Source organism: Telmatherina bonti, assembly GCF_933228915.1.
Source record: "Telmatherina bonti genome assembly, chromosome: 21".
In the NCBI taxonomy this organism is placed as follows: domain Eukaryota; kingdom Metazoa; phylum Chordata; class Actinopteri; order Atheriniformes; family Telmatherinidae; genus Telmatherina; species Telmatherina bonti.
In genome coordinates this window covers 11,626,644-11,770,822 of record NC_136630.1, presented here as the reverse complement: position 1 = coordinate 11,770,822, position 144,179 = coordinate 11,626,644, and the positions used below count along the sequence as shown (strand labels likewise).

At 37.9% G+C, this 144,179-nt stretch overlaps 6 protein-coding genes across 7 annotated transcripts in view; 3 read left to right on the top strand and 3 right to left on the bottom strand.

The window, feature by feature from the left end:
• ptprea (protein tyrosine phosphatase receptor type Ea) overlaps positions 1-11,158 on the top strand; it is a 37,750-nt gene extending 26,592 nt beyond the window's left edge. For both annotated transcript variants that reach the window (XM_079260830.1, XM_079260829.1), the window contains 16 exons: positions 1,079-1,215; positions 2,055-2,145; positions 3,010-3,086; positions 3,356-3,392; positions 3,496-3,593; positions 4,264-4,383; positions 4,657-4,820; positions 5,116-5,251; positions 5,370-5,519; positions 6,241-6,334; positions 6,533-6,609; positions 6,724-6,858; positions 7,046-7,171; positions 8,733-8,884; positions 8,976-9,111; positions 9,210-11,158. In XM_079260830.1, coding sequence (XP_079116956.1) covers positions 1,079-1,215; positions 2,055-2,145; positions 3,010-3,086; positions 3,356-3,392; positions 3,496-3,593; positions 4,264-4,383; positions 4,657-4,820; positions 5,116-5,251; positions 5,370-5,519; positions 6,241-6,334; positions 6,533-6,609; positions 6,724-6,858; positions 7,046-7,171; positions 8,733-8,884; positions 8,976-9,111; positions 9,210-9,284 — 1,805 coding nt within the window. In that variant the 3' untranslated portion in view covers positions 9,285-11,158. The remainder of the gene's footprint in view (positions 1-1,078; positions 1,216-2,054; positions 2,146-3,009; positions 3,087-3,355; positions 3,393-3,495; positions 3,594-4,263; positions 4,384-4,656; positions 4,821-5,115; positions 5,252-5,369; positions 5,520-6,240; positions 6,335-6,532; positions 6,610-6,723; positions 6,859-7,045; positions 7,172-8,732; positions 8,885-8,975; positions 9,112-9,209) is intronic.
• Positions 11,159-23,918: 12,760 nt separating this feature from the next.
• Positions 23,919-46,878, top strand: entpd1 (ectonucleoside triphosphate diphosphohydrolase 1). The gene is made up of 10 exons (XM_079260701.1): positions 23,919-24,046; positions 36,052-36,179; positions 37,747-37,864; positions 40,142-40,292; positions 41,881-42,040; positions 42,154-42,357; positions 42,501-42,758; positions 43,957-44,070; positions 44,185-44,322; positions 46,371-46,878. Exons 1-10 carry the CDS (start codon positions 24,031-24,033, stop codon positions 46,575-46,577), a joined length of 1,494 nt encoding a protein of 497 aa, XP_079116827.1. The 5' UTR covers positions 23,919-24,030; the 3' UTR covers positions 46,578-46,878.
• A 1,232-nt stretch (positions 46,879-48,110) lies between these two features.
• Positions 48,111-53,386, bottom strand: LOC306771875 (potassium channel subfamily K member 1-like; the record flags this gene model as incomplete). Its single annotated transcript, XM_079261197.1, has 3 exons — positions 48,111-48,421; positions 49,871-50,275; positions 53,035-53,386. The coding sequence occupies 3 exons, from the start codon at positions 53,384-53,386 to the stop codon at positions 48,111-48,113; spliced, it is 1,068 nt and encodes a 355-aa protein (XP_079117323.1).
• Positions 53,387-54,145: 759 nt separating this feature from the next.
• Positions 54,146-69,438, bottom strand: LOC306771603 (thrombospondin-2-like). Its single transcript, XM_079260834.1, has 21 exons — positions 69,136-69,438; positions 68,943-69,008; positions 68,652-68,788; positions 66,216-66,407; positions 65,429-65,522; positions 65,183-65,347; positions 64,743-64,919; positions 64,492-64,665; positions 64,159-64,289; positions 62,410-62,544; positions 62,071-62,289; positions 61,880-61,987; positions 61,618-61,777; positions 60,660-60,778; positions 60,306-60,540; positions 59,645-59,872; positions 59,435-59,565; positions 58,601-58,741; positions 58,403-58,500; positions 55,495-55,634; positions 54,146-54,574 (listed from the first exon to the last, which is right to left on the bottom strand). The coding sequence occupies exons 2-21, from the start codon at positions 69,004-69,006 to the stop codon at positions 54,567-54,569; spliced, it is 2,856 nt and encodes a 951-aa protein (XP_079116960.1). The 5' UTR covers positions 69,007-69,008; positions 69,136-69,438; the 3' UTR covers positions 54,146-54,566.
• Positions 69,439-74,056: 4,618 nt separating this feature from the next.
• On the top strand, positions 74,057-113,121 carry psme4b (proteasome activator subunit 4b; the record flags this gene model as incomplete). Its single annotated transcript, XM_079261196.1, has 47 exons — positions 74,057-74,250; positions 74,683-74,823; positions 77,541-77,657; positions 79,272-79,316; positions 79,486-79,635; positions 80,209-80,272; positions 80,780-80,854; positions 80,965-81,087; positions 81,182-81,274; positions 81,404-81,582; positions 82,312-82,398; positions 82,517-82,703; positions 83,059-83,148; positions 85,095-85,159; positions 85,382-85,532; positions 87,409-87,507; positions 87,812-87,881; positions 89,730-89,797; positions 90,294-90,497; positions 94,089-94,246; positions 94,510-94,605; positions 94,694-94,749; positions 94,877-94,933; positions 95,017-95,072; positions 95,160-95,258; positions 95,352-95,414; positions 95,532-95,627; positions 95,753-95,884; positions 96,883-97,092; positions 97,178-97,314; positions 97,473-97,526; positions 97,714-97,843; positions 100,038-100,119; positions 100,438-100,591; positions 101,056-101,122; positions 101,208-101,333; positions 101,566-101,718; positions 101,830-101,934; positions 103,142-103,233; positions 103,429-103,560; positions 104,709-104,911; positions 107,126-107,211; positions 107,389-107,517; positions 108,551-108,706; positions 109,464-109,602; positions 109,785-109,918; positions 112,130-113,121. 47 exons carry the CDS (start codon positions 74,057-74,059, stop codon positions 112,262-112,264), a joined length of 5,439 nt encoding a protein of 1,812 aa, XP_079117322.1. The 3' UTR covers positions 112,265-113,121.
• A 1,657-nt stretch (positions 113,122-114,778) lies between these two features.
• On the bottom strand, positions 114,779-119,077 carry chac2 (ChaC, cation transport regulator homolog 2 (E. coli)). Its single transcript, XM_079261351.1, has 3 exons — positions 118,753-119,077; positions 117,344-117,379; positions 114,779-115,406 (listed from the first exon to the last, which is right to left on the bottom strand). The coding sequence occupies exons 1-3, from the start codon at positions 118,885-118,887 to the stop codon at positions 115,014-115,016; spliced, it is 564 nt and encodes a 187-aa protein (XP_079117477.1). The 5' UTR covers positions 118,888-119,077; the 3' UTR covers positions 114,779-115,013.
• Between the last annotated feature and the right edge of the window lie 25,102 nt (positions 119,078-144,179).

Sequence of the window (144,179 nt, the reverse complement as noted above, 5' to 3'; positions counted from 1 at the left end):
ATTGGAAAGTTGATTATTGAACAGTGCAAACTAGTGCAAATGCCTAAAATTGATGATTCTTACAATTATATTAGCAATTATTAGCTTATTAATTATTATTTAGCTTTGTTTAGTGGATAATTAATTCTTAAGCTGTTCAAATTGTTATAAGTTGTGAAAAAATAGCTGTGTTTGCTTGGGAAATAGGAGTGAATAAGCCTGAAATATGGGATGAGATTACATGTCATCTAGTTTTACAGTGATGCTAGCATAAAATTGGAACATATGACAAATAAATCCTGGCTAGTTAGTTACTGACAGACATTCATGTAAAAAAAGGTAGAAAAAAAAACATAATAGCAAAAAAGTTTGCTAACAGTGCTAAAATGCTGAAACAATTGCTGAATGGGCAAACTGATCATTTTTTTATGAAATTATTGGATATTTCCATTTATTTAGTTGAATGGATAAATAGAAAACATGTGCTAAAAGTCATGGTGAAGGTGGATAGATAAATAAACAGGGAGCAAAAAATATTTGCCCATAATATATTAATAACTTAATTAAGATCAAATGAACATATATGGACTGGTGAGCTGTCCAGGGTGTACCCTGTCTTTCGCCCAGACTGCTGGGATAGGCTCCAGCTTACCCAAGACCCTTAATTGGACTAGATGTGTAGGATAATGAATGAATGAACATAAATGATCATTTAAAGCCAAACTATACAAGAATTTGAATGAAAATACTACTGTGTTGTAATACACTTAAGTATAATTTAGACTGGTTTAAAAATAAGATCAAATAGACTCATGGATAGTATTTTTAATATATTTTCACATGGCAAGCTTAATAACATAGTTGGGAATCAGTGTTTTAAATAAACCCAATCCTCCATGTAAGAAGTTCTTTGAGCTGGTAATTTAAGGGTTACAATCTTATGACATTCATCTTTTGCTATCACTATCAAGTAGAGCTGATTGATATAAGCAGAAATCAATTTCTTAGAACTACACAAATTATTCTCAGTCAAATTATCAAACCAAACCAACTAATCAGTCCAGCAAGGTGATAGATCTTCTGTTTTTTATCCCCACAGAGCAACAGACAGTGGTTCTTCTGCCCAGATCCCCCTCAGCCTCTAAGACCTACTTCCCCATATCAGTCGACAACCTTGAGGAGGAGTACAGACTCCGCTCAGCTGATGATGGCAAACTCTTCAGGGAGGAGTACATTGTAAGCATGCCCCTCTTTTCTTCCTGGACTGTCATTCTGTGCTCTCCATAAGGGCTGTAAATCATGTTAACATTAAGCATCAGATTCAATGTTCCTGGGTCAATGTGGTACTTACATTGCCATGTGTCAGATAGTAAAAGGATTGTGCACATATTTAACTGGTAACATGCTGGTTGTTGGACTGGTTAAATTGTATTTTCTGTAAAACCTTTCTAAGCAGTAGTAAAGCAAAATTAATACTTTAGTTTTCATGTTTTTATCCTTTCATTGACAGTATATGAAGGATTAAGAATAGATGTTATTTTTGTGTCAGGAAATGTCTTTTAAAAAATGGTGCTTGACCAACTAAAGGTCACAGAGTTGTGTGTCTTCAGCTGTGGAAATAAAACCACCTAATGTCCAAAAGTGGACTTTAAGGGTTTTCCCACAACTATGGTCATGAGGGAGCAAATGATATAAACTATGACTTATGTCGGTATTTTTATTTAGGAAAATTACAGGAGTAATGTGTGTCACGTTGCCAATGACACATAGTTTTTATACACACCCACATGAATGAAAAGTACCTCGCTGGCTATTCATGTCTGTCATTGAGGATGTGAGTCAAAATAAATAGTTGGACTAATGGTTCATGATACACAGAAAAGTGTCATTTTATCCGCACAATGTGAGCACAGACAGGAGAAGTTCAAATTATTCTGCTTTAATGGATGACTGTTTACGGTAGGTAGCAAAGGAAGTGCCTCCACGCAGCAGAACACAATGCACCAGCCGTGAGCTGTTGACAGACCATTTCTCAGCATGTGACACTATGTTGAATTTGTTATTTTATGTCGTAGTCTTTGCCAGGGGGTAATGCCCAAGGGACGTACGAAGAGGCTAACAAGGACGAAAACAAGGAGAAGAACAGATACCCCAACATCCTTCCTTGTGAGTTTTCTTTCTGTTTCTGTAGTGTGGTTTTCTGTCAAATCAAATACATGCTCTCAGTTTCCTGTTTCTCTGCACACGCTGTTGTTTCTGACATTTTTTCTTCCTCTCAGATACAGTCAGCTAAATGCAAGCACATCGATTCTCTATGACGTGCCATTATTTTCAATTTCTTCATTGTTCTTCCTTGCAACAGTTTACCATTTCAACATTCATTGAAATATTGAAATGAGAAATAGTTTGTTCATTTGTTTGAGCTGATATTTAGTTATATCTATGTTTGGCATAAATGAATAATTTAAATAAGCAGAAACAAAACCCAGAAAGGTATCTATTCATTTATTTATTTATTTTCATGTCGCCAACAGTTACATGAAAATATCTTTATCACACTAATGTCTGCCAGGAAAATAGGAAATATCCATTAGCAGACCTAAAACACTGAAGCAGAGGGGTTTGGCTTTGTCTCTGGGTAACACCTTTGGACACCTCTAAAACATTTTTCAAGACTGGAAGCTGTTGCTTGGTAACTAGCAGAGACTCAAAGAATAGTCTGGTGGCCCTCTTTGACTTTGAGTATAAATGCAAAACCAAGCGAGCTGACTTCCACTTGAAGCTTTATGTGTTTGGCAGAAGCAGTTGTGGCAAAGATCCTTTCATCCAGCCACTTGCCTGAAAGTGTAAAAGCATTACCTCAACAACATATTTCCCTAAAGATCAGACTATTCTTTTAATGTTCTCTTGTTGTGATATTAGCATTTAATGATTCATTAGCGAGCGTGTGCACGCATATTGTCAAATTTTCATCATTCTTCTTTGTTTTGGTTTGGTTTTTTTTCTTTTCTACGGGATTCTCACCAACAGATGATCATTCCAGAGTGGTGCTGACTCAGCTGGATGGCGCTCCTTGTTCAGACTATGTGAATGCATCTTACATTGACGTGAGTCCTAATTTTTGCATTTTTTTATCCTCATCAGTTTGATGAAATTTGTAAATTTCCAGCACTAGCAACAATAGAAGGGCAACTGCGTAGTTTAAAATCAATGTTCTAATCCAAAATTTAAACATTTTAATTGAAATAGCTTTTAGTTTCATAACACACTCCGTTGGTGAATGTTTTAGTTACTCAACATTTTGAAGAATGGATTTTATTTTTGTGTCACTTTCAGCTGCTGTGAAAGTTTATGTTAATGTTATTTATTTTATCAGGGTTACACGGAAAAAAACAAATTCATAGCTGCACAAGGTAAGCTGAAGAACCTTTTGAAAGTTCAACAGACATTTCTATATCTTTTATTTGGAATATATAATTAAATGTATCCTTATATATGTTTTTTTTTTTCTCTCAGGTCCAAAAGAAGACACTGTGGCAGATTTCTGGAGGATGATATGGGAGCAGAAAGTAGCCACCGTTGTCATGCTGACAAATTTAAAAGAAAGAAAAGAGGTATTTGATTTCTAGCCATGTTTATATCTTAAATATTGTTGTGAATGAAACATTTCACTTCACTAATTCCAGTGGAGTGTTTACCTAAAAGCTAGAGCACACAGATTCAGTTGTTTACCATGATCTCACTGTGAAAGGTGGAAGAGAAGAGTCAAATTTCCAATGACACGTAATGGGGCATTTAAAATAAGATTTGATTTGTAATGGTCAAAGCTGCTAATGTGTTGTATTATTTAAACTATTCTTTATACACTTGGAATCTCACCTAACACCTACTTCTGTGCTATAATTGCACGCTTTCTATCGTGCATTACAGCTCTAAACAAGGAGAGAATGAGAATGGTAAAACAGATCAATGAGAGAACTGGCAAGGATTTATATCAGTGTGCGCGGGTAAATCAATAACTACATAATCTGTGATAAAGCCCACAAAGGCAGACTCATGATCACCAAGTTAAGTTCGATATTGACTGGTTTCACCTTCTTCACTTATGCTAATCTGACCTGATTGGCTGTGAAATTGAAGCGTATGGATGATTAGCAAAGCTCACCTTTGCTGAAATTAAGCACGCAAGCTACTTTGTCTTTATAAAAGAAGGTCATTCACTAAGTAGTTGAAAAAAACAGCTTTTTAGACATTTATTAGATGATAGATTCCATCTTTCTTCAGGATAAGTGTTACCAGTACTGGCCAGACCAAGGGTGTTGGACATATGGGAATGTGAGGGTGGCGGTTGAAGACTTCACAGTCCTGGTGGACTACACCATACGCAAGTTCTGTGTACAGTATGTAAGTATCAAGTTCATGTATGCAGTATTTTCTCCAGTATTTCTGGAAATAGTAAAGGGTGGCGTGGTGTTTTGTTAGTAGCTGTAAAGGTAAATATTGTGAGTTTTAACTCCTGTTATGTTTGCAGTTGGAATGCCTTTTAATAAACTAGTAATTATATCTTGGTATTTGGTGCTAAAAATGTATACCAGAGATGCTAATACAAGCTTTAGGTACAAGATTGCCGCTTGATGTTTTTTGTAACCCTTCTGTGTTTTTTATGTCTCTATGCAGCAGGCCAGTGATGCTGCAAAGACTCCCCGTCTGGTCACCCAGCTTCACTTCACCAGCTGGCCTGACTTTGGAGTTCCTTTCTCTCCCATCGGCATGCTCAAGTTTCTCAAAAAGGTCAAAGCCGTGAATCCGTCCTTCTCTGGGCCTATTGTGGTCCACTGCAGGTACCACAGAGCTGAGCTAATGGCTCACAATATCTGTTTACTTGAATCCTTACATACTTTTGAATAGCGTAACTTTTAATGGTTTTAAACATCTAATTGGTTTCTATGGAGACAAGAATATTTAGAGGTAAATATCCTTGTTTTGCATCTGGGAAGTAAATATTTTGAGTGACTAAGCAATGCGTGTGTTTACAGACACAGATGCCCCATTATTCCCCTCCTGCTTTCTATTAACATGCAAGTGTCAGCTGAGGATTGCGGTCCACTCAGTGTGTGGTTTGTTTTGTGTCTCCAGTGCTGGTGTCGGGAGGACGGGAACCTTCATCGTAATAGATGCCATGATCGACATGATGCACGCAGAGCAGAAAGTTGATGTTTTTGGGTTCGTCTCTAAGATACGAGAGCAGCGCTCACAGCTCATCCAGACAGATGTGAGTTGGACACTTAATGCAAACCCTTTGTCGTGTGTCGGAGTGGATATTGTTCCCGTTTTACATCATCAAAACATGTAAATGAAATATCTGTGTGTACCCCCCCCCCCCCCTCCAGATGCAGTATTCATTCATATACCAGGCGCTGCTCGAATACTACCTCTATGGAGACACAGAGCTAGATGTGTCCTCTCTGGAAGGACATCTGCACAAACTGCACAACACCTTTGCTGATGGGGATCGAGTCGGCCTGGAGGAAGAATTTAAAGTGAGAAATTTAAAAACATTTAAGCTAAATCAAATTATTTGTACACACACTAAAAAAAATACTATACGGCTGCAAAAACACTAGTATTCTCCAATTTACATTAAGGAAATGCCTGGTCTTATGTAGAACTAGAATGAGGAAAAAAATCTAGGTGCTTAACCACCTAGTGATCACTTATGCATGCTGTGAATATTTCTAACATTATTTTATAACATTAACACTAATCTCTCTCTACAATGACATTTACTTTATCTAGAGGAGGAAGAGGAGGAGGAATGGAGCAGAAGCCTTCATCAGTTCAGTCATTCTGTAGTCCATCCATGCTGATAAAGCAGCAAAACTAAATGCTTTTTCCTAAGCTTGGTATGAACGTAATGGACAGGCAAATTGCAAAGATTACAAGAGTGCAGGCCATAAAAGCTTTGAATCCGTTAAAGATAGATTTGCAAATATGAAGAACAAGTCTGCATTTTCTTGCATTCGTTTAAGGATGGCCAGCCAGTTGTAGCATAAAGATCACAGTGGTGAGTTTGTAAATTGCAACCACAGAGATGCAGAGATGAAACATTATAGATGTTTGTGTGATGAGAATAGGCAGTATGACATTATACAATGAATACGTGAATTGTGAAAAATGCTTGAACATGTAATCAAAATGAAAAGAAAAAGTGCTACTTTTGTAACCTTGGGGCTTTGTTTCTTTTTCTTTTATTCTACGTAGAAATTGACCAACATGCGAATAATGAAGGAGAACATGAGGACAGGGAACCTCCCTGCCAACATGAAAAAGAACAGAGTTCTGCAAATTATTCCATGTAAGAAGCAGAAGAAAATATATACATTTTGAACATGGATGTCCAATTAGCATGAGCCTAAACTATGTGTATAATTCAGAATTCTGCAGCATTTACAGTCCAACGTCTTTCAGAAACCCTCTCAGGGCTGTTTGTAAACGCGATATTTTTAACATGTATCCTAATGTACAGAAAAATGACACACCTCTCTTGATTCAGATGACTTCAACAGAGTTATCCTCTCCATGAGAAGAGGCCAAGAGTTCACAGACTACATCAATGCATCTTTTATAGATGTAAGTTCTTGAAAGTCTTCTTTCTGCAACAGTCCAATACAGCTGTTTAAAAAAAAAAAATGCACTAGTTTGACGTGAAAAATGAAGGAACTGAATGTTTTACTTGTGACTCAGGGATACAGGCAGAAGGATTACTTCATCGCTACACAGGGACCTCTGCCTCACACCGTGGAGGATTTCTGGAGAATGGTGTGGGAGTGGAAATGTCACTCCATTGTAATGCTCACTGAGCTCCAGGAGAGGGAACAGGTGAGCTGTAGTAGTTGGTCACTGCAAGAAAGCTATGAGCGACACCATTGTTAACCAACGTTATTGTGGTTTTTGTTAGCCACAAAAACAAGGCAACATACAACAGTTCCACTATCATTGTCTGTGTTTTTAACAAAATGATGTATTATTATTGTTTAAGCTATAATATATTATTCTGTTTTTATAGGATAAATGTTGCCAATACTGGCCTACAGAAGAGTCTGTCACCTATGGAGATTACACAGTAGAGCTTAAGGGAGACACTCTATGTGAAACCTTCAGCCTACGAGACCTGGTACTCACTTTTGTTCCGGTAAGTAAACAAGCCGTGTACTATAATTAGGCAAATGTAACATGGCCTTTCTGCTTATTAAAAACTCATCGGATGAAATCTCATTTATTTGTTCTTTTATTTTTACTCTTTTCAGTTTTTGTTTTTTTAAAAATTGTCAATCAGTTCAATTTAATTACATTGTATTCGACATACACATGTGGGACAACGTGCCTTACAAAAATAAAACATAGATATAAAAGCTAAAGAGTCAAAAACCACCCTGTTTCCCCCAGGCCATACATATATTCAAACAGGGGTTCACACAACCCACACAACCCTGGCTCTAAAGAGAAAACTCTTCATCTGTTATTATAGTGAAAATATGCTGCATTAAGAAGTACCAATAAATTATTGGGGCTTCACTTTTGTTAACTAGGACTATTCTAATTATTTTGGATCAGTGTTATGGCACTACTAAGTGGTTCTTGTTTCAGTTTTACTTGAGAGCAAGCAGTTAAGATTGATTATATATTGTTTTTATTATTATCCTACACACCACCTTAAAGGACAAACACAAAATGTGTTTGTTATGTTGAAATTAAAAGGTATATTGTAGATATGTGAAGAGATGTATAGAAAGATCTTAACCTGAGGTCATTTTATTATTTTGTAAATATGATTAATATACAAGTGGCAAGTCAGAGGTGTACAGGGTAAAGAGGACTGGTGGGCAGTACCATTCCCTGAGGGGTTCCTGCTGCACCTAACACCACATCAGACAGGATGTTCTCCAGCCAAGCCAACTGAGGTCTTTCAGTTTGTTTGGAAATAGAGAATTAGATAGATAAAAGTAGACAATATATGTAAATAGAAATCAATTTCAAAGTATGGCTTTTAGCTGTGTCTCTTTATAGTGGTCCCATATGTCCTGCCCTTTTTTCCCCCTGATAATTCCATTTATTGTACATTAATTGGTTAGTTTGGCACAAGTTCACTTTAAAGTTGGGTCATTAAGTCCACTTACCAGCCAAATGAAAATGTCTACTGGAAAAGGCAACAACATGTGGATGTAAAGGTTATAAAACAGCAAGAGTGGAAAAGAAAATAGTAAAAGGCTTTAGCAAAACATTAACAATGAAAACATATTGCATAAAAACAGTTGGATTAGGGGTCTTGAACTTCACTTCTTAGCTAAATCAAAACTTCCCTCTCAGAAGTGTTTATTGAATCTTGACTGAATATGTGTGTCTCTGTAAAGCGACGCAGAATCTCACATAATTGCATTCAACCCAGAATAGAAACCTAAGTGGGTGCACAAAACTCTAGGCTTCAAGAGGAAATGTGGTGGGCAGGATGTGTTTAGCGTTATCATATGGGAGCTTCCCATCTGTAATATTTCATTAAATTCGATCTAGACCACCTTTCAGAGGCTTGGCAGTACATTTCTGCCTCCCTGAGCATCTCCCATCATCTGCTGTGCACAGCCAATGCTGAAATCGCACCTGCTATTATGCTTTTAAATACTGTTGATAAATTATATTTTAGAGGAATTATGACCTGTAATCTATCCATGCATTCCCTACCCCCCCCCCCTCTAAAGGAGAAGCAGACAAGGGTGATCAGGCACTTTCACTTCCACGGCTGGCCAGAGATCGGCATCCCGGCTGAGGGGAAAGGCATGATTGACATCATTGCCTCAGTACAGAGACAGCAGCAGCAGTCTGGGAACCATCCCATAGTCGTACACTGCAGGTGGGCATCAAAACTCTCTTTTAGGCACACTTTAATGATTCAAAAGAACTTGGATTGTTCAATCTGTAACATGTTTATGTGTGTTCTGCAGCGCTGGTGCAGGGCGAACCGGTACGTTCATTGCGCTGAGCAATATCTTGGAGCGAGTCAAAGCAGAAGGCCTGCTGGACGTGTTCCAAACTGTGAAGAGTTTACGAATGCAGAGGCCTCATATGGTCCAAACTGTGGTGAGTATCAGCAGAAGATACAAAATGCTCACTTTAAAGAAGACTTCTGTCACAGCTGCTCAGTTACCATGTAATCCATATTTCTTGTCTCTTCACAGGAACAATATGACTTCTGCTACAGGGTGGTACAAGACTTTGTTGACATTTTCTCAGACTATGCCAATTTTAAATGAGATTTGCCTTAAACATGTTTTTTAATGTTGTTTTCTAAAGCAGATTAGTCAGTTTTATGTATTTCGTTAACTTGTTCAAAGGATCTTCTATTTTGCTATGCACTTGTCCTATCATTAATTCAAGCCCCTTTCTTGCTGTAATATATGGTATGTCAGAGGACGGAAACTGTAAAAGAAACAAGCTAGATTAATAATGTACATTTCATAACATGTATAGTGACTTTATCATGAAGTGTAGCTTCAAAGTTGGTTTCCTAAACCAGTTTTGTTGTATAATATTGTACCTTAAATGTTTCTGTGCCATTTTGAATTGACATTTTTAAAAGCTGTAGCTATTGTAAATGTATTTATGTATTGACATTGTCATTTTTTTTCTTGTGTTTGGAGAACACCATTTTAATGTTAAGTTTCCTTATATGTTGTTAACTGTAAACAAACCACCCTTTTTTTCCCCTTGATAACTTCTGAGATTAGAAGACAGACTGAAACGTTCTATTCCCACTGTCCTCCAGACACAATCCCATAACGAATGTGATGCTGACCAGCTGAGAAAATATCATAAAAAGAAAAGCGAATAACTTCAGCCATGACGTAGAAAACATTCATTTTTGCAAAAATGACTGAAATAATTATATGATAGTGGGATTGACCTACAAATAAATTCAGACAGATGTCTCAAAATTAAATCCAGAGTCATGAAAGACTATTGAACATTTATATTACCTCAAAAAGTGGTATTCAACTTAATTTACAATGATCTAATGTTAATACAGTCTGCCTTTTGCCTGTATGCATTTATTTTGCTAAAATGACTGCACATTCAAAAGCACATAACCAAGCCTTTAACCAAGAACTTGTAACATTGATGAAAATGTTTTTGCTTTATTTGTATTAGAGATTTCCAACATATTGGTGCTGTAAGTACATTAAAGCCATTTTCACACATGAACACCAGAGATGTGGAGGAGAATTTGGTCCACTCATTGCTGTTCGTAGAAGTCCGTCACAGCTTGAGAGTGTATACTCTTACAACTGGAAATATCAGGGAGGGGCTGCAGGCAAAAGACGGTCTAGTGCAGACGAAGTAAAATATGTTGCAAAATAGTACACTAAATAATTATCTTGATTTTAATAGCAGGTTTATAATAATATACACACCATAGTTAGCGACAGGTAGAAAGCAGCAACTTTAATAGTGCACATGCATAAAATATTCAATGTAATATTTGCATGTCCTCTTATTTGCTGTTTTTCCTGAGATTTTACATTGGTTTCATCTAACATTTCAGGACTTTGGTGCATGTGTGAAAACAGCTTAAGTCATGGACATAGAAGCAACCATAAATTGAAGGTAAAGAAAGATTAGCCTGGATGTAAACGGTGACATAAAATGCAGTAGAGTCAGTTAAACTTAGATGATGCACAGTTAACAAGCAGGAAGTAATAAACATAAAAGTTTTTGTTATGGTAAAAGACACAATACACACATGTGGTGCTTCAGTGCCGTTTGAAAGCCAGAAAAACAAAAAATAAAAACTCCATTTTTATCAATGTTACTTTTTATGTTTTAGAATATTTCTGTTTTGCTGCAGTGGTTAAAAGAACTAAATGTATGGTGATAGGCTGTTTTTTGTTGCAAAGTATCTGAATGTTGAAGGTAGTAATTGCTCCATTTGGTACTCAAAACAATTTTATTTTTGCTGTATGTAAATAATACATGACTAAGTGCTAACATTGAAATAGACGCTGAGCAGCAAGGAACTGTGAAGTGATTGATCATGTTCTGTGTGTATATGTCTGTGGAAGATGGATTCAGCACAAGAAGAATCAGACTTAACAAAACAACCAGTCTGTTTTCCCATGACTTGTTTCTTCATCACACCGTCCTTTTAAGAATAGTAAAGAGGGTCAGCTTGAACTCTTTGCCTTTGCTCTCTATGTGGGTGGTCCCCCCCCCCCCCCCCCCCCCTTTGCACTTAGTAATGCAAGTTGCAATATTAAAATATTACATGACCTGAAAATGCTTTTTGGTATCAGTGAAAATATTATCTCAAAGTTATTCTGAGCTTTTTTTTTTTTTTTTTTTTTTTTAACAAAAAACAAACAAAAAAAACCTAATTACGTCTTGAATGTTTGGGTTTTTTTTTTTTTTTAATCTTTGGAAAAAATAGCTACTGAAACTATAGGCTGAGTCAATACCGGCAAGATGTTAAATGCGGTATGACTTGTGGAGAAGAAGCAGGCGTTCTAGCAGCTTTGTTATTCATAGATGACAAGGTGAGTGTGTTACACATGTGGGTTAATGTAGTGGTAAAAGATGACTGCTGCAAATTTGTTTCCTTTATTCTGACAAGCTGAATAGCATTATGGAGAAATTCAGTTGAAAAAAATCTAACTTCTCATACTGATGTCCTGAAATATCTAGTTTGATCAACAAGATATAAAGCAGTCTTTAATAATTTTCTTTTCCAGAATCCATTACTTATTGTTTCTCACCCTTCATTTCAAGAAAGACTACTAACCATAATACATTATCTTTTTAAATTGGTAAACTACTAGTATAAACTTATCTAAAAGCAAAAAGAACTTTTTACATTTATAGCTTTATTTTGATCTACTAATCAAACATTTCCCAAACACAGACCTACTTAATACATATATATTGAGATATTTTAAGATTTTGTTTTTTATACTTTATTTTTTCTCTTTTTTAGTTGTTTTTTATGTTTGTTGTTTTTTAATGTTAAGGCTGTGCAGAATTTCATTTCAATGAGGTTCATTTTCTCCAAGAAGACGCTTCTTTGCAGCATTAATGGGACTAGATGCAATGTTCTGAATTTCAAGCACAAAGTTGTCTTAAGAGCCGCTTGAGCCATTCAAAGGCTTTTTGAAATAAAAAAAAGGTATCACATACTGCATATCACACTCCATGTGTGCATCCTTCTGGATTGGCTTCCATGCTGGCTAAAAACTGGTTTCTGGCCACCCTCCTGTAATTCTGACTGTTGTTTTCCCCTGTGAACTTATTCATGAGAAGTTCTTTTAGATAACAGATAACTGGTCTACAGGTTCCTGTTCACTGAACTGATAATGGATTACATCATTTCCTTTTTTCACCCCTCCTGCAGCTTTAGTGTTTGTGAAAATAATTTTAAGAAATTTTAGCCATTGAAACTGAAAGACTGTTTTATCTTGAAGAAAATCAGCTATTTATTAGCGTTGCCATTCAACACATTTGTATAATGCAAACAAATATGGCAGATGGCAGTTCAGTATTCTTCCATGAAATGATTCATTACTTAATCAGTTTCAATATCTCGGGGTCTTGTTCACAAGTGAGGGAAGAATGGAGTGCGAGATTGACAGGCGCATCGATGCAGCGTCTGCAGTAATGTGGACTCTGCGCAGGTCTGTCGTGGTGAAGAAGGAGCTGAGCCAGAAGGCAAAGCTCTCAATTTACCAGTCGATCTACGTTCCTACCCTTACCTATGGTCATGAGTTGTGGCTCGTGACCGAAAGAACAAGATCTCGTATACAGACGGCTGAAATTAGTTTCCTCCACAGGCTCTCCCTTAGAGATAGGGTGAGGAGCTCGGTCATTCGGGAGAGGCTCAGAGTAGAGCCGCTGCTCCTCCGCAGAGGAGCCAGTTGAGGTGGCTCGGGCATCTGGTCAGGATGCCTCCTGGACGCCTCTCTGGTGAGGTGTTCCAGGACTGTCCCCTGCTGGAGGAGACTCCAGGGAAGACTCAGGACACGCTGGAGAAATTATATCTCTCGCCTGGCCTGGGAATGCCTTGGGTTCCCCCCCTCAGAGTTGGCAAATGTGGCTGGGGAGAGGGAAATCTGGGCTGCTGCCCCCACGACCCGACCCCAGATAAGCTGCAGAAAATGGATGGATGGATGAATGGGTACTTAATCAGAGCTGATTTAGCTTTAGGGAGAAGAATCTGAAAAGCACAATAGCTCAGTAGTGAGCTATTGCTTCAAAAAAGATGCATTAAAAAAGATGTTTTTTTGTCAAAAATAAAATATTCATCGATTAGGAATATAAACAGAAAGAAATGTTTTTAGGAATGTTTACATGAAGAACATTGACATTTACCTTGCACATCTTAGAGCAGCAAATTTGTGTCTTAAATAACCTGCTGAGAACATTCAGATAAAAACCCCTAAAATTCACTCTGAGGTAGAGATGCAGAGATATTTGTCTTATATCTATACTGGGGTTTAACAACAGTATTCAGACATATCGCTATAAATGTGCTTGAGTTAATGACATTTAATTCTTAATCCGTAAGATTTAATATGGATTTAACCCACCCTTGGCAGCTAAAACAACTGCAAGTCTTCTGGTATGCTTTGTACAAGGTGTCTTGGATTTTTCATGATTTTTCCAAGAAGCACATTTGTGAGTTTTTACAATAATACTAAGACAAGAAGGTCTGGCATGCAGTATCTGCTCTAATTCATTCCAAAGATGTTAGGCCAGGTTAAGATCTCCACTCTTTGCCAGTTAGTGAAGTTCCTCCACGCCAAACTCACTCATCCATGTCCTTATTGTTCTTGCTTGGACCATCTGAATTTATTGATTTGGAAAGGTGCCCTAATACCTTTGTTAATGTAGTGTGTGGATCATAAAATCTCTTCAGTTGTGAAAACTTTCTTTAAAGTTTTGAGGAAAAGAATGAAAGGATAAAAATTAGACAGACCCAAGATGAGGCCATCAGAGTAACTTAGAGAAAAGTATATATATTCTCAGGACAAACATCAATTTTTCTTTACAGTGAAGAAAATGCAGGAAAAATGGATTCAGTGCTAAAGAGGGTTCCAATAGAATTTATGTATTATAAGCATGTAAAAATACAACAGTATATACACAATAAGCCCCAAAAACATTAGGGCATTAAAAAATAAATATACCTTGGCAGTAATATATACAAAGAAAAAGACAAATATTTAATGCAAGATTTAAAAACAAAAAACAAACAAAAAAAAACAAAACAGTAACAGATTACACCAGCAGGGGGCAGTATGTGTTAGTAAATCTGCTAATTAGAAAAGTTTAGGGTGGAAAAAAAGGATAAGATATTAAAAAAAAAAAAAAGCCAGTTTGCATAATATCACTGTGTGGTTACCGAAATTGGAGGATTTCAAGTCATTCCTTACAAAGAGAGGCTCAGTGACAGTACAGTGATGATTGAATTCAAATACTGCAGCTGCTTTCTAAGTATTACAGCTGTGACTCAGATTTGAGATCTTGAACTTGTAGCTGTCCTTGACCAAATCTTTTTATGAGCTACAGCTGAGAGTAAGTTCTTGTCCCCTTTATGGAGATGGATTAATTGTTTAGGACTTTTCTTAACAATCTTGAGAAATATGTTGAATGACACATTAAAATGAACCCAGATTTCTTTTGTCTGGAAAGCTGCTCCTCGCTAAGTGGAGCATTTACACAAAGTCTAAAATGTAAATGCCAATGCTGTACATACTGAACACTTGCAAGGCACACTTTGTTCTTTTTTCAATGTGTCATGTGATTCAGAAACTCAAGATGAAAAAAAACATCCATGTGATTGTTACCCATCAAGAACTTGGTGGAATAGAATCTGAGCTATTTTTTGTGAAGAATCCTGTTTCTTATCTTGCAGAAAAAAGAAAATGACCAAGTGACAAAAAGCCTCTTTGTTGACAATTTTCACTTCCCCAGGGACTCATGGACATGGTAACGCCTCCCCACCTCACACCATTCCCTACTTTAAAAAAAAAAAAAAAGCTCTGTATGACAGTAGAGGTCACATGAATTATTTAACCCTGACTGACTGTCCTATTTTGATTGACCCATGGCTAATTTTATTTTCCCTCCATTTACAATGCTTTCCATTTTCTGTTTCACTTAAGCTGGAACATGAACAAGGCCGGCTGGAGCTGTGACCTTGTGACTTAAATGCTTTTGTGAGGCTTTGGAAACTGATTTCTAATTATACACTCTGCGTTTTTATGTTAAATCAAGTCTTTTGTTCTGTCAGTTTTTCCTGTACACGCTGAACTTTATTTCATAGTTGACCTTTTCACACCAGGATGTACAGGTAGTTTTGGTGATCCCTAATTTAGTACTACGATCCATCTTTTTTTCTGAGTTAAATAGTTAATTTAGCAACAGTATAAAGGAGCGCTCATGTCTTGCCTACAAATACAATATGTAATTAGACTGTATTGCAACAGTCCAAGCCTCCTTTTGTCGTGCAAACAATCAGATGTGAATACATTTGTTAAGGAATGTAAAATAACTCATCTATTAAAAACTAGGATATCCATCTGTAAAAGCTATTTTTAGTTTCTTTAGTGTGTTCAAGCAACTTGTTGAGACCCTAAAATGTTTAATTAGAAACCAAAATCTCTAAAGGACTCTGTTTAGTTTCAATATGTCATGGAAAGTTTTTTCAGGCTAATTTTAGTGGAATGAGGAAGGGTCAAATTGTACTCGGGACCATCCATTAAGAAAAGCTAGTTAATGATGGAAAAATACTTTCATAACCATGCTAGCAGACTTCTTCCTTTGCCACAGGCTCAGGGACTGATGGCCATAAATATACTAAGGGTGACCCAGAGTTCCTGTCTGTTTTTAAAAGATGTGCAGAAGATACTAACCACACAATCCAACATTCACTGTCTTGATTATGATTTGTTAAATCTGCTCTTTGACTTCCTATCTCTGTCTCTCTTTTACAGCATCTTCCTGCACTAAGAACGTTCTCACCAGACGGTTGAAGTCCATCATGATTCAATCAAAAGCTCTTACTGAAATGTTAACGTGACACACTGCCCCCAAAAGTGCATTGCAAAGTGTTATTCAATTCTTTCAATGGTCTTTCAAGCGGATATGATTTCAAGTTTCTTTCTGGTATCCCCAGATGTTCATGTGAATGTGGTCAAGAGGGGGGAGAAACTGGGAGCCTGTGAAGAAAAAAAACTTTTCTGAACATATTTATAAAACAGGCTGTTTTGCTTCATTGCCTGTGTCATAGTTAGATTTGACGGATTAAATTGTTCCAAAAATATTACCTTGCACACTGATTGGAGTATTTGGAGTCTTTTTTTTTTTTATTATTTTCCTGATGGAGAACTAAAGCTAAATCATTTTTATAAATGATTTGAGGATTATACAATAATAACAATACAATAAGCAAAAGTATTTATTTTCAACTACCAGCCCTCAGAGAGCACTGATCTCTGCCAGATCAGTGATCCATAACTTTTTAAAAAATGTTTCTAACAGACAGACAAACAAACCAGTGCTGCCAAATGCATGACCTCTGCCTTTGCGGATGTAAAAAGCATGTTGGGGCTGCTGTTATTTCCCCAATCTCTGTCGACACGCAAACAAAACTGGACACTGTTGCAAATTGTGACATTTTTAATAAATATTTGTTGACTCATTCAGAGGAAAAAAATCTTTGATATCCAGTGGTAAACAACCACCTCTATTTCTGTTATCTTCCTTGTTCATGTAGGAGTGTCCAGTCGGTCACAATGCCTGTTTTATTGGAAGCTCCTTGCAGCTCAAGTCTAACCAAAATGGGGGAAATGCAGAGAAAGACTTACCCAGTTGGGATTAATAAAGTACAGATCATTAATAATTCTTTTTCATTTATTCATTCATTCATTATCCTAACCGTTTAGTCCAATGAAGGGTCGCAGAGAAGCTGGAGCCTATCCCAGCAGTCTTCAGGCGAAAGGCAGGGTACACCCTTGATAGTTCTCCAGTCCATCGCAGAAAAATTCTTTTTATTATTATAATTTCTTATACACATTAAAATTGCTCAAGTTTCTAACCTTCAATTTTCCTTTAATAATAGTATATTCTACAATACTGTATATTATATGTCATTTAAGTTCCTAAAGTATCCAATTAAAATATTTGATTCCTGCTCATTTATTGGATAATAACATTTGTATTCAAAATTTAAAATGATTAATGGAAATGTTAAGTCTATATATAAAACATCAAGTTCAGGTACACCAAACTGGTCAATCAAAACATCATTAAGATATTATTGACAAACAGGAAAAACTGCTGCCATCCCTGCTGATTAATGCGTTCATCAAGCCGACTGATCCAGTTTGCATGGAAATAAAATGGCAAAACATTCAGCTTTAACAGTAAAAAGCTTCTTAGAAAATAAATTCCTCTTCAGACTTTTCACTTTTTCATATTACTACTTTAATGAAGCTAATAATGCGAACAATAAGACATAAGTAGATGGTTACCAGACAATGAGAAGAAACAAAAAAACCCATACAATTAAGCAAAGCGATAAGTATAAAAATAGTCTTGTGTGGCAAATAAGTTGCAATTATGTCTATTTTAAAAATGCAATGTATGTCTATACATAAAGACACACATTAAGCATAGTTACAAATGCATACTAAATGAAAAGAATGTGGAACAGGAGTGTAAAATGGTGAAGTGTGGGTGGGTATTAGTTCTTCAGCCACTCCCATACATCCATCTTCTACCGCTTATCGCAGGGGCGGGGGGGTATCATGGGTACTATTGCATTAACAAAGTATGCTCACAAACAGATGGAAAGCAGTGCATAAAAACTGCAAGAGTGGTTTAAACTGAAGCGCAGTGGCAGTCAGGGGACGCACATAAGCCATGAGAGACCCACAATGTAAAAACAACACCAACTTTACTGTTTCAGATTGTAATTAACATCAGTGCTTCAAAAACGTAACTAATTATTTCTCATGTCAGTGAGAGTGCTGCAGCATTATATCATATAGTGTAGCGGGCTCCACACACACTTGTTGTCCCACTGTTGTTGCTGATCACAAATGTACTGTTTTCATTAGACTCTGCTTTACCAGTTGGATTCACAGCCATTTTTGCTCTTCATGTAATTGAGATGAGCCTCAGAGTATCTCAGGAAAACCCACATTAGACCAGTTAAGATATCTGTGTTGCTAAAAGGCTCTTTAAAGCAGCACCTTCAGTATTCGGCGGGAGGAAACCTCTTTCTGGTATTCTTACAGAACACACAGAACATCTGTTTTCAACAGGCAGGATTTCTGTCTCCCTGCCCCCCTTGCAGCAGCATGCACACTGAACCGTTTAAAACACTGCAGACAAGGACCTTTGATGTGCTTTAAAAAAAAAAAAAAGAAAAAAAAGAGCATTCTAGCTTTCCTCCCATTTACAAGTGTGTTACACTGTAGCCAGGAAACCATGTTCTCCACAAACCAAATAAACAGAGGGGGGTCTTTCCTATATCAGTTTATGAAAACTTACTTTATTTTTCTTCTAATGAAAAGCTGCGTCATTTCCACAACTTTGTCAAAAGCCACAAAAGTTGACTTATTTTGTTTTTGTTATATGTCCAACAAACATTATTAAAACATGCGGTCTACTTACAACAAACCCTCAATTAGTAAATTAAACAGGAAATAACATATTGCCTGATTGTGTGACTTGTTGACATCTGCCATCAGAAAGGCAACATGCATAAGTTGAATGATGTACATTGTTCCTCTTTAAGAGCTTGATGTGGATTAACAGAAAAACATTTTATATGATATACTGCGGTTATGGTTGAATTTAATTAAACAGCTGCTCTCTAACTAAAAGCCTTCAGGCGCCAGTCAGCAAGACAGGCCGTAGAAATCAAGCTGTGATTTATTGCCAGTCATGTTTCAATGCTCCGAAAGCATCAAATGTTAGAAGTGCTCTAATGTCTGCTGGTCCAGATATTTCTATATTGCTGCTCTCAGGGTCTCCTGGTTGTGACAGAGCCTTTGCAGCAGTGGCCCCCTCCCTCTGGAACTTCCTTCTTCTCAGCCTGAGATCTGCAGACTCAGTGATCTCTTTATAAAACAGCTGAAAATACATCTTTTTAAATTTGCATTTTTGTATTTTTATTGTATCTTTGTTGTTTTATGTTGTTCTGTGCTTCATTGTGAAGCACTTTGTACCTTATAGATAAAAATGACAACGTAAATATACATACACTCACATTTACTAATCTTTGTCTGTACAAGCACCTCACTAAGATTACTGATCAGTACTAATATTCTTTGTACTTTTAGTTTGTGTCTTTTGTTGTAGTCTTTCTCTTGGCAGTGATCCTATGAAGAGACAGTCCTTGACTTAACCAGATCTTTTATCCATTTTTCTTGTATTCATCAATATATTACTGCTCTTTTTTTGTTTATTTTTTAGGTATGTTTTTTATTTCGCTTATTTCTGATCTTTTATGGTGATACTGACATGAACCATCACCTTTTTCTCTGATGACTGATTGTTGATATGTGAGGGATGTGGTTGTGGATGAGCTACAAATGAATTACCCTTTGGAATCAGTAAAGTTGTCTTGAATCTTGAATCCTAAATCAATCTCTGAAGGGTCTGCGGTCTCACAGTTGTACTTTTGACCCTTTTGTTACCTTGATTTAATATCATTCTTGCCTGGTCCATATGGTTTGGGGGTCTGCATGCAGTACCCCAGTCTTCAAAGGTCTAACTTGACCTGTTTGGAGGGTGTCCTAGTGTTCATTCTGCTGCTCATTCAGCAAATGCATTTTCCTTGAAATTGTTGATATAAGTAATATAATTGGGCTGCACGGTGGCGCAGTGGTTAGCACTGTGGCCTCACAGCAAGAAGGTCGCTGGTTCAATCCTTGGCTGGTTTGGTCAGTGGCCTTTCTGTGTGGAATTTGCATGTTCTCCCTGTGTATGCATGTGTTCTCTCCAGGTACTCCAGCTTCCTCCCACCATCCAAAGACATGCATCTTGTTGTACAAGATAGGTTAATTGGTCACTCTAAATTGTCCCTAGGAGTGAGTGTGAGTGTGGTTGTTCATCTCTCTGTGTGTGGCCCTGCGATGGACTGGCAAGCTGTCCAGGGTGTACCCTGCCTGTCACCCAAAGCCAGCTGGGATAGGCTCCAGCTTCCCCGCAACCCTGAATTGGAATAAGCAGTTCAGAAAATGAATGAATGAATGAAAGTAATATAATTAGATTTATTGCCAAAAATGAAGAAATATTTGTCTAAACACAAGTTTCCTTTCTGCAGAATTTAGCTTATAGTGTAGCTACAGGGATACCAACAGGGATAGGACCAACAAGATGGTTACATGCTGTGCAGGTGCTCAGACTCAGGAATTTAGAGAATAAGTAGCAGAGACTGTAACTCCATACTCTTCCACTTGAAAGGAATTTATTTAGTTTTGCTAATGATGATTTTCATATCAAGTGACAGACTGATGACACGTTTACACATTCGAAATGAGAATTAGGAACTTGAAACTATCCTAAGGGAAATGTTCTCCTTGTCATTTATTGTATCTTGAGTAAGGATTAATTTTGTCATAACAATATCCTTGTTTGTTTCTTTCTTTTCAATCGCTACCCGAAACACACAGAACTCTAAGCGGTGCAGTTCAACCATTAAAGGAAATAACAAAAAAGAAATGCTCTGAGTCCACCTGTACCATTTGTGCTACAGAAGCACGCATACTGATTACGCCCATCTATTAAGTTGTTCTCTGCTGATGGAAAGAGATTTTTTTCGCATAGAAACAGTGCAGATGATTAGCGACTTGTTGTAATGAAAGTGTAGCCTGATATGTGAATTACAGTTGACCTCCTGGTGACCATGACCCAAAAACAACCGAGGATTTTTAATACTTTTTCCCCATCATTGAGGAAGCAAGCAAATACACAGCTGTATACTGTCAACACTGTGTACATGGCGATGAGGCACTGATGACCTCGACTACGGACGTTGTGAGTCAGTGGAGGAAATGCTTTGAAGACCTCCTAATACCCTTAAACACTCATTCCAATGTGAGTGGAATCAAATTTGAGAGACCCCAAAGTGCATTCTGTTGTCTCTGGAGCTGAGGTTGCCAAAGGCAGATACAGCCAATACAGTTCCTCAAGGTTCTGGATGCTGTAGGATTGTCTTGGTTGCCCAACCAGTTTGTTGACTTGGAGAAGGAATTTTACCATGTGGGGGAGTTCTGTGGGCAGTGCTTCAGAAGAATGGGGTTCCAAACCCCCTGACAAAGTTTATTCTGTCCCTGTATGAATGGTGTCAGAGCTTGGTCGGGATTGCTGACGATAAGTCAAATCCGTTTTCAGTGAAGGTTGGATACAGAGTCTGTTCTCAACTTATACAGCAACCAAAGGCATGAAATATGGTTAGGTGGAGTCAGGATTGGGTCTCTGCATGCTTTTTGCAGATGATGTAGCTCTATTTACTTCATCAGGTTGTGATAGATAAATGGATCCACAGGCAGATCGGTCTGCAGTGATGCAGGCTTAGCATCAGTCAATCATGGTAGAGAAAGAACTCAGCCAAAAGTTGAAGTCCTTGATTTACTGTTCTAACCCTAAACCTCATGAGGTATGGGTCGTTACAGAAAAGACCAAATACATGCAGTTGCAAGCTTATGAAATGAGTTTCCTTCACTGGATGTGTGGGCTTTCCCTTGGTGATAGATTGAGAAGCTCAGTCCTCTAAGATGGGCTCAGAGTACAACCACTGCTCCCCTGCATGGTAATGTGGTTCGGGCATCTGTTAAGATCCCTCCTGGTTGGCATCCTAGTGAGGTGTTTAAGGCACACTCTCTCTGGGGGGAGGGCCCCAGATCCACAATGCAAACTAAAGTTACTATGTCTATAGGCCAGCCTGGAAACACCTTGGAATACCCCATTTCTTTAATATGCCTCCTAGTTCAGTTAATGCAGGGGTTACCAACTCCAGTCCTCATGAGCTACCCTCCTGCAGGTTTTAGTGTTTGCCTGCAACACACCTGATCCAAATCAGTGGCTCATTAACAAGAGCAGAAAATTGGATTCAAGTGTGTTGTACAAGGGAAACACTATCACACACACAGCAATCCACTCATTTGTCAAAGGAATCCCTTTTTTGTGACTCAGCACTCAGATCAAAATCGGAACTGCACCATGTTTCCATAAATTATTCAGTTTCAGTTGTTTGCCTGCCATTCTTATCCCTTGTTTTGTGTTCTTCTTTGTAATTATTCCAGAAAAGTCACAGCCGCTGTGACATCAAGCCATAGCTGACACATCATGGATCAAGATTTCTAATCACACGACATCTGCGTAAGGTTAGTTACTGTACAACTGTACAGTGTCACAGGCTTAAGGTGCACCTCTGCCAGAGCCAACATGTACCCCTACTTGCAGCACAGTTACGCAGTAGAGCTCCCTTGTGTTTGGTCAATTTATGATGATGCATGTCCAGATTTCTGATTCTTTTGCCTAAATTTCTGCTGTAACTGCAGAAGAAAAACTGCAAAACATAACACTATCTCTATGAATGATTATGAGAGCTCATGTCACTAACATTAGCTACGGTGGCTCCACTGTACGAAGATGTAGAGGAATCCATCCTGCTGATATGCTGCTTAATGGGTGATGGTACAATTAGCTGTGGAAACACAGAGATCTTGGTTTACTGAGTCAAACCACACCACAGTGTCCCATTGCAAGTCATTCCCCTTGGTGGAAACTGTTACTTTGATTCTTCTTCTTGCCTGGGCCATGAGTTTTAGTGGTTTGCACGCAGTGCCACAGCTTTTCAATATCTTAGACAATGATTTAAAAGTGTTGAATGGGATATTTAGAGCTTTGAAAAGTTCAACCAACAAATAGAAGTACAAAAAGAAAAAGCTCCAATTCCACGTCCACTATTCGTGTAAGGCACGCATACCGATCACACCCATGTATCAAGTTGTTTTCTGCTGGTGGGAAGAGATTTGTCTTTATAGAAGCAACAGTACAGATTAATAGTAGCTTGCCACTGTAATTCAAGTGTAGCCTGATATGTGAATTTCAACTGGCCTCCCAGTGGCCCCGACTTGAAAACAACCAAGGGATTGTTTTATTTTCCCAGCCTTGTTAAAAATGTGCAAATACACAGGACACAGGTAGCATTGTCCGTGCTCATACCCCAGATGTTCCATTATCCTGCTGAATGTTGACGTTATGCAACAACTCTCAGAGTTATAAGAGTAATAGTTGTAAGCTTTAGAACAACTAATGAGATAGCCTTTTTTTTTTTTTTTTTTTTTAATTCATAGAGTTCAGATAGCATCTTTAAGAATGGGTGTGCTTGATGCAACGGATTTAAGCATGAGAATGAGTTTCTGCACAGCTTATTCTCCAATATCCCTCCAGGTTCAATTCTAGCTTCCATCCAGATCTAACACTGCTTTCATGTTTGACCCACTTTAACAAGACCGAAACAATGACAAAGAAAGAGAGGCAGAAGGAAAACGCTACGAAAAAAGGAAATGAACCAGTGTTGGAGAGCAAGAGTTAGGACAGAGAGCCACACTAAAGGCAGGTGGAGAAGTGAGAAAGTGAAAGAGAACTTGTGTTAAAAATTGACAGCAAAGAGAATTACAAAGGTGTTCAGAAGGGAGAATAAGAGAAAGGGGTAAACAGAAAGGCGCCTGGAAGTAATGGGGGGGGGGGGGGGGGGCTGAGGAGGAGGGAGGGGAATAGCTCTGCTTCTCCTAATAAAGCGAGTGTATTTGAAAGGAGGTGCTGAGCAACGTCAGACCGAGTAGGGAGCTGTGCTACCACAGAGAGAGAGGACGAGAGAGGGCTGGAAAGCAAGAGTGAGAGAGTGTGTGTGTGTGTGTGAGAGAGAGAGGGGAGACAGAGAGGGGCAAAGAATAGAAAGAGCATTGTGTTTCTGCTGAGAAGGAACCCATGTCTGCACAAAGAGGTAGGTGTACTGCCATGACTGGTACACGCACGCATGCATGCACTCACAACAGCAGGAAATCCATATCAACCAGTGTATCCAGTAGTAGGATGTACCAGCTGACTGGACAGTAAAGTGTCAGCTGAGTGTGTTATCTTCTAACTGAGGGTGCTTTAGTGCATACAGCAGCTGTGTAGCAGTGTAGGGACAGGTGAGACTTTTCCACAGCTTTTAAGGGTGCATGCAAATGAAATGAGCAGGTGTCTGAATGTGTGTGTATGTGTCTTTACTTATCAATTTTGTTAACATATGTGACAGTTTGATGTTGCAGGTCCGTGTTATTGTATCTTAGGACCAATACAGTGGCAGTTTATAGTGGCATCTACTTAATCTAATCTAGGTCGGTTAAAGTTTAATTGTCATTTTTATCTTGGTACATTGCTCTGCGTCTGTTGAGGTGGTTCCACAGAGCAATTACTAGACTGGTGTTTTGGTAATTAAAGGCTGGCGTTGTCATAAACCTGATGGAGGTTTTGCTGACAAGTTGAAAACAAATGCAATGTTTGCGGATCTCTTCAGTTTAGTTAAACACATTTTTAAATTCAAGATAGTCTTTATGAAAATAGCCTTAGTAATTGACAAGTACTTTTCAGTCTTTTGACCGCAACAAAAGTCCTCTCAATACCATCATGTTTGGTATTGAAACAAAATAATGTGTACAAAATATATATTTTCATTTTCTATGCGTGGTAGTGTTTGTCTTTGAGGTCCCTCATCTTAAAAAAATAAAAAAGTTTATTCTGAACCAATAAGTAACAGAAATGTCTAACCTGCCAATGGATCTGGAATATAAAATGTTTTGTGAACTCAAATTCACAAAACACGTAGAAGTTTCCCATAACGCCTTATTATAAAAACTGTATGTATATATGTATCTCTCTCTCTCTCTCTCTCTTCCTCTCTCTCTCTCTGTATGTATATATATATATATATATATATATATATATATATATATATATATATATATATATATATATATATATATATATATATATATATATATATATATATGCTATTAATTTTGTACATTGATAGTCACGAATAGATTTACATAGATGGTTACATAGATGAAACCACAAAAAAAAAAAAAAAAAAAAAACTGCGGCATTTTCTTTGTGGTCAGGATACACCCAGTGTCAGCCTGTCTGATCTGACCTTGCAGGACAGACCACTTCCCTGTGGCAAAGGGATGCTTCCTCTCATTTTTCATCACATGATGCGGCCAGAGGTTTCCTTTTTGACATTTCACAATAGCCTTAGCAAGTCTAGTTGCTGAGGTCTTGTCTGGTTGAGCAAACCTGAACATAATGTGTGAGACTTTGGTCCTGATAACGTCTCAAAGCTGTAAAGGATAAGAAGAAATTTTCTGAGTGTGTCCTTGTTTCAAGAAGGAAATCAATATAATTTGCCATCATATTAGGTACAAAAATGATACTAAGTCATTCAAACATTTGTTTTCCACAATTACCAATTTTTCTGCATTAGGTTGGACCTTCAGACAGAATATGAGAAACATGGGCTGAGCAGTTTTTGTGGTTTTCTACTAGTTTTGATAAGCATGTGGAGAAACCTGATTTCTTCACAAAGTCTAAATAATCACACAATTTAATGAAGACAAAGTATTTTAAGGCAGTTTTAAACGACTTCATTACTTCTTGAAAATAAATCAATGAGCACAAAAATCATTGCATTTAGACCCATGTTGGCTTTACTATGAGAGCAAACAGTTGATGTGTGACAAAACAGTCTGAATGAAATAACATAATTGGCTCAGATTTTTACAAGTGTGTTAACTCAAAGTGAGAGGACAGTTGTTGAAAAATCCCCTTCGCAATTAGTTGCTTACTGTTTCAGTTGTACTATCATTTTCAGTATCAGTGTTTTCTGTGCACAAGGGTGTTATGTGATGTTAACTAAAAGAGAATTCACGCCAAATCCAATTAATCCTGGCTATTCATTTAGCAACTCAGTTTATTTAATACATACCAGAGCTAATTTCATGTATGATTTCTGATTATTTATATTGGGTGTTTAAATCTGACAGCAACTCCTGTCTGGTTCTGTAAATAGATGAAAAGTTATAGCAAACACAGGTGGACCTTGTCAGATAAAATGACGTCATACTGGAGGTATTTTTCTTCAGGAAATTGTTTTTTTGATGCCTGGTTTCCTTCGCTTCAACATATTCATCTGAAAGACACCACAGACAGGATTGTTGACATTCTCTTGGAGCACATCTTAACCTGTCCCCATCAGAGGTAGTTTCTGACAGTTCTGCTCAGCATTTTGTTGTAAAAGGAACAAACACAAACCAGTGTTTACGGAACACAACATTTTGAACTCTGGCTCTTCTATCCAGTCATTCCAGGGCAGGAAAGGGAACTGAGAAGAGTGATAAAGTTGATACCAAGCCATTAACAATGCTACTTATTGCTTTATGGTTTTAGCAGCTTCCTTTAGAGGACTTGTCTAAGTCTTTACAAGCAAAGACGTATACTACAGTTTTTGGTTTGTTTTTTGTGTTAAATCAAGTATTTAATGCTTTAGATTCAAAAGAGGATCAATTTTGGGATCAGTGTCACTTCATAAAGAGAAGGTATAATCCCAAACTGATTTGGGATTGATAAAATAGCAAAATACAGCTTCACAAGTTGGCATTTCCAAATCATCTTTGAAAGAAACTTCTTAGAAAGTCACAATATGATATAAGAATATTGAAAACTTCAAAATAGGCTTCAAGATTGTAACCAAAATGATAACCATAATTATTTTGATCAATATTAAGTAGACTCCCCTGTAAAGCAAGGGTGTCCTCAAGATGTCCCATCCTTTAACTTTTAGATACATCTCTTCTTCAACACATCTGAATCAAATGGCGGGATTTCTCTATCCGCATATCATTAAGCACCGCAAAAGCCTGGTAAACATTCATTCATCTGATTCAAGTGTGCTGGAGAAGGATTGCATCTAAAAGTTTCAGGAAAGTAGACCTCGAGGACTGGATTTGGGCACCCCTGCTGTAAAACGTTGGGTAACAAGCTATTCTTTCATCTAACCGTTTTTTCATACCGATAATCACATTTACATCCAGTTGTCTGTACAGGGACATGTTCATTAGGTTTATGTGGATGTCAACACTACCATCTGCCATGTGAGATACAATCCATCTCACTTTATAGGTTTTGAAAAGCAACGAACTAGAGGCCTTGATCACAAGACAAACGAAGTTGAGAGAGGTGCCCAGATTTCCTTCCAGTGAACTGAACGTCTGCAATATCGGAGGATAGAAGTAAAATGTTGAAGGGGCGCTTGAAGTTCCAATATTCAGGGTGGTCACAGATAAAATGAAGGTTTCAGGAGCAAAATTAAAAAAGCCTAGTTAAGTCGTCTAGTTGAAGCAAAGACAAAAGATTAAACAACAGCTGCTTCTGCACCATCATCCTTGATCAGTTAGATTACAAATGAGACAGCATTAATCATATAAAAGTCCTTGAAGATCGGGAGGAAGGTCAGGGAGGAAGTTTGAAGAAGGTCAGCTGAGCCAATTTCTGCCTTATTCCTGTAAATTAGCTGTACATGCATCAGCTGTAATGGTGCAACTTTGGAAAAATAGCTGCATTCCTATTTGTTAAGACATAGAAGTAGTTTTGCAGAACCCTCTGTTGTCACTGCAGGAGAAACTAATACATACTCTATATCTGACACGCATCTGTTTAATGTTATGTTGGCATATAAAAGCAAATCATCTCTTCATATTTTCTGCTCTGACCTTATAATCAGATTGTTTAAAAGTTTATTCTAAATTTCTGGAATTTAAAAGCCTTGAAGTGGCTAATCTGTGTCCCATTAAAATGAAAATGCAAAATTACCAGAACTGCATTTGATGGCTGTTTAATGATTTCGCTGCAAAGAATAATTTCAGGACAACTTGATCTGAAAAAGCTTTATGTGGTTCTGTCCTGCTTTTGTGTTGGTGAAATTAAAATTCAATAAATTTGAAAATGGAGGATCATTTTGACAAAAACTTTTTCAACAAGAAGCAGGGTTCATTCACCCTTTCCTCATTTGTAAATTTTCCCACCTAGTATTAACGTTTTCAGATGTTGCTGGTAAAACGGCGCATTTTGTGGGAAAAAGACCATAATGTACCACACTAAAGCAAAACCATGTTGGTCTGGTTTTAGACAATGAATTACAAGCATAATAAAAAAATTTAAATGTTCAAACACAAGTATTGAACAAAACCAATTTAGATTACCACATTCTTTAAAAAAAAAAAAAAGGTCTGGAAAGTAGCTGAAAAGATGTTGAAACCATGTCTAGGCTAAGGCTAGACGTCTGTTGTCACTGTACAGCTTTTGAGAGCCCTCGAAGAAGAAGTCGTTTCCTAAAGACAAACAGAAATAGAACAGACACAGATGTCTTAGCCGTGACCTCCACACTGCACAGATTTGTGTAAGATGTCAAAACTTAGACAGGTTGTTAACATCTTTCACAGTTTTGTATTTTTATAGATTAATTATCCATTCTATAAATTGTCCTTTTAAAATTATCTACAGCTGGCCAGCATTGGAGTAAAATATTATCTTAAAAAGTACTTGGGTAAATATGTGAAGTAGAATTATATATAAAGTGAAATGAAAGTACATTACATTCTAACTTAATCACAGCTACACAGTAAGTTTACTTTCCAATGCTGCTCAACATGTCAGAGTCACATGTTGTGTGCTTCCTTATGCGGTTTTCACGTCGGATGTGCCATGGCCTACACTGCAAATACTGAGGGGCCAGGCAGTACCATCCGAGGGGAAGGGTACAAACTTGTAAATAACATCCAAGTTCAGTGGCAGTTGCAAGGAAACCAAAAAGATATCCAGGAAGTAGAACATTTATCCAGCTGCAGAGTTGGATGCAGGAAGTATCTATTAAGCTGTCAGAAGAAAGGTTCCCCAACGCTTTTACTAATGATGAGGACCAGATGTGCAGTAGTGTAGCTAGGGTTGTCACAATTATGACATTTCAATAGATGACTGTCATACGAAAAATTGAATTTAAATATCTAATTGTCCATGTCATCGGAGCATAAACTCCTCAACATATCAAACAGTCATCTTAAGATGAGTATTAGCCTTTTAAAGTAGCATTATGTTTCTAAAATGAAAAATTAGTACTTTGACTTGGTTTGTTTTTACATTCCTGGAGCCGCTGTTGCTCAGAAACCAGACTGAGAAGATTTAAATTTTTTTCCCAGGACAAATATTTGTACAGTGTCACATGCTAGCAACTGGATATCAACTGGATTAAACTGGGTGGGGGGGGGGGGGGTTAATCATCAAAGAAATGCAAGAAGACATTCTTGCAATGAGCAAGAAAGAAAGGAATATAGTGAGAAATACGACAAGTCAACATTAGGACTTACTAGTTGGAGAAAGTTGAGAGGATGCGAGATGGATGATGAACTAGCTGTCATTTGGGAGCAACTCAGTGAGAAAATCTACTTGAGTTCAGTTTTTTAGGTATTTGGGAATGCTATCAATTGCTTAATTGTACAAGCTAGCTGTTTATCCAGTTTTTTCTTTATATTCACATTTCTTATTAAACCTTTTTAACATTTCTTTAAATGCAAGTTTGTAAACATGTTTACAGGCTGCTTCTCTTGAGCTACGTGTGTTACATTACACCATAAAAGTGGAATTATTTTACATAATTGTGATCAGGCAGATATGTATTAACCTTGACAACACTTGGTGTAACGCTTCTAATATCGTCAGGGTAAAGCTTGTTACATACTCCATGAGAAGCAAGAACTGAATTCTTGCTCTCGAGGCTGCAAGAACAAAATAAACCCCATTCTTTTCATCAGGTCCATACATAATCAACGAGAAGCACGTCTGCAGTGGGGAGGGCTCACTGCGGGGGGGGCGATGTCTGCTTTTATGTGCAATGAACCAGGTTGTTCCCTCTGCCAAGGAGGTTATGTTTTTCCCGACTTCTTTGTGCTCAAGATACCTCAAAAGGTCACGGACGGTTTTTTTTTTTTTAAATTGAAAGAGTTGTAGGAAATGTTAAAATGAAGAACTGATTAAATTTTGGTGGTGATCCGGATCACCGTTTGGATCCAGGATTTTTTTAAAAGGATTCTTTAACATTGTGCTTGGTGGAGGTTTCCACTCTCCGAGTGCTTTTCTAGTTTCATATTTAACGAGCAACTTCGTCCGAGGCAGGGCAGGTTGTGTACGCGGCTGGGTCCGAGTGTTTTAATGCCACATGTAAAAATGTACTTTCTCACCACCTCGATCAGCTGTTTTATCAAAACAATTCGTTTTACCTGCAACAGCAAAAACGCAGGAGCAGCAACTCCGCTTCATGGTTTTTTTTTCTGCGTTAACCACGCCCACCTCAAATGTCCGACCAATCACATGATACTTCTCAGAGCCCTGCAAGAACTTTTTTTTAAACGCATCTGCAAGAACAAAATGACGTCATTTTCTTTTCGGGGCCTCGAGAACAAGAAAAAAGTTCTCGCTTCTCGTGGAGTATGTAACAAGCTAAAGACAGGAGTCCAATGCATAGTACATGTCTTGTCATTTGATCTTCAAGAAAGATGGAGGTGTCCACAGAAAAGGATGAGCTGTTCAGTCTGAGAACCAGGACAGCACAACATATTTAGTTCCTGCCTTACAGGCACATTGTTGTCTCATCTTCCCATCATTAGAAAAGCCACAAAGTCAGACCCCAGCTGTGTCATTCCCTGACTCACTAACAACCTGCTCACTATCTGCAGACTCAAAACCAAAAAGAAGTCAGAGCTGAAGCCCTCGTGTTTGTTAAATTTGGTCATTTTGTCTGGTTTTATGTCTTTTTTTTGGTTTAGGTAATTGAAATCAAGACTTATACTTTATATATGAAGAGAACATTCAAGGATAAAGGCTGGTATGTAGCAAGAGTAAGTTTTATGAAATCCACATGGGTTTGTGTTTTGAACACCATTTGTGTCAAACTTGATGAATATTGTTTTTGTAAGTAAATTAACTAAATTCCTCTTATCTACACAACACTAATCCCCAGATTATTTAGCATCAACAGAAGTTGATGTTAAATATTGATCCTACCCCTACAGTTTTTCTTTTTAACTCCATACTCCAGGTCAAACACATATACAGTACTCTGTGGTTAAAATATTTACTCAAGTCTCCTTAAAATGACTTAGCAATAACAAATGCTATAGTTTCCACTCCAGTTTCTCTGTTTTGTTTCCCCCACTGTGATCTTTAACCTGAACAGTTTTCATCATTCTGGCCCCACTTGAACACTTCATTTGTGTTTAAGAAAAGAGATTGGAAATTAAAACACTGAGGACGTTTGTATATAAGTGTGAGCAAATGTGTGAGTGTGGCTGTGTTATGACGTTTGGTTGTTAGCCCCTCCACACGTGGTTGTATGAAAGATAGTATCTGGTCTTAAAGTAGCAAGTTAACCCTGTCTGCTATGTGTCAGGCATATAGCTCTGATTGTTGGCGAAAGAATTATAAATTCCTCGTACTGTACGTATAACCTTGCAGACTTGCTCTGGAAGGCTCCGGTGATCTCATGCACCACATCTGCTGCTTGAGTCCGCCCTGTTTTGTCTCAACAAGTGTGTTTGTGACTGTCTCGGTGTCTGTTTAGTCAGTTGCCAAAAACGTGCTTGCACAAAATATGAGTCATTCCTCACAATAATCTAAAAACAAATTAAATGCAGATTTTGATTTGAAACTAAATGTTCCAAGCCACCGCTAAACACTCAGACTTGACCTGATCTGTAAGGATGAACGGTTTAGATTGGTCCACACCACATTTACAGCTTTCCTCTAACCACATTACAAACAGCCTTTGATATGGATTGTAATTAAGAAGTGGTTTTGTAACTGGAGCCAGTCCTTATTAATGTCCAAGCTGGCTGTTTACTTTACCAGCAGACACATCCCAGATGTCACAGATTGTCTGTGAGGGATTTTGTAGTAATGACAGAGGTATGAAGATGTTGTAAAACAAGTCAACACATTTGGCAAACACGTGGTTTCAATATTGTTACACTGCAGTTGCATACCTTCTAAGAATGCTTTGATTGGATTCTAAAACCTCACAAGATGCTGGCCTTTTATGATCCAGCTCAGACAGTGATTAAATCAGTGTCAAAGGCTGTGCCTCCATTAAATTTGGCATTGAATGAGCCTCAATTGGCTCAAACAAATATGTTAAACTTAGATAACACAGTTTCTAAAATTTTTTTTTCCCGCTTTTTTTTTTTTTTTTATAATGTTATTGTTCGTGCATTTCACCTAAAACAGGTTTAAAAAAAACTCTTTCTTGAACTGCCTCAAGCCACCTAGCCAGTTTTACACCTTTACTGTCTTAAAAATGCATTAAATGTTACCAAATGCTACAGTCAACAGACTTAACACACAGCAGATTCATCTTGGTGGTTCGGTCTTTGTTTTTGAGCTTAACCTCATCAAAAGACAATACAAAAGGCAGAAATTACAACACCGTGCTGCAATGTGACAGTTTGATCATCCAAAGTACTATTCATTGAGCAATGTTCAACCTAATAACACTGTTACCAATACTTCGATAAATACCTGCCAAAGGCAGCCAGTAGAAATGAATCACTTATTTAAGCTAATTTTATTTTAATCTCTGAGTTGTACAATGAATAAGTACATCATTCAAAAGATCAAAGAAACCCTGCCCCCACCTTCTTGGAAACTAGTGCTTGGTCTATTTTATACATTAAGGTTATAGGTGGAAAAGCAGTGTAATATGTACTGTCTAATAACATAACCCCACTGGCTGTTTCATAAATATCCCAAGCCCTCATATGACAAATTGATATTTAAACACTTCCTACCTTCTATACGATTTGATTTTTCACCCACTATGCTGATGACACGGCAGAGACTGTATACATGTACACACACTGTTGGGAATCAAACTTTTCATAATGTTATGAAACAATACATTCCATAAGTGTTGCATACGCTGCATCAGTGTTACGACAACATCCTCTTTGACTCACTTACTTATGACAACATTCAGGACACTACAGTCTCGTATCAGTTGTTTTGCTCACACCAAATGATATGTTGTGTCTCTGAACCATGACAGGCTTCCAATGTCCTGCTTAAACACCCCAGACAAATTAGTTTGACTCAGGCTGCAATGACATATCATACCTACATGTTGGAAAATCTCACTATGTTTCACAATGGCAAACCACTAAAAAGGAAGGGAGTGAGCTGAATTTATGACAGTAAAATACCCCCTCAATTTTAAAATGTACCCCTTTGCTATGTAAGCTGGACAGAAGTAAAATTATTCAGAAACCTACGGGTGACGTTATGAAATACTACAAGAAAATGTTTTATTTTATTGTTTTTACAATATTGTTTGGTTAAGCACAAATTTTGTTTGGTTCACATTCTCAGTTCTGGTATATGGTGAATAGTTAACTGGCGGATGGAGTGTGTCAGGGGGCAGTAGGGAGCACGGGTGTTCACTTGGTGTTCAGGAAGCACTGATTACTACCTGTGAGTGTGCACCTGTGAGTCTTTTGTCTGCCTTGGGTGCAGTGTCTGTCTGCCTGAGTGTGATCTGAGTCAGAGGGCACAGAGATGCTATTGGTATGTTTTGCTTTATTGTGTGATTTACACTTTATTTTATTTGTTTTATTTTAACTACACTAAACATGATTGACATGGTGATCTAACATCTGGTACTCTTTCTCTTCGAGGTTATCAACCTGCTCTTTCACAAAAGAAATGAAAGTTAAATAAAAGGAGTGAACCGAGTTGATTCCTGCGTCCTCTGTGCCAAGCCTGGTCGAGTTCAGGCCCTCAATAACTTGACAAATATATTAAAGTTTTCTGTCATTAACTTTAATTTTGGTACATGTTGCACCTTTAACAAGGCATATGAACAAAGTATTACAATGGACAATTGAGATTAGTTTTCAGGGTTTCCACCGTAAAGCAGTCAATCCAAGGAAATGCTGTTAAAAAAAAATTAAAGAAGACCCTTTTTGTTTCCAGAGAGGAAAGTTAGCAATGCTAAGTTGATGGTCATTTTGATTTGTAAGTATAAATATGTATTTGAAAATCTGTGCCAAGAGAGGGAAATAAATACCAGGCCCCCTCTGTGAATGGATCAACACATTTGCAGGCAAGTCATGTTTTGGGTCTGCACAAATACAGTCGCTGAAAAGTCTTCAGCAATGTGTACTCTTCTAACAAATATCAAGACCCAGAGCAGTACGAGCAGGGGATCCCGATTCGTCACTGTGATGACATCACAGCCTGAAGTAATAAAAAACAGCCAAACAAGGGAGTCCCTGCTTCCCCTCCCACATAAATACCCTGCAGAATGAGGAGAGAGAGAAGAGCTGGAGCGAGCAACTCATTAGTTCACAGAGAGAGTCCCTTTTATGGGATTCACATGCACAAGAGAGCACACTGACACACGCAAACATGCTTTAGTTGTGTCTCCATAGAGACTACTTTTATTGCCCCAGCTTGGGGAGGAAATGCCAAACTTCAGAGCAGCAGACTCACACCCCCTCACTACACACACACACAGGCCTATTCTTACTCTTGTGTGGTTTCGATGGAAAAGCTAATCTTATCACTCAGGCATTTTTCTGTCCTTTCCCTCCTTTCCGTGTCCTACAGATAGTTTGCTCTGTCCTCCACCTCCCTTCTCTCTCTCCCTGTCTTTCTCCCTCCCTCTCTTTCCTGATCCACCTCCCTCCCTCCCTCCCCTGTCAGTGGTAAGTTCACTGACATAAACAACAGAGGTAAGTGCTCTCTTTCTGTCTGTTCGCTACTGACTTGTACTTTTATGTGCTTTTAGTTTCCCAACGTGGACAAAGGTCAGGTGTTGGATGCATGCAGCAGGTCCTGTTGAAGCTAAAAAGTGACTCTCATTAGATATGTTCTGCACTGCACAGACAATTTCTGCAATGTGGAATCTGTCATGTGTACCCAGACAATGTCTGCTAGTTTACTTACCTTTTATAATAATCAAAACAACTGTGTGTGTGTGTGTGTGTGTGTGTGTGTGTGTGTGTGTGTGTGTGTGTGCGTGTGCATGCGTGTGTGCGTGTATTTTGTGCATGAGTGTATACGAGCATTTATTAAATTTTCAGTGCATTATCTTGTACATGAATCTCCACATTCACAATAACTGTGTGAATACAAGCAACCTGTTCTCTCTAAAACCTGAATATATGAATATATATATTTTCTGAAATAGCATCTGTGTGTACGTGTGTGTGTGTGTTGTGAAACGCGTAAGCAAACAATGCAAATTCTGTGGATACTTTGAAAGGAATGGACACCAGACAGAGTAGTAACAGACATGGCAACCAAAAATAATTCAAGATTAAAACTGAATCACAAACAGGATGTTGGAAACATTAGTCACAAATTGGTGACACTTACACGTCTACAGTTATTGTTTTAATAAGTCCACATCTCCATGGTGAAAACATTACTTTTTTGACTAATACCTACAATTTATTTTGTATAAACAGTTTGTCATTTCCAAAATAAATTCTTCCATCCTGTCTCAAAGAGGAAATCTTGTTGATCTTTCAATAATAGCTAAACACTTCAGCGAATTATCCTCTCAAATGTTCTGTGAATGAAATGACGAAATCTCTTTGAATTAATGAAGAACCTGGTAGGAGTTCAGACACATGTACCCATAAATCCATCTGGAGCCCATGGTTACAAAACAAAAGTTTTAAAAACACAACATAACCTCCAACAGACTCACAGATGTTGGGATATCACTAACATCTGGAAGCAAGCCTGACTAACACACTCCCCTCTCTCCATTTCCAATGTGTCCCCCATTTTCCCCTGTCTATCTCGACAACCCTGTGGCCTCTCCTTCCTGTTTGTCTGTCTTTCCGCCCCCGCTCTCAGAGATGAAAGAGAAGAACCCCTGGCACACGCCGGTGACCATCATCATCACTGTGATTGGTGTCATAGCGATTGTTGCCTTGGTGACAGTTGCAGTTTTGCAGAACAGACCTGTCCACCAAAAGTACAAGGTATGGTAGAGGAAAATAATATTATTTTAATACCTTTTGATGATTTTATTACCTGTGTCGGAACCAACTATACTATGAAACACCAGAGACACTCCAAACCTCACTCCACAAGCAAAACACAGTTTCTTACAATCCTGTGCAGTATGACCAATGATTATATATATAATATATCACAATATTATTAAAAAAAAATACCAGCTTCACGGTATCTAAGTGTTTGGGGTTTTTTTCCCCATTCATGACTAGGTGTTAACCACCTTTTCGACTTACTGTGAGAAGCTGGCTAATACACTATTCCATTGCTGTGATGATTGTACATTGTATAAGATTTTAAAATGTACTGAACTATATCTGGGATCCAGTTTCTTGATCATAGCCATGAAGGCATCTATCCGGAATACTTAATGGTACTGTGTCTTTGGCTATTTGGATAGTGATGACATCACTCATGTTGATTTAGCACTTGCTTTTTATCCCTTGGGGTCCTTTCTCTAAACACATCTGATCTGAGGGCTCTCTAGTTTACCTGAGGGTGTGGAGGGTTGCCAATCTAAAATTTAATATGTTTTGGTACTCCAAAACATATTAGCAGATGAGTTGGTGCATTAAACTGCAAATATTGCCTCCTCTGCTGACAACCTTAGCTTAACAACATTTTCAGAAAATAAATATTTGGTCAATGTCCATTTTTCAAAAAATATTTTTTACCTCGTCATCAGGTCCAGCATCATGGCAGGAGAATGCTGAACTTATGGTTATGAGTCTTATCTTGATAACTTAAGTTATTCTTTATTTCTGAAAAAAAAAAGAAAAAAAAAACATCAGATGACTTCTGTAAAAACATAGTCATCAGGAGAATATGTAGGAAGAAAAGAACATCTCAGATAATTTGACAGCAGACAGGGCTCCTTTTTTTGGGAAGGGGGTGGGGGATTGGGTGGGTTTTAGTCTTGTATCACCATATTTAACTTTAGCATCACTTTTGGATGTTTTACTATTTTCACCATCAACATCTCTAAAACCACAGGTGTTGGTATGTGGCTGCAGAGCGGTGTAGAAGTGAAAAAGCTCCCCTCAATAAACAGTTTCCTCTTGTGCCAAACATCGTTTAGGTTATCTAAAATTGAGTATAAGAAAAAATCATATCCTCAAGAATTCTTTTCTAATTTACAGGCAACTTACATGTGAGAGTTAGAACAAAACAAGTAAGAAGTCAAACTATAGAAGACATCATAGATGTCATAAATAGACATCACAGATACTAGTCAATTACAACCTAGCTTTTAGTATAAACAGCATACTGCCCAGCACTAGAGGGACTTCAATTTATAAAGCTGTACCACTGGTTTTAGAAATGTGGTTACAAATACAGGCAAAAAAACTAAATGTTTTGTCATTTTAATTAAAGGTGTGCTTGGTTTGACACAAAAACATACTATTTATTGGTTAAGCATGTTTGTCTGTTAGTCAGACAAAAGGGTATATAACATTTCTCATGTCTGGATGGGATATCCAGAGCTAATGGTACAGAGATTCAAGAGAATTCTTCCTTTTATTTCCTCTCCAGTATGGGATTGTGTTGGATGCTGGCTCTTCCCACACAGCTCTTTATATTTACAAGTGGCCAGCAGAAAAGGATAACAACACTGGAAGAGTTGAACAGAAATACTCCTGTAAAGTACAAGGTAAAGTCTACAGTGAAGTAGTTGTTTTAACAAGGCACTGCATTGTGTCACATTTTCAAAATCTGATGAACATCAATGCAAGTCTGTGCATGATGTGTGAATACTCGTGTTTTATCTCATTTGCATCATTGAGCTTAGCAAATATACTGAACAGAAATTACATTAATATCAGAGGCTGATGAGGAGCAGAATTAGGTAGCTAAATAATGATCAATTCATTGTAAGGAGTTTTAAGGAGAGAAGTGGGCATGACTAAGGATCCAAGCTAGTTTAAAAAAAAAAAAAAAGCAAAGGTTTCATGACTCCTGAATTATTTGTAGCATCTCATAGATTCTGGACTTATAAAGCTTTCCCAGTTTGCGGTTTGTTTGTTTTTTTTCTTTTTTCTTCTTTTTTTTTTTTTTTGTCAAAAATGGTGGTCAAAGAATACGAAAGGCGAATAAGTGCCGTGGACCCTAAGGCTTCCTGATGAGCTGATGTTGTGGAAGCTAGTTTCTCTTGTTGGATCCAGAAGAAAGTATTTATTTGTTTGTTTATTGTTTATTGTAAAGTCAAAAGTTGTAAGATTTCCTGAAAATCTAAATTCATGCAACTGCAAACTGCTCATGCTGACACAAGCATACAGCTATGTAGGAAAGATGAAAAATGGGCAACTTCTTTCAGTGATCCTTGCCAGAGGAGAGGACAGCTTTGGGTTTAATGATACATTTAGATGTTGTGGACAGCCCATTTATGACTGATATATGGATGGTATCATGTATACATGAGGAAAGGATGGCGAAGGAAACTAAAAAGGAAAAATTAGCTGGTGAAGGCAGTCTTACGCTCCAGGCAACTTTCTGAGATTACCTTGGTTGCTGGGATTCATGTGGATGTTACTTTAACATCAAACATTGTGGTCGACCACTCACAGCCTTCGTGAACACAGTTTTCCCTGATGACTGCATGTAGATGTTAATGTTAGATTTATGCTGACAAAATGTTAAAGTTCAAGGTTTTGGCTTGTAATTTAAGTTTCCCAAATCTTCATGTGATTGGACACCTTTAGGGTGAACAAGAAAAACAAGTTCAATGTAGGATCCACCTCACACCCTAAAGGACTTTAAGGATCTGCAGATAATAATAATTTACCAGAAACCTTCAGAGGTATGATTCCCATGCCTTGACATGCCACAAAACAAGGCAGACAGCTTTAATGTTGTGGCTGAACAGCTGATTACAGTTGACTTAATATTGGATCATTAGTGTTTATACTCATGCTTCTTGGATTAGCCATTAATACAAAGTCTTTTGGGCTTTAGACTGGAAAATCTCTTTGGATGATGTTTAACCTCCACAAGCACGGCTTGTTTTTCTTCCAGCATCTGCACTTCATTCATCAGGAAGTACTTCATATTACACAACTCAACTTTAGTCTGATGCTAATTACTTTTTATTGCTACAATTTCCTCAGGTCCCAGGTTATGCATAATTCTCTCAAATGTATTGTCACACTTCTCAATTGATTAAAGAGCTGCAGGGCAACTGCAGTCCAAATCTATCAAAAACTCATTAACATTCAACTTCAGACTTGATGGATTGTGCAATTAAAGGAAGCCCCCTCTAAATATTTACTAACGCTTATGGTTGCCATGTAATTTGTCATTATTAAGTCATGACAGATCTAAAAGCAATGAAGTTCACATTTCTACAAGGTATAGGATATGTGGTTATAATTACTGAAAGGCTAATATGATGATTAACTTTTATACACAAAGTTAGTGAAGTTTAAAAAATAAAATGAATAACCAAGAAGAAGAAGAAAAAAAAAAAAAAAAATATATATATATATATATATATATATTTTTTTTTTTTTTTTTTTTTTTTAAACAAGGCATTGTTGCCTTGGTCCAATATAAACTATCAAATTTTTTTTTTTTTTTAATATATAAAAATCATTAAGATTATCATGATTAAAATGAATAAAAATAAATAAATTTAAAAAAAATAATAATAATAATTGTAATAATAATAATCTTAATAGTAGTAGTAGTAATAATAATAATAATAATAATAATAATAATAATAATAATAATAATAATAATAATAATAATAATAATAATGATTATAGTATTTATTACATTAACATATAATATTCCTTATTTATTCTCATTTGTGAACAAAGCTTGTAATTTATTTGTTACTTTTTCATCCTAAAAACTCCAACGTTATTAAAACTCTACCAACTCTCTAACTTAACTCTCTTCAACTTCTTCTCATAATTTATTCGTCTTGCAGGTAAAGGCATCTCAAGCTATGCAAATACACCACTGCTGGCAGGAGAATCACTGAAAGCCTGCTTGCAGGAGGCTGAGATGGAGGTGCCCAGAAAAAGACACCATGAGACCCCTCTCTATCTGGGAGCTACTGCAGGAATGAGATTACTGAAGTATGTTGCATACAGTCAAACATTTCAATAAAGAAACATGAATTCTTATGAGATGAATACATAGATAAATAAATGCAAACAGAGATGAGAGCAAACCAGCTGCAACACTAATAATGGGTACAACACACTGTGTTAAAAGGGCCAGAATCTTGACATATCTGTAGGGGATATTTCCCTAAATATCGGAAGAATCTGGACTATTTCCGGAGCATATTCAGACATGTTTCATATCTGCTGATATATGGACATAAGATACTGCATGAGGACATATCTTGTGTCTGGATACCAGGTGTGTCTGACTTTTGACACATAAGAGCTCCGAATATGACCTGCGGTCATGTCTGGATCTGGAATCTGGAAATATCCTGTCCAGATATCTCTAGTGTAGAGATACTCTCAGAATATGGGCCATGAGCTAGTATCCAATATTTGGGAAAAACACAAACTACAGATTCTATCAGTATTAAAACGTGCTCATACTGGGAGTTGATATGCTCCTGACATAAACTCTGAAACTGTCATAGTTAGAGAGTATCCAGTATCACCATGCATGAGGCATATCTGAAGGTTTCCAGGCAAAGATATCTCTGAATTCTGGGGGGTTTTGCACAGTGACAGGTATTCTACTTTCTGTCTTTTACTTAAAGTATTCCACATCCTGCATGCCCGTGGTAGTACATTTTTTTCCATGAACACACATACTTATAAGCAAAGTTCTCCCTTGGAGCTAGTTCCCTCTTCAGTAAAATGACTTCTCAACCAGAGACATGATCAGTTTCCATTTGTGCACAAGCTGTGAAACAATCATTTAGATCTAAAAAGCAGATATCAAGTTTCTTTTCCTAAAAGTGCCTTCAATCTTCCAGTTACATTCAGCACTTGTCGGTTTTAACATTGAGATTTGAGGTTCTTCAGAGGTTGAACAACAACCTTTGAAGATTTCTACACATCCAGTCATGATCACCATAATGATTCCAGTTGATAACATCTGTTTTTCCACTGGGAAACAATTTCTTTGTTCTGAAACATCATGTTCAAGATTAAACAAGAATGAAACAAAGTATTTTAGTGAAAAAACTTAAACTTATCAGTCATTGACACTTGGTTTGTCCCGCACCTGCACAGTCTTTACATTAAAACAGAAACATTTCTCTGTGGAGACCTCAGTTGTGTCCATGAGACAAAAAGCTACATTGGTTGGTGCAGCTAGTTTAAGGTCCTCAGAGAAATATAACCATGCATCGCACTCAGAAAGCAAAAATAATACCTGCTTTTGCTGTTGTAGCTGGTTAAACATGTCTTTTCATGTTAGCAGTATCATGACATTACTGGCATTCCAAGCCTGAATTCCGCAGTCATGTTTCTAACTGGCAGAACAAAGTGCAGCTATTTGCAGCATTTCCCATTCATAAATTCTGTGATTTATGTCCATGCTAACTTCACTGCAAGGGCAGAAATATGTTACTGTCAAATCCAGTTTAAATGATACAGTGTACAACATATTTATTATTTATGGGCTGCTGTATTGACTTGAATTATGGTTGTGGCTCACTCTAATAAATTGGTGCTACTGTATGTGTGCATGCAGTTTGGAGAACAGCTCGGCATCGGACAAGGTATTTCAGGCTGTGGAGGAAACCCTGCAAAAGTTCCCATTTTTCTATCAGGGAGCAAGACTACTAAGTGGGCAAGAAGAGGGTGCATTTGGCTGGATCACAGTCAACTACTTAAGTGAGCGTCTTCAACAGGTCTGTAAGCAGAGATGTAGGGATGAGGTTATATGCTTTTCCATTTTGAAATGCTTTTTCTTTTGCCTCAGATGGAGGTGGTCCAGTGTTTTTTTCTCTTCTTTTTTCTATAGGGTTTAGAAACCATGGGAGCTCTTGACCTTGGTGGGGCTTCAACTCAAATTAGCTTTGTATCTGATTATTATAATGGCTCAGAATCACCGAGCAACTCTGCGACCTTCCGGCTTTATGGCAATGACTACAACCTGTATACTCACAGCTTCCTTTGTTATGGGAAAGATCAAGTGCTACGAATGGCATTGGCACACCAGACACAGGTAAACTTCTGATGTCTCTGACTATTCATATCTTTATTATCAGATCCACGATGTCCTGCAACGTACTGAAAGCAAAACATTAAATTCAATAAACTTCCTGTCTTTGTCTCCGTTTCACCTCTATACCCCACTCTCTCTCCTAGTTAGGTCCAACAACAATATCTGATCCCTGTTTCCACCCTGGCTACTCTGAGACAAAGAACTATTCAGTCCTCTATGACAGCCCCTGTGTGTCAAACAGGAAACCTCAGGGAGCTCCTGCAGCATTCACTCACTTGGGGGAAGGAAACTTCCAACAATGCCAGGAAGTTGTCAAAAACGTATTTGACTTTACTTCCTGCCAATACAGCCAATGCTCTTTCAATGGGATTTTCCAGCCACCTATACAAGGAACATTTGGGGTAATTTATGTTATTGATTTTAATATATTATTTTTGAAAAAGCAGCTCACATCACACGAAGAGTATTTGATAAGGTACGGATCCCAAAGTTTAACAACATCTAATTATAAACGAAGACTGCACTTCTGGCTTGAAGGTAGACTGATGAGAAAGTGCTACATGTTCAACAAAGGGTTCCTGATCGAACATGAAACAACATTCAAACCAATACAGAAGTCATTTATTTTTATTTACTTTTCTTTCTAAACCTAAATGTGTGAACATAAAAAAACACATCAAGTTCAAATTATGAATGTTTAATCTTCCAGGAAAAGTATTACACAGCACATCCATACGATAGCATGAACAACTCCTTCTGCAGGAAGTCTGAAAGCATGTACTTCATCAACTGTTAATTATTTCACAGGAAAAGCTCATTGTTAACTGGATCCTATTTCCAATTAAGGGATTATTTTCAGGAAGAACCAACTAGCTGATTTATTGGTTCATTAAAGTAATTGATTGTTCAATCTTTAAGAACTTTAAATTGAGTGTTCTCAACAATCAGCATAACCAACTTACTGCTGAAGTGATTTAAAGCTAATCATCACAGAAGTGCTTGGCATTTGGAGTAATGACGAAACATCACATTTCACAAGTCGATCATATCTTTTGAATGCCAAAAAGGGAATTTGATAAGAGGAAAAAAAACCCCACTGCTTTCAAATAAATCTGACCAGGTGAAAAGAGCAATATATCTCTTTGAGATGCAATGGGGTTTAACAGAAAACCAAAACAAGTACTTCACTTTGTACTCAGATCCAGTGCTAAAGTTAACCAAAGGAAATGTTATTTTCCTTCTCCTACAATCAAAATTTGTAGAATAATCTTAGTGCATGTTAAGATAATAATGATAATGACAATAAAAAAAAAAAAAAGAGCTAAATTTCAGACACTTAGTAGTTCATTTATTCTTGAAGCATTACCACATACAAAGCAAAGATTGCTGCAAAGAAGAAAGACCATCTCAGACTATTTTCCAAGATTCTTGGTTGTACATCTGAGCTTTGACTGGTTTTATAATTAATTCCAAACCCAGCCTAGTACCATAAAACTCAATGAGATCTGCCGTTGTATCATATAAAAATGTTATATTTATATCCTGCTTAAGGTATCTGTGCATTCCCTTTTGACTCATCTCTTCCTTTTCCTTTTATAGGCTTTTTCTGCATACTACTTTGTAATGGACTTTCTCAATCTGACAGATGCATCAATCCCTCTAGATAAGGTGAAGGAAAAGTTATTCCACTACTGTGCCACCCCTTGGGATCAGGTATACTTATGCATTAATCATACATGCAGGGAAAGGTTCTCTAACAGTCATCCATTTCCATGTTGTACCCATGTCTGTCATGATGATATAACTGCATTTGAACTGCTCTAACAGATAAAGAAGCAGCATCCTGATGTAAAAGAGAAGTATCTGGCTGAATACTGCTTCTCCGGCACATACATTCTCACCCTGCTGATAAATGGATACAATTTCACCTCAGAGAGCTACTCCAAAATAAACTTCATAAAAAAGGTCAGTACATCAGAGTCTAGCTTTTCCTGTTTCTGAACTCCAGAGACATGGACCCACCTTTAAACTGCTATGTGTGCAAGCATGTCCAAAAAGAATTAAAAACCTAAACTTATTGACATTGATGAGTGAAATTAACAAAATCATCCATCAACTACTGGTTAAGTCGAAAACAACTTCTCTGAACAAGACAATTTCAAACATTTCCTACAAGGCCAAACATTCATGTCAAGGAACTAGCAAATGCTCCTTGTGGACAAATAGGTGCATGGAATTGATAGATTATTTTCTAGTAACTGACTCTTCTTCAATTTGTTTGCAATTTGCAATTTGCCTTAGGGTCCATGGCACGGCTTTCTAGACAAGACATTCTATGAGCCCCAACATAATATCTATATTATTATATACAACAGATTAAAGATGTACGCTCGGAGTGCTTTCTGACATTGACTATTTAAAACTGATCAGCCAGTTAGTCTTGATGTCATAGTCATTTCTATGAGCCCTCCACCCATTTAAGATTTTTTTTCCTCAAGTGTTTTGGGCTTTAATGGCCTTTATTGTACAGTTGATAGACAGGAAAGGAGAACAGAAAGAGAGGTTGTTTTGGAGTAAAGGTCTCCAATCTGAGATTCAAACCTGGACGGGCTGCATTAAGGATCTGTCTCCTCTGTTTATGGGGAGGGTGCCCTACCACATGAGCTAAACACCACCTTAGATTTAAGTGCATTTTTTGCCATTTTTGCTGTCTTTCTGTCTTTTTTTTTTTTTTTTTTTTTTAATCTCCTGAAGCACATTTTTGTGAACGTTTAGTAGGTGAGTCCTTGTATTACTGGTGAAACTGTGAAAAGGAAAATCTCCCCACATAATGTGCATTTGGCTTTGTCGACCACTTCAGTGGAATACTGCCATGCTGCTCTGGTCTGTTGCTTTAGCTGCAAACACTGTTAGAAAAGCTATTATAAACAAACTCTCCCCCTGCCCCCAACATTAGTCAACTCTTAAAAGCAGCAGTCAACAACGTTAGCTGTTCCAACTAATCGATTAGCAGTGCACATCCCCACTACAGACATATGTCTTTTAAAGATTCTTTCTATTTCATTAAGGTGTAAAATGCGCCATGACAAATTTAAGTCCTAGATTATTGTAAAAGGTCAAGACAAAGGGGAATCAATGAATCTGCTACAATACTTAGAAACAGATATTCAGCTTATTTTATCTTAATAAACAAAGCACAAAAAAATGCTTTAGTACTTGCAAAGTTCTCATCTGAACCAGCTGACAGCCATCTGTTCAGCTAGTTGGAATACCATGAAACTTGTAATGCTGTGTATGCCACATGTGGAAAGATTATTTACATGAAGACAGTATCACAAGGAAATAATGGGTGCAAGACAACAAGAATTTAAATTTGTGGTTGAGACAAGAGTTTAAGCAAGATACAAATCATATCACCAAAAGTGTACAGGGGGGGAAGAAATACAACCAGCCCCAATTCAACCCAGATGTGCAGGATTACTTAATGGCTGTGTTTTTCTTTCTTTTTTCCACAAGATATTGCAGTTGAGACTAATTACATCAGTGTTGTTTTCCAGATACAACAAAGTTGGATCTGCAATATGGATTTTTCAAACTATGGCGGCAATCTTAGTTAGCCATTGGCGGTATCAGCAACAAGGATGCAGAGTAAAGTCAACAATAACAACAGCAAAAAATTGCCAGTCGTAATGAGAAATCTTTAAGAAACATAAGACCAAGAGCAGCTCTTACCTTGTAGACAGACAACTTTGGTGTAATAAAACTGACAATGCAAATAAAACAAAGGCTAAGGTTTGAAGAGAGCATGTCTTATGATAGCTACAAGCTAGCAGAGAAGCATCAGCTTGTAATGGCAGTGCTGTACAACAGCTATGATTGGGTGGTTATGTGAGGTGAATGAATGATATGAGACAAAATAACAGCATGAAAAACAGGTATTGCAAATATGTGTTTAACTTCTAAATATAAAAATGACACCAAGTTGTTGCTTTGCTTCTCTGTTTTGTTCATAGATAAAAGACAGTGATGCCGGCTGGACTTTAGGCTACATGCTGAATTTGACCAACATGATCCCAGCTGAGGCTCCAGATTCACCACTTCTACCACATGCTGGCTACGTCTCTGTTGTCACTATCATTGGAATATTAATCTTAATTCTTTTCATCATCAGCCTGCGTCCTATCTGGCCCACTTGTTCCAACCAGCCGCAGATCGTATAAACACACACCTGAACACTGTGTATGCATGAGACATGTGCAATGGAGTGCCTGCCAAGGTTTGTGAGTAAATGTGAGTGTGTTGGTGTATGTCACTTCACCAATTTGCGTGAAGATCAAAGGTCAGCTCAAGCAGTCAGACGCAGTCCTGGACCTTATACAGTTTCAAGGACTTTTCAGAAGGACAATTCCTTTCCCCCACTGAGGAGTGAGATATTCCCTGGTTGAAGGACATTTTCTGCAACTGAATGTTTGCGTATGTGTGCATTTGAGTATGAATGTGTGAATTTGAATGCATGCCTGAGTGTGTGCGTGAATCCACACTTGTTTGCATGTCTCTTGAATCATGATGTGAATATGTAACTGTATAAATAAAACAACGTTTATATAAACTAACTGGCTTGGTTTCTTAAGAATGATAAAACCATGCAAACATATTCACTTACACATAATTTATATTGTAGTTATTTATTTATATGTTATCCAAAAAGTTAAATGGATTTTATACACCCCTGTTTCCAAAGTTCTAGTTTCACTAAAGCCCTTAAACCAAAAAAATTAAAACCCAAACAAAACAATCCTCTGATCCATCCTTTTGATTCTTGTGATTTAAACCAATGAAAAAGCAGTTTTATATTTTGAAAATACAATTTGCAAAAATAAACATCCATCATTAAGTGTACGGTCAGTTCAGAGTAGCAGGAAACTAAGACATTTTGGACAAAACATGAGACTGCAAAACTACTTCCCTGCCTTTTACTGTAATAATGGCATTTTGTCTTAGTATGATTATAGCTTGATGAAAAATTCCAGCAGCATCATGAAAGATAAAATCCCAGTAACAACTTCATGTAACTCTTCCTGTTTCAAGAATGTGCTTCCCTCTAGTGGCAACCAGTATCTATTGCAGCAAGGTCCTCTGATTTTTATTTGACATTAGAAACTAAAGGTTGTTGATCACCTGAAAGAAACCAGGAAGTATAACTATTATTTATTCACCATCATTTTATCTTCTTCTTGGAGTCCTTGTACATGTTGTACACTTGGCCAACAGATGGTATGCCTGATTCTTCTGGTGCGATAACATTTTACTGCTTGCAAGAAGGCAAATTTACAATGCAAACACCATCACGGAATATATTAGTGTGCAAAGAAGTGTTAAAACCTCTGGAGCAGACTGTGCAGGCATCAGTGTTACAGTATCAAGTCTTGGTTTAAAAGGCTGAAACTTGTTGGGTTTTCCTTCGTTTTAAGGGGCCCAACCCTTCCTCTGCGTCAAAGATTGATATCTACAAGGAAAGGAGCAGCAGGGGAAAAACAATACCATACCGATAATCTGTGGGTGTGCCCGTTTTCACACCATATATGTAAGTTGTTGTTGGCAGAGGTACAGTCATTTTTCAAACAATCAGGTGATCCAGCTACAGAGTTAATGGAGCCACAAGCATGTTCACACACTAAAATTCAGGGTTGGTATGACCTGAGCAGTTAGATGATGTGTAGAGTAAAGTTTATCAATTGCAGCTCTGAAAACTGCTATCTCAGATTCCCATTAACAGCAGATCCAGAAGCGGGGGTGTACTGAGCCAAGCTGCCGTTCTGCCGCAGAGTCTTGGCCTGGTCGGATACAGAAGAAATGACAGGTAGTTGGTCCGATGACGTCGTGTGATCTGCAAGGTCAGTCAGCTGATCAATCATGTGATCCCGATCAATGATGTTAGTGGTCTCAGAGTCCAGTTCCCGGATCTTTTCTTGGTAGAACCTCTGTCTGAGCTGTCTCATCTGGGGAAGCTCGCAGCACGTCTCCATCACCACCAGGACACACACCAAGCCCAGCAGCAAGTAGACTGTGAGAGCAAACATGCAAATACACATTTAAGGTTTGTATAACTGATCAAATCAGGGTTTGGTCTTACAAATATCAGGTGCGGAGGTTGATACACCTGGAGCAAATATATCATCTTCACTATGTTCAATGAGAGTCTACACTTCTTTTTTCCTATCATTAATCATTTTTTCTAGAAGCACTTGGTAAGGGCAAAAATGCAACAAATGGCGTTTATTTGAACTCATCAGGTTCTACACATTTATAGAAATATCAGGTCTTATTACTAAATATGCTGGAAGACTTTATACCATATAAAAATAGAACAGTGTATAACAGTTTTCACTTTTCACAACTCTATATTTATCTGTGATGAGCACAAAGGCAGCCAAAGACAAAAAAAATTGAGATGTCTTTTTTTATATGTTTATCTTTCATTTTCAGGTTATTATATCCACTGTGTTGTAATATCTTCAGAAATAGGTGTGGTATTATTTTGCTTTCATAAGCAATACCTTCCCTGTCAAACACACCCTGCTGTAGTTCAGATTCTTTTATTTATATAGTTTATTTGACAGGGAGATTGTACATTTCTGGATTTGATTATTTGTTTTATTTCTTGCTAGATTTTTAACTTGTAACTGTTGATACAACAACAAACCATTTCCAATCATTGTCACGAGTTTTACTGAGCACATTTTCTGTCCGGTTTTAAAAAGTTCAATGATCACTAATGATTTTCAGCCTTGTGTGTGAATTTACCTGGATAGTTTGAAACCTTTTCAATGATGTTGTGTTCTGTAGATGCTGAAATTAATGAATTATTTGCAGTTTGAGTTGTTTTTAATATCTGACAACTATTTACTTACATAATTTTTCAAAGAGCGGTGACCCAGTCTTTACTTGGATTACATCTTTTTTTTTTTAACACATTCGATTCGATCAATCGATCACATTCGCGTTTGATAAAAGTGAGCATATATGTTGAAATTTAAAAGTGTGTGCTCATTCATTATCCTAACTACTTAGTCCAATGAAGGGTTGCAGGCTTTGGACGAAAGGCAGGGTACACCTTGGACAGCTCGCCAGTCCATCACAGGGCCACACAGAGACAAACAACCACTCACGCTCACTCCTAGCAGCAATTTTAGAGTAACAATTAACCTAACATGCATGTCTTTGGATGGTGGGAGGAAGTCGGAGTATCCGGAGAGAACATGCAAACTCCACACAGAAAGACAATTATCTGAGCCTCAACCCAGCTGAGGATCGAATCTGCGACCTTCTTGCTGTGAGGCCACAGTGCTAACCAACATGCCACTGTGCAGCCCATTTGAAGTGTACTATTCTCCATCAGTTATAGGGCTGAAATATTTTTAAATCATTGAATCATGTTTTTAAATGGGTTTTTTTTCTAGCATTTCAGTGGTATTTCATTGTGATATTGCTTTGCATTTAGCTGCACACTCACCTGTAACTGCCAGTCTGTACAGCTGTGGATGTGGGTTGGTCTCTTTACTGAGAGTTTTTCCAGGGACATAATCTCCAAGGCCAATGGTTGTCAGTGAGATGAAGCAGAAATAAAGTGATTCCAGGAAGTTCCAGTCTTTTTCCAGAGAGATGAAGATCCATGCAGGGATTAACAAGAAGAGCAGGACCATGATGATGGTTAGTGAAGCAGCATGAATGGCAGCCAGTTTTGACCTGGTCATAGCCCATCGCCGATGGAAGTAGGAGATTGGACGTCTAGTGACCAGGACCATGAGTCTCTCCACCACAGCAGAGAGGAAGAAGAGGGTGACAGGAATGCCAAAGAGGGAGTAGAAAATACAGAAGGCCTTTCCTTCATCAGAGAGAGGAACAGTGTGGCCGTAACCTAAAAATACAGCAAAAAAATACAGCACTGTGTCAATTACAGGGATTCATAATAACATGTTGGGCTCTTCTAAAATCACAGGTGAAGCTTTACTGAAATAACAATAATTAGAAAGAAGGAAAGGAAGACAAGCTAAAGTTAAGTTAAAAACAACATATCTTCATATGAAAGACAAGTTTTTTTATCCCCAAAAGACTAAATCTTTAATACGTATATAGTAGGCTTTTCAGTCAAACATTTATCACTGACATGACTTGCCTGCATCTGTTTCTTACTGGGCAACAGTAAGTTGGTTATTTTTATACACAAAATGTATGACACAATTTTTTTAACAGTGTGAAACAGCAGAAGATATCTGGTAATGTGCAAATGCTACTGGCTTGATTTAGAGTCAACTAAATGTGGATGCTAAATGTAACTTTTTTACAAGATAGGGTGTTTCTTGTACACCCCTGGCTAAGCAGGCACGAAAGAGTCTGCTATCAACAGACCCTTAATGACCTTTCTGCAATAACATAGTGAGACTGACAAGTTGAGACAGAGGACTAATAAAATTCCTCTATTGTGACTGTTTGCGCACAATGCAACTTGCTTAGTTAAAAAATATATTAAATATACTTATTAAATGAAGGTATTAAATACAATACAATTTGCAGACCTTAAAAAAAAAGTTATTCAAACAGGTAGTTTATTTTAGAGAGTGTCAGCTGTCAACAAACACAGCATATCTGCTCATCTTCTCTGCGATGTTTTGCAGGAAAATCTGGATCTTGGCTTTAACGTTGATGCAACACACACATGTAAACATTCTTTTGCAGGTTTTTCCAGTGGAGTCTGTAAAAAGCTGCTTCAGAAGGACTCAAAGAAATGTTTATCTGGCCTCAGAAATTCCCAGATATCAATGTGATACCTGCAATAATCTGCTCATTGTCCATATTCTGAAAGTTCAGAATTTGGGTGGTCCTTATGTTATGGCTCATGGTGTTAATCTTTAATTAGTATTTTGTCTGTTAATAAAAAATTGTTTGTTGTTTAAATATCCTTCCTGTCAGAGATGGTCTTGGCTGTGGGCAATATGGGCGACCTGCCAGAGCGCAACCTTTTTGGGGGTGCACGAGTGCTCTAAAGAAAAAAAAAACAAAAAAACACGGCAGTTCTCCAGACTAATACCGTGCATTTCCAAATCAAGTTAATAAGCACTGGATGTGCTACTATCATATAAACTTGCTGCTGAGAGTCACGTAGGCCTATACAGGTTGTGTGTGTTAGAAGAAAAGGCATAGGAGACAGGACTCACAACTGCAGAGGTTGTGAGCAGGTTTGTCTCACTTTCAGAGGAAAAGCGATGAGGGGGGCAGGGGATAGACTGAATTCTTATTATCCCACACACACACACTACTGCTTCCAAATAAATTATATTTCATGCATAAAATTAACACGTGTATAATGTTACATTTATTGGGTTGTGTGAAAATGTTAAAAAAAAAAAAAAAAATAGAAAACACGAATCTGCCTGCATTAATGTGAATTTGTTCACATCACGTGACATCAATCTTAGCTGGGTGTTTGACAGATGGAAAAGTGTTATTAAGTCAAGTCAAAGGTGTGGTAAATGGACAAAAGACCATTGAAACCATGAGGCGCCCAGTTCAGAAAGAGAAGGAAAGAAAAAGATAAAGGTTTAAAGGAGTGACGTACGCTATTTATTACCGTTATGCTAATATGTTGCTACTTAGCCACAGAAGACAACTGTATTTGTTTTTCAGCTTTGCTGCAGCAACTATTAAAATCTGAGAAATGAAGTCCTGCAGTTAATTTCACTAATATGTTAGTCTGAGTTTGCAACACAAGTTCACATGTTAGTCTGGGAATTTGGTAACAATAGTATGTCCTGACTATGGAGTTTTAATGCTACATGTGGGTCTATGCTAACTTACATAACCTATATAACATACATGTGATGTCAGTATACATTGAAATGACATTTTGTAAGCTTCATGTGATGCTTTTTAAATCATTTGCAGTGTGTTATAGCCTACTGAGTTAATATGATGTTAACAAATGATAATTTGTGCATTATTATGATTTATTTTAATTGGGTAACTGATGCATGTTAAGCGTGATCTAATTTACATATTGGATCTTAATTGTAAATTCAGGGGCACTTCTGAAATATTTTAGAGCAGCTCCCACTGGCCAAATATGTCCAGTATGTCACAGGAGTGTCTCTCTGGACTTACCATTATAAGATCAATCATATAATTGCACAACAGATATCATATGATAAGTGATCATTTTTCATCAAAGAAGGTCAGAAAAGTCAGGTTTCAGAGTACACTTGCTCTTTCATGTGGTCAAGCACTGCCTGATCACCTAAAACATATTTGAATGCAGGTAGTAAACAGTTGTAGACAACTTTTGCATTTAAAAAATATATTTTAATATAAATAATTTAAAATATAAATAATATAACATCCTTGTGTTGTGTGTGCGCGCGCGTGTGTGGAGGAGGGAGGGGAAGGGGGCGTGAAGGGTGGTTCGCCCAGGGCGCAAAACTAGCTAGGACCGCCTCTGCCTCCAGTGCTGCAGTTTTATTCTGTTTTCAACTTATGTTAAGGACATAGTCAACAAGAAACATTATTTACAGTAAACACATTGCTTTGTTCGTTTTGTTGTTGTTTTAAAAGATAACGACAGACATCGCCCAAGGCCTATTAAAACGGCAAAAAATTTCGAGTTTCAGCACCTGCCTAGCTTACCTGTTGTGGTCAGCACGGTGCTGGTGAAGAACAGGGAGGACACAAAGTCCCAGTTACGACTGGTGTCGTTTCTAAGGACGGACACTCCATAGTTATTGGCCTCCAGCGCGCGGGCCAGGAGCTCCTCCAGGCGCTCTTCAGACACACAAGTGTTGTTTTTCAGGAACTCCTGACGGGCCTCTTTCAGCTCCTGCCGAAGTTCGTGTTCATAAGGCAACTCGATGGCAGAGAAGATGCCAGCGCCGATGATGAGGTAAAAGATGTAAGCGACGAACAGAAGGACAAAACTAATCGCCGACCGGTGTCGCTCCGTAAAACGAGCGCACCGGGCTTCCGTGGAGCAACACGCCATCCCACAAAACTCAAATTCCTCAAGAAACTAAACTCGCTCAGTTTCATTTAACTTGTCCCACTTTTTTTTTTTTTTTTAAAGAATAACCCCTGTCCTCTCCACTCAGACTCTGCTGACCTCGCCTTCCTCATTCTTCATCGCTCGGTGGAAGCGGATAGCCGTGACGTCACTCACTCACCTTACCAGGTGGGGTGTGCGCGCACCTGAGTGTGTGTTGGAATGGAGTTCGTTCACTTCTCCTCTCGAAGCGGCGGAACAGGTTTAGTGTTTCCATTGAGTTGCAACAAAGAATTAATTTCCCTCAGGTCACTTTTCTTTGAATACGGGAGATTTACATTTTTTAAACAACATTCTATCTATCTATCTATCTATCTATCTATCTATCTATCTATCTATCTATCTATCTATCTATCTATCTATCTATCTGCCTGTCTGTCTGTCTGTCTGTCATGAAGACAGCAGTTCTTCAGGCAAAAAGGTGTAGCACTAGCAAGCTCTACCAGTGTACCCTCATTCGCAACCGATAGATTATATTCCAGAAATTATTATTCATACATTGTTAACTTATTTTAATAACATTTATTCTGCCACTGACTTTGCAAAAAAAAAAAAAAAAAAAAGAAGCAAAACAAAATAAACAAACAAAAAAAAAACCATTAGCATTTTTTCCACTAATAAATTGCACATATCACAGTCACCACCAGAGGGTGCTAGAGACCATATCTCTAAATTCTTGTGGCGATGCTGGACATTAAAAAAAAAGAAAAAAGCACTTGATTAAAAAACGTTTTTTTTATTGATAAGTTACCAGACATCTGCTCAACTCACTCCATCATCATTTTCATCTCTCTCATATCTGGCATCTCGCAATAAATAATTATTTACAACCATTAGGAAGGTGCAAATGAAAAGCAACAAGAAGTGTCATTAGACATGGTGCCAGGGGAGTAATATACAGCGAATGAGACACTCTGGAATCAATACTGTTGCATAAAAAGCTGACAGATAGATAGATGATGGTCACTAATTGATAGTCTTGGCCGGATAAGGGCCTGGGTCTGGTGCATCCTCTCTGCTGTCTTTCTCTTTCTCTCTCTCTGAGTTGGATTAAAATTTCTGAATCTAATCTGGAAGTTTGGTGGCGTGTTGTGGTATATCCTGATCACCCCAAGGAAAGAATTCAGTTATCTGGAGATGAAAAAAAAATCAGAAACATAGTCTTGATTAGTACCGACTTATTGCAGAGAAGGATTTTTTTTTTTTTTTTTTACAAAACGAATGTGAGAAAAGTAGTTGTGGTTTTACAAATTCATATGTAATATACATCAGCACTGCTAATCATCAGCAAAAGGAGCCAACAAATACAAAGCAGGTGTGTCAAAAAGTTTTGCTCCAACTAAGACAAATTTTACAAATTTCTATGGTAATCTCACTGTTTTTAAGGGACAAAATGGAACAAATGTGCAATTTTTATAAGAAGACCAAAAATTAAGGGAGAAACTTTTCCCAGTTGTCTTTAATTCGTTAATTATCTGCCCCATCCCTCACAATTATCATCTTCCCTTTAACTAGATGTTACTTGTAACATCTGCAGCAACTGCTGCTGGAACTTTAACTAAGACTAAGATCTGAACATTTCACACCGGTTTTAAAACCTTTACACTGGCTCCCAGTCAGTCACAGGATAGATTTTAAAACCCCGCTGATTGTTTACAAATCCCAGAGTGGTCTAGGCCCAGAATATATCTGAGATATGTTCAGAGAATATAAACCAAGCAGAGCTCTTGCATTCAAACTCTCAGGTCAACTAGTCCAGAGTAAACATGGAGAAGCAACTTTTAGCTGTTATGCTGTTATAGTCCCAGTGGAGATCAAACTTTCATCAAATGTTGCTTGTTGTCTTTTATGCTTTTTCACACCATCTGTAATGCTTTTAAGATTTTATGTAAAGCAGCTTGAATGGTCTTGTGCATGAAAGGTGCAAATAAACTTGCCTTGCTTTACAGTAAAATATGCTTTTAACATATCTGACATATAACATATAACAACTGAGTACATTTTCCACCTCTAATTAGTAGTGAGAACAAATGTTAAAAGAGACATATTACCTCTGCACTCATATCTAAGGTCTGAAAAGAGAACATGCTCCTGAGAGAAGACAAAGAGTCCTAGTCGTCCTCCAGCCAGGGTGTGGTCGTAGACCGCCCCTGAGTCTGCCAGAATCTCTCTGCCCTCGTACACCACCACCCTGCAGAAGGAACACAACACAGGTGCTAATCAAGAAAATATATTCCCATTGCATTTAGTTCTAGATGCAGATCACCTATTATGTCCTAATTTATGTTGAAACCAGCTGTGGAAACTACATTAATGGTGTCTCTAAGGAACTTTTTACAACTTTGCAGTGCTGTGCAATTCTTGAACTAACATTTATTGATTTATAAACCGCTAAAGCATTTGCTGTAATGTGCACACATACATGAAATACTGCAAACTCTGCTTATACAATTATAACAAGCTTGATATAACTGCCTTTATTCTTGAGCACAACCTGAACCCTCATAAAAAAAAGCATATGAGATTTCTTTTAAGTGGCTATAATAGCTGTTCAGACTTCTGAAAGAAAACTTTTTCTGTTTCAGTCAATTGTTGTGTTTTCTGTCAAGGTGATCCCATATTGCTTCAGTAATATTGAGGCCTGTGCTCTGGGGAGGATTGTTTACTGCATTAGACTTGTTACCACTGACCTTTTAGTCCAGGTCTTGTAATTTACCTATGTCGTTGTTTCCTGAAGAATGGCTGCTTGACAGTCACCCTTCCATGGAAACCCTTTCTGATGAGATTTTAGTAAAGTGAATAAATCTGTCGATGTTCCAGATGCAGCTCTCTGGTTCTTTTTGTCAGGTCATCACTTAATTTTTTAACCATGACTAAAGGACTTTATTTTCAGATATTGTTGGTTTGCTGTGGATAGTTTTAATTTAATTTAATTTAATTTAATTTAATTTAATTTAATTTAATTTAATTTAATTTAATTTAATTTAATTTAATTTAATTTAATCATTCATTCCAAACCGCTTAGTCCGATGAATGGTCGTGGTTTTTATTTTATTTTATTTTATTTTATTTTATTTTATTTTATTTTATTTTATTTTATTTTATTTTATTTTTGCAACAAGATGCTTATAACAGAGTACCTAAAAATATTATTTAGAATGTATTTTTTTGCTAAGTTGCCTATATGTAAATGCAACACTGATTCAACACATTCTTCTAAACATAGTCAGGTACTATGAACTGAAAATAATTGAAAAAGCAGCCAATGTCCCAAAACAAACCTTCAGGAAGCCTGGAGAACTATTACTCAGATACATTGCTTCTGCATATCACTGTATGTTTTACTCACACAACCTAAGGCGCCGTAAAAGCAGATTAAACAATGAGTCAGATTAATAATAAAGTAGGAGCCTATAAGTAAAGTAAACTACTAACCAAATCTGCTAAAACATAATATACAGACACAACAAATGTTTTATCTTCACCATTTTTTCTTGAGACAATCTGTACAAAAACACCGTTTGAAGCTGCTTTAAATTTACATTTCAATATGCACTCTTCCCCAAATGCAAGTACACAAAACATGTATTCTTGTTTATTACTTGATATTTCACCATTTACTCCCAGCTAACGTAGTCATCAAATAGACAAGTTGTATTTAAAGTGAAGAAGCCTTGTAGCAAGTCTCCAAAAATATCATTGAATGTCCGTCCTTCTCTATCGCAGAGAGGAGCCTCTTTGCAATCTCACATTTACAAAGTGCGCACTTGTGCAATCATGCTGAAGTACAGTCATTCAGTACCCACAATGCATCAGGAGCATTGATTGTATCTTCGAAAGAAATCCTGCTTTTCTTGTTTTCTCTTTTTTTCTTGAATTTTAACAATTGGTCAAGGCACTAAACAGCTTTGTTCTATGCATCTCTTTTTCTCAATTTGAACATCTCACTGCTGCACTGATGATTCTTGCCTACCTCACAAAAACAGCACGCAGCATGAAGAAGTGATTGCCTGGGGTTGTTTTTTTGTTCTGCTTTGTATTAAAGTGTATTAGTGAGGAGAACCACTTAGCAGAAGTAGATATGGCAAGTGGAGGAGAATTGAGTGCAAAAAAAAAAAAAAAAGCCAAATACATCATTATCATGAAATAAATGGTAGAGATTGATGATATCCTTGAGTGTAAGAACATTTGTGTTACTGGATCACATTTTCCTGGTATTTATTCTGCATATTTTTTCCTGAAACCTACGTGAACCAACCTAGAGATAAGCTGAGCCATAAATATCTGAGGCAAAAGAACATGCTGTAGATATTTGTTAATTTAAGCCATTTTTATTCCAATACTATTAAATTAATGCACAAAGATAAGCTGTGAAATGTGCATAAAATCTGAAGTCTGAAGTCTTTACTTGTATTCTGATCTTTATACAATACAGGCATGAGTTAAAACCTGTCATGGTTTGTCCACTGAGCAGAAGTAAGACTGTACCTGTACGATAAGTTCAAACATGAAACAAAAATCATGAAATGCTTCAGTTACATTTTAAAAGCTAAAGGTTGCTGTTAAAGAAAATTTATATCTCCCAGAAAATCACTGTAGTTCCCCCGGGAATCCCACGGATCTCTGTTTTTCTTATTATCAATGTTCTGTGACGTCCATGATCACAATCCAGCTGTGGTTTATGACTGCATAACATGAAAATTTGAGTTCAGACTCCCAGAAGGAAAAAGAGCCAAGCCAACAAATGTTTTATCTGGACAAAACACCAGATTTGTTAATCAGCTTTTGCCTCTTGTGATTATCTTTGTTGAGAAGCAACTATGTAATCAAGCTTTTTTTTTTCTTTTTTTGAAAATAAGATACCAGCACAAGAGAAGTGGTTTTCATTACATGCTCCAGATGTCTTGAGGTCAATCTCACTGAAAAATCCATAATCCATAATAACTGTAAACAATGTACCTGATGAACCCAGTCTTGGGTCGATGTATGAGGTGCATGCGGTAGGCCGTGTAATCCTTCCAGCCAATGTTATTTGGATCATGCCACAATGTCCTGACCTAGAGCAGATACAGAGAGAGTGAATCTGCAGTACTTCTGATCTTTATAATGGCAGTCTATAAAATCATGATCTGTCTGAATGAGGCTGTCCATTCTTACCTGATTTCTAGTGTTTCCTGTGTGCCACAGAGCGTTGCGTAAATACTCCCCCGGTCCTGTGTTGGAGTTCACTAGTTTAATTGAGAGTCCTACTGTGGCAAAAGCTTTGGACGGTCGTTTTTCCCAGTAAGCTTGAGACACCTACGTTCAGAGAGGGAAGGACAGAATGAAATGGAAAGTGACGTTTATTATATAAGTTAGGGCTACGACAATATGCTTTTGTCCCGATTCGATTCGATTCTGATTTCTTTGGGTGCTGATTCGATTTAAATTGCAATTCTCACAATTCTTCGATTTTGCTGATTTTTCTAGATTAAAAATAAAAAGAAATGTATAAAACTTATTTTTGCTCGTCATTTTTCTTGATTTCTATTAGGAAAAAACAACACAGTAGCCAGACCGTCATTCTGCTGCTACAATGCCCAAGAAGACAAGTAAAAAGATCAATAAAAACAATAAAAATGACATAAATTGTATAGTAGATTAATTTTTTTTATTTGAAAAAAAACATAGATTAAATCAATTTTAAAATTGTGAAGCAAAAAAATCCCAATTTTCGATTTTTCAATTCAATTTTCCCACCCCTACTATAAGTATTAGAAGGTTAGAAGGAGGTGGTGTGGTATAAAATGAACATCCCAAAAGGTCAAGCCCTTTTGTGGTTTTGCATTTTTGTGAAGTGGAGCTGCAAAACAAAATGACTTGAGAGGAGAAATAATGAAGGATGTTGTTATCTGGATGGTATTTGAGGATGTTTCAAAGACAAGCTTTTATTTAAAGTTGAAAGATTAGCTAGCAGCATTTCAGGTGATAGAGTTTGTATTCGGGCCTCACCTGTTTCCACATGACAACGTAGAAGCGTCGACTGGACTGGTAAGCAAAAACAATGCCTGCGTAGTCGTCATCTCGGTTGGTGTTTACATAAAAAGTCACGCTAAAGTCCACGGCGCTGAACTTGTCATATCCTGTCCAAACAGCCATTTTAGTTCTTTTACAGAACTAGCTATCTTCCTTATGTCTATAACTTTTTTTTTTTTATCTTACCAATAGCAATCCCAGGGTCTGAGTTGGCTTTCTGCAGCAGCTCAGTCCCCTGACTGCGGATGACCCAGAGGGGGTCCGACTGGGTGGTGCCTTTAGGGTCCAGCAAAACACCCTGGAACTTCCTGAAGTCTGTAGCCCCAATGTTATGGTTTTGTGGACAAGGATCCAGCGCATCTGGAATGCTGTCATTATCAAAGTCATTGAAGCATGCATCTCCAGTGCCATCTCCTGAGAAACAGAGGAATGGACGGCATGCAGGTATCATCTTTTTTTTTTTTTTTTTTTTTTTTTGTAATAATTTGGGGATTAAAAGTTAATATCATGTAAAAAATAATTTCCTCTAGGAAAGTGTACAGCTTAAAAAAAACCCATTAAGAAAGATTAATTATAAATTGCTGCAAAATAACATCTGTATGTTCATACAGGAATCATAGTCACAAGATCTCATTGCATGACTGTAAAATCTGTTTATCATGAATTGTTAATATTTTTCCCTGTGGCAGAAAAGTAATTAGCATTTATTTGTGTTCACATTATTAAATCAGATATATTCTCAGCTTTATTTACTTATCTACAACATTGCTTTGAGTGTCTCCACAGTAATAGCATTTCTGTTGTTTGTATTACAATAAATACCACCCTAAAGAGCAAGAACACTGACCATCTGAGTCCAGCTGGTCTCGGTTGGGAACTAGCCGGCAATTATCCCGGTCATCAGGGATACCGTCATTATCATCATCATGGTCACAAGCATCTCCCCTTCCATCTTTGTCATGGTCGGCCTGGTTGCTGTTGGCAATGTAAGGACAGTTGTCCAGAGAGTTTTGGTGGCCGTCCTCATCTATGTCCTCGTTATTGTCGCACATGTCCCCTACCAGGTCGCTGTCAGAATCAACCTGTGAGTACACACACATTTACACATCTGATATATTGCATTTTATTTGTAAGTTAAGCAGAGTTTACATTAAGAGTTAGGTCAGGTGACTGGATCAGGTTGTGTGTTTATTGAAGGAACCTGCAGAGGGTTGTGCAGAAGGGGACAGTTGTCACACTGGTCTCCAACTCCATCCAGGTCTGTGTCTCTCTGGTCAGTGTTGTACATGTATGGACAATTGTCATGGTCATTCAGTTCCTCTGAAAGAAATAGAGGGACAAAACACACACACACAAATTGTATTTTGTGAGGGACGTTTTTCACCAATAGCATTTGGGGAAATTAAATCTTATCCCTTTTGTAAAATTTACACAAAATCCACTGCTTTGAGTTTGTAAATTTTTTGTGCAACTAGTTTATTACACCATAAAATGGATCCTGACTGCAGTCTGTAGAATTTATTGTCTCATTTATTTGTTGCAACTGGTCTTGTTGCTTTTTTCTGGATATTTCCTCCTTGCAGCTGGTTCATATAAAAACATTTCCTTTATAGAAATATTGTTGCAAATGGTTTTAAAACAAGTTCACAGTTAATGGTGATTGTTGTAGTCAAATTCATTATTTCACATATTGTAATTTAATTTAAAGGAAAGATAAAAATATATAAAAAGGATTTTGAGCTCTGAAAGTTTATATTTGCTAAAATGCATAATTTTACGTTTCTTAAGTTACCATACGTCACTGGGAAGTTGCTGATTAGTCAGACTGAAGCCAGAGACGTTAGAAGCAACATAGTTTTTTGACCGTGTAATCCTGTTTTGTTCTTATTAAAACTAAAAGAAAGAAGAACTGGTCTACTCGCGTTTAAAATACAAAATTGCTAGACTGACTTCAAAGTGGTGGTAAAGAAGAAAAATGAAGTGCCACTACATTGATCATTGTTATGATCCATCATCACTAAACTTTACACTGGATTATTCTTCTGCCACGACTTTAAATCACTGGACACCATCCGCCAGTCAGCTTAAAGCTTATATAATCTAAGGTAACCTGAGGACCCAAACTTGAATAATTTAAATGTAAGTTAGTCTCATCTGACCATCTCCATCTATGTCAATGCTGCAGGCGTCTCCCTCGCCATTGTCATCAGTGTCTGTCTGCTGTGGGTTGCTGTCAAATGGACAGTTGTCGCAGCGATCCCCAACGCCGTCCCTGTCTGAGTCAAACTGCCTTGGGTTGTACATCAGTGGGCAGTTGTCCTGTGCCAAACATTGAGGCGCACACAGAGACACTTTTATACATTTTTATACAAATATACACATAAATGAATCCCTGAAAATTCCTAACTCAGTCCCCCTCACCCTGTCGTCTATGATGTTGTCATTGTCATCATCAGGATCACAGGCGTCTCCTTGTCCGTCTTTGTCCAAGTCTTCCTGTCCGGAGTTTGGCATCATGGGGCAGTTGTCCTGCAGCCAGTCACAACTCACTTTAAATCAATCCAACTGATGGTTTTGTTGTTGTGCCATTTTGGTTTATTTATTTTTTGTACCTTTTGGCAGTGATAAGTAGCATTTTGCTTGCAGGTCAATCCTTCGTTGGGCCACCCATCCAGATCTGAGTCCTCCCCGCACAGAAAGCCATCGCCAGCGAATCCAATAGAACAAACACACTTGTACAAGACTTCAGATGCCAGGCCAAGGTATACACACTCAGCATACTTGTGACAGGTGTGTGTGTTGTCTTTGCAAGGATTATATGGTTCACACACCTATAAGGAGATAGTATCTTTGAATTTCCAAAGGTCCCACCAAATGGTTTTTGAATGTTGTTTAAGTCAAGAAAGTGTTCTAAAAGTGTTATAAAAAAGAAAGAAAAGAAAAACACCTGCCTGCCTGGTTTTCAGGGCTTGCTGCAAACCGAGGCCATATGGCTGGTTGCCTTTATAGCGAGGAGGACAGGGCAGACAGTAGAATCCAGGGTCTGTATTTATGCACTTTGTCGCACAAACACCCTCCACTTCACACTGAGGATATGAATATCAGAGACTTTTCATGTTCAGCATATTAAGCGTGACATTTTTTGTTGAAATACAGGCGTTGTGTTTTCTTTGTCAGGATCAAACAGACATGATTATGGTGCCTTCAATGATATGTTAAATGTGCAACGGAATAATGAAATAAAAGGGGAGGAGTCCAGTGGATAAAAATGCATGCTGACAGTCCATGCAAACTGCCTCATTCTTCACTTCTGGAAAGGTCCAAGAAAACAGATGGACTGATCAAAGCCTCGTCCACTGCTACACATGAACTGATCTTTAACCCTCAAATGTGATAAAACTAAAGATAAAAAATAGTCAACAGGTCAATGAACGACTCTTTGTTTTGTGTGTTTTCAGAGTAAAAAAAGCAAAGGACTTCCCTGCAGTACAATCTGTTCCCCAAGGGATTCTAGATCTGAGATAACTTTTACCAAGGTCTCAGAAACTCAGCTTATTAGAACTGTAGCTTGTCCATGGTCATTCTTTTGGAAGTCCAGATGATGTAAATTCAAAGTCTTATAAATACTTCAACTCATTAAACTTTGTATTAGCTGTCGACATCTACATCTACATTTATTAAAGCAGCTTATAAAAAAAACCTTAAGCAAAGCTGTTCAGGTGGCTGTATCTTTAGTTTGGCAGCTTATGGACACAAAGGTGGCCAAATTGAAGTCAGAACTACCTAGAAAACTTTCCAGGAATTTGAAGGATCATTACACAAATCAAAACATTCATCTGACATTTTGGACGAATTCACAGAATTCTGGTCCAGTTCCATAAAACTTGCACAAATATTCATTTTGAAAGAAGTAAAGTGAAACCTTGTGTCGACAATGAGTAAAGATATGTTTGAAGCGTAAAAGGTGCAGCCAGTTGCATAGTGAACCTTTCAGTGGTCGAGAGGGGACTGGATTTAATTAAATATTGGACCAACAAGCAGTGGAAATAGACATCACACTTTCTGTTGAAAGACAATGGCTTCTGCAAAGGGACAGGGCTCTGTCTCAAGAAACAAAAAGTTATGCCATGTTTCTCACGGAACATCTGTAGATTTTCTGCAGTTCAACAGAACAAATCAGTCAAGATCAATTAAGAGTCACACAGATCTGGAAGCTATTAGCAAGAAGAATGTGAAATAATAGCTGACAACTAATGGCATCACAAGCTGCAATACTTGTCAAAGGGAGGATTAGTTCTGGACTTTATCTATCTTTTTAAATGTTAGATATAAATTAAATCAAACAAATATGTAACCCTTAAAGTTAAGACTTTAGAAATGAGGTTATGTTTTACTCGTCTTGTTTTAGATACTCCTTTTTTTTTTTCAGTAATATCATAACAACCTGGCTTTTCATTACAAATCTTGATCACCTAGATATTTAGGATACATCATGTGTGCCCTTAAAGGATTTTGTGTGAATCCATAATATATTTCTGATACAATATTTCAGCCTGACCCAAAACATGGAAGAGAACTGGAGGCAACGTAATGTAACTGCAAACAGAAGGGATTTCCATTGCAGCATGGATCGTGGGAAAAAGCATCCCAGATCACTGAGTGGATTCCATGAGGGCTGATCTCATGTCTGCTGTTGTTACCTCATTCTCATCTTCACAGTGCGTGCCATTCCCAATTAAACCCGAAGGACAACGTCCACATTTCCATGATCCATCATTATTTGATGTGCATTGCACCCCAGGAAAACATGGATTTGACAGCAGACACATATCTGAAACACATAGAAAACATGTAGTGTTTTGATGATTCTGTATCTTTAAAATTTTTCCTTATTATGTCCTCAGCCTTGATAACTCAATAAAGACAGAAATAACACTGCAGGATATTATTTAATCCAGAATTGCTCAGAAAAATGTTTCCCTTCATGAAAATAGGATCCGATTTTCTATGCAGACATAAGCATTTGGATTTACCTAAAGGACATTCTTGTTTGTTACACGATTCATAGTCCACAGCATCCCCAGCACATGGCTTCCCACCGTTCTGAGGGGCGGGGTTCAAACATTCCCGCTGTCGACTGATAAGACCTCCACCGCATGTTACAGAGCATTGTGACCACTCACTCCAGCCTGTCCAGCCTCCTGCAACTAAACACACACACAACGTTTACCCAGATACACATGTTGAGCCTCAGAATGCGATTTAAATGTGAGTTTCTACTCACTGGGACAAAGTGTGTTGTTGCAAGCTTGCGTCTCCTTGGCGATGCCCTTGCACCCCTTGCCACCCTTTTGCGGTGGAGGGTTGTTGCACAGACGTACCCGTGTGATAATTCCTTCTCCGCATGTGGTTGTGCATGCAGACCAAGGAGACCAAAGACCCCATTTTCCATCAACACGTGCTAGACATGAAACAAGCACAGAAAAATTGTTTTAAAAAAAAAAAAAAAAATTTTTTTTTTTTCTTATTGCATGATTGACTGTAAAATGACAGACTGTTCCTACAGCTGCACGAAGTGTTTATTATAAGATGTTGGTAGTGATTATTCTGATTTTTAAAGTGCGTTTGAGAAATGTTCAGTTCACTTCCATGGCTTGGACTTGTTTTTAATGATTCCAAAAATTAACCTAAGCATAACATCTGACAGATAACCATGCAGACTACCCTTGCGGTCACACTTCATCTGCATGCAGCTGCGGGTTTGGAGCGATGGGCCAATGCAGGCCGGCATGATGCCGTTGCAGGATCGGCCTCGTTGCTGCCCTCCACGTCCACAGGTGACTGAACAGTGAGTCCACTCAGACCACGGAGACCAGCCATCTTTGTTGTCTTTATACAAAGACACAAAGATGTTGTTTTTGTCCTACATTTATGTAAAACAGCGAACTGTTGAGTTTAAATAAAGCTCACCGAGACAAACAGGGCAGCATTTTCCATCGATAAAGGTTGGATTGAGGCAGGATACTGGCGGACAAGACACTTGCTGACAGACAACCTTTCCATCCTGGATGAGACGAACCAGAGCTGATAAATACAGATTTTGTGAAAATGTCACGTTATTTTATCCAGATGTTTTGCTTTACTGTCGAAGGGATGATATGCTGTCAGGAGCAAGTCTGGCTGCTCCCTTAACACATTCTTGACAAAACTAATGATGTTTTATAAAGAAAAACAGATTCAAGGTGGAGAATGATGCAAGTCTGAAGATAGTCGCTCTGGAAAATAACATAGCCTGCGAAGTTTTGCCCAACTGGTGAACACAGTTTGAAGGGATGTGTTGACATTTTCATAAAATAGGACTTTCTTGTTGAGAATTAGTCAAGGAGATTGACACAGTGAGCCTGGATCGACTAAAAGAAAGTCAGAAATTTTAGATTTTTGAAATTTATGGCTTTGGCGTTGTCTCAAAGCGTGGCAACGTCAGCCAAGTCTTTCATCAAAGTCCTTAAAGGAGATCTAGAGATGTTATGTGTTGTGAGAACAAACACAAACTCTCATGGGCTTCCATTAAAAAAGAAAGGAAGAAAAGAAAAGAAACAGAAGAGTGATATCAGACATATTTGGATGTTTAAAAGATCTACCATCTACTCAAGCTGAAGCACATGTTCAGACCTGCCCCCTCCTTCATCTTGTCAGGGGCCTGTTTGGTGCTTTAATATCTTCGAGTGTTGTGACAGGGCATTTGTTCAGTACTGACCTGGCAAGTGCAGGTGGTGCAGCTGTCAACCTCCCAGTCCTCCCCTTGTTCGTACACTCGTCTATCCTGCACACACCACACCTCCCCGTCTCTGTCTCTGTCAAGATCATTGTCACCCCCGTCTCCATCGCCTCTGCTGCTGCTGTTGCTCAGCTCAGCCAAAGAAATGCGCATCTCCTCATTTTCTTTTGACTGACACATACGTACAAAAACACAAAAAACATTCAATTTAGTCATAAAAAAAATGAAGTATGAACTAAGATTTGCTCAGACCTGAAGACCTGTTGCTACGAGTAATAGCCAACATTTTTACACTGCTGCTTGTCTTTCTGCTTATGTTTGAATAAAATGGATTAAATTAGGCACATTTTATCATAGTGATTACAATTTTACACATTAAGAACATTTTTTTTGCATTGAATTGTATAAAATACTAGTGGGATGTAACTGAAGACAATTACTCAGGAGTTGGGTTTAAATACTTAATTAATTGTTTAGTTTAATTTTAGTAACTAATTATTCTGCCCACTTAACTTGTATTTCACACACTAGTTGATTAGAAATGTTTTACACAAATCAGGGGAATTTGTTTCCAATGGTTTTGCTTTATATGAAACTACATTAAACAAATTTAGTGCAGCTAAAACTTTAAGTGGATTCATTATGATACAATATGAAATGACAGAATGCAATACACTGTGATGCGATACAACACGACAATACAGGATACAACATGACAAGATATGACAAGCACGATAAAACACGGCATAATACATTTTATTTAAAGTTCCCTGAAAGGAATTTTGTCTTGTACGCAGTGTTGTGCTTATTAATGCTTTCACAGGTAGAACACAACATAAATCACTCAGTCAACCAAACCACAAGTTGTCTGTAGAAGTTCTAATCTACACAATTAGTCTCCCCATAAACCTAATATACACATCCCTAGATCTATTGCACACACTCCATGCACATATTACACAAAGCACACAACATAAACAATATAGAAATAAGCAGTAGTAACATATCAAGACCCCCAGAAACCCAGGTAATGTTAAAAATCTGACTGAAGCTGACAAGAATGAACTTTTAGAGCAGTTCAGTTTACAGCCGAGACGAGGTTGGCAAAAGCTCATAATCTGTGAGGAGGACATGTGATGGGTCAGTTGCTATCCGCTGATCCTGCCTAAGAACAAATGGCTCATAGACCGTCTGAAGGGAGAGGGTATTAAATGGTCTGCTAAAAAGAGTGTGACAACTAAAATAAGATAGAGAACTTGTTATGATATTTCTCCACTATTATCAATATTGACTGATTAGTAAAAAATAATTAGTAGATTCATTCACTTTTGCCAGATCCATTTTGACCTTGGACAAAACTTAACTAAAGATAGCTTCAACTTGACTAGAACTTGAACTTTACTATCCTGCTTTTACATAGGTTACAACGATAACACCAGAGATCACAAACTCTTTAGTGAAACACTAAAATAAAATAAAATAAAATAAATAAAATAGAATAAAATAAAATAAAATACAATAGAATAAAACATATGCTCACTAATAATGGTGATACCTATTTATTGACAGTTACCTGTATGTAGTAGTTTATTATTATTTATTTTTATTATAAATAAATGTAGACCATCATTTATTAAACTATTGATTAATATTGGTTTTAATAGTCTTAGCAGTGTTAATAATAATGACAATATTATTATTTTTTTAATCACCGTATTATCCAGAAATGCCCTCTATTCCAATTCTAGCAAAAAGTATTTTACAGTTGACTTTGTACCCCATTCATTATATCTTGTTTACTGAATATTTAATCCTTTAAACATATCCTGGTTATTTTATATATCTATTTAGTCATTTGCCAATAAACGTATCTATATGCAGAACAGCATTCAAAAACCCATTTTAGTTAAAAGTGTCAGCAAAAACAAATAACCATTTTTAACTGGGTTCTCTCATTTGAAAAATGTGGTTTATTTTAAATGCTGTACCTGTTTTTTGTATCTTTATTATTTTATTTAAACCTGTAACACATAAAATAAATATTGCCATGTAAAAAATAATAGCTGGTAAATTTCTTTATGAGAATTGGTCTCAAAGGGTACAAACATATCTGTAATGTATTATAAATAACACCTATTTTATTAGATACTACAATACTTGCATGTAGGTGTGTATCAATTATATTTGTCATTTAAAATGTGATTATTGTATTAGTGAGGCTAGGGCAACAAAATATTTTAATTAAACTTTTCTTTTCTTTTTTTTTTTAAGCTTTCATCCATAAAAAAATGAAAACTTATTGTGAAAATTCAGTTGTATATAACACTGCTGGAATAGCTATGTCCACTTTTTGTAATGTGCAGACAGTTATGTTATATGTATCAGCTACTGTGAGGAGGTATTAGTGATTCTTACTACTCTGTCCAGATCTTCCAGGAGGTTGCTAGTCACAATACGGAGACCGTGGATTTCTGTGAGCAAGCCTACCAGCTCCTCACAAGGACGACGACACATTTCTGAGGACACATTGTCGACCTTTGCACCTCCCACACCTGTAGGAAAAAGGCAAAAGTTTCTGTGTGCTATGCTAGATATTTAGTTAAATCTGTATAAAAGACAGAAACAGGTGGACACTCGGCATTGGCGCATTCATTTGATTGCAGGTGTAAGTTCTTGTGCGCATGAGCAAATGCACATATGTTGTACCTGCACACACAGCTGCTGCACAGAGGAAAATGTAAAGCCAGGGCAAGTCTCTCAGAGGCCACATTCCTGTCCACACACATATGTAGCCACCATGAAATATAGCAAGTATTCATCACCACAGACAACAAGTGTGTCTATTGCTTAGCAAATAAAATAAAAAGATGACAACAAAGAAGGATTTAACCTTGCATACCTGCGCACTCCTCGCTGCTTTTCCTTTCTTCCCGATTAGAAATCACAGCTGGTAGGCTCGTCCCTGCTGCAGCTCCACAGGGGCTGTTATGGAATGTCTCCTTTTTCTCTTCCTTATTCCCTTGTCTCCTTAGTTCCTTCTCGCTTTGGCATCCAGACCGAAGATCTCCAGCACAGCTTCCTCAGTAATTTCTCATTTCTCCAAAATAAATGAAGGAAGGACGAATGAAAGCTGAGTGGAGAACATGCAGACTGTTTGTTGGTTCTGTAGAAAGTTTTGTGGTTATGTATTTGTTTGAGTGTGTGTATGTGTGTGTGAATAAGCGTGTGTGCGTTTGTATGAGGTGGGAGCAGGGGCCATATATTACCCGTCTGTCTGGCGATGAACTGAGCTGCATATCTCCCAGAAATTTCAGAGAAACCCAGCTGGATGGAGGGAGCTGTGTCTGTGTGTGTGTTGACGTCTCGATGCAGGTTTCCCAGACACATCATTTACACTCTTCACTCCCCAAAACTGAGACGCACACACACACACAAAAAAGTTGTGTGTGAACTCACTGAAGCACACACAATCTTATTGGCTGCGCAAGTTTTCCAATATTTTGGGAGCAAGAAAAGTGGCATTACCATAAATCTTTCCTAAAAAAAAAAAAAAAAGTAAGGCTTGCTGGGAGTATTTGGATGTTTTATACTGTGTGTCAGCATATGTGTGTGTGTGTGTGTATGCCTGTCTATACACATGTGTTTGAGTAGTCTGCAGAGGATCATTAGCTAAAGATGAACAAACTGATGGAATTCAACAACATCTACTTTCACTGGGATCTGTCTCAGTCCGTGTTTGGTCTTCTCCCTGCTGAATCAAAAAGGCATCATCATCCTGAATCATATTTTCCATCTGTAGACTCCACTTGTGGAATAATGAATCTCACAGATGTGTGCACACGCACATGCACACATGTGCCCAAACAGACACACTCGTACAGAAATTTCCAACAAATTCACAACATCCAGGTACTAGAAATATTGCAATAAAGAACAAAAAAGAAAGAGACAACATGTTGCTTCCTGGAGTTTGTTCAGTAGAGGAGATTCTGAGAACAGGTGCTGTTGCAAATCCAAGGGTAAAAAAGCCAGAAAGAAATAAGATCTGAGAAAATAAAAAAGGTAAAAGGTAAAGACATGGGCAAGACTATTGGCTAAATCTAGAGGGACACTCTTGGACTTGTCTGAAAGGAACAGTCTAGTGAAAATCCACCGTTCTGTTTTTCATCGGTTCTTTTATCTGAATCTCAGTGGGGATCACCTGATATTAAAAAAGAGAAAGTGAAGGTTTAAGGGTTGTGCGTTGAAGGTAGAACAGCATACAAAGTTTGGAGGACCAAAGGCCAGAATATATTTCATTATGCCTTCAAAAGGGAACAGATTTTCTTAACCTTTTTAAGCATCATGTTCACTACAGTGGATACCTATTTAAAGGCTGCTTTCTAGTATATTTATATGTGAGGATGGTATATTTGCAATTTTGCCACTTCAGTGGACTTTAGCAGAGTCACACAATACACTGCCACTCGCTGAAGAATAAACAAAAATAGTATAAAATTTCATACAAACGTGTACATGTAATTACCAACTTTACCCCTTTACTAGTCCATTTTTATAGACTATTTCTATTATATAAATGACCCAATATATTATTTTATAATTATTTCTCTATAATATATCAAATAAATAAATTGTATAAAAAAGTCAAATAATATTAAAGACAAAGAAATGTGTTTCTGTACGTGTCTATAGATGTACAATTTTGCATGAGTAAATGTGTTTTTTATTTTGTAATAATTCATACATCAGAAGTTTAAGATTTAAGCTTGAAAAATTTTTTGCTAAAGTCTTTAACAGTGCAAAAGTTAAAAGAGAAGAAAAAAAGATGAAGCAACAGATTTGACATCCTTTGTGTGGAAGGTATAATGACACTGTCCTGAAAGTCATCTCCCATTCTTATTATTCTTGGTTTTATCAGCCCATTGTAGATCTACTACAGATTTTTGTTGAATATTAAGCTTTTTTTAGTCAGAGGCCCGTGCTTTAGCTTCAGGAACAAAGCCATGCACCTCATGAAGTTGTCCATTCTGGATCATCAGGGTCGTCAGCATGTTTTCCATGCAGGAATTTTTCTGCATCTTCAGATGTATGAGTTGGCCCTTAAGGTAACACTCCAAAAAACTGCAGATCATTTGCTATATTATAACCTATATTTAGTGACAAACAGGCCAAAGCACTGAGGTTCCCAAGCTTAAGTGAATGCAGCATATGATGTACTGCTGTCGTTCTAGTGTAATGTCACTACAACGTTCTTGATAATGATGCAGTATTCACACAGCATCATCTAACCAACTGCCCACATGGGTGATAAAATATATCTGTCCAAACAGTTTGCATGTATTAAGGGGATGTAAAAGTCATTAAACCACCAGATGGGATAACTGCAAAGAGGCAAAAAGTTATAAAAGCTGAAAAACAATGATAAAACTTTGGATTTAGTTCTAAGCAAAAATGTTGGATAAAGTAAAAGTGTTTGTGCAGCAGTTCCAATCGGTAATGAAGAATTACTGACCAAAAAATTGTTAGACTGTTTGCATTTACAGTATTTGTTTTGCTTTTTACATCAGATTACCACTTCATCGTTATAATCCATTTGGTATAATTCCATAGAAACCATTCCATGACACTGCCGAGCTCCTCCATTAAAGATACCTAATTTTTATTTTTAAAAAAACAAAAAAATGACCTTTTAGTGATAAATGTGTTATTTTTATTTTTTGCTCTCCATCTGTATCTAATTTAACTATTCCCTTGATCAGATTTTTTTTTTTATTCCAAAGGAAACCCAAACTTTGACAGTGCACTGTAGTCCTGCAAAAGCAATAACAACACCTCCAGCGAGACTGAGGCAGTGTTTAGAAACCAGGCGCTTTATGCAATCAGGCAGCTTAAGAAAAGTGGAATTGCAGCAATTGCCTCATTTCTCCCAAAATAACCAGAGAACTCAGAGGGCTTTCCATTGTTTTCTAAGCCCTCACTGTGTAGCAACCTTTATCCTGCAATTGCAGCACTGCTCTGAGCGTGTAGTGGCCAGAGAATTACACTGGCTTAAAGTAAAAGGATTTACATGGAACGATGCACAATAAAGCAAGAATGGAGAGGGTTAGGGATGAAGGTGTTATAAGAAAGCAAAAGGATAAACATTTGTTAGACAGAAGCCAGAGAAAATGTACTAGTTAGATAGATAGATAGATAGATAGATAGATAGATAGATAGATAGATAGATAGATAGATAGATAGATAGATAGATAGATAGATAGATAGATAGATTGTCTCAATAACACTGGGTTAGTGGGTCAGTAGAACAGGAGAAGAGCTTTAATCCAGTTATCAGACCATCTAAATAGTCTCCAGATTAGCCTCCAGCATGCAAAAAGATTGCACTGCTGGGATTTGTAGTCCAGGATGATGCATCCAGAGAGTCTGCTAGCATCAGCACTCGTATAGGCATAAATTTTTTATGAAGAAACAGGTGTATTCATTCCTCTTTAAATAGCAGCATTAAAGAAGGAGTTAATCTAGAATAACACCAATGCATTGATCACAGAGCATTGCTCTGACACTGGCCATTTTTTTTTTCACAACAACTCTGTGTCTTTATTCACTCCCCAAATTTATGAGTTATGAGTTCGTGCAACCACTGAATCTTCTGTGGCAAATGTAATTATTCCTGACACATACACCCGCACACACAAACATGGCTGTGGTATTACAGTGCCTCCTCCTCTTTTCTGTACACACTATGTTGCCAAGTGTAATACCACTTCCCAACCAAGAAGGGTAAGTTGTAAGCAACTGATGGTTTTATGACTAATGTTGTAACTCAAAAGAGCTATTTGTCCATTTTTGCTTATTTGCTCTAAAGGTAGAAAATCTGTCCTTGGGTTTGGTTTTAAAAAAAAATGTCTTTTAGCTTCAGACACACACTTCCAATGAAAGCTGCTTGTGATTAGTTTTTGTGAGATGATATATATATATATATATATATATATATATATATATATATATATATATATATATATATATATATATATATATATATATATATATATATATATATATATATATATATATATATATCAATGTGTGTGTGTGTGTGTGTGTGTGTAGAGACAGAGAGAGAAAGGGCTACTGGCCACCCCACACTAGCTTTGTTTCTTCTTGGCCATGCAATTAAATCCTACACCACGCATGGACTGAAAGAAAAGTTGATCTTGTCCAGAATAAATATTGAAAAGCACGAGTTTTGTATTTCCCTTTTAATATGTATCCAGGGAATTTTAAACAGACATTTCCACATTAAACTGTTGGAGAAAAGACCCTAAAGCCCACCCTTGGTGCGCCCTGGTTCGAACTAAACGCGCGCCTATAGGACACACATGAAAGTGTTATTCTATCAAAGCTCCTTGTTATTGAGCTCAGCTGTGCTGAAATCAAAGCTTGACTTAAGAGTAACTCTCCCTTTCCAACAGAACCCTTGGGCAACTCATTTCCCACAACCCCCCGTGGAGCACCAGCGCGCGACCTCGTTGCGCCCCAGCGGCAGATGATGTCTTTGTGATGTGTGTGTGTGTGTGTGTGTGTGTGTGTGTGTGTGTGTGTAATTCTGCGCTTGACATTGCAGACCGGAGCGGAACAGGCTCCGTCGTCTGCACTCAGGGCTTTGACCAGCTCAATTAGCGTGACATACTTTCCACCCGGTTGCTGGACGCAGCGGATTATGCCCTCTAACTTCGGCAGCGCACTTTCCAGAAAGCGCAACGTTCATTAGTCTTACGCGCGGGATACAACAGGAAAGTGACCTGAACGATAGTGCGAATATGACTGTGGATGGGGATATGGGGGGGTTTATACCTCAGAAGGAGATCGTGTACAACGGCCTGCTGCCTTACTCTGAGCGGCTGGACCGGGAGGCCACGGAATTGTTGGCGGAGATCAAAGCCAACCTTTGCAGAGCTGTTCTCCTCAGGGAGCTGTGGCCCGGGGTTGCTTTTTGGACCAGAAAGCTCTTCTCGTGAGTGTTTATTTTATTTATGTTTATAAATGGACCACTCCCAAAGTTCACTGTCATTGGTGACTCTGCACTGTTATAAACTAGTTCCCACAGTTAAATAAATGCCTCTCCTGTACAGTTTGGCAAAATGCGTAAAAGTCTCACCTGTCTGTTGACTCTAAGAGTCTCCAAAGCAGGAATATCACGTCCTTTAGGTGTAAGCAAATGTCAAATAAGAATACTTTTTAATGGGTATTTAAAAGCAATCCCATGGTGTCATTGATGTGTCTGCCTCAGTGGAGCATCACTGTCCAGCTCAAGTTCAGTGCAGTCAGTCAAGGTCTCATGGTGAGATAGTGGATCACTGAAGCTGTGTGTTTTCTGTGGTATGACAAGACGGACCGCAGCGGAAATAACCAGCTGCTCGTTGATGGTCGCTTTTCTCACACTCAGGTTTCTAAAGCTGTATGGCCGGAAATTCAGCAAAGAGGACCACATCCTCTTCATCAAGCTCCTCTATGAGTTGGTCACTCTCCCCAACTTGGAACCGCACATGATGCAATGCTACGCCAGGCTGCTCATTCAGCTTCTCAAGTGGGTTTCACACCAATTTACACACACACACACACACACACTAACACAAACATATGCTGTCCCTAAGGGAAGCCTCTCTGTGCTGCAGACCCCGGGGGCAGACCCTGATCATTACTGAAAGGATTGCATACTTGGCCTGGGACTACCTTGGGGTCCCCGAGGACTAGTTATAACTTCGGAGAAGCGTGTGTGTGTGTGTGTGTGGATGCTGCATGGATGAACCAGTCATAATGAAGCACTGTGAAATAAATGTATACCTGTTAAATGATGACATGATACTTCAACCCTAAAAAGCTGAACTCCCAAGAATAAGCCTCACTTGGCCTTCCTGTTAGTATAATGAGATCAGAGAAAAGCCCTGTTGGTAAATATCACTGTGCTAATAGAGGTATACTGATTGTCGTCACATGACAGGTTAAAGTGGATTTCTTACTTACCCCCGTGACATTTGGAGGACAGCCACTGATAGACTCAAGCAGCCTGAAGGGCTCAGAAAGACACAGAAGCAAATAATTCAGAGAGCCACGGCAAAAACTAAGAGTGCCATCCACATTTAGTTTATTACCAAGATTAAGTCAGCTGTTAGTGGCAGTAAAATATGAATGCATTGCTTTAAATTAGTAAAAACTAAACCAGTTTGTTATTAGTTATGTCCTGGTACCCTTCTGGCAAGTTCTCTAACGGCCATATGTCCACACTAAGCATGGATACATTTTGTTTATGTCCCTTTATTCCAGTTTGGGGATTAAATATAATGATATCCAGTTTGTGCACATTATTAATTCCTTTTATTCATATTTCAATAAACAAACACAGTGAAGTTTAATGTGTTTGTCACATAAAGACAATAGAAAACCACAGTTTCTTTTAACAAGTTGAAAATAAAATTCACAATTCATAAGGCGAGGCAGGTTTATTTGTATGCCACATTTCATGTACAGGACACGTCAAAACCTGAGACTACAACTGCAACTTACATTTTAGCAGATCTGTAATCATAGTTTTGTCACATTACTGTAGTTGTAAAGCTCTGAATTGTTCCTTAAACTGGACATGACTTCAGTCATTATGCGATGAACGAAGCAGATTAATTCTGAAATGCTCCATTATTCATAAATGCCACTAAAGATCAAACCAATGTCACCATTAGATTGTTATTGACAGTTGAGCAGGATTTTAATAGTGTAGGTGGTCAAGGGGAGAGTTGCTGCTTGCTACTGTGTGTACAATGAGGTGATTTAGTCCAGTTAACAATCAGCACCCTTTCTGTGGGTCACAAAATGAATTCCGCAGCTCGTGTGATGATTAATGACTAAGCGCTGCTTTTTTGGAAGGGTTAACGCATCGGAAAAACTTTAGCTCGTTGACTCTCAAATGGGCATTTCAATGAAGTAATTGTTAGAAAGGAAATTTTCTGTTTAGTGACCAAACGCAACAGCTGTGTTTTTATGTTTTTTTTTTTTTATTTTACTCTACTTCTGCCAGTAAAGTCAGATTGTCAATTTTTCCATGTGAAATGAGCTCAACTGCAACATAGAGACACTTCATCTACAAGAAATGAATATCCATAAACTAACATGTGCACCCAATCAGACACACTCGCAGCAAGTAAAAAGTGAAGAATGTTGGCTGTACAGTACATTTATGCATCTTTAAGCCATGACCTGTTTTCTAACTCTGCCTTTGTCTCCTCGATCTGATCTGTCACTCCTCCAGCAACAGTCTGATAGTCTCCAAGATCGTCCCATTCATCAGTTCCAATTTGTCTTTGGTGGTTCCCATGATTTGCACATCCATCAGAAAACAGCATCTTTATGTAGATGTCATTTGTCTGAGTGTTTTCCATTAGATGAAAAGAGAAAGATCTGGGTTATATTAAGTGCCGGCTCTCACAGCTAAGCGCTGAATTTTATACTTACCATAAAGCATCAGGTCTCGGTGGGCTTCTTGTACCAACCTTCGCATTTCACAGCCATTTCCCCGATTGTCTATTCTTTTTCAAATTCCCCCAATGAGAGTCTGTTCCATCACTGTTAGATGAATAAAAAAGGAAGTGACAAGAGTGTTGTGTGGTTGTGGAAATTGTGTCTACTCTCTAGCGTAGGGATTCTCAACCTTACTCTGAAGCTTAATCCCATAAAAACTGTGATTTTTACAAATAACTTAGTAATGGAGGACAAAGAACGCATGCAAGTTCTCTTGGGGATAAAAAAAAAAAAAAGCTCCATTTTGAGGCTTATGAAGTACTCCCCAGCGGATCACCATTTTGTGTGAAATCTGAAGGCTTAACTGGCTGTTTGAAAAACTAAAAAAAAAAAAAAGACTTACATTTCCTTACCAATCTTAAATGTGCCTCTTTCTCAGTGAAAGCACATACAGGTGGCTTGGATTGGGAATGCTTTAAACCAGCCAAGCTTATTCAGGCTACTTGCTAATGCCTGCAGTTGTCAGTCCAGTTCTGCTTTATTGCCTATAAAGAATCAGTGTCCTGTGTTTGCCTGGAAGTTGTCAGCCGTCAGGCTGAGCGCAGCTTGTGAGGCAGCGACTCATTTTCCCATGATTACATACTCTTTGAAACGTCATGTAGGCTCTCGCCTCAACATGTGATTTTTACCATCAGGGGAGTTTTTCACAGCTGTGCATATCTAAGAACCTTCCTGATGTGAAGCAAAAGCCTTACAAACAGGCTGATGACTGACTTTTTCCCTCCCAAACAGGAAGAAGGAACTACTCTCAAGGGACGACCTACAGTTGCCATGGCGACCGCTCTATGATCTCTACGAGAGAGTCATCTACTCCAAAACTGAGCACCTAGGGCTCATCTGGTTCCCCAAGTATGTGGTTTAACCTTTATCTGTTTTTTTTTTTTAACTCAAAAATGCTTCTTTCCCAGACCGTATGAGGAATATCAATCTGCTTTCAGAGATAAGATTGATTATTGGAAATATACTGATGCCATCTTTCTACCACGGTTCGATAAGAAGATTAATGACATTCAACTGTGAGTGAAGTAAATATGAAGCTGCCAAGCTGAGCTTACAGATTGGAAACAAAGCCGAACAGCCGGTGTGCTCCTTGTCAAGAAGAAAGAAAATCATCCCTAAAAGCTCACATGATCATTTCACAGGGGTTTGTGCTGCCGGTGCACAACAAACCTCTTCGTCTTGGTCTGGGGTTGTGTTTAAATAGGAGTTGTGGCTTGTCAGCGTACAGGTGAAGGATAAATTAAGTGTCTTGTAGTTCTGCAACAACAAATGTGCGTTGCATCCCAAAGAGCATTGTGTCAGTATTTGAAACTATGATCTGGAGTTTTTTTTTTTACCATATTTAAACCCTTACTTAATAATTATCTACGGTAATTGACTTCTTACATTCTTACAATGTTTGGGATGTTTTGCTCATATTGATTAATCTTCCTTAGTAAAAAACAATAATTAAAAAAAAAATTGACACAGAAACTACATAAACAGTAGGGTTTGTATTTTCACAACTACCCAAGGTTGAGTTGGTGGGGCTGGAAATTTTAGCTATTATCCTATTACACAAACATGTTTGTGTAATAGGGTAATAGCTACACTAACATGTTTGTGTAATAGGGTAATAGCTACACTAACATGTTTGTGTAATAGGGTAATAGCTACACTAACATGTTTGTGTAATAGGGTAATAGCTACACTAACATGTTTGTGTAATAGGGTAATAGCTACACTAACATGTTTGTGTAATAGGGTAATAGCTACACTAACATGTTTGTGTAATAGGGTAATAGCTGCACTAACATGTTTGTGTAATAGGGTAATAGCTACACTAACATGTTTGTGTAATAGGGTAATAGCTGCACTAACATGTTTGTGTAATAGGGTAATAGCTACACTAACATGTTTGTGTAATAGGGTAATAGCTACACTAACATGTTTGTGTAATAGGGTAATAGCTACACTAACATGTTTGTGTAATAGGGTAATAGCTGCACTAACATGTTTGTGTAATAGGGTAATAGCTACACTAACATGTTTGTGTAATAGGGTAATAGCTACACTAACATGTTTGTGTAATAGGGTAATAGCTACACTAACATGTTTGTGTAATAGGGTGGATAATGGGAAGAAAAATATCAAAGTGAAAATATTTTTTTAAAAAAAGGTTCTGCCTTTTGCTACATGAAATTTTTGTCCAAATGCACGAGCACCATCTTGGAACGCAATATCAGAAATATCAGAATGAGAGACAAAACTGCACTCGAGTCAGAATTTATGTAAATTAACAACATTTACAATTGTAAATGTAAATGTATTGTTCAAAGTTCACCGATATACTCGTTTCTCAAGTACAAGGGTTTATGTTTGGATTGGGGAATCGTGGTTAAACATAACTAATATTTTATTATTAGTTTTATCCTTAATAATAATAAATAGACTCACACATCTTATCTTTCTGCTTGTTTACAGCTCAGTGGACCACATTTTAAAGGCATTGATCAAAAGCTGCAGACTGTAAGTGTCACCCTCTGTGATTGCGTAGACAATGTGTTTGCTTTGATCTTTACTTCAGCTGGGTACTGTAGACCAGCCCTGTTTATAAAACCATACACACTTGTGTGCGCTCATGTCTGTCTTTCTCATTGTGTTTTTGTGACAGTGCTTTTGTGATATTTTTTCCCAGGTATTTCCCCGCGTCATCCACCAAGGAGATGCTGGATGAGTGGCGCCCCCTGCTGTGTGTGTTCGATGTGGTCATGCAGAAAGCCATCAGCAACATGGAGCTGTTCCTGCCCACCATCATGCCCCAGGAGGAACACAACCAGGGCTCCCAGTGAGTAGGACGACTGGAGTGGGTCTGCTTGGAAACAGTACTATGCACCAAGTCCAGACCCACAGTTAGGATGATGGGTTTAGAAAGTTGGCCAGTCAACAACAAAACATGTTGCAGACCCACATGAAACTATTTATTTAGTACTTCAAACAGTTCTGACTCATAGACAACCACGTTTTAAGACTCAACCATTTACACCTTTGCACCTGAAAACAATATAGTTTTTCTTCTTGGAAAATCTTTGCTTTCTCTCTGTACTTGTCATGCTTGTGCTGCAGGGGCCAAGTCTCTTCACAGCTTTCAGTGCATTCTTCATTGTGTCCACTCTTTTGCAAGCTATTTGTCTGGATTTACTCTTGGATTCATAAGCAGTTTCTGCACTTTCCACAATACATCATCTTTAATACTCTATTTTTCCATTTCATTTTGTCGCTCTCACCTCCAGACTATACAGGGGAGAAAATGAGTTCATGTTTTGGGGAACTGGAGATAAATGAGGGGAACTTAGCCTCAGGTGTGTGCGCTGTTGAGTTAATCTGATGTTTTTTTGTGTGTGTGTTTGTGTGTTTTCAGGTTGTGGTTTGATGAATTAATGAATCTTTGGATGTCAGTGCAAAACCAGCCAAGCTGGGAAGGGGTGAGCCTCTCACACACACACACACACACACACACACACACACACGTACTACTGCAAACACGTCATTGGCTTAGAAGGGAAATTCTTAATGCCAAAGGAAATTAACATTAAGCTGAAATGAACAAAAATATCACTTTTCAAATTTCCTTTGGTTTATTTTTCAAACTATTTTCTTTATGGAGCAGTGGATCATGCAGCTTTCCTTTCTCGCCAAAATTGGCTTGAGTAATTTGGAATGACACACTTTCACCATTTCCTGGTGGCGATGATTGAAATGTTCTTTCAGCATTGTCAGTTTCCACTCAGAGTGAAGATAAGCGTTTCCATTGCTACCTTTGCTTTTAGCTCTGAGGCCCACAGCGGCCCTGGCTCAACACACATCCTCCCCTTCTGAACATCCGTCTATGTTTTTTTAAACGGCTATATTTAATTCTTGCAATGGCAGACTTCACTTCTGGGAGCGCTCCAAGGGCTCGCAGTGATTGTTTTCCTGATGTTGTCTTGCAGCACCTTGTGAACCTGTTTGCTCGCCTTGCCAACGATAACATCGGCTACGTGGACTGGACTCCTTATATTCCCACAGTGAGTCATTAGCAGAATTATGGGGATCCACAAGTGAACTTTTAAATGTGTTTTACTCAGTATTACTGGACCATGTGTGGAAAGGGAAAATATTGTTTGTGTGTGAGTAGATCTTCACCAGAATCCTGCGCAGTCTGAACCTTCCAGTTGGAGTCAGTCAGATGGTGGCACCGAGGTATCTTACCAACTCCTATGACATTGGATACTTGGTGTTATGGATCACAGCTCTTCTGGTATGAATGTTTTCAGATTTTTTTCATTAAAAAATCTGTTTAAAAACACATGATATAGTCTTTATTTGACATCAAGTTATCAAAATCTCTCTAGGGTGGACCAGGAAACCCTGCACAGAAAGAACTGACCTGTCTCTTCAGCAGCATAGCCTCCTTCTACCATCCTTCCAATCACGGTCGCTGGCAGGTCTGTTACTTCCTTTCATTCATACACACGTCTTTGATTTACAACCTGTTGTTCAGAACTTGGCTGGATCTGCTAACAGTGGACTACCTGAGTGTGTCTCTGTGTGATAACGCTAATGTGTGCCTTCAGTCTCGACTGATGCGGCTGCTTCAGCGTCTCCCTGCCAGCGTCGTGCGGCGCGTGCACCGGGAGCGTCACGCGGCACCCAGCTGGATCACGCTGGTTCCTGAGTTGCAGAGACTGACTGATGCAGACCTGCAGGAGTTCACCCGCAGCCTCACTGGAGCCGCCCTGCTGGCCATGTTCAGGTATTGCATGCTGATAAAGCATTTTAATCTGCTTGTGGAAGCTCATTTTGATAAGATACAGAAAAACTGTTGACCAAATCCTTTTTTTTTAAAAAAGAAATTATGCAGTAAAAGTGACGCAGTGAAGCATAAATCTATTATTGCAAAGTCAAAATTTCAACACTGGAAACAAGCAAAAGTATGGTTGTTAATATGTCCAAACTTTTGACTAGTAGTATACATGTGACATCATAGGTTTCAGTATGTGTGGACGTGTGAGTTTTTAGCTGTGTTGTCTTGACCTCTCCGTAGTCTTATTTGGAAACAATAATGATCAGGATTTTCTCAAACTTTCTCTCTTTTTTAGTAAGATTTTAATATAATAAATAAAATCTCAAGAATTTCCATCTTCTCAATAAAGCCTCCTCATCGAATATGCTAAAAACCATAGCTATAATTATGAGATTTAGAAAGTTGCAGCTCAAAAATCATTAGGTGCATTAGTCAAAAGGGTGGGCACTTTCCACATGCAACTTGTCTGCTAGTTTGTTTTTTTTTTTACTTGGGTATAAACATGTAAGCAGCTGATGAACACAACTGCTGGGTCCAATTGGTGAGTCGTTGCACAAACTCAGCCATGAGCCTAATCTGGACAAAGACAGGTCATCTCTGATTATCTCTCTGAGTGTCCTTGTTGTTGAACTGCCCTGTATGCCATACATTCATGTGCCCTCTTCTGGTTATTTGCAGTAAAACTGGCAGCACAGATGCGGCCTATGCTCTTCAGAACCTGGCTCTCCTTACCCCAGAACTGGCCATACCACCTGTACTTGAGAAGTAAGACTTACAAATAAATTCATGTTCATATTTGACTGAAAGTGAACTCATAAACTTTTAATGAATCATGTCACTTTTTTTTTTAAAATCATTTTCTTGCCCATGATGTGTGTAACAGGACTTATGCAGCAATGGAAACCCTGACTGAGCCACACACCCTCACTGCTACTCTGAGCTGCATGATTGGCATGGCACGCAGCCTGGTTTCACCTAACAACCATTACCCAGAAGGCCGTGCACACGTGCTTCCACTGCTTATGGGCTCTCTCCCAGGGGTGGACCCCAACGACTTCAGCAAGTGCATGGTGAGTAATAAGTGTGCTGATTAGTAATGAAGAAAGATTGTTAGACAAGTAGACAATAGAGCTCTTGCTGATTGAATTCCCCTTGTTGTAGGCTCAGGTATGTCCTATTAATTATTCCTGAAAGTGGAATGAATATCTCAGTTTGAAAAAGTCACAATTAATGTGGCTCAGTTGCCTGCTTGATTAGTAAAATAGATCGGTTCCTGTTCTGCTGTGCTCATTTTTTCCCACACGATATTAATTACCACAACAGAATAAATGAAGGCCTTTGAAAAATCTCATGTAGTGAGTTATCTATCATCGGCCGCGATCATGTTGGATGATGTAAATTGATCTGTTGTGTTTCTCTGTCCAGATAACATTCCAGTTCATCACCACCTTCACCACTCTGGTGCCTTTAGTGGACTGCTCATCTGCTCCCTCTCAGTACACAGATCTCACAGAGGTACACACCAAACCCACTTTTATGATTCATTCACAAATAAGATTAAGTGAAGTTTCTGACCTAAAGCTACTTAAACTGTAGTGTTTACCCTCCAGGTTCTCACTCAAAGTAGCATCTGGTACAAACTATCAGCATTATACTACTGTACAACCCATTGTATTCTCATTGTGAAAATGACAAATTTTGAATTTTACTCCCATGAAAGTGATGTCTTTATGGCTTGAAATGGCTTATATGTTACTTTCAATTAAATATTTGTAAATTTGTGAACAGGTTTAGCCTTGTCCCCATCTTATCCACTTCAACCAGGGATCTCAGTTCATGCTGCCCAAAGTGCTTTAACTATCTCATATTTAAATTACACAGCAGTCAAATAAGAAACAAATGTAAAAATACAATAAGAAATAATTCAAAACTCAAAGACTCAAAACAATATAAAAAATATTTTAAACATAAATGTTTAGGTTATCTTGTGCAAATAGCAAGTTCATGAATGTGCATCTTCAGCAGAGCAAGCTCCAGTGTTTGTGTCAGTCCATCACCTCGAGATTTAAGATGTGTCATTTCAACAAAAAACTTGTCCTGATGCAAGAATTTATAGAACAAATGGATAAATATGAAATGATTAAATAAGTAAATAGATTCCCTTTCCTTTTATCATACGGCAATAAGAAGAAGGGTCCAGTTAGATGCAGCAGCTTTGCTGTGTGGTGAAATTTCATCACTGTCTGTCTGGTAATCCATATTTTTGAGACTGCGATCGATACGCAGCAACTCCAAGGTAGAAATGTCAATCAATGTCAGTGCTAAATGTTCGTGCCACTCATGTATGACTTCAAACTTTGGAAAGCAAAAACATTGGCATTTCAGTAAATGCATTAAATGATCATATTACAATCATAACTGAGACATATACACACACTTCTCATACTTTTTTTTTGGCTTTTAAAAATGTTACTAATAATTGCTCTGAATGTTTTCCTTTTCCTGCCTTGTTGTGGTCATACAGATGTGTGATCCATGAACTTCTGTCCATGCCATAACATTAACACCTCATTGCCATGGTCCTTCCTTAGAAACTGGGAAATGTTTCAAAAACTGTTCTAAACAGTTTTTAAAGTTTTGTAGTTTTTATTTAATTTGAGTTTATGTTTTTGCTTCTTAAGTTTCAGGAAATACACTCATTTTTCTTCTAAAACATTAGTGAATATACTCAGTTTAGGAAAAAGTATGGGAGCTTTCTGGGATCTGGGATCTAAATAAGCAACAAATGCCAAGCAACAGAATAAATGTCACCACTAGCTGTTTATCTGCCTCTCTTCTTTTTTTAATCTGGATAAAGCACAAGATGTAAAAACATCATGTGGTTGATTTTCCTCTCAGTGATACGCTAGTGCCAGACCAGCTGTTTCTCTCTTGTTCCAGCTTTTGTGCTCAGCTAACCATCTCCTCCATATCCTAGGGACAAACAATGGCTATCCCTTCCAGGCCAGCTGGGAGATTTAATCCTTCCAGTTTTTCTGGGGTCAGCCATGCAGCATCCTCCCAGATGGTTTTGTCTGTTAGACCCCTTAAAAGAAGTTGCTGGCTCTCCACAGTGTGGAGGAGGATGGGGTTTTCCTCTCCAAACCTCTCACCAAATCTGAAAGGAGAACCATGGCCACTCTCCAGAGAAAATTCATTTAACCTACTTTTATTTCTGAGCTTTTTCTTTTGGTCATTGCACAAAGTTCATCGTTGTAGATGAGCATGTTGGATATACAGTGCCTAGAAAATGATGATCTGTGTCTTATAGCTTTGCTCCATCAAAAGTATTTTCCAGAATATACATTGAAAAATGTTTAGTCCCCTTCTTATCGCCTTGTTTAAAAAACAAAACAAAAGCATAAATAAAGCAAAGCGCATTGATATTGTACAAACACGTCATCCACATTTCTCCCCTGCAGATTGAGAAAAATCTGTGCTCTGCCTCAGCCGGGTTTGAAGACTTCGTTCTGCAGTTCCTGGACAGGTAGAGATAAATTAGCAAGTCAGATTGTCACTGTGAAGCTTTGTTGTAAGTGTCTGAATGCGAATGTGTCTTCCTGTTTGAAATGCACCAGACTCTCTGCCTCTCAAGTAAAACTGGATTTTTAGCTTTTTAATCATAAAGCTGTTGACATTTTCATCTCTGACAAGTGTTTTAAGTGTGAGTTTGTGTGTTTTTGTGTGTCCTTGTGTGCTTTTTTTGCAGGTGTTTTGCGCTGATAGACAGCAGTACGCTGGAACAGACGAGAGATGAGACGGAAACAGATACCCAGACTCATTTGGAGAGCCTGGTGGAGCTTGGGCTCTCCTCCACTGTTAGCACGATCTTAACACAGTGCTCCACAGAAATATACAAGGTAGTGCATAAATACAGTCCCACACTGCTACACATATGCACTTATCTTAAAGATAACGCTTCACTGTAGTCTGAGCTCCGCTAAACATATCTTTATCAGTTTGTAATGTAGGCTGCAAACCTTTAAGAGCTTAGAAAGTCATTTTCCCAGTCAGCTTTGAGCAATGGGATCCTGTCTACTGTGAGCACCTGAGTTCTTGTCAAAGAAGGAGCCATTTGGTTGTTTTGCGAAAGAGATTAATGTCTGTTAGGCTTGAATTAAAATGTGATGACAGTTGCAGGATTGTGTCTGTCCGCAGGCAGCACATTATCTGTTGATGTTGGTTAGAATACGTGGACATGACTTGGGTCAAGTGATTATTCACTGATGAATACCAGAGTTGATTGCGGCCACTTAAAACAGTGCAATACTTTTAGAAGCTGCTGTCCTTCTGCTGTGTGAATGATGATGATTCTTTAAGCCGATCTTTGTGCATCACAGCAGCTCCAGTTTTAGAATAAAAAAAAGCAAAGCAGTAACTATGTAATGAGCATTTGATCTGAAATTAAGTTTCTTATTCAGTGTTACAAATGACTGGTACCCAACAGTTTCTTTTGGTTGAATCTCATTAAATAGTCAAATCTTTTATCTTTGAAGGTAATATATTTTATTATAAGCTGATTTATATATTTTATGCAGTGTTTGGCCAGTGTTTTGTTTTACATGTTGACATCATTTTGACCTCAGATTAGCAAAAAAAACCCCATTTTTGTTACATCTATTTGTAACACTGTCGTCACTGCAGCCTTTACAAACAGATAAAGAATCTGTTTACTCGCCTTGAAAAAAAGGTAGACAAGGAAATAAAGTCTTTGCTTTAACTTCTTTTTTCAGCAAGGTCTTTACAGGATAATATCGTTACGGAAAATATTTGTAGATGATTACTTGCTTGATTTTCTTATTATGTGTAACAAGGATTTGTTGTGAGTCCGGCAGTGAACAAAATGTAATCTTTACAATGCTTTGTGTTCATCACGAGGCCACTATAATCATTCAGCTCTTTTCTATTCATGCTTTCTTGGTGCAGCTCAAGGTCACCTAACAGAGATTTCAAATGTGCATCACCTGGAGACCTCAAAAGGCACTTACTTGGTGTACCTGTGTGACAGTCATCAGTACAGAAAGTGAAACACGTGGCTGAATGCACTCTGCTTGACTTCCTCCACAGATTGTGATGGCAAAAGAGATCATTTTGTTCAAATTTACAAAGTGGACTTAGTTAAAAACTTTGGAAACAAAAATAGTAATGAATCAAGCAAGGATACATTTCCTTAAGGCTGCCAAGGTGCTTTTGTATCCTATTTAGAAGTTTTACAAAAATATATATAAATATAGAAGAAGAAAGAAAATAAACAAATGACAACAATGACAAAAAAAAAAACGGCTCTCACTCAACACCCGCGGAGCTGAGAAATAAGCTAGAATGTATTTACAGGCACGTTTTCAATGTGACGCAGTTAAGTTGCCATGACAACTGTCCTTCCCTGAACTACCTGGTTCCCTCATCACTATTTAATCAGATAATTGTGCAAAGCCATTCTTCTTAAATTGTTCAAACACAAGGTTGAAAAATTATGTTACTCTGCAGCTGATGGCCGGATCTTTTCGCAGTCTGATTAAAAAGAAACTAAAATGATCAGCAAACTGTTTCTGCTGCTTTAACTAGGAACTACTAGTTATGAAAGTTTGCAAAAATGTGTTTCTATCTTTAATATTTTATCATTTATCTTGCATTTGTTACAAGTATGTATGTAAACAGGAAAAATCTTAGGTACCACCTTGTTAACATTCATTATTCCAACTCTTAAACCCGTTCTTATCTTTGTCTTTATGTCAGGTTGCGTTGCAGAAGCTCTTTAATTTTGCCACCGCCAGCATCTTTGAGACGTGTGTTTCAGGCAGGATGGTTGCTGACATGTGCAGAGCTGCTGCAAAGGTATGAGTGTGTTTATCTGGCAATGAACTTCTAATTCTTTATAATGTAATGCTCGCTTAAGACGTTAAAAAAAAAAAAAGCTTAATGAACTGCAACATTGACACATTTAAGATTTAATTACAAGATAATATATCAATTTGTATTTATACACAGTTCAGATACATATTATGTCACACCTGTTCATTTCTTTTATTTCTTTTTTAAATGTTTGCCGATTTTCTACATGCTGTTTGTCCTGAAGCATCTCATGTGTTTTATTTTGTGCATTTGCATGCCTCTTGCATGTGTGTGTGTGTGTTTGCAGTGTCATCCTGCTGAGTCTCTCCGTCTGTTCGTCCCTCACTGCTGCAGCGTCATCTCCCACATTACTGACAGTCAGTACCACCCTGTGTGTTTGTAGAACAGTTCACTGTGCAGTGAAGACGTGACAGCTTGTATGAAAACTGCTTTTTGTGAGCAATTAGTCATGAAATGATAAATGTAGATCTTCAGCTCACATTGATTTCCCCTTTTTTCTGTTATGTGATAAAATGATTAAAATAACATGATGACGTAGCCAGAAAGTATTACCATACACCCACCAGCCACAACATTAAAACTGCCTTCCTAATATTGTTAAAGTACCTTTTCTGTTTTCAGAACTGCTCTGATCTAACAAAGTACAGATGTGGAACACGTTGGATGTTCCATATCTGTGATACAGGACTTGGATTCCTGTTGGTAGCAGGGTGTTGTGTTTGTCTGTGGTCTGCTGCATCGTGCAGTGGTTTAATCAATTTGGCACACGAGGAGTTAAGTCTTTACTTCTGCATTTCTTGTGCTATTATTTAGCAATTTTTGCAACAGTTTGCTCTGTAGTTGTAATTAATAGGTTGGTATGTGTCACAACACACCGTGCCAGTAATCTCATTGTGTTGTAATGAGGTGATTAATTCAAATCTCTGTCTTAACGTGGTTACAATGTTGTGGCTGATCAGTGTATGCAGCTGTGTACAGCTTTATGCAGCAGTATGCAGTTGTATGTATAGGTAATACATGAATCAGGCTTTGAAAAGGATTAAGTAAGGCGTAGATAATTACGGCTATGCTTTGTTTGTGTGTTATTTGATTTGCTCAACAGTCATTCATCAGATGTTCTTTAGACTTGCTGATTTTACTGTCAACTCTTAAAAAAAATTAGCACAATCTATCTTTTATGTTTGCCTGCCTGGGTATTTTGTGTGGTATCTGCAAATTACCATTTCATAAAAAGCGTCCAGTTGGTCACATTACAAGCAGATTACAGTAAAAGTGACCATTTTTTCCATGTCATTTCATTGTGTCACTGTGTGAGTGTCAAAAATCTTTCAGCTGTGGAAGTGAATGTAAATGACAACTTACATTCACAATTCTTGAGCTGCCTTGAAGTGTTTGTCCAATAAACCAAAGCCTTTCACAACCTTCTTCCTGCATACCAGCTCATTGTTAAAAGGCTGTATCTACTTTGGAGTTCTTCTAAATTTAACAATGTAAAAGTCATGCGGACCAAGAGGCTTATTGCGTTTCAAAATTCTCCCATGTGTGTCTTATCCTTAGAGGCCAAGGTTGTGAACTTTGGACATGTTTTGTAGCTGTTACTGACTGAATGTGATGTTTTTACCGCAAAGAATAGCCCACGGCTTACATGTTTGGTAAATTTAAAGGCTTTAACTAGTGGAATGGTGCCTCAGTAGAAGCACAAGGTACAATAATTGCCTGTTTTTAAAGTTTGTTTTATGAGAAGTTATATTTTCATAAATTTTTTATTGCAGAGGGGATTTTTAACTTTTGCATTACATAAAAAAAAATGTATACAGGTTTTGGAAAACTCTTGCTTATCTGCTTTAAGTGAGAGGCTAACTTGTAGTAATGTTTATTCTGTGGCTTTGTCTTGTAGTAAACTAACAGTAACTAATTAGCATTTACTGTGGTTATATTTAAAACTGATTGGATTTTTTATTTTGCAGATATTTTGACACTTACAATGTAGAGGCCTTTGATATGCTAAGTCTAGATGAATCACAAAAGTCACAAAAAGGTTCATCCTGACACGGTTTTAAATGCACCAAATCCTATAGAAATCTGTTCTAGTTTACCAGAAGCATGGCTTAAAACTGAGATGATCTCGAATATTAACAAAATGAGCACAATCTGTCATGAATTATACAATGCATAACCGGGATTCTCTGTGTGTATGAGTGTAGATGAGGATTTGAAGAACGAAGATGAGCTGGACAAAGAGCTGTTATGGAATCTCCAGCTGCTCTCCGAGGTGAGAGAACATCCTGCTAAATCCACAAAGCTACAATACACTAAAACATGTTTTATTTCAAAATATGTATTTTTATTGTATCATAATTTTTTTTTATGCTAAAAATGACTAAAAATGGAAAACATGCCAGTTGTCTATCACCTTTGTTGCATTTTAAATTTTCATTTCACATTTTTATGAAAAGAAAAAAGACATTTTTATGGGGTTCTGTTATCTTTTAGGATGCTAAATTAATTATAAGACCGAAAACAAATATGACACTAAATATTTTTCACAGTGTGCATACTGCATGTTCATAAAAGTCAGCGAGCTTTGTCGTTAACCAGAACATATTGACATTCTTTCAATTTTGTTTTATACCTCCTGGGAGATTGAATCGTGTGAAATGAGCCAAACGCTGTGATTTACTGGAGAACTTCAATATTTAAGGCTCATCTTTCCAATTATGTGCATGTGCGTGCATGTTCTCACACATTTGTGCATGTGCTGTTTTTAGGTAACCCGTGTGGATGGCAAACAGCTGTTGAAATACCAAGGGGACCTGGAGCGAATCCTCTGTGTGTGTGTGCGTCTGCGCTGTAAGCAGGCGTACACACTTGCCTGCAATCTGCTGGAGCACACACTCCGGTCGCTGTCCCTCATCTATCCTACAGAGTACCGCAGCACCTCTGGAGGTTTTGATACTGACCTCCCTATAAGGGTAAACACACACACATGCACATACACACACACACACACACACACGCAGACATATACTGAAAATGCTGCAACAGCATTCAGAAGACAAAGCAATGACCACCAATATTTAATCTTAAGAACTGAAACAAGACTTAAATAGTTTATTGATACTAATTTGCTCCATTTCATCGCTGCCTTAAATACTAACATAACAAGATGCAAACTGGTTCCTATTATTAAAGTATTTGAAGAGAGATCAGTTTTATTGGAAAGCTTTAAAGTGTTTTTCTTTCTTGTTCACTTTAAAATGGGATTTTATGGGTTTGATGATTTCAATCCAATATCCATCTCCAATAATATTTAAGACTATTAAAAACCATTTATCACATTCTTGTTAGATGACCACATTCTGGCCCATATTGCCCGACAACTAACCACATCTGTGGTGTGAAGCATAGAAGGAAAATAGTGGATGAGTGAAAAGAAAGAAAAAGATCAATGAAATATCTTTTTATATGCATATACATATATATATATATATATATATATGCATATATATATATATATATATATATATATATATATATATATATATATATATATACATACATACATACATACATACATACATACATACATACATACATACATACATACATACATACATACATACATACATACATATATATATATATATATATATATATATATATATATATATATATATATATATATATATATATATATATACCAGAGGAACGTTATAAAGATTGTAAAAATTTGCTTGCAAAATCCAACCCCATTTATTTGGAGAATTTCTCAAAGTTCATAAATAATACCTATAATTAAAACAATTTATTTATTTTATGAGTTATTTATTATAATAGTAGAATTAAATTAAAATGTTTTGTCATGTTTAGGGGAAAGTTCTCTGTAGTTAGCTCCAGTGCCAACCTTTGCTGGGTCATGTAGCTAACGTAATGTCTATAATAATGTCTAAATAATGTCTTTTATTCTATTCAATCAATGGTTTGCGGAGTACTGTTTTTTAAGACTTATGTTTAACACTTTTAATGTTTAAAACTTTTTGCGATATTTATGGGATTAAGGAGCTAACACTAGCTAGTTATCTGGTAATGCAAGTACCAGCAATGGGATGTGTTAGAAATATTATACTTTGAACTAGCAAAGGGTTGGAACTTTAGAAAAAAACTTTAAAAATACCCTTTAGAAGACAAAATATAGAATTGCTATATTTAACTATAACAACATAATAATTATTACATCCAATCTGATGTAAGAAGTAAAGCAAAAAACAAACAAGCACTGATATTGTTTTTAATTGTCAATTTATGCATGGAGAATAATTTATCCATGTAGATGGTTCTTGTAAAAAGATTTATCTTTTCATTTTCCTCATCGTGCAATGCTGTTCTGAGAGCCTGGTAGTGAACAGATCTACCAACCACCTTGCGGGTGGGAGAAGATCATCTGTGTAGGCTGCTGGCATACCATCTTCCTTGGTACAGAACTGGACTGACACCTATCATGTGACCTAGGTCATGTGACTCATTTACTTTTTATTTACTTTGCGTCTGCAGTTACCAGTGCTACTTCCTGTGCATCGACACTTGACCGAAACATCTTGTGTATGTTTTAAGTTGATTAATTGTTAGTTGTTTAGTTAGGATTACCCTTTTTGAATGCCTTAAATTGCTGCTGTAATAACACTTACACTTCGTTAATGACGAGAAAAATTTTCTTTGGGCCAAAGTGTTGCACCCCTGTAAAGGGGAATAATGACAAAGACACAGACACGTGTTGCTGCCGTCACGTCCAGTCTTGGAATGTATTTTTCTCACAAGCATCATATTTTCAGCAATACATCTTTATAAGAACATATTACAAAATAAAACAATAAGATTAAATTATAACTAAGCACTAGCTGCCAAAATCACAGCACAAGCACAAACCATATACAAGCTAATAAAGCTGACATTAAAGGAAAATTATATTGCAGATCACAGTAGTTTAATAAAACTCTTAAGTACTGAACATTGCACACAGAAAGTGCAGTCGTATCCCTCATGGCGCGACCCGTTCGACGCATGCAGCTAGCAAGAAAATTGTAACAGTTCAAACTTAGATGAAATTAGTTCTGTGGACGGATTTCACTTCCAACTCATCTTTTGAATAACAGAGAACATAAATACAGATGTAAAATGACTAAAAGAAAACAGAGATTTTACCTGTAAAGGGGAATAATGACAAAGACACAGACACGTGTTGCTGCCGTCACGTCCAGTCTTGGAATGGACGAGCGGGAGCAACATGCTTCCCCTACGTTATCTCAGACATCATCAATTGAGAGACGATCAGCGAATAAAACTCTCAAAACACAACCCTTAAATGAAACACTCTTTGAAATCAGTGTTCAATTAAACAATAAAAACAATAATCTGGCCATGGCATATTTAACATGTTATGCTAAAGCACCCTTTTCATAGCTGTTTTTATATTACATGACCGAAGTAGTCGAACACAGATAACTTGATCGGTAATAAGAACATTCACCAAACATTTCTACAAAGAGTGGTTGCTTAAGAACCTTTTCTCCTTTTTCCTAATTACCATTTTGAATGAAAGCACCTTGCTTTTTACCATATAATATTACAATTATTATGAATAAAAGCACCTTACTTTTTAATCATATAATATATAGTTCCATTTTACTCCAATCCATTCTATCCATTACAAAAGCACAAGTTTTTATCAGTGTTTTTCATGCATTACTGGCCGTTTTTCACTGTATTTCTCTCTTCATCTTTGGGGCAGCCAGATTAGTGTTGACTTTGGTCTTTTCCTTTTCTTTGCTGGAGTCCATCTTTGCAAACAGGAGGGTGACCTTTAGCTGAAAGGGCTCTTTCTGCCACGCAATGTTAGCAATGTGGTGTGTTCCTTTTTTTTTTTATAGATATAGTAAAAACCAACAATTTCTGTGCTAAGTTTGTTAATTCTCAACTATATCTTTGCATAATTGTTATGTTGATGTACAGCAAGTTCATAATTTTGACATGAAAAAAAATGTTTTCCTTTGCTGCTAAATACAAGTCTTATTGTGTTTTGTACTTTGCAGTTGCATGAGAATCTGATCTTCTACTTACGCTCAAAGTGAAAATCCTCTGTGGAATAGTTATTTTCTTTTCTAAAACCATGCAAATATTTTCTCACCGCTTTTTATAGCAGTTTAGAATAAGTGTGTTTCTGATTTGAAGTGAAGTGTCAAGTAGCTGTAGCAGCATTTTTTTTATGCTTCATCTCCTATTTGAAACCCTGTTACATCTGTAAGTCACAGTCATGGATTTAGTGTTTATTTTAGATTTGTTTTGCTACTTGGATCCATCTGCTTCTTTGTCATCCAACAGAAGATTGATTTAAAGTGTAACTGGCTTTTTTCTTTCCGCAAAGTTGCATCCTTATACTTTGCATGTGTTTCAAATATCTAAATGCTGGTTGATGACACATATCTGTGGTTTTGAAGCTTACTGCTTGTGTTTGCCAGTTGTTCCAGTGGAAAAAGTGGCAACAACTCTGCAATTCTTTTTTTTTCCAGGACTGGGGCAGAGCTGGAGATGTGACAGCTTTGGGCTTATGCTGGCACGTGCCAAGCCAGGAAGAGGAGAACTTTGTCTTCCAGCTACTGTCCCACCTCCTGAGCCCTGAATTGCAGCGAATCAAAAGCCACGTCTCTGGAGATCAGCCAATGACAAGGTGTGGTGTCATTGTCCCTTTAGATGTAATCAGCCAAAAGCAAAACAAACAAAAAACTGTAGCCTTCCATTGCTGATTTATGAGAGCATCCTGCATCCAAAACATTTTGCTTTCAAATTGATTTTACTTTGTCATTGAAACTTTTTGATAAAGCCAAATGAAACGTTCAGAGAGAGAGGGGGGAAACTTCCTAGGCAAACTCATAACAGACATAAACACACATATTGCTATGGGAGACCTGTAATGTACTGTCTCCCTCACAGGGAGGAGTTGTTGCAGAGTCTTGCTATTGTGCAGCATTGCCTTCTTGGAGCTGGAAGCTTGCTGCCCCCTTTGGATGGACCGCACGTACCTGACCTGTGAGACTGCAGTTATGCACACTAATATGAACAGACATTATCATGCAGGCTTATCACATTTTGCCTCTTGAATTCTCCTCCTTTTCAGTGTGCCCTCTATGGTGAATCTAGGGGAGATCAAGCTGTATGTAGGTGTTGCTTATGGTATGTAAATGACATCATAGCACACACGCACAAGCAGTCACTTTCCTATTAGTATTAGTGAGTGAAAAAGATACTAATTACTCACTTTGTGTCCATACGGGACATCTGGGTATCTCCTCCCCTACAGATGATTCACGGGAGAACTACAGAGAATCCATCTGCCAAACCATGAGACTGCTGCTTTGTAAGTGAAGATTTTAAATTTCCTCCCTTTTTGAAATGTCACTGCGCTGCACAACTTACCTGTTACCACTTTATCCAACCCAGGTCACATCTTAGAGCACTCGGAGGATGATACCAAGTCACTGTTTGTCATCATTAAGGTGCTTGTAATGTTTTAAATGTTCTTATTTTATTGCCCAGTGGGTCTTGTGAAGGTCTCATGTTGCTCTTTGCTCGTCTGACAACAGATCATCAGTGACCTCATGTTTTTCCGTGGCACTCACAAGAAGGAGTTTGACTCACGCTGGAAAAGCTTTACTCTTGTTAAGAAATCCATGGAAAACAGGGTGAGCTGGGAAAGCGTGTGAGGTCACATGTTGTTGTCAGTTTTAATAAGGTGCTGACAGGGTGATTTAAACCTTTTGTCTTTACTTTCGCAGCTTCTTGGGAAAAAGCAGCACATTAGAGCGCTGCTCATTGACCGGGTTTTGCTCCAGCACGAGGTGCATTTGATGACACAGACATTGTGCATGATCACGCAGTAGCTCATACATGGCTCAAAAAAGACCAAATTTGTACTTACTGGAAATGTTTGTTTGGTTTTTTTTTTACATGTGTAGATGAGAAAGCTGGTGGTCGAGGGCAGCGAATACAAAGTGGTTCATCGGGATCTGCTCTGTGATCTGCTGCTGCTTTCTACCAGCACGTACAGCCAGGTAAAATAAAATAAATTAAACTAAAACATCAGCTGATTTCCACTTTTACAACTGTGTTCACATGGAAACTGTGCTTGTATACATGATCATATGTGTGACTGTGCTTGCACGTGTGTGTCCTCTAGGTACGCAGCAGGGCACAGAATGTGCTGTTGACTGCAATGGGGACCTTTAGCTTCTCCTACAGAGACCTGATTCCCCGCATCTTGCAAATGCTATCACCACAAAACAGCACAGTTTCAGAGCAGCAGTTCAAGGTAAGAGCTTTAAAAGTCTATAAAGACAAACCATATAAACAAATAAGAAACATATACAATATTATTTATTCATATAAAATATCTATGTACACATATTTTCACTGAAAAAGTAAATTAACCTTTGATTGAACCTTTACACCAGAGACCTTTTGCATTTTAAACCAATAACTTTTGGTAGAACTTTTAAAGCAACGTTTTACTACTTTTGCTTCTCAGCAGGAAGGAACTGTATCCCATTAGTACATGATAGCTTTAACTTAAAGATGTTTGGGATCTAAACGGCTAAACGGGACGAAGTTTAAAGATGCTACATACCAGAAACAGTCTGACATAGGGCTCATCCAGGAGTTTGACCGTGATTTAAAATGCACAAAGTGACAGAGCTTCTACCAGAGGTGGGCAACTCTGGTCTCTGAGGGCCGCAGTCGTGAAAGTGTTGGAAGTTTCCCTACTGCAACTCAGCTGACTCCAGTCACTGGGTAATTAACAGCATTTGATGTCAACCAAGTTTAGCCTACTTGCTTGTGACCTTTGCTTGCATTCCAAAACATCTTTTTGCCTCACTTGGAAATTAATGGGAATCGTGTGCATGTACTGTAACTTCCACTCTTCTGTGGCTCAGGTTAAAATGACAGATTAAGGTGGTGCTAATGCACCTAACAGAAACAGTGAGGTTGACACCAGCTTTCTATTTATATGCCCTCGCTGTGGCATTTTAATTCAAATAAAATAAAAATCCAGAGTAAGTGTGAGTCATGGCTCTCTAAACAGAATTACCTTCCTTATTTAGCATGATTTAATTTAGTGATTTCCTGACTGTGGTTTGATCAGGATCCTATTCCATATATGGTTCCTAACATGTTCAGAATCTATCATTTCAAGCAGAAAGGCTGAAATGTTTCTTTAAAATGTGGCAAGCACATCTAAAGACAAAGCCCCATCTCAATCCAGGTGTATAGCTGTTTATGTGATGTAATTTATTTGTGTATCTTCTGCAGGGTGCTCTGTACTGCCTGCAGGGTGTGCAGAGTGGTTTTTGTCTGGCCAGTACAAGGGACTGGGACTGCATTGGGGAGGTGTGGCCTGCTCTGGTCCGCTGTGGCTTGTCACCCTCAATGACCCTGGAGAAGCCATCCATCGGTCGCTTGCTTGATGACATCACTGACCGGATCCACCGTCAGCATGATACCATTGGGATCATCTTCACTGTGAGAAACATGTTCATAAACAGTCAACACACTTCCCTCACCTGAGTTAGTTTTTAACTGTGTGTTTGTCCACTTCTGTCTCGAGGTGTCTGAGGGATGTGTGGAGATAGCCAATGAAATCGCTCAGTCTAAAAATCCTGCACCTTGTTTAGAGTTCCCGTCCAAGGAGGAGATGAAGGAGGGGAGTCAACGTCAGAGAATCAGGAACGTTGTCGCTGCGCGGTAGGAACATGAACAACATTTTAACCATTATTGCTATTTTCTCACCATCACAGTTAAAGTAAAGGTGCATTTTGGTACATCTTCTTGTATTTCTTTTTACCTTCAGCTGCAATAGGAGAAGTACAACTTACCAAAGTTTGCTTTTCTTTTTTGCGCAGGAAATATGAAAAACTAGTCAATGACCTCTTGGACTGCCTTGAAGACAGAGACCTGTAGGTTTTTACCCAAATTAATTTAATATGTGTTGTGCATTCATTATAAAATGTTAGAATAAGCTAGGACTTATGAAGTTCTCTAACAGCTTTCCTAAAGCACTCAGAGAACTTTGCTGCTGTAACAGCGTCAAGTGAGCGATTCCAGGCTGCAGCTCAGTTTGCATGTCCTCTGCATGTATTCCAGGCCCTGGAAGTTCGAGCACATGGCTACAGACTTGTTGGCTCTCCAGCTGAGGGATGATCACCCCCTTCCCCCTGATGCTGTCCTCTACTTCACACAGAGTCTTGTTCATGACTCCATCAGCATACGCAAGGTCTGCTTCTGTGTGTGTGTGTGTGTGTTTGTATGAGTTTTTGTGTGGATAAAATCTAAACACTTTATGGTAGGTATTTGTTTTTCCCTCGGGTTATAAAAATGGAAATAGAGTGGCTAAAAGCTTTGTTTTTTTGTAGTGTTTCAGATGTAAGATTGGGCCTCAAACACACAAATATCCTGCGGTTTCTCGGGCTGTAGGAGCTTATAAGCATAGATATTGAAATTCTGCTCCCACATATAGATTTAGACATTTCTTGGTGCAGTTTAAATACAGATGCTCTGTCCTGGTGTGTATATACAGTATGCATTATAAATATGTATGTATTTTTTATTTACTAGAGAAATCACCTCTATTTAAACATCCTGGAGTCCCCAAACAGAACAGCTACATTTATTACAAATACTAATATTAGATTAATAAGTTAACAATAAATAAATATCAGCAAAAAGAGATTTATATGCATGTCCAAAATATTTTGAGCAGTGATCTGAATTTAATTTAAATCAAAACTTATATAGAAGTTGCACATTATGCATGGAGGAAAAGTCAGAAACAATAAGGGGCAAAGTACATCTTCATATTTTCTTCATAATTGCATCCTCTAGCAGGTGTTTATCAAACTTCAACACAGCCAATCAAATCCTGCATGAAACACTACCATCGGCATTCTATCAAAGGCACAGCATATGGTCAAACTGAGCCTGACAGCAGCTGCTACACAACATCACAACCACACACTTTGAACACTGCTTTATATGAGCTTCCCTGCATAAGTCTCATTCTTGTGTAACTTGCTAATAAGAACACACACCTTGCCTTGCACCATATTTTGTTAAACAAGCAAGCAAACAGATATTCACTGCAGGAAAGGAGCTCTGCCAACAGAAGTCTGCACACAGAATAAAGCAAAATAATTGCTTTGCTGCTGCACATTAAACAGCAAGCTGCAAACGTCAGTTCAGTTCACTTGACTATTCAGTCTCCGCTAACAACTTTGTCTGACTTTTTGCAGTGCAAGTTTCTCTTTTGTTAACTACAATGAAACGTTAGCTTTCTTTACAGCTACTACCAAACTAACAAAGGCACATTCTTTCTGCTATAAATAAGATAAACACTTTGTATTGAAATAAACTTTGAGGCCGTATTTCAAACTGTTAACTGAGGTCAGACTTTCCTAAATATGATTTTCTCGCTCCAGAGCAGGTTATGGCTACAAATAGCCAGTAGGTTTGATTCAGTAGGTTTGTTGCTGGGGGAACTGCTTATCTGAAACTAATTAAAGAACTTGTGTATGTCGAAGATTTATTTTATGTTTTTAAAAAGATATTAATAAGCAACAGGCTTATTGTAAAAGAACAAAACAAACTATTATTATTTTTCTGATGTTCTTTGCTTATTCTTTGCTTTCTAGACTGTTGTTTTCAGTGCTAAATAAATACTCCTGCAACACATTCATTTAATGAAACACACATGTACACTTTACATTCAGATGTAATCAGTGATAATGATAAGCCTGTTAATATTCTGCAGTCACAGAGTCTGCAGCTAAAGCATCTTTTGGTAACTGAATTGGTAACTGCAGCTGTCCAGCTAAGCTAAGCTTTGCTTGAAATATTTGTCTTCATCCTCACATTTGCACATTTGCCTGTTAAAGTGGACAAGCTCATATACAGGATCAGAAAACCTTGGTTTTTACCACATTTATAAGCTTTAATATCTTGCAGTGTAATGCTAAGATCACAAAACAATAAAACTGTTGAACCTGCATGCAAGAATATTCTCATCCACTTCCACTAACAAATACATCAGATCAAGTACAATTATTATTTTTTGATGATCCTCATTTAAGCTCTAAAGTTTATGGTAGAGGTTTTTTTTTAATGCTTTAATGTTACAAATATAAATATTCTACTTTTTGTTACAGCACTTTGCAAACTTTCAAGAGCCCCAAAATCCCAAAAAAAAGAAAATTGTGAAGCAAAGTTAAAGAATAGGAAGCTACCCCAAAGCACATTACATCCTCCTTAATACACCCAGCACTTCTTTATGGGGCCTGGAGGAGCCTCGGTGACTCCATCTGTTCTGCCTGTAAATTGAAATCAGGCTCTCAACAGGACGTACCTCCAGTTAAGATGACAAACTTGTGATGCCTTTCTTTATAATTCATCACTCTAATGTTTCTCTCTGTTAGGTTGCTATCTCAGCTATGGCTGGTATCCTGAAACAGCTGAAACGGCCTAGAAAGAAAATTTCCGTGAAGCCAATGGATATCAGTGAGTTTGCACGCCAAGAGACACATTAAGTACACAATGCTCATGTTTAATTCTTATTTAAAATGTAGATTTCTCATTTTAACTAAATAATACATCATGATGTGGAGACTAATTCTGCTCTATATCTTCATTTGCTTCCTATAAAAAGATGAATTTTAAAAAAATCCTTTTTATTTTGTGCTTAGAAGCAGGGCAGCTTTACAAAACCTTCCATTGCAAACACATACTAAACCACCTGATAAATCAAGTAATACACTCATTTGTGTGTCTTTGTGTGTCCAGGACACTTTAACACACTTAATTGCACTTAATGTGTAGGTAATATCCAGGAACCAGAGGGGATGTGTGTGGGGGATCGTGAGGGGAATCGCTGGCTACAGTACGACAGCAACAACCTACCTCTGACTCAGGAACAGTGGGACTCTCTTCACTATGTGGAGAAAACACACTGGGGCTACTACTCATGGCCAAGGTAAAACGCAAAATGACTGATTATGGAGGTGGTGGATTTAGAAACTCAAAGCCTGATTAACTGCTTGGTTGGAAGGAACTAAATAGCTGATTGACTTAACTGCCTGCTTGATTTGAAGCTTGTCTTTGTGGCTTTGTGGCCACGTTTATGTCTGACTCACTGCCGGATGACTGATCTAGGTGGCTGGATAACTAGCAGGAGGTTGAACTGACTTCTTGTCATGGCCCGGCCCTGATAAGGCAGAATGAACGACTTACTGCCTGCCCTAAATAGAAGAATTGATGTATAAGCTGAGGGGTTGGCTGTCTTGGTATGCGGAATGCTTGCTGACTTACTGACTTTATAATCATCCATTTATCCTTGCAGCTTGTTTGAAGACAGTATGTGTCTATCCAGATTTTTTTTCTTTGTGATGTTATCTATAAATCACAGCAGCCTCTTCTTTTGTCTCCTGCTCCATTCAGAGAAATGATGATCTATGCAGCTTCTGAGAAGCCACAAGATGACCTGCCATATGAGGAGATGAGTGAGGTGTGTGCTCATGCCGCACAACACGCACACAAGTAGCTTAGCAACACCTTAATATTACCGTTATAACGTTTGGTGTGCCAAACAGGGAGAAAAGATCATCTTTGAGTATTTTTCGGACCCGGAGTTTATCGATCAGCTGATAGAGTTTCTGTCACTGGAGGAGCGGAAAGGAAAAGACAGCTTCAACCCTCGACGCTTCTGTCTCTTCAAGGTGTCAGTTTTTACTATTCTCCTCTGATCTGACAAGCTTTAAATAAAGGAGTGACACATCATACCATGTCTAGCTGAGGCTCAACTGCATAAAGCCCCAATTTCTGTCACCATCTTCTATGATTTATTGTTCTCTGTCAGGCAAAAGTTTACTTGCACAAGATTAATCACTATAATCCACATTTTCCTGACAAACAAACAAATAATCCTGCCAACTCCTGTTTGATTGACAGGGTCTGTTTCGTAACTACGGCGACATGTTCCTTCCGTTGCTATGGCCCCACCTGGAGCATCTCGCAAGTGACCCCCATGAGAGCTCCCAGCGCTGCGTGTGTGAGATTACAGCAGGACTAATCAGAGGCAGCAAACACTGGAGTTTCAGCAAGGTTCTGGCAAGCACACACACATATATCGAACACACATGCACACTCCTCAGCATTTTGATGAGAAAAGTCAGTATTAATAAAACCTTCATTGCTGTGTGTGTGTGCTTATAGGTGGACAGGTTGTGGCAGCTTTTGTGCCCTTTGATCAGGACAGCTTTAACCAACATCACCGTGGAAACCTACACAGACTGGGGGACCTGCATCGCTACAGCTTGTGTAAGTCACTGAGCATAGTTTAGGTCTCTACAATGGTCATTTGTTTAGTTAACATCTAGAATCCACGATGATTGTGTATTTATTTTCACTGCATGAATGCTTTTATAAGCTCTTCATGTCAATGACACCACTTACAGCTCAGATCTACTTCTAGAGATTGCATCATTTATAAATTTGATGCAGACTTTTTTTCCCCCTTCACCGTGAATTAAAAACTTCCTTTTACTTTTCATCTTTATTTATTCTCCAGTAAACATATAATTTTTTCCCTTTGTCTTATGATTTTACCCTCTGCTCAGTATGCTTTTTATCAATTGCCATATTATCAAATTTAAGCATGCTTGCAAAAAAATCAAAACCTAGAATATCGGTGTCATACAACATGTTAAAGGCTAGGGAGGCACCGATCTGCTTTTTAGGAGTTCCAATACCGATATTTGAAACTTGAATATCTGCAGATACTGATATTTGCAGATACCAAATCTGTTTATGTGAACATTATTGTGACTACGGTTATTATTGCAGTTATAACTGTGTAAGATTTCATTAGGTTGTAATAAATTACCCATCCTTTCTGAAGTTACCTTACTAATACTTACTAATACAAATATAATAACATTACAGATCGAACAATTTCAACATGTTTTATTTTGATTTGGCACAATTTTACCTAAATACAACTATAAACAAAGATCTTGCTTTTAGTGGAACAAAAAATGTCACATTTTCACATTCAAGTCATTTTTTTAAAAACATGTCCAAAGCATGTCATCAAACACACCTGCGTTAGCTTGACTAGTGTGGTATCACGTATCGGTTGTGGTATCAGTACACTCTTATTAATACCAAGTACAAGTATACACGCTTGGTATTGAGCCAATACCGATACCGATATTGCTGCATCTCTGTTAAAAGCTATTGCCTCACACCTTTGCAACTTATGTCTATTTGGATTTATTCCTTATTAAACTGAAATGTTTTTGCTTATTTGGGACCTTTTATTAAGTTTTATGGATCTTTGTGACAATCTGAGGTCATATTTCTGCAGACATATGGAAAATTCAAAAAAGTTTCCCAAGTAATTCAGCCCTAATATATGTGCATACTTTCATACAGTAGCTGAATGAAGGACTAGAGCTTCTCTATGGTTTGGGAAATAATTATTCTAAAAATATGACCTTATTTTGCACTGGATGCTGTCCAACAGGAGGGAAGAGACCCCAGAAAACTCCACTGGCTGTTTGAGCTGCTGATGGAGAGTCCCCTCAGCGGAGAGGGTGGCTCATTCAGAGATGCCAGGTATGGCTAAGTCTGCAGTAATTGTGTGAAATTTGTGATGATTCTGATATCCGGCTGCAGTAGTAACCTGAGCTGACACATGCTGCTGCAGTAACACGTAATGACCCCTCCCTATCTTTCCCTTCTCATCCTCCATTGTTTTTCTTTTGTGTGTGTGTGTGTGTGTGTGTGTGTGTGTGTGTGTGTGTGTGTCAGTTTGCTGTATGTCCTTCAGGGAGGCTTGGCCCAGCAGCAGTGGAGAGTCTCTGAACTACTGCACAGGCTGCTGGCTTACCTGGAGCCCAAACTAACCCAGGTGTATAAGAATGTCAGGGAGCGCATTGGCAGGTACAGATTAACTTGGTTCTATCTCTTCTGGATTACATGCTTATGTTTAAGTAGGTTAATCTAATTTAATGAGTGTTTTCTCCAGGTTAACAGCATTAAGAGAGCAAGTCCAGCTCTGTGTGTGTGTGTGTGTCTTAAAATCAGTTCTGCTGAGTCATGTATCCATAAACTCTATAGATGTAACAGGTAATCTGTCTGTTACATCATTATAGTGGAAATATGGCAAAATAGCTTTTTTCATCATCATTTATTCATGCCTTTCCAAACCTCATTGCAGAAGGATAATTATTTTTTTTTAAAAAATAAAACCATGGTTTGAGTTCCAGCACTCTCTCTGTTCGGTTTCCATGGCAACGAAAAACGCGTCGTTTTAGAGAGTTTTTTCTACTTCGGGACGTCACAAAAATCCTTGTGACGTCCCGGGGGATAAGGTTCAGTGATTGGTTACCTTCTACTGGTTAACAAGGACATGTACAAATACATCAGGCGGGTGGAAAACGTGGGATAAAGTTATTTCCAACGATGGCTGGTGAGTTTACCAAAGAGAGACATCCTGCTGCATTCGTTGCTGTGGGTTGCTGTTTTCCACCTCGTTTTCAGGGTCTGATTCAGGTTTCAACATGTAGGGCTGTATGCTATGTGTTGACATTGTATTTTGTTTTTTTTTTATTGAGTTCATATCAGCCTAATCCTTCTGTTTATGAGATGTTACAATGACGGCGAAAGCAGGTGCGGTGCGAGCTCCCGATGTAGTGCAGATAAAGTTCAGATTCCACGTAATTTATTAACATTCATAAAACCTAAAATGTAAATATTTTAAATCCTAAAGACTACTACGGCTGTCAGTAGATTCAGCTTGTTAGGCTGTGTGTATATACTGCATGGACATGCCATTCTCTGTGTAACACCGGAACAGGAGAAATACTCCAACTGTGTCTTTCTGGAGCACAACTTTCCATCTTTATCTTTGTAAGAGAGTTTGAAAACAAACCAAAAGAATAATTTGTGTAATTTTCAGCTGTCTGACGTGTTTTCTCCTCAATAATCTCAGCTGGTCCCATTCTACTTGTTTAACTCTTTTCTTTCTTTTCCTCTCTGTACTCCCTTTTTCTTACTCTACCTCTCCTCCTTTACCCCCCTCTCTCCAGTGTCTTGACCTATATCTTCATGATAGACGTGGCCCTGCCCCACACAAGACCCACCTCCTCCCCCCACGTGGCAGAATTCGTCACTCGGGTCCTAGAGCGACTCAAGCCCCTCACATCAGAGCTGGAGATTCACAACCATGTCCACGAGGAGAACACCCAGGAGACGGATGAGCGCACCCAGGCTGTCAAACTCCTAAAGACGGGTCAGAATGTGGATACGAGAATGTAAACTGTGTGCTGGATGGATATGTTGAAAGCCAGACTGTAGCCGGGGAAAAAAACATGTATATATGCTCCAGCAGTTTAGTCTCTTGATGAAATAGAAGAGCGCACAAGACGACACAACTTAATAGCTTCTCATTGATTTCACCTTTTCAATTTATTCTAAAAAACAATGACAACTGATGTTTCTTGGGTTGGTGCTTGAGGTATAATTCCTGGATACCGTCCATGTTGTAAATGACAAACTCCATTAAGGGGGTGACAGAGTTTACAACGTTATACAAACCCAATTTCCAGAAAAGCTGGAGAGTTTTGTAAAAGCAACAAAAACATCAATTTGTAGCTCTTTGCACTTTTCAGTTGTACTGTATTACCAAAAAATGTTGTCCCCATTAGCAAAGGCGGAATGAAGGTGTGCTTTTACCTTGGAAGTCATTTGTGAGCGCCTAGTCACAAGAAAATTCAAAGGACATCATTTTCACCATCTGAACTGGCCAACTCTGTTGATTAAGAAAATAAAATAATTCTTCTATTTGATGCCATTAACACACACAAAATAGTTTGCAGAGAGGCATTTTTAAACTTGTGCTTTACTATCCGCATTTTATTTACCTTTTTTTAACCATTTGGGAGCAGGAGATACCAATCGTATCTTGTTGAATTCATTTTAGCCGCTCTGCATGTCGTGAGAGTGGTTATCTCATTCTCCTCTTTAAGTCAGCCAAGCACACTCTTTTGTTTCTATGAAACCAAGCTGGTGTAAGTTCTGCAGAATTAAGTCTGGCACTGCCCAGTTTTTTAAACGCGTGACAAACGTATGGCTCATCTTTAGTTTTAGGAAGTGATGCAGAAATAACATTGTGGTCGGTGCCAGCACCAGAACACAGTAAGTGCAAGTGTGTGTATCTCATCCATTATTATTTAGTGGAGTGTGGCACAAACTTTGAACTATCACCAATCTTTACTTCGTAAGAATAAATATTCTTCTTACTATTCTTTTTATACCTAATTCTGGCACCTTGCAGGACAGCATTACCTTTATATTCTGTAAACTTCTCACTTTTTCTTTGCCTCTTTCCCAACTTCTGTTACATGTTTTTGGCTTAAAATCTAGATTTGTATTTATTTTCATAGTGTAATTACATCGGACATCGAAGATAATTGATTCTTTCAACTTGTGTGGGGTAAATAAAGTTTTAAAGTGATTAACAAGTTAATGTTGCACATTTTCATTCGATTTTAGTGAATTTCCCAACATTTCTGGAAAAGGAGTTTGTTTATGAGTATATTGACAAACAGACATAAAACATTCCCTCATATATTAAGGGACAGAGATTGTTATTATTGTTATCATTTATTCAGCTAGTTTAGCTGTCCTTAGATTGACTGCTGCAGTGCTGCCTCTGTTTGAAAGAGAGTTTTGTTCAGAAAGAATTTCTCTTAAAAGGAAACTTTAAATTATACAACATGAACATCTGCAGAATATTTGTACTTCAAGACAGATTTAGCGTATTCTCATCACTTGTGCTCAGTCCATATAAATTATAAAGAAATCCAATTTTCCAAGTTAAGTAACAGCGTCACTTTTCAGTAAGCATGCTTTCAAAAAGTAATTATGGGTTTTTGCATGTGGCTTCACCATTTATAGCAGCAGATTTTGCAAAGTTTGAATTTGCTCGATACTATTAATTAAGGAATAGAAGTATTTACTTGTCCATCAGAAGTTTTGGGACTCTGTATTAGACTGCTCTGAGAAACATCTGCATCAGCATGGAGGTATGAACTTTACTAAACAATGGACTGCTAGCTAAATTAGCCTGTAATTTACTTCTGCAGTGCAACACAACCTTTCTCTGATGAAGTGATTTTCAAACATGAATAAATTCCATATTGGTAACTTTGTTTATTCAGACTCAATTTAGGTCTAATTTTTTTGTCTTAATATTTTCCAAGTAGCTCTTTCGGTTTCTGTCATTGTTCTAATCTCCATTATGCAGACAAATATCTGGTTACAGAATTATACAGGTCATTAAATACTAAATGATGATAAATTATGCTTTACCAACAGAGCAATGCAGTGAAGTCACAGCTCCAAGTCTGTAGGTTTTTATCATTTGGCGCCATCCCAAACCCGCTGTGTATGTACATGTTTGTGTGCGTTTGCATCCACAGTGAATGTTTATTTGTATTTGCAGTGCTGAAATGGTTGATGGCAAGCGCCGGGCGAACTTTCACCACTCCTGTTCAGCAGCAGCTACAGCTGCTGCCTTTACTATTTAAGGTAAGAACTCGCGCACATACGCACACACACGAACCGAGAGGTCCCAGCACAGCATTATTACCCACTCAATCTTACTTGCCCATTAAACTCAATTTCTCTCTTCATTTACTCAAAATGGTGCGTTGCTGTGCGTCTTCCTACCTCTCTGTCTCACTCTGTGTTTGTCTCTCCCTGCAGATTGCCCCAGTGGAGATTGATGAGAGCTATGATGAGATGAAGCAGGATGCACGCACGTGTCTCTCTCTCATGTCCCAGGGGCTGTTGTATCCTGAGCACATCCCTCTGGTTCTGGCAGCTCTCGAGGAGGTACGCACACGTACACACACACATAAAGATACTCATGCTGCCCAATTAAACTGCTGCTTCAGAGCTATTACTATCTAAAACTTTTGCACATTATTAGCTTCTTTTTGATGCTGCAGATGTATCTGTTCATGGTTCTGTGGTGTCACTGCCTCCTTGTATTTAATTGTCATAGATACCTTCTAGACCTTATTATCATCTGCTTGTGGTGTTCTGGGGTTTAGGTTCAGGGGCTTTGTTGTAATAGCCTCAAGACGTAACATTCAACTGGCCCTGTATATAAGAGAGGCTCCAATGGTTCCTTTTTTAAAATCATCATAAAACACATTTTTATTCCTTGCTTTTTAATTTCATATGGGAGTCTATTACATAAAAGTATTTCTCTTGATTTTTAATGTGTAGCACTATTGTTCAAAACATAACCACCAGAAGATTTCTTATGGTCGTTTTTACCTCTGTACTGGACACACCAAAAGTTCATTTTTAGCATTTGTTCAGGAAGACAAAATCATTTTTTTCATATGACGTCTTTATTTGGCCCTTAGAAGAAATGTGACAAAAATGCTTCAAATAACATTTTAGGGATATTTAGCGTTTATTACTTTTTTGTGTGTTCGACAGGATTCTGAGGAATGTTTTTACTATTAAGTGATGCCAAATGTTTCAGAAATTGTATATATCAAGAACGTCTGGGCTCTATAAGGCTATGGTCAGGTTTATACTCCACAGAGTAATGCACACACACTTCTCTTGGATCCTATAATGATGCCATCACTTCATTTCTCCATCTGCGCACCATGCCTGTTAAATTTGCCATGTGCACCATTGTACAATTGCTACAAGCATTGATGTGCACAAATAAAAATATAAAACACATTATTTTGCACAAAATATTCTTTTGTTTACATCGTACCATTCATAAAAGCTTCTGTGCACAGCATATGAACTTTCATCAACAATGTAATATGTCTTTCCTCATTTTCTAATCTCTTTGCTTTGCTGTCCGTCTCTCTTTTTTTTTTTCTTTTTTTTTTAGATGGCAGGCAGCAGATCGTGGCACGCACGCTTCTCAGTACTGACCTACCTCCAGATCATGGTTTTCTACAACTTATTTACTCTGCTCAGTTTGCCTACTGAGGTTCTCTGCATCCGAAAGCTGGTGATACAGCTGCTGCTTGATGAACAGCTTGAGGTAATGCATTCACAAAAGCGCCAGTCTGATGCAGCCACTGCATTCCTGTCGTGATTGCCAAAGGATTATAAGGGCGACTTATTATCCCCCGCCTCCTCTGGCTCTCTTTTCTGTTCCCGGTTATTGCTTAAAAATAACAGACTACCTCACTTCTCACCGTGGTTGTTGGAATGTTGATTTAAAAAAAACTCTTGTACTTCTGTTGAGGTGATCTAAAGCCTTAAATATTAGATTTGGTTTTTAATCCTATATTTATTGCAATAACATGTACTTTGCAGTCTCTTCCAATACTGAGGAGCATTACATTTGTACAGTCCTTATCCCACCTGTCTTGCTTTCAAAACTATTAAACTGTCTCCATTGATCTGGTTGTACAGCGGTAGGTGAAAATCAATACTGACTGCTCTTCGAACATGTCTAAATTGTAGTTATGTCTCTTAATATTTTGTACGTCTGGTAAATGCTTTAACTTCGTATCAGTGACTGCTTTAATGCATTAACTATCACTCGCTGCTTATTCATAATGTATACGCAGGGATGCAGGAGTGCTGTGACATTCTGCGAGTGCGTTTTACCTCAGCTCAACTCTTCATCTGTCCCTCCCCCCTTCCTCCTCAGCTCGTCTCTAAATTGTGCATGCCCATCTCGCTCTTAAACTGCCTCACGCTCCCCACTGAATACTTTATTTGTCGGTTCTGATTTTAATGGCTTTGCCTTTTTTTTTTTTTTCCACCTCTGACTCTGCCTCCTCATCAAGGTGAGGGACATGGCGTGCACCACCCTCAGTGGTTTACTGCAGTGCCAGTTCTTCCCTCTGGACTCCAGTCTGCAGACACAGCTCCAGACGCTGAGTCAGACCTGCCTCCCCAAGGCCAGAGGAGAGTTGGCCTCCACAGGTACACACACACACACACGTACACACACACATTTCATGGCACGTCACAATTACACATCGAGGCAATCACAGTAAAACTTGCCCTATTACCCTTTCTTATCCCAGGGGAATTGTGAGCCTTGAAAGTCCAAAGCCCATTTTAACTCTCCATTTTTGTGTGTGTCTGTGCACGTTTGTGTGCAGACTTAGTGCGGCGCCATGCCGGAGTGCTCGGCCTCAGTGCGTGCATCCTGTCCAGCCCCTACGACGTTCCACACTGGATGCCTCAGATACTCATGGACCTGAGCGAACATCTCAACGACCCACAGCCTATAGAGGTGCATGCGCACATTCGCTCGCACGCAAACACTATGTTAAAAAAACAGTGTGAGCTAAAAGAATACAATTTCATTGTCCAATTGAGGAGAAAATGATGTCTGTGGCTTTAGATCAGGCATGAAGAAGACATACAATGTAATCCATAGAGCAGACATTGAATCATTACAGTGATGGGGAGCTAGTGGCGATAATTTAGCGCTTCTCTTGTTACAAAGTGAAAGAGATGAGAAAGAAAATACAACGTGACACCACTGAGAATATACAGTAATTAGAAGAATCAAGCAGTCAGTTACAGAGGACACAAGACAGAATATTTGACAAAAAAATCTGAATTTCTGTCAGTTTCTCCCTCTTTAAAATGAGGTCTGCAGTGTGAAACAAAAAAAACTCGATATTTAAATAATGAGTCGGTCTCTCAGTACCAGTGACCTGAAGTTTAATGCCTTGTTTCATGCTCCTGTTGAATCAACTAACTTTTCACTCTAAACTTGTTTGACTCTTAAGTAATTCCTATGTTACATATTTAAATGGTTGTATCTGGCATTTTAACATGAATAAATGATAGTCTACTCGTAAGTTTTTTATCAGTGTAAACAAGTCAGACCACAGAAGCTGAGATCGTCAGATGCTTTTGAATTCTGCTCTGCATTTTTGTGTGCCTCCAAAAGTCAATGAGCCTCTTTACGGCAGAACTTTACAACGGAGTTTATTGGCAGGGTTTTTATACTGCAAGTCAAACACATTCCTTTGGGTTGATTATAGTGTAAGTTTGTTCATCTTGAAGTTGAGTATCTTAAGGTATATATTTGAAAATGGATATTCTTTTATAAATGTATTGAGTTTAGCAGATTATTTTCAGAAAGATACTAGCTGAATAAAAATAAATGCAGTCAATAAAACCCTAAAATATTCAACAGTATATGAAAAATATTTAATGGATGTTGAAATGTTTACCCAGTTAAGCAACCTGAAAATGTAGCAATGCTTTCTAAGATCATGGTCCTCAGGTCGCTTACTAGAAATCACTGAACAAGCTCTGAAAAACATTCTTAGAGTCAATGAAGACAATTTTCCAATGCATCTAAATTTACATATTCAAATTGGAAAAAAAACTGGAAAGATATTTTGTACAATTGGAAATTCATGTCAAGTCATCCTGCAAGCTAAAGAGAAGCACCATTCAGCTGGCAATTTTGTAAGAGCAGGTTTCGGCACCATGTGTAGCCTTACAGATATTTTTCAGGAAAGGCAATGCTTATTTCAGCAAGACAATCTATGTGCTAAACTGCTACCCACTTAAAAGATTTTCAGCACTCTGATTACATCTAAATTTTAAGGTAAAGTCTATATATAAAGAAAACTGACAGAAAAATCAGCTAATGGTCTCCTGAATCCCAAATGATTATTGTTAAAAAATAATTCCTTAATAATTACAGTGGTGATATTATACAGGGATAAACATGCTTCTATCCCTGTTTTTTTTTATTGTTGCAGATATCAAATATAAATTGAGTGCATTTTGTTATTAGTGTTGTTTTGTGATATTTGTTGTCACAAATATGGTAAAAAACTTTTTTTTTTTTACAAATATTCAAATTTTGCTTTAAATTAACATGTTATATTTTGTTCTTTTAAAAAAAAGAAAAAAAGTTTGTAACTTAAGGTCCCTCACACACTTGAGGTCTTCCACTTGTGTAGATCGAGAAAACTGAAATTAACGGGGTATCATTGGGTAATAATGCTGCGTACTGATTGACTGTTGTTTGGCTGAACGTTAACCAGACGGGCAAACAGCAAAACAAAGATAATAAAGAGACACAGGTGAAGAGCTTAGACTATAGCTGGACTTCACAATTTTAATTATTTAGTAATTAGTTTCACTTCACTACGCACTGACTTCACAAACAGCAAAGCTACAGCACCAATAACAGCTTCAACAAGACCAAGAGCAGCTCACAGCTCAGAGTATTCCACATTTTTCTGATACTGCCCCAAGTGGCAGATCAGTGCTATAACATGTGGGCAGTTGTTTGCAGAACACCACCACCAACACAAACAAACCTCCAGATCTTGATCTTGTCTGCATTGCATGTACATCAGCTCAACATTACGCTTTGACATTTAACTATTGCAACTGATAGAAGTACAGCTGATGGTTATTTATGTCCTTTTTTTTAATGGATATGTAATGATTTTAATTTTTGTTTTAGATGACAGTGAAGAAGACTCTGTCGGAGTTCAGGCGCACCCACCATGACAACTGGCAAGAGCATCGGCAGTGCTTCACTGACGACCAGCTGCTTGTGCTCACAAACCTGCTGGTGTCGCCCTGTTACTACGCCTAACGGCCATCTGCCTTCCCATGTCCTCTGCAGACTGACTGTCAGCTAGCACCAAAAAATAATTACACCTCTAAACACTATTGGGACCTCCAGTCCTCTGTGCAGCCTGTTACAGTAATGTCTGATAATGCTGGCTCGGAGATCTCCCTCTGGAACCTCACGTGCCGCTGTTAGCCTTTAATAGGAAAACAGCTCTGGGCAACACGGTTTCAAAATTTTTCACTTGCTTGGTATGTTTATTTTGTTCGCCAAGCAGCACAGCAGCCCAAAAGGTGGCCACTCAGAGACAAATGTGTATTTAGCATCTTGTTCTTCCATTCAAACAAACATTTTTCCTCAGATGTCATTTTCTTTTCCTCATCACAGTGTTAATCTGTTTGCGTTCAAAAGGTCTTTAAATGATATGATTTAATGGGAATACACAACTCTTAAAGTAAACATGCTTTATAACACTTTTAAAACTGATATATTATCTAAAATATATTAAGTTTATACTATATAGAACTTAAAAATGTATATACCATGTATTATATGTATGTATACACACACAAACACCCCCCCAACATTTACATATATATATATATATATATATAAACACACATATAAATAATATATAATTTTATATAAACCCACAGTGGGTTAAAATTGTTATATTTATAAAACAAAATTCTATGTTGCATTATAGTTCAGCACTGAGAAGAATAAAGTTATTGCATCATGTTTACTGTGAGATACATTTTAGAGAGGATGACACCCATATCACAGTCAGCAGCTGCACAATCTATTCTGCACTGAGCTCAAACATAAAGGCTTCTTCTTGCATGGATAGTTCTTAGTTTTGTGCCAAAAAAAATGTAACATTGTACAGATGCTGCAACAGCCAATAAACACTGGTAACTGGTTGGAGCTGTGTTTGTGTGCATGCGTGTACTGAAGAAGAAAACAAAGCGGGATCCCAAATAGAGCTGTCACGCTTTCGCTCTGCATCTTGATTTCTTCTGATGCGGTTTGATGTGTTCAGTGCTGAGACGTCAGCTGGCAGGGGGACAAACCGATGCTAGGACATGATGAGGTAATGCAGCTGAGATAATAGTAACTGCTATGAAATGGTGCAGTGAAGCAGCATTATAACGAGAAACTTTAAAAATATTTATAACATTTCCTTAAAAATGTGCTGAAGTGTGTCCCCAAACCTGGAACTCAAGTTTATTTTAAGAGGCTAAATTGAAGGGAGTAACTTACAATCTTCTTTGTTCTATCAAATCAATGAAATCCCAAGCAATGCATCACAACAGATGGGTTGTAATTTCAATGGTGATATATTTCTAAAGGAAACATGGCAGGTTGATTGCATGGAAAAACATGGCTTATCAAAGCGAGACAAAGTGCAGCTTCACTCCCAGCTCTGAAGGCTGCAATTTGTCACAGCGGTGTCTTGAGTGCAATGGGTTAGGGTTATGTTGTTAAAAACAACAGTCAGTGCATTACCATGCTAAAATAGCAATTTTGCCATGCTGATGTTTATCAGGTAAAATGTTGACAGTGTTTTATCATCACAGCATTTTACAATGCTAATTGGAGCTTACAGTCACACAAATTACAGAGCAGTCTGTTGGGAATGTCCTTCTGCAGGCAAGTGATCATAAACCAGATAAAAAGTTGAATATTGTACCTCAGAATGTTGCAAGAGGAAAATAAAACTTTTATTTTGACTGGTCTTTAGAACATCCTGAATCGTTTACCTTATATATGTTTATGTTATTGACAAAAAATATCAAAAAGGTTTACACAGGTATTATATCATGAATGTAGAGTACTTTAACAGAATAAATTCCTTCATCTCAAACAATTTATTAAAACTAACACTAGCAATAAAACATAAAATGTTATTTTCTTAATAACGTTTCATGTATTGGATGTTGTCTTGGTCTGATAATGTCAAAATGTGACTAGTATGATGAAGATGACTGTTTAATTGTTGTCATTGAACCACAACCATGATCAAATCATGGATCGGATACTTATTTTGTCTTTGTTTTTGTGTTTTTTTAGTTAATCACCTTGTTAGAGAACTAGATACCAAAACTTTTTGCTGCCCTTGGGTCAAAATTACCCACTTGCTGGATTGAGGGCGCAGATGCATTTTTTGAGCCTTTCCTTGTGTTTTCTCAGTCTATGCTGTCTCTGTAGCTCCCAGGGGTGATCAGTGTGACGGTGTTGGGGATTGCGAAGGAAATAAAACAATAATAAACCTGTGAAAGGATGCCAAAAGTCTGCAACTGTAAGCAAGTAGCAGGTGTTTGCCTTTTTTTCAAGCTTGGATCCTCTTGAGGAATCTGCCCAGTCTCTTACCTGGATATGTTGACAAGTGGGCTCCCGGAACAACAAATGCAAACTGGGATAGAGAGTATAGATTAGTATGACTATCAAATGCTAAACAAAAAATAAATCACTGCATTTTTTGCCACATAATGTACATTCAGAATCACGCTCCAACTCATCTCCCTTTGTGTGCTTTATTCAGAATATATTTCATGACTCTTGTCAGTACATTTTATGAGTTTCTCCTTTTAGGTCATATTCATTTGAATTATTCTACAAACTGCTGGCATCTCTTTGCACTGTGATATGAACAAGGTCAACGCATTTCCTGTTCCTGACAGAAAACCCTGACTAACCTCAACAAAGTTTATTGTTTACCCTGAGACCATTTTGACAAATCCTACCTGGTCAATAAATAATTGATTTTATTCTATATTTCATTATAACAATCTGTTTGTCCGTTTTGTAGCCTTTCTTTTACTAAAGACTCAAGAGAAAACAGATGTGTGTCCGAGTCCTCAGGCAGAATAGTCCTTACAGCCTCAGCCAACTGAAACAGGTACTCCGTATTTCTCCCGCTTGGGCCAGTGGAGTTGATGATCTGGTTGGCTATGTCTTCAAGTGGCGCTGGGCCAAGGTAGTTGGGGTTGTCATCAGAACCGATGTAGAGCAGGGTCTGGCTAGGCGAGGGAGTGAGCGAGGGACGGGGGTGGAAGGTCACAGTAATGACCTGGTAACCACCTTTTTCGCGGTAGTCAAGGTAGCTCTTGACTTCCTGTTCCCGACCTGTCGGCAACTTGTAGGCAACACCCCAAACACAACCCTGAAAAATGAACAAGAAAAAAAACAGGTTTTGTTCACATGTTTGTTTTTTAGTTTTCTAAAGTTTTACACGTCAGAAAACGTGATAATACAGACAAAGAGAGTGTTTGTTTAAGATACTTCCTTAACCAATACGGTAGTTTAATAAAGAATCACTTTAGGATGAAAACGCATAAATTTATCACATGGCAGAGAGACAGCTTGGTACAGATTTGCTAATTTATTCATTTATTTGTTTTTAAAGAAAAAGGAGCAACTTAGCACCTATTTAAATGTATATTAAATTTTACCTGGAATTACCCATCTTTATTCAAAAACCTGCATAAATAAAAGCACACTAGTCTGTTTGGCCTAATCAGTCCCTATACCATTAACTGACATACATCGTATACATTTTTAATGCTCTTTTCTGCTTTTAAGCTAACATTTCTCTCTTTTTTTAAACACAGTGGATATGAATAGATTCTGAATACTGCACTGTAGTAGAAGGGATTTTCAATTATAAGCATCATGCATTACACGTTAGTCTGTGCCTTTCAGTCACTATACAATGTTCTGTTTGTATTAAATACATTTGTTTTAAATTATGTCATTTAATTATGTGATTAAATGAAAAGAAAATTGAATCATGACCTAAAGAATACAAATCATACTAAATTCTGTTATGTAAAGATTCAAAGCCAAAGTAAAAGCATTTTATAAAAACATGTAAAACATTTCCATATTTGCTGACTGATGGTATAACTGTGAGAAAAACAGAGAATCCAACTTTTCATAGTAAAAGAAATCTTAAATTTCCATTAATATCTTCTGCTTTTTATCTTTTCTGTGATTGTGAAATGCTGCAGGTCAGCCACAGTATTTAAACCACTATTTTAGTTACAGTGGGAGTGAAAAACACTCATCGTTTTGCTATAATTAAATATCCTGACCCTATATGTGGAAAAAGCATGCCCAGAAAGCAGCAACCTTCCTGAACTGGCCTCACAGACCAAACAATGTACCAAATGATTACAAAAACAAAGTCATAATAATGGTAATCAATAAATAAAATTGTTCTTTTGCAGCAGTTTTATTATTACACCACTACTATGAAACATGTAGTTTGTAATGATCTGTTTTTAACAACATTTTTACTATCCTTGTGAGTCAGTGCATGTGCTCTAGATACTTACAAAGCTCTTGCTAGATAACTCAGCACACCATATAAGAGCCTACATGGTCTCACGAACAATAAACACGAATATCATCTTTGTAAAAGCATCTGTTCATGTCAGTTAACATCATACGAGATATCTTAATTGAATGGAATCCTATTTTATAGATGTGGCTGTTGGTCAGTCGGGGGTATTTTTAGCTGCTGGTCATCGCACCATAAATGCTGTCAGACATTCAGACAAGAGTGGAATAATGATTATGAAGTAATGTAAATTATGACCCTTGGGTAGTCATAAACTGTTATCAGCATTTATGTAGAAAGTAATTTTGTTTTATATCCTGTAATAAAAATATATTGATGATTATGAACCATCAATAAATTATCAACCACCTCTTAACATGACATTTTATTATTAGTAACTCAAATGAAAAAGGTGAATGAGTACAACTTATTTAAGCAAATTCAAATATTTGTTTTACTCCTTATTTCCCAGTTTCATATTACTTTGTGTCACAAAGTGCTGTAAATAACTTCTAAATGAAGTGAAATAATAGAACTCCCATATACCTTGCAGCAATTTATTTTTGGAAAAATGAAAAAACAAAGTCCAGAATTCTCCACACGTATGTGTTTTATCTAATTAAAATTCACATTTATCAAGGTGCTGGACTATGTTTTTGAAGATGGCCCAGTGGAGTTAAAATTATCTAGAAACAATGGTGCATTAAAATAACAACACTTAAATGTACTTTATGAGTTGGGGAATGGTTACAGCGTACCTCAGGATCCTCCACCAGAGTGACGACCCGTCCAGGCTGTAAAACATGCAGACAGAGAGGATCAGGTACTTTGACATGCTGCAAAACTAACACTAAATTTAAAGATTTTAATAAAAACACAAGTAAAGAATCACTGAAAACATTAACTGAAGAAGACATTTCTTACTATATGGCTATAATCAGTAATGTTTAAACTGCATGTATATTTTTTAGTACATTATTTCTGTCTGGATTTTTTTTTTTATTTATGACAACTACATAACATGTTTGATCCTTCAGAAATATAGAGTAACCCTCATATCAAGGCTACTGCAAGCCTTCCATCCATGGAGTCTTTTTCTTTTTTTTTTATGCTGAGGCAGCAACTATGACCTTCCAATTGCTGTTCAAGGCAAGTGTTCTTCTCTCATAAATCTTAAATTTGAAAAAGTATTTTCCAGAGCCTGGCAGTAGGTATGGGGGTTGATTTGCAGTCTTCAGCCTGAAACAATCCATAAGTAATAAAGCTTCAGGTCCATCCATCTGCTTCACCATCAGTCATTTTCATTTAAACTAAAACAAAACTTTAAAAAAAAAAAAAATCATGTCTTTGTCCTAAAATCTGTCTTGATTTGTCTTTTTCTAACTTGTTTACTTATTCAGTGTTGGTTGTGTTCCAGCCTTCTTCACCTTGACCAACGCTCAGAGTACTTGATACCTGAGATAAATTACACTTTTATAATGTGGTACTTATAATATGTGGTACTACCAGTTTTCTGGTAGCTTCAGTTTTATATGTTAACCTATTTTTTCTGCAGTTAAATAAAACCTTTCCTTACAACTGTGTTGAATATTTGTTATAATAAAACACCTACTTGTGCTATGATTTACAAATTACAACAGCTGTCTTAAACACTTCTCTTTTCTGACTTTTCAGTCAGTTAAATCTTTTAGTGTTTTCCCCATTTTACATTAACTAATGACTCAGCAAGATAGTTTTGCTAAGATGGTAATTATCCGAGGGCACACACTCTCATTACTCGCACGCATCGTCTGAACATTATTAAAATTCAACAAGTTATCACATTAATGTGGTTTGAGTTTGCAAAAAAATGTCCACATGAATAATGATATAGTGTGAACAGTGGTTTGCATAATAAATAACATGCAGTTTTTTTACAAATGTACAATTCGTCAGGAGAAAATAACTCTAAAACAGAGCAGCAACAGCAAACTCATCTTTACTAGCATAGTAAGAGCACCACAGGGTCCTTCTTACAGATCATATATGTTCTCTAAAGCATAAATAACATGTTATAAACCTGAATGTGAACTTGGTCTGGGACCCCACAAACGCAACTTTCTTAATTATCATTTTAGCAGTTTATACTTGTTGTCTTTGTGCAAATAACACAATAAAATACACTCACCTTCCCCGGTACTCCTCGGTGGTCGGTACTGCCCTGCCAAAAGCGACGACTGAAGCCTTTTATATAACCTACCCTCCTGTCCTCGTAAGGGAAATCTACTTTCCATATCAAGGAGCCATAACCAAAAACCCACATGGTGATACGTAAAGCTAATGTTATCTTAATGGCAACAAGGACGGCTGAAGCTGGATTCAATGCTCACGTTTTATTCTGACTAGTAAAGGATTAAAATGACAGTCGTACCCGTATAATTTCTGACATGTTTACCTGAAAGAGTTCAGGTGATATTAAACGAGCAGAGTACCAGCTGTTCTGTCCCAGGAACAAACTGTCAAATCATCTGGCTTACGTCAGCATGTTCACTTCCGGTTTTAGACTTTCAATATAAATAGAGTTTTTTTTCGAATTTATTGTACATTTTTTAAACTAAATGCAAAATCAATCTAATACTCAATTATTATTGCCTATGGTTATTACATAAAAATGCGTATTTCCAAACTTGCTACTGTCTATAAACGTTGCTGTTTTAAAACAACCATTTCTATCAAGACATCATTTTTGTACTTTGAAAACAAAACCACCATCCCGGAAGTTACAAGTTGGCGGCGCACGAATCTTATTTGGGTCAAAAGGTGCAATAAAGTCGGACGATTTCAGACGCTAGTGTTGTGTAGAAACCAAATATGACAGTCGGTTTACACTATATACACTTTATAATAATGTCTTTCAGTGATCATACATATATTTATGAAAGCGTCATCATTGCTTAATGAAAATATATATACTTTTTTTTTTCACTAACTTTGTGTTTATAACCTGGTCCGACTAAGCTGCTGCTGCTTTGAGCTACTAGTTATTGCTCTTTTCCCAGAAGTACATGTATTTTTGTAGTGGATAAATAAAAAATGACAACACAGTAATTACAAAGAGATCCATGGTACAAATGACAAGTTAACAAATAATAAATGTGTTGATGATGTCTTGTGCTCCTGTAGCACAAGGCATATTTGAGAGACAAGCATATTTGAGACCCCCCCCCCCCCCCCCCCCACAGCCCCCACCCACCCACACACACGCACGCACACACACACACACACACACACACACACAAACACACACACATTTCTTTTTTTAAGAATATGATCTGATAGTCCTACTAAATTATATATCCTCCAGTAATAAAACTTTTACCTCCAATTTACATCCATTACTGTACTTTCTATAAATGCACGCTGGTGTCTCAAAGCGCTACTGAATATAGAGCTATATTCCAAACAGCAGGGGGTGCTGAGTTCCTATTTCCCCCACCCTCTCTCTTGTGCTCTTTTAAATAAAATTCTCCACATGTATGCGTTTGAGCAATGATTCAGAACCGAATAAGGTGGACAGCAACAGTCTGGTTCTACAATGTCAACTCCATGAACCAAAGCTCTGCTCATTCTTCTGTTTCTGAGAGGCTATTCAGCAAAGCTTTTATGTAACTTCCCAGGTTCCAGTTTGGACAGACAGATCTGTGGTTTAAACTCCCAGCTGGGTTGGATAATGTTGCAGAGGAAACATCTGCCATATAGAAACTATTGTTCAAGACTCTGAAGCCAAACTAACAGAAGACTAAAGGTCAATTCTGCTGTGCAAATTGTGTATATCTGAACCAATGAAGTTTATATGAAAATGAAAACAAAAACTATGTGTACTGCTTTTGTGGCTGCCAACTCAAAGCCATAAAGTGTTTTTCCTTTTCATTGTATAAAATGTGTTGTCTAAATTGCTATCATAACACTGGCTGTAAATTGTCGCAGGATTCTGTCCAAATGAAGCAGTTTCAAGTTGTTACAGTCCCTGTAGAGGATAATGAGTTATTTATATTAATGACGATCCTTTATTTAGGTGCATAGATGTGAAAGCCCCTTTTCTAAAAAGGTAATGATGCCATGTCAAAGCAAACAGAATAGGATGAGAAATTTACCTAAATAAAACAGAAATATTATTTTTGATGTAACTTTTTCTTTCACTGAATTTGGTACAATGTGATAAGTTAGTGACACAGATCTATTGTCCGTACATGCATTCTGATATGTCCATTAATCAGTTCTGGCATGGGAAGTTTCTGTAAAGGATGTGACACTGAAACCAGGAAATGATTTATTGTTTTATTTTCTAATGTCCTTTTTCAGTTAGGAAGAAAGACACTTTGACAAGAATATAAGAATATATATAGTACGATATGTTCAAATATCTTGTTAGTTGACAGGCTATGATGTATATATATATATGTATATATATATATATATATATATATATATATATATATATATATATATATATATATATATATATATATATATATATATATATATATATATATATATATATATATATATATATATATATATATATATATATATATATATATATATATATATATATATATATATATATATATATATATATATATAGATAGATAGATAGATAGATAGATAGATAGATAGATAGATAGATAGATAGATAGATAGATAGATAGAAATATTTTTTGGTATGAATAGTGGCCAGCAAACCAAAATATATGGAAAACTCTACATGACATCTCTTGTATTTGTCCTGGGATACACTTCAATTCAGGGAACAGAGAAGTAGCTGATATCTTTAAGTTTACAGTTACAATTTTATTAAGAGAATAGTGAAGAAACCTGACCAAACCCAGACCTGAGAACAGAGAAGTAATTTTGCTATTATCAGTAATGGCTTGACATCAAGACTGACCTCAATACAGTATTTCCGGAGAGCACCTATTTACCGTCCCTTGCAATGAACTGGCAAAATATTGCATCTTGCTTAGGAATAAGCTGTCAAACTCTCTGTAGGCACAGACGGCAGCTTGGGTTTCAGCACCTTACATGTCTGACTATTTGAAACATCAAGAGAAATGTTGGTGGAATTCTGCAATCAATGACAAATGTAAAAGATATGCGCGTGGAGATTGAGGTCATGTACGTTACATATTTAAAAGGTCGCGTGTTGGCTACATAACTATTTTTTCCTGTGTGAGTCAACCCCATCAGAAGCTTTTCTGCAGTATTTGTCTTTGAGAAGACACTCTTCATGAAGAATATTCAATTGTGTCTTCTGCTGTTATTTGTTGCCTTCATCCTGTCATGGAAAACAAAACAGACATTTATGGAAACAGAAAGGGTCTGTTCTACATCATGTTTGTTTTCTGAGCAAAGAAGCAGTTTTCATGATTTAGAAAACGTGTTATTAGCTCTGCTGTGGAGAAAAACTGCATGCTTTTACTCACACAATTGTATTGTTTGCCCAGTAAATGGTAAATCAAATATGAAGAGTAATTAATATAATTTTTCTTCTCTTCAGAACCAGTTTAAGCTTGTTTGCTTTTTTTTTTAACTCTAGTAAAACTTTTACTTCTGATATAGATAATGTTAGTCTCCTCCTCTGAAGATCATGTAGGTGGTCAACTTTACTCATTTTTTCATTCTTAATTTGCTCCGCTGTACGGAAGCCGAGAGCGGTCATGGTCACATGTTTTTTTTTGGGTTTTTTTTTAACTCCGTTGTCACGGGATAATTATGTCGTTATCACGGGATAACCAATTTTGTTTTGTCATGACAACAAGATAATTATTTTACAAGCTTGCTTTAAATAATGAGCTGTATAGTATTGTATTTTCTTTCCCTCTCTCTTTTTTTACACTCAACAAACCCTGTGTACACAGTCCTTCAAATCGTCTCACACCATGTCACATCCACTGCAGCCTAAGGAGGAGGTCAGCCAGGGCCAGCTGACCTCCTCCATCCTCCCCAGTCTGCCGAAGACAGATCAAGATGGCAGAAGCATTATACAGCAATCTGACCTTCAAGACAGGTGCAAATTTCAACCATGACCACAGATGTTTATTTACTGTAGGTACATAGTTCTTTCTGTATCCATGATAACAACTGCCCTCTGACCTCAACAAAGCAGCTATTTTAATTTGGTGATGTCATCCTTTCAGTGGAGACATTAGTTCAGAAAATGTTCTTTTTTTCGGAAGGTCATGATCCGATGGCAGACAGTGTTTTGTAATTTGATTTGGAGGACGTTTTAAATTGTAAGCCTGTCTTACAGAGTGGAAGCATATTATTAGATATATTGGGGGGGGGGGTTGAAAAGCACTTTGAGCATCTGTTATAATGGTTTTGACCAGTATTTTTTAAACAAATATACAAGATTTAAGCACCTTAGCATCACAGAAGTCCAATATTAAACGCTACATGTGTACATTTAAGACTGTTTAAACTGTTTATTTGTGCTGGAGAAAATAATTTTGTCTCTTTATCCTTTTTATTTTTCACCAAGCTTTATTTCTCTTCGAGCCAAATTACTAAGAGAAGCTTTCAACATGAACAACTTCTCTTGAGTTTGAGATTCAGTCAAATGCTAAAAGGCTGAGTTTAGTTGCATTCTGACCACCTTAGTGCACAATCAATATTCCTTGTTACTTCAGTTGCCTTCCTTAGTGCCATCCACACCTTAAACTTTTTTTCTGCCCACCTTTTCTCTTCATTTCAGCTGAGAAAAAATAAGAATACTTTACTTAGAGCAACCTTTTTTCTTCTCATCATCCACCTTCAGGATCTTCTGTCTGACCTCTAATATTTAGCTGTTCTCTTACAGCAATTGAGCTTCATAAAACCCATCCAAAGGTCTCTTCCATATTGACTCTGTCTTGCAGTTGGCGGCCTCACACACAGACAAAAAAAAACTCTTGAATCTCTGACTTCATCTCAGCAGCCGGAGTGAGGAATCGGCCACTGAGCCATAAAATCCACTGAAAGTACACACCAGAGTAGATTTGGCCATTTTAGGCTCTGAGACTTCAGATTGTTTGATCGTGAACTGCTCATATGACTCCTGAGATGGCTCACAGGCTTGTATACAGGAATACAGCCACATTATTCAGCAGTGTTGTACTTATCAAGGAATGTGAATATTATAGTATTGCAACTAAGAGTATGAAGGACTGAAATATAAGAAAGCCATTATTACCAAGTCAGAATTATCTATTTTTACACCTGATCTGCAAAGACCTACTCTGCCATAACTCTTGGTCTAACATAAGTCTTGACTTATCTCAATAACAGAATGAGAAACTGATGTTCACATTAGCATGACTAATATTCCTGTCCTGTTTCCAGTCATTATAAAAGAAAGAAATAAGTAATCATTTAAAATGTAGAATGCTGCGTTTGGCTTTTATCAGGAACAAAAGACAGAACATCTGGAGTCAGTATAATATAAGATAAAGAAACTGTCTTAAGAGAATTGCTTGTCATTGGTTGACTTTGTATTGAGAATATGAGAAACAGAGGAGATGATGACTCTGTATTTGTTTTGCTGCGGTGCTAAAAGGAGTGTAAAAAAGTCACAATGTCAGAAGGAGTCAAGAATATCAATAGATATTCTGATGTTGAAAAACTGGTGCAACCTTGACCTCCGAAGCTCACTTCACCTTCATGCTATATTCGTATTCAATGCCATTCAAATCTGTGGTTTGATATTACACATGGTTTAAACATGTGGTTTGTATTAAAGCTCTTAAAGATTTTAGTCCTAAGTATTTATCCAACTCTTTTTTAGATTATAAAATCTAACCTGGTCATCAAGGGCTGGTCTCTTGTTCATTCTGGGTAAGTGGGTGTTTTGATACGTTTAGGAGACAGCTTCAGTAAGGCTTTTAATAATATTTCTAGATAATTGGGTTATTAAATTAAATGAAATTAAATAGGCCAATAATTGTTTTCATTCATTCATTGTCCTATCCGCTTAGTCCAATGAAGGGTCATGGGGAAGCTGGAGCCAATCCAGGCAGTCGATGGGCAAAAGGGAGGGTACACCCTGGACAGCTTGCCAGTCCATCGCAGGGCCACACAGAGACAAACAACCACTCATGCTCACACCTATGGGCAATGTAGGGTAACCAATTAACCTAACATGCTTGTCGGACAGCGGGAGGAAGCCGGAGTACCCGGAGAGAGCCCACACATACCCAAGGATAACATGCAAACTCCTCACAGGCCATTGTCCAAGCCTTGCCCCAGCCAAGGACCAAACCAGTGACCTTCGTGCTGTGAGGCCACAGTGCTAACCACTATTCCACCATGCAGCCCCAACAATTATTTTATTTTATTTTATTTTATTCATAATCATTTCATTTTATTTTATTTTATTTTAGCATAACAGTTTTTTTTTTTTTTTTTTTTAAACTTCTAGTGACCAGGGAAAGGAAAAGTCTTCTCTTCTTTTCCCTTGATGCAGCTGGGGAGGGTTAGGATAGTGCTTTTAAGGGATTATGTATTTGTATGTGTTTCAGTGTGTGCATGTGAATATGTAATGTATATGTGTCACTAGTGGGTTTATTGTTTGGAGTACTTGATAGATGAAAATGTTTTTTTTGGGTATTATTATTTTCTGTACATTTTTAAACGAAGCACTATGCGTTGGATGTTTTCTGTATGAAAAAGTGCTCTATAAAGAAAGCCTCATTGATTGGATTGATTTCTTGCTGGACCTAATGTTGCTGAGGTTGAACATCTTAAGAGATTCTCTTCCTTTTCAGCTGCCACTTTTCATCAGATAGCCTCATATTGTTTTCAAGCACTCCTCAATCCAATGTAGACCTCTTCCTGTTCAGTGTTGATGCACCACTGAGGCAGAAACAGAGGCAGTCACAGAGCCAAATCATATTGAATGAGTAAGGAAGATCCAGCATGGTGTGGCACCTCTCTGGTGTTGTCGTTCAGCTGTTTCTGCAATGACACCAAGCCAAATGACAGCATGAACACCAAGGCAACAATGTGACACCTGTTTTATCACTATTAACAAACCAAAGGTGAGCTGCAGTAGTATAATGAAGGTTTTTTCTTTCAGAGATAAGTCTCTGAAGCCTCGAGACAGCCTCTAACTATGACGACTTCACCATCAGTCTTCACAGCTGGCTTGAGATGTCTTTTCTGAAAAAGCATCTAATGTAACTACAGTCAAACAGCTTGATGCATCTGTTCACAAAGTAAAAAAAAAATCCTGGTCTTCAGCAACGATTGTTTAATTATTGTTTACAGACAGCCAAAGCTTCTTCCTGATAATTCTTCTGTACAGTATAATAAATTTGTGCAATCTCTTTCTCTTTGCGGACAAACATAACAAACTGCACACACAACTTGTACATAGTTTTCTTCCCACCAACATGAATGAGGTGATATAATTTGATAACTTTTGTTTTTTCAGATTCTCTGACAGACTTTTAGGCATCTAAAACCTGATAACAAAAGCTGGTGGGGGATTGTTTTCTTTAAATATTGATATAGGGTCAATACAGACTTGAACAGCAAAGAGATGACCGTTGATTGTTGACAGAGGTTTAGATAAAGTTGATGCCAGCTGCCACTCCATCAGGGCTGGACAGGGGTAGCTTATGTAAATATGGCCTTAAAAAAAATGGGGTCTAAATTTTAGAAATAATTAACATATTATTAGAAACAAAGTGTTCATCCGATGCAATTAGTACATCAAAATTCTCCATAACAGTCAATGTTTTTTGTAATGAGCAATTATTTATTTAAAAGAATCAGCTTTTATGCCAGAGAACAATAAAACTGTGTTTGGCTGCCCCTCACAACAGAAAAAAATAGATGTAAAATCAGCCAGAAAGTAGAGTCAGCATTTCTGCAATAAAAAGTAAAATACAAATAATGTGCAATAAAAAGGAAATACAAAAATACAATATGGTGCAATGTTAATACCAGGAGTAAAGCATGTATATGTGAATGGGTCTGAAACAACAGATCATTTGGGATATTCCTGTAATGCATGAGTTTAATCATTGTTGCACACACACCTATACATCACTGAGAATTTATAAAAGCTTTGACCCTAATCATAAGTTTCATCCGTTTTTCTTTAGCACCATTAGCTGTTTATCACCACAATCACATCCCACCTGTTTCTTTTTTTTAATGTATATATAACTTTTACATCCTTTTCAGAAAGTGTAAGTTTGGACAGAGATATCATCACCCAGACAGGCAGTTGGTGAAAAGATGCTGAATCATGATGAAGAACAACAGGTGTAAAACAACATATAAATATGCATTACAACCATCGCTGGCAGATGTTTACCCTGGCAAAGGTTTGTTTAGAATAAATTTTTGTGAAAATATAAATTTCTATTCTTAGAATGGCCCCTGAGACTTCACTCTTACTCTCCATAACAACTTTCTAATTACTGCTGCCTTTAATAATACTTTAATTGGTTTAGATGTGTTTTGATCATTGGTATTCCATGTGACTGATCTGTTTCGCATGTGCTTATAACAAGATAACAACAACAAAATGATAAATTATATTCAACTGTTAAAAAAAGATCAAATGATTGCATGTTCAGATATGTGGAAAATGCTAACAGATTTTAATTTAAATCGTTTCACCATTTTCAGACTAACTTTATCTTTTTATTGGCGTTCTTTAGAAAATTAGGATTTTGCTTGCTGAAATTAAACTTTTGCTGAGGTTTTTTCTTCATAATAATGAACCACAAACTGCTTTTTCCTTTTCACTAATAATGAATAGAAAATCATCAGGCAGCAGCGCAGTTAAAGGTTACTTCTTCTTTTTCTTTCTGTGAATAATAAGTGACAAGAAAATGAATGTGTTGTATGGTTTCATTAATACGATTTTTTTTATGTGTTAACATAATGAACCAGTTTAAACCTTCAAGGACTGTGAGGAGATATAAAGATGCAAAGTCCATACTTAAAAGTTATGAAGGTGAAAAGATCTGAGGCGTCACCGCTCAATAATTGAAGATAAAGCAGAATCTTTGAAATTAATAAATTTCTAATACTAATATTATTAGTAATATTAATACTAATATTATTAAATAGTTTTATATTTTAATAGTATTATAATATTTTTATAATATTTTATAATTATAATATAATTATATATATATAATATATAATATATAATATAATTATAATATTTTAATAGTATTAAAACTAATACTCTAAAACATCCTTGGAAAAACTGCTCTTACTAAAGCTTAAATATACATATATATGTGTGTGTGTGTGTTTATCCATCCATCCATTTTCTTATCTGCTTCTTCCACTTAAGAGTCACGGAGTAGCTGAAGCCTATCCCAGGAATCATTGGGCGAGAGGCAGGAAACACCCTGGGGGTCGCCAGTCCATCACAGGACCAACAATCATTCACACTCAGTCCTAGGGAGGATTTAGAGAAACCAATCAACCTAACATGCATGTCTTTGGATGGTGGGAGGAAGCTTGAGTACCCAGAGAGAACCCACATGTACATGGGGAGAACATGGAGCCCCCATTCGGGGCTCGAACCAGTGACCTTCTTGCTGTGAGGCCAGTCCTAGCCACAACATCACCATGCAGCCCATGTGTATGCATTTGTGTATAAGAATATAGTGAATTATATAAGTTTTTTTCTTCAGTTTTTGGCAGCCTTTTGCTAAATAATTAACTTTACACTTTAAATGAATGCAACAGAATAAAAAATACCAGCCTCCCATGTCCCCTTTCCAAACAAGTGACACTCTGTCAGTGCTAGAGTATTTGGAGAAAAAATTGAAGTCCTCAAACAGAAATGAAATGTTTTCATGAGTGTGGCTTTTCTAGCTGAGAGCTTTGAGAAAATGTGTGGCACCTGGTAATGAGCAACACAACAACCAGCTAAACGCCAAGAAAAATATGCTACAACGTAACCTTCCATGAACGCAACATCTGGTAATTCTAGCCTAGATCTGCACCAGTATTTTAGTCTGTTTTGTTTTTATGTCATTTCACATAAAACCATTAAACGTGAACCTCAATCCTGCCGCAGCAAAAGTCATGAAGGTATCAGCTGAGAACCATAGCCTTTATTTATTTTTTATCTTTTTTTTTTTTTTAGCTATATTAGCATTCTTTACTTCTTTTGACCTACTAATAATGCCAGAGAAAAGGTTTAGTAATCTAAATCAGCTGAATTCATTCAGAATTTATTCACCTTTATTCACCCAGGCTTAGATACAGGCTGCATCTGTGCAAAGTATCCAAACACAACTCTGAGCGCTGCACTTGGGTTTGAGGTTAAGGTGTAGAGATGAGTTGGAGCTGGTGGACAGCTGGTACGGAGTCAGGGCCAAAGTGGAGTTAATGCCATCTCGGAGCAGAACCGATGTTGGTGTCAGTTTGACTGAGGAGCCAAAGTGGAGATGGAGATGAGATTTTAGGCGGAGACAATTTTGAGCAAATATAGAGCTGATGCCCATTCTGGAGATGAGTGGGAGTTTATGTCAGAGAGGGAGTCTCGCTTTTACTGAGGAAGCTGATGACGAAGAGGAAGATGAGTGGAGTCTGAGTTGCGTCAGAGTGGAACCAACCAGATAATTGCTGGAGAGGAGCCAGTACAAAGCTGCTGGAGTCTGAACTGAAGTCGGAGAAAGCGCCGGGGTGGGGGAGGGGAAGCAAGATGAAGAAGTGTAGGAGGACAGGGATTGTTTTCCCCCCCTATCTCTTCCTCTTTTTCCTTTTATGATCTTAACTAAATGTTACTTTTTTAAGTGCTTAAATGTGTGAAGAAAACACATAAACAAAGAAATTGCTCTGTGAGTGGACATGTTGTACTTGGCAGGTGAGGAGGACTGAATTTGTATGGCAAAAGGAAATCTGTCACTCTGGAAACCGACCATTTGCTTTGAATACTCGCCAGCCTTGCAGCTGATTGCCACAGAAAAGAACATTTTTTCTTTTGTTGTAAATACTGCCATCTGCATTTCTTATGTTGACCCTAAACAGTGAAACCCTGTCAAAGCCCTCAATTAATTCAGCCAATTATCTCATTTTCTTTCTCACCAAGAAACTTACACGGCTGTGCTCAAACGACTTACAACAGAAATAAAAGCATTTACTAGTACATGTCAAATGCTAAGGGAAAAAAATAATTTCCTTTCTAACCAATTCAAAGAACATCCATTTCTCTGCGCTCCCATTTTCGAGACTTTCATAGCAGTTCACTAAAAAAAAAATCACAAGATCCTTTTATTCAATATATGCATTACTAGTTTTTCCCCTCACATTAACATAATCCATATCCTGGATGTGTTATAAAATCACATGTTCAAATGATCTATAGAGTGGCTTGTCAAGGAATTTTGTAGTCCTCAAATGTCTCAAGATGACTAATCTGAATGACTTTGCTGATCCATGACGTCTTCTATTCAAGTCACATGCAGCAGTTTCATTTCCATCAAACATCATATTTGCCTTGCTGAGCTGAACGACTTACAGCTCTTCACTCACTCACTCTATCTCTTAATTTGCAACGTGTCACAGTGATGAAGTCTTTTCAATCTTGGTCTCTTTTTTTGTGTTTTCACTGATGCATCTCAAGGACTTTATATCTGTAAAAGATTCTCTTTTCTCTTTCTCTTTTTCTCTCTCTCTCTGCCAGATGAATTGAGAAGGAGACATCTAGGATGTAGGACGGAAGGAAAACAAAGATCAAAGAGGTAGTTCGAACCATTTCTTCGCTTGATTGTCATCTTAAGTGTGAGTTTATTTTTTTTGTCTCTTTTTCTTTATAAGTTACTAAGAAGTTAAATAAAATACACATACATTTTTATTACTACCATTATCACCCTCACAACTGATGTTTCTTCTTAATTTCATAAAGTTCTTGAGATGCTTCTGCAGCTTGTTGGGAGTGAACTTAAGCCTAACATAAACACACTGCCAAGAAAACATGAGTGGCTTTGGGAAATCTCTATGACGCAACTAGAATTTGGACCAAAACCCAGTAAAAACATCTCTGGAAGGTTCTGAAAATAGCCTGGCATTGATGTGCCAACCTGGTGAAACTCCAAAGTATCTTCTGAGAAGTCTGCTAAATTTGTCAGGCAATTTTCTTGGAGTTACAATAGATAAACGTGCTTCCATCAGATGTAAAACCTAAAACGTGCAAAACTTTGAACGTCCTAAAAATTGTCTGACCACACAGTAGAGATAAATCTTCTCTTAATTTAGTCTGACGATTTGTAGTTCAACACTTAAAAAGATTAAATTAACACAGTAAAATGGCTTATTTGCAAATTAATACCTTTAATCTTTACAGTAAAGTGTTCATTCAGATTCCTCACTGTAACTGTGTCAACTATACTTTGTCATTTCTGCTGTTTCTCATCTTAATAACGTTTTTTCCCGAGTAACATGGCATTGAGTTGGATGTATGTGTGAATCTGTGTGAATGAAGGTAAAATGTTGCACATATACAATAACTTTTTGACTAAGCGCCTTAAAAAAGGAGAAGTCATGTTTTTCAGTATGTAAACAGGACATATGCATCATCTATACATCTAAAATAAATGTGTTTCACAGAACAAATTACAGCATTGCTATAGAATGGCACGCTGGATAAGTTTTCTTTTATGCATTTCCTTCTTTAGATAAGAAATTAGGTAAGTATGGTGATGCAAAAACAAGACTTTTCATTGATCTCTCTGAGTATCACCCGATGACGAGCGCCACACTTCAAATTCTATTTTTTTTATAATGCTACTGATAGAATGTATTAACAGCCAAAGATTATTTCCAAGACATTTTAAAAAAGTTTAGGTTTAATATTTTCAGGAATTATTTTAAAAATTTTTTTTTATAGAGATACAATAGATGAGATTCTCCTGAGTTAAATACATTCATTCTTGCAGTTTGGTGCTAAGATCCAAACAAATGAAGATTAATCCTCAGTAGTGTTTCTTTCAGACACATTAAGCTTCTATAAACTAAACTACTTATGGATTTATTGACTTTACATTATGTTTTAACAATAATTCTTCCTCTACACACAGATTCTTAGTTGTTGTTTTTTTTTTAACAACTAGGAGAAAGAACCTCTTTTTTCTCATACTACCATGTTCTCCTTTGTTTCATTTTATCGTGACAGTGCACGTAATGAGTGCTGAAGCGAAGGCACAAATGGAACGGAGCCAGTTGGTGGCTTGTGATGATGAGGTGGCCATGACTGTGTGATGGGTCAGATTGGAAATTTAGCCAGGCCAACAGGGAAGGTAATTGTTTTCCAGGGATGGCAAGGGTTACACGCGGAAGGCTAAAGAAAGAAATAGGGAATGATAATGGAAACAGTAAAGGGAGGGTTTTAGTAGTTAAGCAACACAGAGCGCCATTCTCTCCACCTCTTCCTTTTCTGTCATTTGTATCACTCTGTCCCTCCTCCTTCTCTCCTCCCGTTCCTTGTCCTTATCAGATCAGCGAATGCCTTCATTTTAAAGGTACCAACAGACATCTCCAATAACTATGCGTGCATTCAAGTGTGTGCCTCTGTGTGTGTGTGTGTGTGGGTGTGTGTGTGTGTTCGTGACAGTTATGGGAGCTTGTCATCATGCTCCCCTAGATCAATGGAGCACAGTTGCCTAGCAACCTGCTGATCAGGAGGAAGGAGGCAGAGGGAGGGAGAAAGAGAGGGAGCGCCATAAGATTAGAAATGAGAGAGGACTGGAGATGGAAGGAAGGAGGGAAAAGAAGTGGGTGAGATCAGCAGTAAACAATGCTGTGGTTGGATGACAAGAAAGAGGACCGAAGACAGTGGAGCTTAGCGTGCCCAATCTGTCTTTGTGTGTACAGTCAGAGTAGGAGGAGGGTGTGGGAGTTAGCGAGTTTAATGTGGGGTGTGAATGCATGAATAGTGCATATGTGTGCGATTGTGTGCGAGTGTGTGCAACAGTAGTTTGGGACTGATGACATGATGTTGATACTATCGTGCAGAAATAGAACATCAAAGTGCTACCATGGTGACGCCAGCAGCACAGTTTCTCTCATTTAGCTGCTGATTTAATTATCTTTATCTTTAAGGGGAACAAAGTGGTTAAACGCAGTGCGTCGGGAGGGAGCAGTGTTGGAGATAAACAGCGCCAAGGGGGGGTGGGGGGTTGCGGGTGGAAAGGAAGCCTGGAGGGAGATGAATTTGGACAGGAAGAAACGAGAAGAGGGAAGTCGAGCAGGCGAATGACATTAGAGTGAAAGAGAGATGGATGGAAGAGAGTATGATGACCAGGTGTTGGTCTGCCTCATGAGAGATGCACACATATGCTCCAAATCTCTACGATATTTACATAGTCTCCTTTTCTCTGCCCGAGATGGCAAGAGGAACGAGGGGGAGGAGATGGAGGGGTGAGAAAGGGAGGAAAGGGATGTCATTATGAATCAAAAAAGAAGGAGAAAGGGAGGGAGGGAGGAATAGCTGTACATCCCAGAGGTATCCTCTGTGACTGAGTTAGAATAACATGTGGAGGCAGAGTGGCTGTTAAACTTTATGGAGGATTGAAAATGGACAATTAGCATCTCAACGATCTCACTGTCACCTGGAACATTCTCCCCTGTTGTCATAGTAACCCTCCCTGCTCACACTTCCTAATTCATACTAGCCCTCTCCCACATGGCCTGAGTGTTCATGCTTGCACCCCTGTACTTTAGCAAGCATGCAGACACACAAATGGGGCACTTCACTAGAACGATCAATGCAAACTAAATTTTGCATGAGTCCAGACTGGGGCCATTTTTCATACTATGCCATACAGTGATCTTGAATGATGAGATTTTTTTGCAGTTTAAGAGGAAAAATGTGCCCTGCGATAGACAGGCGAGCTGTCCGGTGTGTACCCCGCCTTTCGCCCAGACACTGCTGGGATAGGCTCCAGCTTCCCCACCACCATTCATCGGATTAAGTGGTTTGGATAATGAATGAATGAAGAGGAAAACTGTCACTTTCCTGTTTGAGAGGCTTGACTTCAACCTCATTGGGTCAGCATTGCGATGAACTGCAAAGCAAACTCTGAGCTAGACCATACCAAACAGCAATAGCACTTTATGTTGAAAATCTTGTTGTTAGCAAATTTGAGCAAATTCTTTCAACCAGGCTTTTAATTGCTGGACAGGTCTGCATTGTCCTGCAAGGTGATGGTTTAGTTTTGGACCTGTTGCTTTGAAAAGACCTTTCTGAGTGGAAATTGTATATCTAAATTTTCAGATCTTCCCCAGTTTTCCCCCTCACTCAAACATGAAGCTTAGGTTAGACTAGATTATACCTTTATGCTTCTGCAACATGTGTATGCATCAGCCGGGAGTTTAGACTCTGGAAGGCCACGGTTGGCAGCTCAGTGCTGAAAATACTGGACGCAACTGCAGTTCTGGTAGCGTGTATGTGAGGAACAAATAAATCCTGAACAACAGTCACTCTTCCCGAAACTCCTGCAACACAGAAAAGGGGTAAAAATGTTGTGGGAGATGATGTGTATGATCACTGAACTGCATCATGGATCCACACAGCTTTTAAAATGACAAATTGGCTGCAGGCAGAATTTTGTTTTCAACAAACCTGACTGAGATTGAGTCTGTTATACTATGTTTTTGTGTCAGATATCATGTTTTAGACAAGTAGCGTGAATACAAACACACAAAGCAGAGCGGATGATTTACAGCTGTTGAGATTGGCATTTGATCACTCTTCTCTAAACACGTTCCACTCTGAATGTTCTGCATGAATGTTCTGCATGTGTCACAGTCACTGAGTCATCCAGCAAGTTTATTCACTAACAGCAGGTAGCTCTCTTTCTGTCTTTTTGACTTAACTTGCTAGTTTCTAGTCCTCATGATTGTCAACGGTTTTGTTCTCCACGAATCTAGAGTTGGCTTGTGTGGGTGTATATATTTATGTGTGTGGGTGGGTATGTGTGTGTACTTATGTGTATGTGTATGTGTATGTATGTATGTGTATGGATATGTATATATGTATGCATATGTGTGAGTGTATGTGTATGTGTGTGTATGTGTATGTGTATATGTATGTGTATGTATGTGAGTATGTATATGTGTATATATGTATATATATATATATATATGTGTATGTATGTGTATATGTATGTATGTATATCTATCTTTATGTATGCATGTATGTGTACATGTGTGTGTATGCATGTGTATGTATGTGTATATGTATGTATGTATGTATATATGTATATATATAATGTATGTGCGAGTGTATATACATATATATGTAGGTGGGTATGTATGTGCATATACATGTATGCATTGATCTCTTTCTTTTGTTTTTTTTTTTGTTTTTTTTATGTTCTCTTTTCTGTTCTCTTTCTGCCCCTTTCCTGTCCTTTCCGGTCGGGTCCAGCAGCATAAACTCTGTAATACAAGCTATTATCCAAAACAAATTGAAAAATTAAATAAGAATCAAGAAATACAAGGGGATCATTACATAAATTTGTCTTTGGCTTTATAAAGTTCTGCTTCTTTGTCAGCCATTAGTTGCCCTCAAAAGGGTAAAGGGTGTACAGTAGGAATAATAACAGCATCCAACTAAGGCTTTGCAGGTTAAAATGGCCAACCTGTGCAGGAACATGTTGCACAGACATTACTGCTCACATGGGTTTAGGTCACTCACAAAGCTTTATCCATTTTGAACAATAGCCAGTCTGCTGTTGTGGCTGGAGGATATCCAGAAGATGACTAACTTGGTTAAGACTTCCTGTTTCTGGTCATTGTTTGAATTTAAATGAATAATATCTTTAAAAAAAAAAAAAACAACAACAACAAAAATCAAAGCTTCTGTTTTGTCAGACAATACCTAATGTATTTTAGACTGTACCCAGCCTGCTGAAATTTAATAGTCAAGCTTAGACTAAAAATGGAAATATAAATTCCTTATATACATAAAACATATTTCATTCTTTGTTAAAACAAAACAATCAGTAAAACCCTTGAATGAAAAGGAGCAGAAAGAAGAAAAATCACATCTAATCTACCCCTCTTACACAGGTAATGAATGAACCCAAACACAGGTTGAGTGGAAATAATTGTTGGAAACCGAAGGATTTCACACCTGTGCCTTTTCTGGTGCTGACTTTCCTGAAAGGGGCAATCATACTGGATAAGAGTGTAACATCTGAGTATGTGTATGCTTTTTGTGAAATAGTGCATGAAATCAAATGTGATGATTTGTGTAGATATTCTTTTCAGGTGTATCCACTTTGTGTAAGGTGCATGTAGCTTCTGTTATTTGGGGGCACTGCAGGGCTTTGCATGTGTGCTCTGTGGCTAATATGACATTCTGCAGGTCACAAGGTAAAAGGTTGAGGTTCCAGGTGAGAGGGGATGGTTTGCTTCTTGTTACTGGTTTTCCCTGTTCATTATCTTCTCCCTGAACGTGGTCCAAAGCTAAAAACTGCTCAGACCCTTGACCCCTAACTGTAGGGCATGGAGTGCCGCAGGCAGAGATGGGCTCCATCACCATGACAACCAGTAGCAGCGCTTAGGTCAAGATTTATGGTCATTTTGATGTTTACAGACACAGACCAAGCGCATGGCCATACATGCAAGTGTAAGTCAGTGGTAGAAGAGCTAATCAAGTATGAGCTTTTCTCTCTTTTTTTTTTTTTTTTTCGTTTGGTCACACATGCACTCATTCACACACCTACTTCCCCTCCATATATTTCAACCTCAGTAAGTGTGTGCACACACATTCACACACTTACACATAATCAGACAAGCTTTGTTTGGTCCTTGTCGGTCACTCTCCATCTGCTAGTCAGATGATCAATGCTAATGCCTGCTGAGAGTCCTAATGACACACAGATCCATACACAGATGGACAGCACGTTTGCTCTCATGCTTGTGTGTCCGTGCGCGGAACGTGGGCATCCATTTGTGCCTGTTTGCGTACATGAGCTAATGTTATTTGTGTTTAGGAATTGCAATCCTTTGATGAGGACAGCTCAGCAGTATTGTTATAAATGAGAGTATGATTGCAGGGAGGTGACCTTTCCCACCTCACACGCATACACATGCGTATATGCCCACGTGCACACACGTGGCTGTTTGCACTATTGGCAAGTGGAATTAGTAAATGTATGAGCTACACAGAAACTCATTACAACACGATTAGAGACAAACCTCCCATTTAATCTCATTTAGAAAAGGGTGGGTGCCTGTCAAACACATTCACACACACACACAAACTCACTTGTGCACATGCACGGTTACACACTCATCCTTACGCAGAGACCGCCCTCTTTGTATGACAGCAGGGGTGTCTGACTGACTCATATAATGATGCGCTTATAATTATGTTCTCTCACCACAGTGGCAGTAAGTGTTATGAATGACACCAAGAGTCTTCCACTTAAATATAATCCCAGCTTTTAAATCATATAAGCATGAAAAAATCATATTTCCTCTACATGTTGTCACCACTAAAAGCTTAAACAAGGTAAACTTCACCATCTAAAGCTCAGCTCCAAACCCTGTTGCACAAACTGACATAATTTCCAGCACAAGATATGGTTGCACAAACACACACACACACACACACACTCACTGACTAGATGCTGACAGATGAGTTTTTATTTTTGGCTTTATTTTCTCACTGCTGGCAGTTCAGACACATATTACCAGTGCAGAGATGCTCCTACACACACACACACACACACACATCCAGTATATAAAGAAAATATGTATACGCATCCAGACACACAAATACAGTGACCTTCTCTCTGCTGAGTAGGCAAAGAGTCAGGGGTCACTGCTTGCTGTCAGCCTGTCAGTGGGAGGGAAAAGAGAGGGGGAAGCGAGAAGAGGCCAAGGAGGACAAAAATGTGGTTGGAGGAATGTACATAACACGGCTTCTGCACCTCATCATATAATAAAGACTAATGTAATCAGTGGCAGCCCCCCCCCATATCTGTCTTAGTTAATGTTCACTGATAGAGTTGGAGCAATTTAAAATGCTCATGGTATAATGAGTTTTCCTGAGAGTCTTACAGACTGATGATAAATAGCGTCACGCCTTGATGGCCATAGTGGAAACAGATAGTCTGCTCAGGAGCATGCTTTCTGAGCCATTATGTTTGACCATTTAAACGTTAAACTCATAAAGTACAACATTTCTGAAGCTGTTAAATGAAGCAAAAAGCTACCTGAAGTTCACTCTTCAAACTTCCAGAATTATTGCAGATATTCACTAAGCTTTTTTTTTAGCACAATAAATAAAAGAAATTACCAAAAAAAACTAACAAAAACCAAAAATTGAGTATATTCTTAGATCACGTTTTCATATAATATGCTCAATAAACAAATCAAGCTTATTCCAGAATCATAGAACTTTTTTTTTTAAATAAATTAAAAAGAACCATTTGTCTAATTCATTTGCCTTTTTGTCAGCAAGTTGGAAAACTGGTAATTAAAATTTAATCAGACACTGTGAAGAGAGAACTCACTGGCAAGGTAAAAACATTTCCCTGCCACTGTTCTTCTTGGAAAAAGGCATCCCCTGAGTAACTTTAGTTCTTTTTAATTCAAGATGAATATTGTAGTCTTATAAGAAAAAAAAAAAATTAATGCAAAAAGTAGATTTTTTTCTATTTCGTCAAAGATACATGAAAGCATAGCAAAAAGAAATACACATATAAGCAGAATAATGTATTGAATTTGAATTGTTTAATCAATTAGTCTATTATCTTTTATAAAAGTGCTTCTTAACATCTATGTGTCTTGTTGTGCGTGCTAGTTTTCAGTGATAAGCATTGACTGCTCTCGGTCGCTGTGGATGAGTGTTGAGTGATAATACCACTTGGTCCAAAAGGTCAGCTTGGCATCATATGGGGGGGGCGGGGGTGTATGTGTGTGTGTGTGGGAATGGGGGGGGGGGGGGGGGGGGGGGGGGGGGGGTTGTTAAAGGGATGGTGGTCAATCCAATGAGAAACCAGGTCCTGATGCTGAGATAGTTTCCATAGTAACGCCTCCTCCGCCCTGTCTGCTCTCCTCTCTTTAGCAGTCCCCTCTCAACACAATCATGTGCACAAGTGCATGCTCAGACCTCCAGTTTTTATCTCAGCAAAGGTTTCTGTGGTCAACCTCTGTTGGTTTAATATCTGTTGCACAGATCAATGTGAGCATCCATGTCTCGTCTATGTGGTCACTGATATCTGGCTCAAATATAAAGCTGCCACTGTAACAGCTGTCTGGTCTTTTCGGGAGTAAATACTCTGTGCTCATGAGCGAACATCTTCCATTATCAAACAGAAATCAGATTGTACCTTTTAATCCTCTACAAACAATCTCAACCAAACATGACAATGTCTGTGCCAATACAGGATGGTGAATATGTAAGGGTTGCAGGCTGCACATCGATCAGCATCTCTAATGACGTCATCCTTGTCCTTTTTACAGGACTGTTAGTTTGCCAGTTTGCCAGCTCCACATTTCAAAGTGTTGAAAGGAAAAAAGGCAATTTCAGGAAAGCGTGGAAAGGTTGAAGCAAGAGCTGGCATGTCAGAGACACACAAAGATTCTGCAAAGGAGAGAGGAAAAAGAGCAGCAGCTGGTCCAGGGGGCCCAGGGAGAACACTCCTGAGCTGGGCTCAACACAGCTGGAGTCCCTCCCAGTGAGAGGCTGGAAAAAAAGACAGAATGTGTGGCTGCATGTATGTGTGTGTGTGTGTGTGTGTGTGTGTGTGTGTGTGTGTGTGTGTGTGTGTGTGTGTGTGTGTGTGTGTGTGTGTGTGCATGTTTGTTAATGAGCTTTGTGCTGTGTAAATATTTTTGAGTGGAAAGAAATAACAATGCATATACAAAATGCGTACATCAATATTAATCTATATATTGGATCGTGAAACTGCTGGAATAACAAACACACCAAACAAATCACAATGAATGAACGTCTGCAAATCTGATTGCATATGCTGTGAACAATGGGTAAACTGCAGCTATCCCCCGATATATTTACAAGTGGGTCCATTGTTGTTGGGAAAGACATCACGGTAGGTAATGATGTCTGACAGTTGAGAGCTGTTTTACCAATCAACTTTCATTTAAACAGAGCTAAAGAGTCCAGTCAAACCATGACTAGAAATGTATTTACACGGTTACCCAGTCACTCAAATATACACCACCAGTCAAAAGTCTGGATACATTTACCCATCAGGTTTAATGGGTCTGTCCAAACGCTCAGCTGGTACTGCTGTCTTGTCTTGCTCTCACATAAAAGTGTGCAGATTAGCTTGGACAAGTGAGAAACGAGATCCTCATGATGAAAAAATAGTCTGAAACAAGTTGCTGCGCAAACCTAAAAGTCTTCCCCTGCTGACTTTCCATAAACACTGGCTGTAAAAAGTCATTGATAAACAAATGCCGCCCAGTTATGTGTAAGAATTGTTCTGGTCATTGGATGTTATTTATCTTAGTCACACAGTTCAAGAAGTGTTACCTTTAAAGTCTAAACCATGAAATAGTTTCATTCATGAATCTACCTGAGTTTCACACAAGCTGTAACTTGTTTGCAACTCCAGTTTACTGCTGATTTATAGACTCTTATTAGCTTGAAACAGTAAAAAAAAAAAAAAAAAAAAAAAGTAGAGCATGTTCACATTTTACAAACCTCTCTATGTATTTTTGTTCATAAATAAAGAATAATTCATAAATTGATCACACGTTAAAATGATTGTAACACTATAATTTGTTCTGGATGCTCTACGCACCACCTCCATGGATTCACAGACATGAAGAAGAAGAAGAAGAATCACTGTCCTTAATTGTGATCCTTGTCCCTGTTGGCCTCGTGAGAGCTTGATAGATCAGACAGCTCAGCCAGCTTTGGCCTTGCAAAGATGTGTCTTCGGTTAAAAGGGTCTTCCAGGTGTTCAGTGATGCAACATCCTTCAGGTGTTGAAACACTTGGAGCTCATTGATTGTTGTATTGTATCCATTGTTTTCTGTCCCTTCATGGTCACTTATTGAGTGTGGTGTGGTTGGGTAAGGATAACTCATAACTGACCAGCCAATTACACGCCAACAGACATTTTGAGAAGAATTTTTTGGTATTCTAGGCCATGAACTTGCCAATTTATTAGCCTATTTTAACTCAGATACTTCTGACTTTTACATCATCTGTTTCCTCTCAAACTCCTTGCTACTTTCCAGAGCCTTCTTATTCTCAGCCACGTTGAGTCATAAGAGGAATTATATAACAATATATACTATAACAACATTTCCCACTATTCTATTCTTTCCAAATAAATTGACTATTATCAAAGATTTGGGGGTCCACACAACTATGTCATAACCTTTTTTATAACATATCGTTTTAGTGTATCAGGCAGGCATTCAAACATGTTAATTTAATGTGTACGATAATCATTTTAGAAATACATTAATTAATTTAGAATGCTAATTTCTTTTTTATATGATTATAAAACAGTTCAGTGAGTTTGTGCTCAGCCTGAGCTCGTTCACCTCCATCTCTGCATAGTTGCTCCCCCGTGACTTTTGCTAAATTCTCAGCTAAGATGAGAGTTTCATGCAGCCGAAGTCATTGAAAAACATTCCTGTTTCCAGGTGGAGCATGCTGCCCACTGACTGGTTCTGAACAGAAAATTTGCTGAGTGTATGCTCTGAGTTTTGTTTCCTCTCAGACATGTTGATGCTTTCCTGACTTGTGTTCATTTGGGAGGTAGCGTTTTGCTCCAACTTTCTCCAAGCTAAAAAGCCCAGCTAGACTTTTGGACTAAATGCTTTTGGTAGTGATGCACGTTTGTGCACTCAAAGGTGTGTTCTTTGAGAGATTTCTAGGTTAACGTAGTCTTCCCATTTCCTCTTCATTGGTCTTGATCAACCCTGACTGGGTTGTTTGAGTGAAAGTGGATGATGATGTGAGACCAAAACACTTAAACCAGGTGTAGCGGTGCATCCGTTAAATGTATCTTTCATCTTCTCCTAAAGTAGATCTACAATTAAATAAATAAATAATTAAGTAAATAAATAAATAAGTAAATGAATAATAGGGGCTGCTGACTGATATAGTTATATTTCTAAGCTGTAATAAAATTTGTTTGTTGTTTTCTTTAATAAAGTTATTCAGTTTTTTTTTTAATGTAATATCATTGTCAGTTTTCATCGTTGTTTTTTGTTTAGCTTCATAAAATTTCATTCATTCATTCATTTTCCGAACCGCTTATTCCAATTCAGGGTCGCGGGGAAGCTGGAGCCTATCCCAGCTGGCTTTGGGCGACAGGCAGGGTACACCCTGGACAGCTCGCCAGTCCATCGCAGGGCTTCATAAAATTTTGTTTTTCAAATGTTTTCTGTTTCAAAAAACGATTTTTATTTTCTAAAAATCATTTAAGCCTGTTATTCAAACGTTTTATTTTCACTCTGAAATGTTTTTTAAGCTTATTTTTTCATTTGTTTTGTATGTTTTTCATAAGTGTGGAAAACCGAATTGGTGCTGTTTTTTGAGTTGCTACCGCCTAAAATATATATTTTTTTGCTATTGTTTTGTTTTCTGATGTGTATCTGTTTAGCTTAGCTTTTCAAAGCATGTTAAATTTAGGATTTTTTTTTATTTTATTTTATTTTATTTTTGGTCAATTTCACTAAAATACTGTTGCTGTTTTTCTCAGGGGTGGATCTAGAAAATTGTGGGTGAAGGGCCCAACAGGGGCACAGACCAGAAAAAGATAGCACATAAAAATGGCACCTTCAAAAATATATGAATTGATGAATTATTGCATCTAATCATATCATATCATCATATCATCTAATGTAAAAGGTGGATATCATGCAAGCACTAACTCACAAATAAGTTAATTGCTAACAAAACATTTTTTTTTACTCTGGAGCAGTATTTCCTAAATGTCATTGGTCGTTCAATCTGGTGGTTTTATGTTTGCATCTTCATAAAATGTAGACAGTTCTGATAGACACATTGTCACAAACATAGGCAGTTGATGAGGAGATGCTGGGCAGTGTTGATGTAGACCATATTAAAGAACAACATATTAAGTACACTGCTTGCTGCACTCACTTCCACTTGGGCAAGTGAATCAATCTGAGATTCACTCAGGTCCATTCAAATGAAATATTTATCCAAATGTGTCTGTTCTTGCATGTCACCTGGACGCGTGCCCTGCTTGTTTTTGGGCCATTTTGTTGTAGACTCTTGTCTGTTCTTTTCTTAAACGCATTAGTTGGATTAATTACTGCTTTTTGTAACCTAACAAACCTCCTTTATTTACCCCAAGGTGCTCCGTGCCACTGCCTTCCTGACAAATAGCGCGAGAACCACGCGCGCGTATTTTCACTTTAATTTGCGCCTCCGCTAAACGCTTCTGTTTCCTGCCCGCTGAGTGAGCGCTGTCCAAGGTGCTGCAGCGGCAAGCTGCCCCGCCCATCCTCTGGAGCTCACCCCCTCCGTCTCCCTCTCTCTCTCTATCTCTCTCTAACATACACACACGCGCACACATTCACACTTTCTCTCTCGCAACCACGTGATTCCTTCTGCCGAGTCTGCCGCGAGAGCATCAGACTGCACCTTTTCCTCCTCAGGAGAACGGTGAGAGAGAGAGGGAGAGAGAGGGGGGGGAGGAGGACAGAGAGACATTGAACAAGAAAGAGACAGTGAGCGCGAGAGTGGGGGAATCAGAGCTGGAGAGCGCGCGCGCAGGCAGAGAGCAATAGCACCTTGTCGCCTCGAGGCGAGCCTGTGATAGTGGTGTCCCTGTCCGGGTGGACCGGCTCTGTTTGCTACCAGACTCGCGGCTGCTGCTTCGTCTCTCGCGGATTCAAGATTCTCTTCTAATGGGAAGGGAAATCGATGAGTCGCGCGCGGCACCGTTGCCTCGGAGCCACAGAGGATGCGCGTGAGGTAGGTCCGTTTTTTCCCGGTTTAACATGTGCTTTGTTTAGAATAAAATAAATAAAGTAAAATAAATAAATAAACAAAATCACGGTGGGGTTGTTGTGGGCGATGTGGTCAGATAACCTTTACAAGTTCATATTATTGATAATTGCAATAATTGACTTTGTGGGCTGAGGGGGTAAAAAGTAGTTAAAGCTAAGTGTTTGTGTGCAGGTGATGAGACCGAACCCCGGTTTAGTCAGCTACCGAGTGCCAGGCATGGGGGTGGGGGGGGGGATGCAGAGGAGGTATGGCCGCAAATCGAGAATCGATCATTCAACCGCATCCATTCACCCTGTCTATCAATAACCGTGATGTCGCCGCTTTTCAAAGACTCGAGGAGGAGACTACGTGCACCCCACAGTGCGTGTGCTACACCGTCGATGGGTTCCGACGGTGCTGTGTGTGTCGGTGTGTGTTCAGCTGGTAAAAATGCGTTAATTCGGTAAAAAGCCAGGGGGCTGGAGTCATGCGCCGCAGCGCGCGGTGCTGCTCCTGGTTCTTTGTGGTTCAGCTAACAGGGCAAGGTACCCTCATCAGCTCATTATCATAAAATATTATTTCAAAATAAAAAAATTTAAAAAAAGACATTAAATAAAGTATTTCGCGAAGTG

Bases quoted from the DNA above. Each gene is read 5' to 3' on its own strand.
- entpd1 (XM_079260701.1), top strand. The intron at 37,865-40,141 runs GTAAAGTCTACA...TTCGTCTTGCAG, and splicing joins ATACTCCTGTAAAGTACAAG to GTAAAGGCATCTCAAGCTAT. The intron at 42,759-43,956 runs GTAATTTATGTT...TTCCTTTTATAG, and splicing joins CTATACAAGGAACATTTGGG to GCTTTTTCTGCATACTACTT.
- LOC306771603 (XM_079260834.1), bottom strand. From the start codon at position 69,006: ATGTGGCCTCTGAGAGACTTGCCCTGGCTTTACATTTTCCTCTGTGCA. The intron at 64,666-64,742 runs GTGAGTAGAAAC...GTGTGTGTTTAG, and splicing joins CAACAACACACTTTGTCCCA to TTGCAGGAGGCTGGACAGGC. The intron at 58,742-59,434 runs GTGAGGCCCGAA...CTCTGAACGTAG, and splicing joins ACGTTGTCATGTGGAAACAG to GTGTCTCAAGCTTACTGGGA.
- chac2 (XM_079261351.1), bottom strand. From the start codon at position 118,887: ATGTGGGTTTTTGGTTATGGCTCCTTGATATGGAAAGTAGATTTCCCT. The intron at 117,380-118,752 runs GTGAGTGTATTT...CATGTTTTACAG, and splicing joins ACCGAGGAGTACCGGGGAAG to CCTGGACGGGTCGTCACTCT. The intron at 115,407-117,343 runs GTACGCTGTAAC...TTCATTTTTCAG, and splicing joins CTCTGGTGGAGGATCCTGAG to GGTTGTGTTTGGGGTGTTGC.